Source organism: Rhamphochromis longiceps, linkage group LG16 (genome assembly GCF_057381845.1).
Source record: "Rhamphochromis longiceps isolate RC_006_pf linkage group LG16, R_longiceps_female_GT1.1, whole genome shotgun sequence".
Taxonomy (NCBI): Eukaryota; Metazoa; Chordata; class Actinopteri; order Cichliformes; family Cichlidae; genus Rhamphochromis; species Rhamphochromis longiceps.
Genome location: NC_140572.1, coordinates 5,909,174 through 6,053,352, shown reverse-complemented (window position 1 = coordinate 6,053,352; position 144,179 = coordinate 5,909,174). Strand labels below are relative to the sequence as shown.

The 144,179-nt window shown below is 40.9% G+C and overlaps 2 protein-coding genes, 1 long non-coding RNA gene and 1 pseudogene across 5 annotated transcripts; 2 read left to right on the top strand and 2 right to left on the bottom strand.

The window, feature by feature from the left end:
• Positions 1 to 47,065: 47,065 nt before the first annotated feature.
• Positions 47,066 to 48,215, bottom strand: LOC146650465 (uncharacterized; annotated as a pseudogene).
• Positions 48,216 to 51,008: 2,793 nt separating this feature from the next.
• LOC146650464 (G2/M phase-specific E3 ubiquitin-protein ligase-like) lies at positions 51,009 to 55,402 on the top strand. Of its 3 annotated transcripts, XM_085385400.1 has the most exons (11): positions 51,009 to 51,267; positions 51,334 to 51,425; positions 51,674 to 51,726; positions 52,936 to 52,975; positions 53,082 to 53,149; positions 53,283 to 53,369; positions 53,450 to 53,763; positions 53,995 to 54,173; positions 54,328 to 54,500; positions 54,655 to 54,869; positions 54,968 to 55,402. In XM_085385400.1, exons 1-11 carry the CDS (start codon positions 51,084 to 51,086, stop codon positions 55,201 to 55,203), a joined length of 1,641 nt encoding a protein of 546 aa, XP_085241526.1. In that variant the 5' UTR covers positions 51,009 to 51,083; the 3' UTR covers positions 55,204 to 55,402. The 3 variants fall into 3 exon arrangements, with proteins under 3 accessions (XP_085241526.1, XP_085241525.1, XP_085241527.1); XM_085385399.1 differs by having other exon boundaries at positions 51,009 to 51,425; XM_085385401.1 differs by lacking the exons at positions 51,009 to 51,267; positions 51,334 to 51,425; positions 51,674 to 51,726; ... (2 more) ...; positions 53,283 to 53,369; positions 53,995 to 54,173 and having other exon boundaries at positions 53,572 to 53,763.
• Positions 55,403 to 55,744: 342 nt separating this feature from the next.
• On the bottom strand, positions 55,745 to 57,524 carry LOC146650463 (uncharacterized). The gene is made up of 3 exons (XR_014908037.1): positions 57,507 to 57,524; positions 56,145 to 56,363; positions 55,745 to 56,068 (listed from the first exon to the last, which is right to left on the bottom strand). It is a non-coding gene; the product is annotated as an uncharacterized LOC146650463 (long non-coding RNA).
• Positions 57,525 to 76,886: 19,362 nt separating this feature from the next.
• Positions 76,887 to 143,720, top strand: klf7b (Kruppel like factor 7b). The gene is made up of 4 exons (XM_085384075.1): positions 76,887 to 77,423; positions 117,432 to 118,083; positions 135,639 to 135,762; positions 142,427 to 143,720. The coding sequence occupies exons 1-4, from the start codon at positions 77,322 to 77,324 to the stop codon at positions 142,476 to 142,478; spliced, it is 930 nt and encodes a 309-aa protein (XP_085240201.1). The 5' UTR covers positions 76,887 to 77,321; the 3' UTR covers positions 142,479 to 143,720.
• Positions 143,721 to 144,179: the final 459 nt, after the last annotated feature.

Sequence of the window (144,179 nt, the reverse complement as noted above, 5' to 3'; positions counted from 1 at the left end):
CCCCCATTCTTTATTAATGGCCCAGATGTGGCGGTGGCACACGGGGAGCTCATTACTCCAAAGACAACACAAAGCTGTTGTTTCCATATTCAAACATTTTGGGAGGAGGCGCTTTCATGTAATATGTAACCAAACGAGCGTACAACTTTGAAAGCTAACAATGTTGCTTGTTCGACAGTTTCCGTTTTGTGTTTGATTAGGTGTGAAGGAGGAAGACGAGGAGGAAGAGCAGCTTAGTTCATGCATTATGTAACTTTGTGTTGGCTTGTACAAGAGTTTCAGCTTTGCATTTTGAAAAACGATACGGGGCGAAATAGAAGTACGGATAAGGAAAGGACGTAAGGTGGAGGAGGTGATGAGAATGGAGATTAAACCGAGGAGGTGGATGAAGATGTTTGAGGGGGCAGGAACTTAAATTAATATAAGGATCAGTATAGGAGAAGGATATGGGGAAACAGAAAGGAATAATAAGAAGTGTGCTATTGCTCAGGCACATTTAATGAGACTAAATGTTGTATTGAGGTAAAAGTTTCATAAAGTCTGGACTTCTCTGGTGGTTAAAGCTGTTGTTGCTGTTCATTGCAGTGATGCACATCTCCATATTGGCCAAAGCCAACTTTATTGTCACTTCTGTTATATATACAGTACATATACAGGATTGACATGTCAATAATAAATAAATATAATAAATAAAATAAAAATAATCAGAGCTATAAGACAACATTAAACATATTATATTTTTATATTATATATTATGTTCTTAGCTAAGATCCAGATCCTGCTTAAGATTTCCCACAGAGCCTGTGTACAATCATTACTTTGTATAAAGATGTGAGGGTTATATTGTCTACAAAGCATTATGGATAAATATACATATTGCAAGTCTTTGTAGATTTGAGTGCAAGTGAGAAATGACACAGAGGAATCAGTATCAGACTGAAAAAAATGAGCATAGCAGCATAACACGTGTTTTTGTGTAGAGGACAGAGTGGTGTGGTTGTTTGGCTGGTTTTACAAATGAAGAACTGCACTTACTGGGGTTTAAATGTAGGTGCACTGTCTCAGTCTCAGCTCTTGCTTTCTGTGCTAAGTAACTAAACATAGAGCAACACTGCAGACTGGTAAGTATTATTGTAAACCTCTGTGTGCGTGTGTGTGTGTGTGTGTGTGCGTGCGTGCGTGCGTGTGTGTGCGTGCGCGCGTGCGTGCGTGTGTGTGTGCGTGCGTGTGTGTGTGATCTCACCCGTCACTTTGTTAGGTACACCTGTTCAGCTGTTCCTACATTTCATTCCAGTAGAGCACCTTTGGGATGCTGTGGACCAAGATTTTGAATCATGGTTGTGCAGCTGTAGCATCTGCAACTGTGTGATGCTATCGTCTTGCTATGGATCAAAAATATCTGAGGAATGTTTGCAGCACCTTGTTGAATCTGTGTCACAAAGAATGAGTGCAGTTCTGAAGGCAAAGGGGTTTCCTGTATTGTTTATATGAGACCACATCCACAGTAAAAAGAAGCCCATATCCTGTTAATATACAGATGATGAGCTGTGGTATTGGTAAAGTTGTCTAAATATTGATTAAATAATTCATAAACAACCAGTTATTATCATATTATACAGTTTTTAAGAGTAAAATGCAGAAAAATGATTTACTATCTGTAGAACGCTATTTGTTGTTGCTTATTTGGGGCTTTTACTTAGTTGGAACGAAAAAACTGTGCAGAAGTTTGACATTTCATACAGGAACAGGTCCCAACTCTAGTCGTAACTCAAGAGCAAGATGGCAGGAAAAGAGACACGTCTCAAAAGTTGGAATGCAGCATCTATCTGAATATATCTGTGGTTGTTTACTCATGTCAAAATACATCTGTTTATGTGTTTATTTATTTATTTTTGGTGCTGCATCAGTCAGCACATATGTCTACAAATGACACATTGGTGTATACTTGTGTCACTCAAAGGTTACCCCTGTGCTGGAGGATAGACTATTAACATTAGGTATGTGCTAACAAACAATGAAGGTGAAGAGAAAATGTGAGACAAAGTTAAGAGTAAGAGAAGATGGAGGACATGAGGAATAGGAGTAGGAAGAAAAGAGGGAGGGGAGTAGTGGAAAGAAACAACTAGGTCGGGGAGGGGAAGGGGTTTAGGAGAGTGAAGAGCAGAGGAGCCAGGGGTGAAAAAAAAAGTAGGATAAAAAAATAAGACAAGGTGAGGAAGATCAGGACGTGAGGAGGAAGCTGAAGGTTAAGAAAGAAAGAGGCTGATGACTAGTTTTTTGAAGAGGGAAGATGCCAAGAAAATGATGAACTGAAAAAAGCAGCGATAAGGAGACAGTGGAGCAAAAGCAGGAGGTTGGGAGTTAAAAAAATAGAGGGAGGTGAAGAGGAAAAAGGGAATGAGACGAATAAAGTGTAGGATTCAGTGAAGAAGAGGAGGAAGTGAGGAAAAGGAGGAGGTGGGTGTCGGGAGTCAGAGTCACTTTCATCACAAAAATTTGTCGTGTTGATCGGAGGTGCGAACCCAGCAAAACTGACAAATCTCTCTCACAAACCTGTCGGAAAAGCGACGTGTGTGTGCATATAAGTTACACCCAAGGGGACAGTCAACCTTTCCAGCAAACAGTTTTTATCAGCTTCTTGTTTGGACTCATATTCCCACAACATGATCTGCTGTTATTCAGCTCCTCAGTAACATGGTGCTGGGACAACACTAACGTCAGATTTACTGCAGTATCCATCAGTGTTTTGGATCAGATGTAGGATCAGGCAGCTGCATTTTCCCGTCTGTCGATTGTGCTACTTAAAACCAAATTTACCAATAAAAAACACTGAATAATAATAATGGTTACATGGTAACCAATATGGTATTTTGGTAATATCTATATCACGTAATGTGGATTAGTGTTTTGCAATTTCGCATATTATGGTATTGATCCGATACCGATACCAAGTAATATCGATACCAATACCGATACAATCCAATACCAACGCTGGCACTGGTATCGGATCGATACTTTGTTTCTTTGTTTTCCAAAAAAACCCTCACTTTCAAAATACATGGATAGCTGAAAAAGTTTTTTTTAAATTTTCTTAACTAATTATTGTGGAAAGTAAAAATTTGATTGAAAAGTTACAGCATCTCACGTCTCTGTGAGACCTGGACTGTAAACGTGCTTTGGGTCAGGTTTTATTGTGCTATAGGCTATAAATAAAATAAACATGACACTCAACACAAAAATGCTCAGACACTTTTCATACAACCCTTTTTGTGTTTGAGGGATATTTTTCATTTCCAAAAACATAAAATAAGAAAATGTATTATTTAACACAGTGCAGTGGTCTACAAACTGAACTTAGAGGGTCTTGCTAGTATCGAGCTGATATCAATACTGTCGTTACTGTATCGATACTATCGATATTTGAATCGATCCGTGTACCTTTTATGCACACCATCTGTTGTTAAAGTTAAAAGTTCAGCTCAGAGCAGCCTTTAAAACTTTCACTAGGAAGTACGAACTAGGCTTAGCAGTAAGAAAACACAGCTCTGACACAGGAGCAGGACAGTGGACATTAAATAGCAGTAGTGACATCAATGAAGTAAAATTATACTTACGGGTTCTGTGGACTTTAAAGCACACATGAGCCCATATTTGAAGTGAAAGCTTGGTCCACACTCCTGTGAAGGGTACATGGACTCACCCTAGTGATGTAGAGGGTGATTAGCTCAGAGAGGAGCCGCTTCCTCTCTTCACCTTGAAAGGAGCGCGCAAAGGCCCCAGTTACACAGAACTAAAGACCAGTTAGCAGCTGCCTGGCAACCACCAGTCGTTAGTGAAAAATGAATATTCCCCTGACCGCTGACACGTTTCAAAAGTTGTCCTTTTGAAAGTTGTTGGAACAACTCTTACTTTAAAGGTAATGTTCTCCGTTTCCGGTTTACATCACAGTTTTTCAAGTGTCACTCAGGGTCTATCATCTAGCATTTTCCAAGTAAACTGTGGGCGACACAGTAAACTTGTATTTATAATAGAATACAGAAAACATATCAATTATTTCACCTGAGAAAATGTTAACATTTCATGAAAAATATTACCTCATTATTTTTTTGAATAATTGGATTGCAGCAATGCGTCAAAAAAAAGTTGGCACAGGTGCAACAAAAGGTTGGAAAAGTAAGTGGTACTGCAAAGAAACAGCTGGAGGAACATTTTGAAACCAATGAGTTAAATTAGCACCAGGTCAGAATATCTTAGAGAGGCTTAAATTCCCACAAGTAACGAGTGGGAATGGGTTTGACTAGTCTGCAAAACACTACATGAATTTATGGAAGAATATCAGAATCAGCTCTTCAGTGTAAAAGTGTGAAGACTTCTGGAGAAATCTCTAAAATTTAATTATGGATGTCCGTCATTTATGGGTGATGGTAATCACTGCATGAGCTCAGAAACACTTTTCAAAATCACTGTCTGTGAACACAAATCACCGTGCCAACCACAAACGCAGCTTAAAGCTCCATCATGCAAAGAACATAATCCAGAAACACTGTCGGCTCATCTAAAGAGCAGAGAGACCATTCACCTTGTTTACAGCTCTGTGATGATGTGAGGCTCCATTTGAGCCCATGGAACTGGTAGTCTGCACATCTAGAAATGCACCATCAGTACTGCATGGTATATACAGGTTTTTATCCTAACATAGGTTTTCATCCTATGCTCCCATCCTGATGACAACTTGTTCAGGGAAGGCTTTACATATTTCAGCAAGACATATGTTAAACAGCATGGGTTTGTAGTGGATGGGTGCTGAACTGGCCAACCTGCATTTGGAGCATCATGAAATGGCAAATGACAAAGAAGATCCAGGACTGAATCCTATATCAGACTAGTACGGGACAACATTTCTCTCCCACAAGCCCAACAGCTGGTCTCCTCCTTAGTTCCCAGATGTTTACAGGCTGTTGTTAAAATTCAAAACTGAGCTCTCATCTTCCTTAAAATGGCACATTTTCTAAGTTTAAAAACAAGTTGTCTTTGTTGTATTCCGAATAAAATATGAAATGTGTAAATCATACCTTTCTGTTTTTCTTCACCTTTAACACAACATTTTCAGAACTGGGTTTGCTACATGCTGCCATGTTTTGCTGTTTTTCACATTCAACCTCTTGAAACTGCCACTCTGTGTAGATGTGTGAACGTGTGTCCAAACACGCGTGTGCCTCCTGAGGTAATATGAGCAGCTCAGCGGATCCTGCTGTATTATCAGCAGATATGAGCTGAGCAGACCTGCTTGTTTGTTCAGTCTGTGGCTCCACCGCTCCAAATCAAATCTAGTGTAATTAGCTCTGTCATGTGTTGAAGTTCAGGGTGTTCTCAGTGGGGTCTGCAGCGAGTGCAGCACCGTATTCGTGTGGTGCTCGGCTCAGCCCAGCTAAAAGTGCAGAATGCGTGTGTGGTAGAGAGAAATACTGCTGATGCTGATTGGGAGTGGCTCAGTGCAGAGATGTTCCAATTATAGTTGCAATTATATTTTATCTGCGTCACAAACAAAGGAAGGCAGCGATGGGATAGTTTTCTGTGTTTAGTTCTTGTGAACTTTGATGGCATTAGACAACCTGAGGTTTTTGCACATCGATCAAACACCGACAAGTGACGCAAAACACTGATCATCTTGTAACAGTGCAATGTTCATCTGGAAAAGGGTCCTTATGAATGTAATTCTGACATCTAGTACATCTAACAAATTTCCCACGTGTGGGACTAATAAAGGTTATCTTATCTTATCTTATCTTAGTATCTTTCTAAACTAGGCAAAGGCAACAGTGTCCCACCCGTAGACAATAGAATAAAAAAAAGAGCTCCCAAGATCCCCGTCCTTTGAGTATCCATGAGCTGTGCTGCAAGCTCATCCAAACAGCCAACATCCTGTTACCAGGGATATCCATGACCTGATGGGTCGGGCCTCGGTTGGTGGAGTCGGGGAGACCTACACGACATTAGATAGAGAAACTAAACGTTGTGAATGACTGTTAAGGCTCCGACCAAATGGTGGATTCAAACCCAGGACCTTCTTCTTAGGTAACAGTGCAAACCACTGTTGCACCATGATGCCCAGAGATATAATTATGACTCAGAATACTGCAGTAGTGCAGCGCAGCTTTAGGTGCTACAGACCACAAATTCTGAGATGGCGTTGATGGAAAGCAAGGGGGAAAATACACAAGGTTTAACTCTAAAGACTTTCTGGTTTGAGTTCTTGTGTCTATCTCAGCTGGCGTCTTTATTTATTTAACTTTTCCCCCCCTCCTTAGATTATCTGAAGACCAGTTTGTTCAGGACATCCCCCATGTTTTTCAGGTAGAGATTAACATTTAAGTGTCTTTCCTTTGAAATCTTTTACAATTTTTCTGCCCAAAATCAGTGTTGAGCTCACTCTGAATACATTTTTCATGTTGCTATATTATGTTGCTGTTACACGGACGTTTGTAGCCATGCCCGTGAATGGTGTGAGCCAAACATGAGAGTTTGTTCATATCGCAGCGTGAGACCTGTTTTCTTTTGTTCGACGCTTCCACTGCGAGTAGCGCTTTTAGCTCCTGTTAGTGTGGATGAAAGCCCAACATGAAGAAAAATATGTAATTTTAAATTTATCCAGCGTGGACATCGGAGACAGAATGACAGCGGGGGAGAAAATCAGACAGTGAGGTGCTGAAATCTCCCTGGAGACTGATAGAGAGGAAAGGAGACAGTTTCTACTTATTCCTTCTTGTCTGACCTTTCCTTCACCCTCTTGTCCCCACACCCCCCGCCACCCTCTTTGTCTTTCTCGGCAGAGCGCACACACTTTCTGTCCACACACAACTCCAGCGTGCAGTGACACATAGCCTACAGCACACTGGGTAAATACATGACAACCACACAATAGACTGAGCGAAAGGATGCAAACATGCCGTTTTGTCAGGAATTGTTTGTGTATGTTTGGATGCAGTTATTGTGTTGCCAGCTGGTTTTCGTAGCTGCCAGGTTTCTCACAGCTGGCTGAGCTCGTTTTCAGCTGCGACCCACACCAGTGATTCCACTGTGCAATCACCACCTCTAAAGGGCTTCATGAAGCCCCATTAGATGGACTGGGAGTGCATGTCTTTATCGGGGTTTCATAAAACAAAACAACGGTTTCCCATCGCGATCCATTTTTTTATTACATCTTTATGCTCTGTTGAGGCCTAAAACTAAAATCATAGACATCCAGAGATACAGACAAGGAACTGTGTCACGGAGGACTGAATGGTTGGCACTGTCTCTGTTGATTGTCATATCTATTTTTTCCAATAGTCCGTAGCACATTTAAATATCAGCAGTTGACCCAAACTGATTTAGACAATTAGATGATTTTTGTTTTGTTGTGTGTTAACTAAGTACTGTGGAAAGTAAACTTTGCAGGGATTAGTGGTGCAAATCGATGACTCATCTCATAAACAATGACACACTGCTCTCACCTACATACGCTGCCTTTATAGGTTAAAATATTAGTATCGTTAATGACTCTAGCAATACTGCAACACCAGTATATGTATATGTTAGAAGGATTTTGGCCCATTCTTTACAGAAACTCGCTTTTTTTGCTGCTTGGCAACTAAAAAGCTGCAGCTTCCTTCACAGATTTTCGATGGGACTGAGGTCTGGAAACTGGTTACCCAACACCATGACCTTAATGTGATTCTTCTTTAGCCACTCCTTTGTTGCCTTTGTTGTTGCCTACTTTGTTTGGCAGTATGTTTTAGGTCATTGTCATGCTGGAAAACCCCTTCACAACTCATCTTCAGTGTTATGAATGAGGGAAGGAAGCTCTTGTGCAACACTTTACAGAACATGATCCTGTCTATCGGCCCCTCAATGTGGTGAAGTCGTCCTGTACCCTTAGCAGAAAAACAGCTGAAATGCTTAATGTTTCCACCACAATGCTTGACTGTGAGGATGGTGTTTTTTGGGTCACACTCAGCATCTCTCTTACTCATAACATGGTGGGTCAAGTTGATGCCAAAGAGCTTTATTTTGGTTTCATTGGACCACAGCACTTTCTCCCAAATCTTCTCTGAATCATTTAGATCGGCAAACTTAAGACAGGCTGGTAAATGTGCAAATGATTATTATCAGATACTTCAGTTTGCCTACCAGCCTGGCATTGGAGCGGATGATGCCGTCATTCACCTCCTACATCGTTCCCTCGCTCACCTGGAGACCGCTGGAAGCACTGTGAGAATCATGTTCTTTGATTTCTCCAGTGCCTTCAACACCATTCTTCCCTCGGTTCTAAAGGACAAGCTGGTGAACTCTGGAGTGGACCATCACCTCACTACCTGGATCCTGGACTACCTCACCGACCGACCACAGTATGTGAGGACTCAGGGCTGTGTGTCGGACAGGGTCGTCTGCAGTACGGGGGCCCCACAGGGAACGGTTCTGGCTCCGTTCCTCTTCACCATCTACACTGCAGACTTCTCCCACAATTCCACCCAGTGCTTCCTGCAGAAGTTCTCTGATGACTCTGCAATAGTCGGCCTCATCACTGATGGGGACGACAAGGAGTACAGAGGTCTGACCCAAGACTTTGTGGACTGGTGCCAGCTGAACTACCTCCAGATCAACGCCAGTAAAACCAAGGAACTGGTGGTAGACTTCCGCAGGCACAAGCATTCTCCACTGCAACCACTGAACATCCAAGGTATGGACATTGAGGCTGTGGACAGCTACAGGTACCTTGGTGTTCATCTGAACAATAGACTGGACTGGACTCATAACTCAGACGCCCTCTACAGGAAAGGGCAGAGCAGGCTGTACCTGCTGCGGAGACTCAGGTCGTTTGGAGTGGAGGGCCCACTCCTGAAGACCTTCTATGACTCTGTTGTGGCTTCTGCTATCTTTTATGGTGTGGTCTGCTGGGGCGGCAGCATCTCTGCTGGGGACAGGAAGAGACTGAACAGGGTGATCCGAAGGGCCAGCTCTGTTCTAGGATGCCCTCTGGACCCAGTGGAGGTGGTGAGTGACAGGAGAACGGCGGCTAAGCTGTCATCCCTGTTGGACAACATCTCCCACCCCATGCAGCAGACTGTGACAGCACTGAGCAGCTCCTTCAGTGGGAGACTGCGGCACCCACGGTGTGGGACGGAGAGATTTCGCAGGTCTTTCCTCCCCACTGCTGTCAGACTCCATAATAAAGACTTTAACTGATCAAGCACACACATCCATACATATGCAATAATGCTAAGTGCAATAATCCTTTCTGTCATCGTTGTATTTTTACTCAGTTGTATATAGTATTTGTATTCTATTTTTATCTTATTGTATATTTATTTTTATTTTATTCTACTGTATATAGTATTTTATTTTATTCTATTCTGTACAGTTGTGTACTGTATTTATTCTTATTGTATTCTAATTTTTGCCTCATAACTTTTGCACTGTCCACTTCCTGCTGTGACAAAACAAATTTCCCACGTGTGGGACTAATAAAGGTTATCTTATCTTATCTTATTTCCCGCAGAGTACAAGCTAAAAGTGAGCAAACATTTGTCCACCTTTCAAAGCAAATTGAATGTGCTCAGTCCATCCAAAACAATGTAATCAGTGGTAGAAATTCATACCCTGAGGAAGTTAGTGAAGGCAGAAATGTTTGTAGAAATAAAAATGACAAACTTGATGAAAATTGTGTAAGACGTTTTCATTTCGACGGACTTGCAGCGATGCCCACATAGATCTGCACCACACCGTGTGCACTGCTCGACTTTGCAGGCTGTCATTATTTATTTATTTTTGTTTTATTCCTTATTCATGGCCCTGAGAGGATGATTCCAGATGATTTCAGTTAAGTCACGTCTATCGCATCATCAGGCTATGGATAATCTAACAACCTGAAGATATCACTTTGTGAATTTAATGTCTTAACAAGCTAATCTGCAATCAAAATATTCAGCTGCCGACTATTTATTGGCTATTTATGGTTGGTTAACTTAGAATATCTGTACGGTTTTCCTCGAGTCTCTTTTGTTTTACTTTTGTCTGACTTTTTCCTGCACTGCATCTGAATGCATTTTTAATTACTGTGTTTGCATCTTAGCATGACTCCTACAGCACTTGTGATTTTATATGGGCTATCATTATCAAACAAAATGAACAGAAAAGCCTGACTTAACTTTAGTTTGTAAAAAGCAAAGTGGTCCCAGTGCTATCCTCAAGCATGACCAGTGCACGCAGTGTCTTTTGAAAAGCTTCATTTCATCAGGTCTGCATAAGCTGCGTTTCACTCATGCTGACTTTCTGCTCCCACATTTCCCCCACTGTTCAGCTCCTGAGATATACTCTGGAACAGTTGATTCTCTTTCCTTCCTTCTCCCCCTCTCCTCCGTGATCTCGCTTCATTCATTCCCACCTCCCCCCTCTTCCTGTTCGCTCTCCTTGGCCTTGATATCAAATAAAGATGAAGGTGTTGGTCTAATCGACATTGTTGCCAATGAATCATTTAGCAGTGTTAGTCTAACATTTCTGATTCCAGGTCAGTGCTTTTCAATACACATCCCTCTGCCAGCAGGGTTTAGCCTGGTTCAGCCTGTAGGCTGCAGACTGGCAGTGCTGCGTCTGTGCTGCCGCTGCCAACCGGCAAACCCCGACTGTCCCTCAGGCACTGACCCCCCGATGTATGCAGGCATCTCCCCGCTGGAGCACAGAAACGCTGACGGGGGTGGGATGTTTTGGAAAGAATCATGCATTTACCCCTCTGGTTTGTTTGGGTCAGATTAATGCTTTTGTGCAAATCACATCTCCACTTATTTAGTTCCACCCACAAGCAAAGTTAGAATCTGTAGCTGTCATTGCAGCTTGTTTTTCAGGGATGTTAGATGTGTTATATGCTTTATGTGTGCTGTGTTATACTACAGTGCCTTTCATTCTTAGGTTATGCACACTTGCTATAAAGATGTTTCCCTTTTATTCCATCGGACTGTACAGGAAGCTGTGAGCTTGTCTGTGTGTATCCATGCTTTTTGGCAAATTGGAAGGGTTTTGCACAGAGTAGGCGTAATGAGCTTTAGCTTTTCAGCCAACACGGTTTTCACATTTTGGATCTTTCAGTTGAGTTGCAGTGTTTTCTGCATTTTCTTTCTTTTTTTAACTCCTGTCTTCTGTGGATTTTTTCTTTTGGGACAAAACATTTTCAAATTAAAATTGGCATACCAAATTTTGAAGAATAGCAGTTGTGATTTATTTATTATTTTACACACACAGTGAAAATAAAGTGGCTAAATTCCTCAGTAGCTTTTGTTAGTTTTACATATTCGTGTAATTTTCAAAGTGGCAAATGAAACAAGTGGATCATGAAATTGTGCTTTCATTAGTGCTCCATACCAGTCTGTTACTGCCTCACTGTTTACATTTAATCTAGTTATTATACAGCTTTATGCATACAAACAGAATTAGCGATTCAGTTATGTTGTGTATTTGAGTTTGTGGTCTTGTGTGAGAGTGTGTTTTTTGCAAGTGCGCTGCAGTGTAGCAGCCAGAGAAAGTAGGTCAGGAGAGAAGGGCTCCTTAGAAGATGACGTGAACTTGTCACCTTGAATTGCATTAGTGGCCGCTGAGGGAAGAGAGGGAGAAAGACAGTCACATGTGTATGTGTCCTCAATGGCTTCATTTAGTTTAAACATGCCATCATATACTGCCACTGAAAAATACACCTTAGCGTCATTTCTACCTACAAGTTGGTCCTTAATATTTGTTAAATGTCTTTAGCAAGAGTGTCAATTAAGAAAGTGTTACTGCCGGTCAGAACACAGTCTAGCTCGGGCCTCAACTCTGTCACAAAGTAAAAACCTGAACATAGTCAGTGTTGGAGAATCTGCCTCATTCATGTTTTTCTTGGACTGTCCTGTATTTTCTTCCTATTGGTTTTGGTAAAAGAGATAAAGTCAATAATCCGTCCACGGATAAAGTTTAACTGATTAACTGAGTTTGTTTTTGTAACACTTGTTACAAATACTGCAAGTCAGCAATAGCTAAGAAGTGGTTAAATAATAATAAAAAAAAAAACATCTACAGCAATCTTTGAACAGATAAAAACAGTTCAGAGAAACTGAAAGGGAGCAGCTGACCTTCTCTCTGTGACTTAAGAGTATATGGTTTTAAAAGTTCTAGGAAAAATCGATATCAAGAGTTTATGAAACATAATTTATTTTTAAAAATTACTTTCACCTGTCTGTTTTTTATGTCTGCTAACACTAACTGTGACCTGGAACAACTCCTAAATTTGATAACTGGAAGAAAATTGATTGTTACTGTTGGATGTTTAATTGTGCACAACTGATCAAAAATCGTTAACTTCACACCAAAACAGACTTTTTGTTTTTATCACTGACACTTAAGAAATGTTAAATGGACTTTCCTCCCAATGAAATGCTTGTTGACCCATGATTTCCTTCTTTTTAAAGTTCTTTTAGTCCTGTATTGTTGTGCAGCTAGCAGACATCTTTCCTGGTGCAAAGCTACGTTACTGGTGAGCTGCGACCAACTGAACTCATTGGATTAACAGCCTAACAGATGTTCAACTTTTAGCCTCTTACAGGTCATTATGGCTCCCAACTATTTTCTATAGATAATGTTTTTTTTATTCACTTCAGTCATGTCAATTTGAGTTATAGTTAAAAATACATTTCAACAAATCACTTTCTGTGTGACAAAATTATTTTTACAACTCAGAGTTCTACTTTATCTACAGCAACCTTACATTTTATCAGCTAGTGTATGATCTACATGTACAGTGGGTTTGAGAGGTCCAATGCACTGCAACTTACAATTGCTTCAAAATCACACACACACACACACACACACACACACACACACACACACACACACCAAGAAAACGGAAGTTGGATTATACACAATAGGAATGAAATAAATGCCACAAAAACCAACAACAAACTGTTTTGGGGAGACAAGACTGTGACAGAATCGCTGAAGAAGAGACAAGCTAACAGTAAATGGCTAATAGCAAGCATGTATGCGATTAGAACGCAGGATGCCTGCATCTTTTTTCTCCCTGCTAATACAAAAAGAGCTTCTGTGCTTCTTTTAAACACATCTTAAGGAATCCTTTGTATGTTTCGCTAGGGCTGCTCAATTAATCGAATTTTAATCACGATTACGATCTGGACTTTCAACGATCATTAAAAATGACTGAGCCGATTATTAGCCCCTCCCTCATTTATCCGCAACACCTTAAAGGCCGGTCCGTGAAAATATTGTCGGGCATAAACTGGTCCGTGGCGCAAAAAAGGTTGGAGACCGCTGATTAAGAGGACCCGAGGGAAGCTCGGAAAGCTAAGCAGAAGTTATTTGGAGAGTGACTGCCGTTGGTTGAAAAGAGAGGTAAAAAAAACTTCAGTGGTGTTGCACACTATTTTATATTATTTTTTTTAAAGTCATTGTTAACCCTTTAAAGCCGGTCAGAGCAGCACGCTCCGTTTTGTGTAACTATTTTTAAATCCCTGTAGAACCTGAACCGTGTAAGCTAGCGCAATAATTTGTTTTGCATATGAAACCAGAGGAGTTGTACTTACATCTTATGCCATCAGCTTGTCCTCGGTCACATAAAGCTTTGCAAAAATTGCATAAAAAGCGCTTGCAGCAACAAAAACATAATATTCCAGAAACACGCTTTGCCGATCCGATCAGCTGTTTGTAACACTTCCCACAGTGAAACAGACGTCACCGCGAACTGTCCGCCATTTCCTGGCCGAAACCGGAAGTGACGTCATTTTCGCGGAAATGTAGTTTTTTTTTTACTTGTAGGCCTTAAAAGCCTATACTGGTCATGTTTGACTTTTCTGAATAGTTTCTGTGATGCTTAGAACTCGAATTGCACTGCTGGAAATAGTTTATTTTGATGCACATGCTGTTTTCTTTGCAAATTTGCATCATAGGATTGTTTTTTGTTTTTCCTGCAGTATATAAAAATTGGTGTATCTCCAAAATAAAACTATGAAGACACTCAAAATAAATTTCCTGTTGTTGTAAACTATTTTTTGCAACTTTTTTGTATTTAAAGTTTTGAGGGATAAACCTCTTAAATTTCTCCAAGTAGAAATATATGTAAAATAAATAAATAAATATTTTCAATTTTTTTGTAGTTTATTGCACTTTTTTGCAATTAATGTAGTTACTATGGACTTAATGCACACATATTATTAAAATATGGGCTATAACAGTTGCATAGCAAATTGAAATGCTCCCACAAATGGCACTACAGCATGTAAAAAAATAATATAAGCTCTGGCGGACTTGGTTCTATAGTAGGTCTTAAAGGGTTAAATAAATATCGTCAAATAATCGAGATCTCAAATTCAGTGAAAATAATCGTGATTATCATTTTTGCCATAATCGAGCAGCCCTACTGTTTCGCTTTCTTTCACTTAAGCAGCTGTTCCTTCGTTCATCGTTGTCTACCCAAGAACACTTTTGTTGGGTTTTGCGAGATTCTGCTGTTTTCTGGCTTCCATGGAGATTTATTCAACTTCCATTGTGTGTTTTTTCTATTTGCTGGTGTTGCAGTGCATTTGAACTCTCGGCCACCGTACTGATTACCTTTTAGATGAATGTTTCAGGGATTTAGCCTTCAGATATCCAGACCACAATATCCTGTTCTGCATTTTAAGCCTTGCATTAATAGTGCACTTAGAGAATAATTTACTCTGAATGCAGATACATTATAAACTCTGAGTCATCTTCAGATAAGCTGATAGTTCTGAGGCTGCATTTCAATCAGGGTGTTCCTCATTTGTTCATCACTGGGACTATTTACCTGCATGCAGCCAAACATGGATCATTAGTCGTCAGCTCAGACAACTAATGGACAACAAACAAACACTCAACATCAAAATCTAACTCCATTAACAGGTTTAGTCTTGTAGTTTTAGCAAAGTTTAAACAAAATACAAAATGATGTGATTGTTGAACCATTTTAATGGGAACACAAAGAAAAATACTCACCATATTATAGTATAATAACATATTAACACCGATTGCATCAGATAGTATGTGATTGCTGTGTGTCTGATGCATTTATATATTTGGGCGGAAAATTATTACAAGAAATAAAGAGGAGGTAATATTGATGGTGGTGCTGCAAATACTGGAAAATTAGGAAGTAACGTGAGATCTTTGAAAGTACAGATGTGCAGAAAGTGGATACAGATCAAGAAAAGAAAATAGAATCGGCAAGATGACGAGGGGGACATGCTCATCGCATGCCCCACATAAGCACACTGAGGAAATGTTTGAACTTTTCAGTGAATGAATGTTGCATGTTCATACTGTGTAACGAGAGTCCCTGTGCATAGCTGACTTGGTTTTGTCATCAGGCTATGAACATGGCAAATCCATTAAAGTAAAGGTCACTAGGCAATGGACATCCTGCAAGTGAGCTCAGAGCAGCTGAACAGGTTTGGAGAAAAGCACCAGAATCTTTATGAGCTCTCAATGCTTCCATTTCAAAATATAAGTGTGTGGCACTAATCTTGATAGATAACTTTAGATGCAAGCTGAAGCTGATGTGCTGATGATGTGACCTTCTTACTTCTATTGTTTGTGATTTTTTTTTTTTTAACCTAGTAAGAGATATAAGGAGCTTGGAAAGAAAAGCGACAGGACTTCCTTCAGTTTCTTGAAGATGTTTCACCTCTCATCCGAGAAGCTTCTTCAGTTCTTCCTGTTGACCTGGGGCCTCATTCACGTTGTCCTGCATTGTCATATATCCAACATGGAGGACAAGTTAATGTCACATGGTTAGCTTTTTCTTTCTGTTAACAGAAAGACTACAAAAAAATCTTCCTGTGCTATTTGCAAACTGTCCTGACTGTGTAAAAGAACTGCAAAGAATTTTGGCTTATTCATATGTTACTAACGACCACAGTTTAATTGCATTATTTCTTTGCAGTAAATTATACACTAATAAATAATAAATCTCAAAAGGTGTAATGTTTTCCCTTAAAACTTTAAAAGTAGGGCTGGCAGTTTAGCTCAATGCATTGAGCGGGCGAGTGTGGCTGGCCCAGGTTCGAGTCCGACCTGCGGCCCTTTGCTGCATGTTTCCCCCCCCTCTCTATCTCTCTGCCCCTGCTTTCCTGTCCTCTCGTCACTGTGTCTATCAAATAAAAAGCTGAAAAAGGCCAAAAAAACTCAACTATAAACGCGCACACAGATAAACAGTTGCTTGAATAACCTGTAGTTACACTTTGCTAACAAAACTGTTTTGTCCATATATGAGCTTTTGGTGTCCTTGTTTACATAATTTATTAATTTGCCTTTTTTCACTACATGAATACATGAACGTGCAGAAGCTTGAGAAACTGAAAATGCACAAGCCTCTGAATGAACTTTGTTGTAATTATGCAAACTCTGCAGCTGAATCCTGATCTACAACAGTTAACTTTAGACTATCAGCAACAAAGTTAAACTAATCTTTATTAAAATAAAAAAGAAAGAAAAAGGAGATGGGTTTCAATTCAATTCAATGTTATAGTGCCAAACCACAACAACATTGACCTCAAGGCACTTTATACTGTAGTGTAAAGAATAACAGTGGGAAGGAAAAACTTCCTTTTAACAGGAAGAAGAAACCTTTGACAGAACCAGGCTCAGAGAGGGACAGCCATCGGCTACAGCCGGTTGTAGGTGAGTGGAAGGAGACGGGACAAAGAGACACCGAGGACAAGAGCCAGAGTTTAACTAATGATTCAATGCAAAATGGTGTATAAACACTGAGAGTTTTTAACCAAACTAGTAGAATAAGCAATAAATATTTAGATTAAAGGGTCTTCTGTATATTGTTCATTAATCACAGGTTTCAGTAAACTTTCTGTTCACAGAAGTATTCTTGAGCACAAAAACCAATCACAGTTATGGCTTTCTTTTACCATAGTGATTAGATTTAGACTATGATGTACTCATTTACATAGAAGCCATCAGGCATGTAAGGCATTGCTGGGTAAAAGTACTTTGCACATGAAGACCAGAGGAGAAAGCCTCTCTCTGCTGGGTTTAAAAATTTGCAGTGTATGTTGAAGCTCTGGACTAAATCCTGGATTATTGAGGCTAATAAGGAGAGAGAGCTAAACCCATCCGACTTGCTCGTGCACAAAAAACGATCAAGTCAAATTTGGTAAAAGAGCAAAAGAGAGTGGAGAAAAATGATAAAAGAGGAAATAGATGGGAAGGAAGAAATAGAGAATTATGTTTTCAGATAAAACTCCATAGAGAGTCCGATGCAGCTCAGCTAATCAGCGTCATGACTACAAAACAATAAGAGGTTCATGCCTGACATGCATCTCTCCGAGTTGGGGTGAAAAGACAATGAGTTTAAGGAGCATCTGGAGTGATGTGGATGCTGTACTGGTGTGTTGATGGCAAAGAGGGAGGTGAAGATGAAGGAGAGGCTCTCAGTTTCCTGGTTGACCTACACTCCTACACTCCTGGTATGAAGATTTTGAATCTGTTTTATGGTTATGCATTTTACAAAATTCACAATGCTGCCAAAAACAGTTAAAATTTGCAACTGTGTGACATTAACAATGTGTTGATTAATCCATTGTATAATTTATCCTAACACAAAATTATTAAACCAAAATGAAACTCAGTTAAACAAAACAAAAAAAATCCACCCAATAATGGTAAACAGACACATTAATTATAGAAGCTGGTTACATAAAAGGTCAGTTCAGGCAAAGGATGTCACTTCTCATTGATTTTCAGCTCTGAGCAGTGATGACATCCTATAATGAAACTGTCTGATCCTTGTCTCTTCATCAACATCTTTCACTTGCTTATAAAAGCAGAACTATAACACACATCATAAGATTTGTGTAGCATGTTTTGCAGGAATGTCAAGATAAAGACAGGGCATGATAAAACAGATAAACCAGTGGAATATAATAAATGAAATATAAGACAACAATTCATAAAATGTCAGATGCCAGGCTTTTAGTACATTTAATCAGAGATGGCAAACGAGATGAAAGCAGAACATAAAATAAACAATAGAAAATAATACTTTATCTGGGGAAGCACAGTGTTGTAATCATTGTGTCGTGGCAAGAAAAATGTGAAACTTTTTATGAAACAAACTGCAAAACAATATAAAACTATCAAATTCCCAAAAAGTTTGGACTTGGATGGAAATAAAAATAAAAACATGGTTTGTGAATATCGTAAACATATTTCACAGTAAAAAGTAGAAGAAATATCAAATGTTTAAACTGAGAAAATGTACCATTATAAGAAAATCATTTTGAACTGATGACAGCATCACTCCCCAGAGAAGTTGGGACAGGGCGATGTTTACTATGGCCCAACATCCCCTCTGCTTTTAACATCAGTCTGTAAACGTCGGGGAACTGGGGAGGAGCTGCTGGACCTTTGGAAGAGAAGTGTTCCCATTCTTGTCTGATAGTCTTTGTCATAATAAAATGCTTTTAATTGGTGAAAAGTCTGGACTGCAGGTCAGTCAGGTCAGCACCAACACATGAAGCCAGTATGCGGTTTAGCATAGTCTTGGTGAAATACTCAAGGTCTTCTCTGAAAAGGCCTTGCATATGGATAGAAGCATATGTTGCTATAAAACTTTAAACCTTTAATCATTGATGGTGCCTTTCCAGATGTGCAAGCTGGCAATTCCACAGGCACTAAGGCATCTCTATATCATCAGACAGTCGTTTGAGCCAAGCTCCTTAATTTAAAGATTTGGCATCCACGTTTTTCAAAAAAATTCAGATTTCAATTTGTCTGAACACAGAGCAGTTTGCCACTTTGCTTCAGTCAATGTAAACGAGCTTTAGGCCAGAAAGGACAGTAGCATGTCTGGGTATATTCATTCATATATGGCTTCTTTTTTGCATGATAGAGCTTTAACCTGCGTTTGTGGATGGTGCGGTCGTCTGTTTTCACAACAGTGATTTGTGAAAGTGTTCCTGAGCCCATACAGTGATTTCCAGGACAGAATCATTTTTAATGCAGTGCCTCCTGAGGGCCCAAACATCACAGGTGTCCAATCTTGATTTCTGGCCTTGTCTCTTGCAGACAGAGATTTCTCCAGATTCTCAAATTCTTTCGATGATATTATGTAGTGTAAATTATAAGATCGTTGTGAGAATTATAAGAATTATGAGATCGTTAAAGTCTTTGCAATTTTATGTAGAGAAACAGTATTCTGAAATTTTACACAGCATCACAGCTTTTTGGGGGGTTAGAAAGAAAGAAGGAAAGTAATTAGAGAAATTAAACAACTCAATTCTAATACTTGGTTGAAAAATCTTTGCTGGCAATGACAGCCTGAAGTCTTGAACTCATGAAAATCACCAGTGCTTGATTTCCTCTTTTTAACGCTATGCCAGGCCTTTACTGCAGCGGCATTCAGCTGCTGTTTGTTTGTGGGCCTTGCTGTCCGAAAATGTGGCTTCAACAAGTGTAATGCTCAGGTGGGTTAAAATCCAGTGACTGACTTGGCCATTCAAGAATATTCCACTTCTTTAGTTTAATAAACTCCTGGGTTGTTTTGGCTGTATGTTTTGGATCATTGTACATCTGTATTATGAAACGCTGCCCAATTTGACAGCATTTATCTTGATTTGAGCAGACAGTATGTCTCTGAACACTGTGCTGTGTCACATCAGCAATAAACACTTGTGTCCCAGTGCTACTGGCCATGCACGCCCAACCATCCCACTGCCCTCGCCATGTTTTACAGATGATGTGGTATGCTTTGGATCATGAGCAGTTCCACACCTTCACCATACTATTTCCCTGCCAGTCTGGTAGAGGTGGATCTTGGTTTCATCTGTCCAAAGAATGTTTTTCCAGAACTGTCCTGACTTCTTTACATGTTTTGTTTTTTTTAGCAAAGTTTGACTGACTTGAGCACAGCACCTTAATCCAACTCCAGGCCTTTAATCTGCTTAATTGATAATGACATAAAGGAATTGCCCAAACCTGCGCATTAAATAGCCTTTGATTCAAATGTCCAATTACCTTTGGTCCCTTTAGGGTTGCACATGTTGTGGTCTCAAACTCTCAAACCCTTCATTCAAGTTAAATGTGGACACCCTCAAATGAAAACTGTGAGTCTACGCATTATGTCCATGTGCATTATATAACTATAGCTGTAATATATGTTTTAGGAAACAAGTAAAAAAAAAAAAAAAAAAAAAAAAACTTTAGATGCAGGTATCGCTGTCCAAATATACATGGACCTAACTGTATGACATTAGCTGTTCTCACACATTTAGTTCATGTTTTTTTATTCCTTGTTTATCTCAGACATGACACATCTTAAGCCTCTTAAAATGGGAGACTAAATTCTTTTTTTTTTTTTTTTAATGGCTGTAACTCCTAAACATTTGGTGCACATCTTGTGCTTTCCCAGATCAGGTTTACACCAGGCAGCATGATGGTGGAGTCGTCAACAATCTCACCTTTCAGCAAAAAAAGCTTCTGTGTGGAGTTTGCATGTAGCCCATGTGTCTGTGTGGGTTTCCTCCCACTTCCTTCCAGAGCTGAAAAACTTGCTTACTTAAAGTGTATAGAATAAAGTGCTGTATGAATGGACTGCTCAAATGTGACTTGTAGTCTAAAGCAGCGGTCCTCCGGACTGGTTTATGTCCAACAATATTTTTACAGACTGGCCTTTAAGGTGTCGCGGATAAATACAACCAAATAAAACCAGTAGCGGTACCAAAAAAAGAAAGAAGATTTATTAATAACACACAGGAAAAGACCCAGGGAAACAAAGTTACCAATAAAAAAATAACACTAAAAACCGATAAAACCATGAATTCCACACCGAGCCTGAACTCTCACGGCCTGGCACCAAACAATGTGGGTTGGGGACCACTGGTCTAAAGTCCGTAAGGCTGGAAAGGAGCTCTGTAAACGTGAGTATATTTACATAGTTTAAAAAAGAAAAATAGATTTAAGTTGATGGTTCTCATAGTAAATTTGAAAAACAGTGGCACTGACATTGATTTACTTTACATCAACATCAGTTACTGTATGGACCACTTTGTGAATTCAACTGTTTGTTTGTTTTTTTTCTTCAGTACTTCATCTCATTGTGTCTTAAATTGTTGTCTCTTATTCTTTCTCAGCAGCAACCCTCTGTTTAAACATCAATAACATTAAAATGAATTCCTAATGTTGACATTCAGCTTGATCAAAGCCTAAATGAATGCTGTTCATGGCAGTCTGGATCAGTTAGTGAAATTCAACACTGTTTACTCCTTCCAATTACTTCCTGGGCCCTCGGAGAGCAGTATCTCAGGAGAAATGGTAATTTGGATCACGGGAATGAACATTAGAGCTGTTCTCCTGCTGTTAAAATCTAGGTAAAACTGCTCAGTGCCTAAAACAGTCACTTGGAAAAGTTTTTATGGTGTGAGAAGGCCTTAAAAGAATATACAGGCACAACCTTATGCTGTTTACTTGCAGAAAACATCCATACGTCCTGATTCAACATTTCCTCAGTGGATACAGTTTAGGCATTCAGCACTAATGTTTTTCCCTCTGGTCCAGGAAGCACTGAGAGTCATCTGAATCAATAGGACAGAACCTGTTACTCCCCATTAGCAATGCTGTGTATGTATGAGCACTAATTAGCCTCCATTACCTTGGATAAGAGCTGCACAGAGAGGAGAGCATCAAATTTTAATGAGCCTCTTGTAACTTCACTGAATATTTGCTGTGTTTTAAGTGCAGCATCTACTGTAACTCTCTCTCTCTGTCTCTCTTTCTCGCTCTCTCACTCACACACTGCTGCTGCTTTCAGATAAATAAGCAAGTCAGTCGATACAAGTGATATTAGGTCAAGGGAAAACATGATGTCCACTTAAGTAGGCCTGTTTGTTTCTGGCTCTAAGCCACTTGTCAGATACACTTATAAAAGCACTGGTTGAGTTTGAAACAAGCATGCTTGCTCTCTGGGTGCTTTTCAGTATAATCCACTAAATGAGGAACTGGATTGGAGTAAAAAAACAAAAAAAAACAAACAGAAATTATTCTCACCGAGCCAATCCATTTTTGGATGTCTTTGGCTCACCCATGTAACAAGTGTAGAAAAGCATAAATCCAACTGTTAAAGCTGAAGAAAGTTTTGGAAACATATAAGAGCACCTAGAAGTTTAATCTATTATCTACTGGCGAGGAGAAGTGGACATCACTAAGTGTTGTATCAGGCTGATGAGCCCGAAAAGTTCACTGGAACAGTCACGCTTTTTTAATTTTCTTGATTTTGGTTCTTACCGCTCTTCCTCTATGATACAGATTAAGTGCAGAATTCTTGCTTTTTTTCTTTACTCAGTGTAATCTTTCATGCTGTCAGGTGGGGGACATTTGTGACAACGGAAGTCAAAAACAATAAATTCTTGTCCTTCTAACTTTTCCTTAGCGTGATGGATTGACATTGCCTTTCTTTCTATTTCATGCCTTGTTGAAACACAGAATAATATAAGCATCAGTTAACAAAGCTCTGTTTCGGTCTATTAATATCAGGGTGATTTCTGGTGCTAGTGCACATGCACCAATAACTTCTCTCTCCTGCTTAAAAAAAAACAATACCATAGTTCAACTGTGCAAGGAGTTTGCCACAACATGTAGCTCCCTATGGAAGAGTCATGGGACCTTTAGGTCAGAGTGGAGAGGAGTTCAGGGTGGATAGATGGGTTGACAAAAACCAGTAGAGTTCTTTTTTTCCCCAGCATTGAAGAATGAGTCAATATTCACTTCTAACCATGACTGTCCACTAGTCTGTGTGTTGATGAGTCATTGGGAGACCTAAAAACTACTGATGTAATATCTTTGTCTTCTTTCACCTCAGGCTCTCATTTTAACCCAAAGAAAACTCACCAGTCTTGCTTTGCTGACTGTTTGATCTGCTAACCTGCAATAAAGCTGTTAAACTTATACCTTTGGCGTCCTGTGTTTGAGTAAAGACGCTGTCTGAGCCATAACAATGTGTTTCCTGTTTCAAGCCACAGTCAGCTTTTATTTTAACCTATGTTGTTTTATTTGACTGTAACACTTACAACAAAGGACTTCAGTTTTAACCCACTGCTAATTTTATCCAAGTTGTTTCTATGTTTAAGTCTATCTAAACTGAGACATAAATAAAATGCAGCTCAGAAAATACCTCTTGCTCCTCCTACCCGGCTTCTTGTTGCATTAAGCAAACAGAGTGCCATAGATTGTTTTCTTGTAATTGTCATGAGCAAAATATATTTAATAAAATTCACCAATGAGAGAAATTGTACTGTGCGATATAAGGCAGGCAGAGAATCAAGAGGCTTTAGTGGTTAAATCTAGCATGGAAAAAAAAGGTTCTGCTGTTTGACAGAGTGCAAGAATCCAGGAGCTGAATCCTTTTTTTAAAAAAAAGAAAAAAAAGAGCCCGAGGCGACAGCTACAAATGTCATGTTTTGTCAGACTATCTAAAACAGACCAAAACACAAAGGCCATACGTGCACAATGATACAAAATAGAGAAGTCCTTGGATTTCCAAGTCAGAGATTCAGAGATCCCTTGGAGGGTTTACAGTCCCTGATAAATGATTCAGATTCTGGTGATCATTTCAGTACCAGGACATTAGTATTTTCCTTTATTCTGCCTTTTAACCTAAAGTGAAAAGTAAATACCTCATCATTTATGAAAAATGACTAGCATTGCAGATTTGCTGAAAATAACAAATACTAAGCATGTTTTACTTTCAGCTTTTTCCCCTCAAATATCTGATTGCCCAGCCATTGAATTGTGGCATCTTAACCCAATTTCTCTGATTATCAGAGTGTACGTGATGCAGTTAAGACTGATCAACTCAAACTCAGTTTACTTTAACTAATCTCTATAATTCCCATCTCTAACTCTATAAGACTTGTGATATTTGAGGCCTCTGCTATGGAGACTTCTGGAGTGTTTGATGAGGATCTGATGAACCCTCACACAGAGCCACGCACACTTCAGACAGACAGAGCGTCTGCCTCTTGGGTCGCTAATGGACACAGAGAGCAGCAGAGATCAATACAGCCAGACGCGCTACTGTCGGAGAGAGAGGAAGAGGAAGTGGTCTAACAGGAGCAGATTAATGAGTTCTGGTGGTGGCTTTAGTTAGTATTGTATGTTGTCTCCAAGCAGCAACTTCTGCAGCTAAAAAAATTATGCTAATAAGAAAATACCAAGATATTGATTTGAAAATTCTACATCGCCTCATTCTTGAGTTATAGCATTCACAAACTGTGGTGTCCACGCTGCCCAATCTCTTACAAAACTAAAATAATTAAGAGCCATCATTTTTGTCTTCATAAAGATTAAAACTATTATCACTATTATCATTTTTGAAAACACCATTTTGATTTTATCTAATGTAGTGTGATTCTATTCTTAGAAACTGCAACAGGTCATCCAACGAATGAGCTTGTTTTTAAGGCAAGACTCTAATCTGTACCCATCTGAATGAAGGTTTGTGAATGTGAAAATGATCAACTACGTTTGCAAACAGCATATCAGGGGCTGGGCCCCGCTAAAGGTGTGATCCTAGAAACTCCCCTTCTTTTTAACAACCAAATCTGTGTGAGATACATTGCTATAGCTGTATCTCACGTACGATTAAATAACCTGTTTGGTACTTGAATGAATGTAGGATCTTAAACTGAATAATTTGTGTCCTTGCATCTCTTGACATTCACACATTTTAATGCACCTACATATCCTGTCCCATTCCTCATCCATGTAAGTCTGAATTACTTACTGTTATGTATTATTAAGAAGGGAAGAAGCTTCACTGCCCAGTGAACCATCATAAAACATGACCTTTTTCAAGTCAACAGATGCATCTTACTAACCAAGCTTGCTAGCCAAGTGTGCTAGCCAAGTGTGCTAGCTAGCTTAAGATGCCGTTAAAGACAAACAAATACAATGGCCACAGGCAAAAATCCAAACTCAGTGTAGTTTACAAAAGTTAACAAACAAACACCACATCCATCCATTAGAGTGAATTGAACATAACTAAAACTTTCTAATTCTTAACCTGTATCATTAATAATCAAGGTATAAAAATTTCAGTTGTTAGCCAAGACTACTTTTTGACTCCTGTAGATTTCTTTTTTTTTTTTAAATTATTCATATGCCTTAATTTAATACTTAACCTGTGCATCAGTGCTTCCTCTTGTCATTTAGCTTTTTGCAAGTAAAGTTCAGTACTGTTTGTCTCTTAGAGGCCTGAAACTTGTTTTCAACATCCAATTCATCAGTGGGGGAGAGGGAGAGAAACTCCCAGATTAGCTTTTTAATAGCCTGCAAACCCCTTAATTTAATTTGTTTGTTGAGGAGACAGAGGCCCGTAGGAGGACTGAGGCTTTGAGCAGCAGTGACACGTACAGTTCAGCAGGAGATTTTGACCACCAAACAGTTTTCCGGGAGCACATTAATTATCTTCATATGCCAGTGCACCCTGCTTGTCTTATGCATGGCTATCAGAGGAAAAAGATGAAAGTCATTACTCTGAATGATGAGTTTGTGTTCGCCTGGTTTACACAGGAGTTCAATTACAGCGCATAGAGCTACTTTCAGCTAATGTTTTCTGAAGACAAACAAACCTCCAACTTAATGAGCAGCTCGCTAGAACAAATTTGAACTAAATTGAATTAGGCCTTGTGCTGATGCGGCCCGAGCTGAGCGTTGCACAGGCTCGGTCGTTCGTCAGTGCCACAGAAGTGATGACGTTAACGTGACTTAAAAAACAAAACTCGGCATGTAACAAGCTCAGGACCTAGTTATGAAATGCGCAATATAATTACGAGTCATTTTAAATCTCATGACAATTATTGTTAGCTATTATCAACCACACAAAGCAGCAGCCACTTTACAGATGGACTGGAGGCTACTTCCATTTGTCACTGTCACACACACACACACACAAAGAAAAACATACACACACGCACACACACGCAAACAGACACCAATAGGCATGTACTCACAGCTAAAAGGATGTATAGTGTAATACACAAAACCTAATTTAGCGTTTTGTGTGGCAGGCCCATTTACTCTGAAGGCCAGCAACACAACAATCCTGGTTTTGGAGGTGATGAAATTTTGGGAAAGTTTGGTTAAATTATTTTTAGGCTGGTGAAAACAAAGAATGGTAGAACTGTTGTTCTGGTCAATAATGAACTACACAGTATTTATAGACAACAGAAGTCAACATTTTTATGCACACAGCAGTTTGGCTGACGACCACATACATGTAAATCTGCATTTAAAACATTTCTATTTATTCCTGATATTGTTGTGAGCCAGGCCGGCTAAACAACAACAACCGCTGCTCATAAGCTAACATTATGCTAGCTAATGGTTCCCACTGACAAACAGTTGATTACATTCTCACATCATATCGGAGTTCATTGGCCTGAGTCTGACAAAAGTAGATCCATTTCGAAGAATGAGTGAGTGATTATATAAGAAGTACACATCAAGTACACATTCTTTGCTTTAACCAGCTCATGCCACTTACCTAACAACTACTCCTGGCCTTTTCCATCATTTCTGAATTTTTCATTAACTCCACCCCTTTAAATTTGAAAGGATTTTACTTTGTTATAATGTCTGTTTGCGATAGAGAGCATTGTATCAAAAAAGAATAACACTGTCTCCATCTGCTTTATTCACCATGCAGCCAATCACATTCTACGACAGACTTGGATCATACCATTATGTGAAAGGAGGAAGGGGGGCAGACGATACAAGGTAGCAAGTGTAGTGATAAAGGCTAGGCACACAGCTAAACAGGGAGTCAGAGCGAAAACGTAAAATGAACAGCGTCTGATAATGGAGTCTGCAAAAGCTGAGTGCAGATTTTATAAAATTTGAAGCTGGTTAAAAGGATACCCGTTTTTATTTTTAGTGATTCTTCTAATCATGACTGTAACAAAAGGTTTCAAACGAGGCCTTAAACCTGGTGTGTGTGCTCCTCAGTACTAGCCAATGCATGAAAATGAGGCTTTCATGAAAACACTGAATAAAAATGTATTTGAAAAAGAATGAATTTACAGTTGAGTATTGAATATTACATAAACTACATACATACATAAAAAGTTTAGTTGACTCTTTTTAAGGTATGCCCCAATAAATTTACTATAGTAAGTTCATTATTTTGAAGTCATATATTGGCTTTTAAATATTTAAAACGTTTATGTAATGTTTCAAAAATAAATAAAAGCATCAGAAAGCAAACAAATAAAAAACACAATTTGTTAAATTTTGTGCACAATGTAAGTGCAAGAAGAACCTGTCAGCAACTGAAAAAAGACAAAGATTACTTTTTTTCATCGTCTTTTCTTAGATTCTAAATCAGGCATTATGTCAGACTAAAGATGAATATCCTTTAAGTTGACTGCCATGTAATCGAAATAAATAAGTAAAATTAAATTATATTTTCTTAGAAGGACTTAATGTGCTATTTAAGTTAGTTGGACTGTTTTTAAATGATTAAGTTTACATTAATTCATTTATTTAATTAATTGAGTGTTTGGGTTTACAAAGAGGAAACATCTGGATAAGTGTCCCATTTGTATAGGCTTTATTTCTCCAGGGGTAGCAGGGGTGATTTTAATGTTACCTGCCCTGGTCAGTCATTTTAATCAAGACTGGAGCACATATGGGTGTAAATGTCCACTTGGGAGTGATAATTAAAAGCAAAGTCATAGTATTTGATCAATTTAGTCCTTTTAATTAAGCCTGTGTTCCTTTCTTTTTCTTAACGTAATATAGTTCCCTCATGGTTGCTTTTAAGCCCACTCCAAATGAATTTGCAATTAGAGCATCTGTCTTGATTCTTTTTTTAAATGTGCAAAATGAATACAGAGAACTTGACTTTGCTAGTCCTCCTTTTATTTAAATACCATTAAGAAACAGTCTTGTTTTGGGGGAGTTTTTTGTAAGGCAAGAACATCCTGCTCTATTTTAGCAACCAGTGTAAAATTTGGCTTTTATGTGAACAGGAAATAGAAAAGAGTGAGAGTTGTTCTTACCAGACCATATATGCTTATTGAAGGAACCAAAGAATACAAACCCCCCCAACAAACTCATCAAACAAGCTTTTTTAATGTCCCTTGCAGGTAAGGACCATCCTCCCCTGGCTTTAACTGTTTTTCTGAAGTGCACAGGTCCCTATAACAAAGAAGAGATAAGATTTGTGGTAGAAATATTTCAACCCCCAGCTGCTACTAAACCAATTTTCAGGTTGTTGTTCAGAAAAATCTTCACCCAAACTGAAAAACTGGAACAAAAGCAGATAAATCTCTTCCTTTGAATCGTATTTGATCCGTCCGGTTAAGAAGCGGGACTCGCAGTCAAGTTCCTCTGTTGATGTCAGCTCCTTCTCCACTTCACATTCCAGCTGCCTGTCACTGTGTTTTAAAGCAGCTCGTTATTCAGTGGTTCTCATTTACACATTTTTATGTCTGCATTATCAGACAACTTGATGAGCGAAAAAACTGTGATTAAACACAACTCATAAATTGTATGTGTTAACCAGTCAAACAGTAAACCCCGTTCTGCTGCACTGATGAATCAGTCAAATTGCTGCTATCATCAGAAATCATGTGACAATTTGAACCTGCAGTAAAAGAGACTTTACGCTGGTGGTCTCTTTTGGCTCCAATAATGTCAAACCATTGCATTTTCTTCTGGTCTTCTGTGTTCTCTCAGCCCTGATCTCTGTCTTCATATCTGCGTGGTACATTTTGTACAGGACACAGGTAAACAGAATTTGTTTCGTGCAGATCTTAACACAAGCTTGTCCAATTTATTTTGAAACCACAAAGCAAACACAAGCACACACACAAAAAAAAAAACCCTCACAGACATTTATAACTGCATCCATGGATACTGTCGACTGGGTAACAGGGAAAAAGCTTGATCACTGGTTTGTTACTTACAGAGGAGAGGCACAGAAACGCTTTAAAAATAGCACTGAGGGTTGTTTAGTCCTATTAATGTAAATTCTGGTAGTTTATTTAATGTTCTTTTTTTCAGCCCCTCCCCCCCCAAAAAACAAAACAACCAAGACCCCAAAATACATTTTTAAATAAATGAAGAGCAATCACTTTTGAAGTGATCTCTCCATCACTGGGGGCTTCCTGCAGACATCCTGTGTGTGTAGGTGTGTGTTTTGTTGGTGGATACACTCACCTTCACCCATTTCCTTGACCCAGTTTCAGCGCTGTGTCTCTGCTGAACCTTTTTTAAAGCTGAAATCCCATTTAAATCCCCTCCAACCCCAGCCCCCCAACATCACTGACCTTCCCTATTGCCCCTTCCCACACACACACACACACACACACACACACACACACACAGAGAGAGAGAGAGGGGGGGGACAGGCACTGCATGTTGTCCTCGTTCTGCCTGGCTTCACCAAAGAATTTGGACAGAACACTTGAATTATTCAGTATCACCCCTCCTTCACACACACACACACATACACACACACACACACAACGCCGCTCCATCTTCAGGTCTTCCATAGTTCTGAAGTAAATTAAACTCAGGGTAGAAAATATGAATAACTCCACGGATTAAAGTGTTTTTGTCTGTTCACTTACATTTTTAAAAATCTTTTTACTCTTCCTCTTTCTCTCTCCGTTAAATGACAGAGTACACGCACTAGAGATTTTTGAACTAAATTTTCGAGAATGTTATTTCGCTGCATTATATATGCTAAATTAGAAATATATGTATGTATAGCATTAAAATGCCTTCCATGACCTGCTTCACAGCTTGTAGAGACACAAAAACGAATGAATACATAATTCGACACAATAAAGATGCTCATTACATGCGTAATGGTGACACTTATTTTGTAAGCCTAAAATAATAATAATCTTTAATTAAATGTTTAGCTTCCATTGAACAGTGGCTTGGTGACAACTACTTACAGTTGAACTCTGAGAAGTCAGAAACATTAATTATTGCCCGCGACAACCAGATATCTCTAATCAAACAGCATCTTGGTTCTCTTGGCTCATTTGTTCACGGAGCCTCAGGTACCTTGGTGTGATGTTTGATTCTGCCATGTCCATAGAACAACACTCTCACCAGTTGATTAGGAAATGCCTTTTTCAGCTAAGAAACATCTCCAAACTGTGAACTTTGCTGTCTAAATCTGAGTTAGAAATGGTTATTCTGCCTTTTCTTTTTCCTTATTAATAAGGAAAAAGAAAAGGCAGAAAATTCAGTTCAGGTTTAGTATTGTGTGGGTATGGAGAAATAGGCTAATAATTTAGTGTAACTTCATCTTGCTTAGATTATTGTAACAGCCTTTTTCTTTGTTTGAGCAAAAGGAATCTTGACCGTCTCCAGTTAGTCCAGAATGCTGCTGCAAGGCTTAAGACACGAAAAAGAGAGCACATTACACCATTTTAAAATCTTGGTACTGACTTTTAAAGCTTTGAATTGTGATGCCCCTGCCTACATTTCTGATCTTTTAGAACCCCACGCTCCCTTCGCAGCCTGAGATCATCTAATCAAAGGCTGTTGGTAGTCCCACAAACTCGTTTTAAGACCAGAGGTGATAGATCTTTTAGAGCGGTGGCCCCCAGGTTGAGGAATGCTCTCCCTCCAGCATTACGTTGCCTTGATTGTATTTATTCTTTTAAAAAGCAGCTTAAGACTCATTTATTTAGGTTGGCTTTTAATTAGATTTGTGCTGTATGTTTGATTATTAATGTATTTTATGTATTTCTGTTTTATATTACTGTGAAGCACTTTGTGGTTTTTATCCTGTGAAAAGTGCTATATAAATAAATTGATTTGATTTTGATTTGATAATGTCGAGCTGGCAGACCTTGGCAGAGAAGATATAAAACCACATGCTATGAATAACTATGAATTAACATATTTAGTCAACTGAAACTTTTTTTGTTTTAGTACTCAAAGTTCCTTCTTTAAAAAGTGCTTCTCAGTTAATCAAGTGTTCTTCCACAGAGCTTTTTAAATACAGCAGCCACTCTTAAAGTGGCTCGCAGGCGCACGAGAAGATGACCTTGAAGGAGAGACGGACCAGATTTAAATGAAAAAAGCTCTTTGATTTCTTTTGACCGTTTCCCTTTAGATCTTTGATATCTTTCTCTAAAGGAGATCACTGTTGTTCCTCCTTGATGCCTGTCCTGTTGTTTTGAACTGACATTGCTACAACAAAGAAAAAAATCCTTAAACAATCAACCTGCATGATGGTGCGCTGGGTAAGTTACAACAACTTGGTTTTCCCTGGTGTTGGTTGGGTTTGGGAGGGGATGCTGTGAGCAGCGTGTGGGGAAGGGGTGTAGCATTGAGCCTGTTTGCAAATTTGCAAATCATTGGTTGAGGCAGGTGTTGGTGTGATTTATCTCTATATGAATAGAATAGAATTGAATTAAATTCACTTTTCCATTTGTTACATCAGTGGATTCATCAGAGACAAATATAATGGAGCTAGCTGGTTAGTGCGCTAACTTCACAATACACTGAGGTCTTCAACATAAATGCAGAGCTGTTATTTCTTTAATCATTTCGGTTAAATTCTGAATGCTTACTGAAGAATCATAAAATTTGTTCTTAAACACATCATCAGTTTTATGATTATAGATCTAGTTTATCAGCGTGTATCACACTGTGGTCTGTTGGTCGTTTGGTAGACCCCCAGAAAGATACCCTCGGAAACAAACAGCAACAATATCAACAGTCACATAAGAAGATTCCTGTCATCCAGAGTCTGTTATTTAGCTGTTTGTGTGGTTAACAGACGTCCAATAAAGATCACACTACTTTAAATCCCCATACTTTGAAACAACAGCGGACCCAAACAAACCAGAGAACAGGCTGTTAGCGTGGTTATTCATGGTAATCCATATTAGTGGATCATTTTTATTTAAAGGCAAAGTGAAATTTTGTCTTAATTTGGAAAAAAAGGAACATTCTCCAAGCACTTTGGGAATTAGCTATACTCTGTGCTGTTGTGCTGTCTTGTCATCTTTGTCCCTTGACATGTTTTTTTCTCTCTCTCTGTCTCTGGGTTGTTATTTTGGTTTAGTTTCTTCCCCTAGGCCAGGCTTATCAGACAGACCCTGAAGTATTGACGCCAAAATCCCAGTCTAGTTTCTATGCACTGCTCAGCAGGTGGCTGCACACACACACACACACACACACACACACACACACACACACACACACACACACACACACACACACAGAAACAGATTTCAATGGTGATGTCCTAAGGGACAACAGCAAAAGAAAAAAATATAAAAAAAATAATACCACTGCGGCCTCGCTCATATGGAATTAAAGAGCTTTCCGTCTTCTGTTTCAGATTCTTCTTTAACCTCCAGCTATCCTTCTAACAAGACAGATTTTATAGCCTGTGGTCCATCTTAACACACACACACACACACACACACACACACACACACACACACACACACACACACACACACACACACACACACAGATACCTATTAGATTAATGTTTTGCTACGAAAAGCTGCACTTCACCCCTGGGCTGATGAACGTTCTGCCAGCTTATGGCTCAAATATAATTACATTTACTGTAGAATATAGGAGCAAATGTTTTTAATTCTTAACACAGAACAGCTTCAAGCTACAACAATAGTTGTGTTTCACGTCAGGCTCTTATACCGTCAGAGCTCTGACATAAGCAGGGTTGTGGGGGTTTGAAGGAGAGAGCAACGAGCCAAATGGGTAAATAAAAATTTCAAGTTTGAGATTTCTTTTTCTCCAGCTTCAGATTTTCTTTCCTTTATTTGCGTGGCATTACTTCATTTATGTGGAGTTTTCTGCTGTACCTCATTAGTACAGTCATGGTGGCAGCAGTTATGTTTTAGGACAAGATAAAATAATTTTAAAATCAAGTAAATACAACCTTAAATGAGTGAGAACATGATTTAATTAATACTTAAATAATAAATATTGAATATTTATTATTTTTAATACACAAGAAATTATTGATTAATACATGGGAAGTATTGCAATATGTCATATTTTGTTGTTCTTGTGCGATTTTATGTACCTAATTTTAAAACCTGCTATGTAATCGTTTCTACAAGTCAAAGACATATTAGTTGTTTTTCTTTTTTTTTCTTGTTTTAATCATTTTTGCTGATTTATTCAATTCCTAAATATTAGTCATTATACAAGAAAAGCAACTAATGTTGCCAAGCCTGCATTGAGAAAATACAATGTGTTCATATGCATCTGAGAAGCAGATGGTTTTATATCCTGATAGTGTCTTTCTTAGAGCTGTAGCAGATATTCAGGCAAAGATACCAAAATAAAAGCTAACTACCTGTGGCATTTATTCAAATGAATTACAGATGGCACAGAGGAGATAAGAAATCTGTAGAGTCTGTCTGGTGTCCTCATCTAAACACGGCAGTGTTGGCGAACAGTTCAGAGGAGATGAACTGTTGGCTTTGAGTACTGCTACAAAGGATGGTGCAGGTATCGTAACTGTCAGTACAAATCAATAAAGATTCCATATGTTAGATTTTTCTTCTTGCGTTTCTTGAAATTACAATATCAATAATATATTGTTTTCTTGTTTTGCAGAAAATGCAAGAGCCAATATAGTGTTAAGCTGAAAACATAGAAATAAATATATGTAATAAAATCAGCAGTTTAAATGCCTGGTATAAAAACCACCCACAAGGCTCATTACTTTTAAATAGCCCCCCCTTTTTGGTCCATTATGCTGCTTTTTACCACCTCTACAACAATGCGCCAACAAAGTGCTTTAGTGCAAGTGGGTTTTTGTTGTTTTTTACAATTGCTGGATAAATGAGATTTAGTTATCTGACACAGTATGAGGTAATATGCGGCAAATGGTTGGATGCATCTGTTGTTTTGAAGCAGGTACAGAGGAGCCACCAAACTTTATTACATTTAAGAAGACCACTCATTAATGCTCACTGGGTCTACTACGGTCTAAAATTTAAGGGGAGATCATCAATCATCTGTCTTCCTTTACCTCGATACTGATACACCGTGTGCTGCAATCAGTGCTTTCTATATTTTTTTTATTCCCAAGAGAGACGTCCGTGCCAGGACCTCAAACAGCAGAGGAATTAGTAAGAGAGGAGGACGATACATGAGATATGAACCGAAAGACGGATGAGAGGATGGAAGGATAGATGGAGATGGAGTACAGACAGGAGGTGAGGAGGCGGGAAGCAGTTTGGGAGCTTTCAGACTGCACAGCGAAGAGTTTCAGAGGGGCAAATAGGCATGTGTGTTCAAGTCTATCCATGTGGGAAGCTCAACTGTGTGTGTGTGTAGGTGCGTGTGTCTGTACAGTATGTGAGTGGGTGGATACAGTATGTGCGATAAGGTTTGTGGTTCACAGAAGTTTGGAGAAAAGCAGCAGAAACACAAAAGTAGAAAAAATTATTTTAGAGCATTTGAAACAAAATTGTGTGTGTTTGTGCGTGTGTGTGTTTTTTAAATACAACCACACATACTTTGATTTCAGGCTGGTTTCTGCTTGACATGACCTTCAGTGAAGAGGGAAGCAAAGTCTTCCGGTAACATGATGTCATCTCTGAATAAAACATGCCAAAGCAGAGCAAGAGTTCTCCATTGGAAGAATGATGTCATCGTTTTAAAGCAAAAAAAAAAAAATCTTCTGCTTGGCACAAAAAGGTTTTAACACCGCCGTCATCACACCGTATCACATCTTCAAATATACTGTGACTTCATTTAAAATGCATTTAAAATGCAATAGCAACTCGCACACACTTGGACCCATTATGCACACACATTGTGATTGCAGAATGACTCATAACCCATCATCAAAACTTAATGGTGCACTCGCTGACTGTGTCAGACATTTCTAAAGGGTTCAACAGCTGCACCAGATCTTTGAATCCTGCCCATGGGTGAAGTTAAAAAGCTAAAAATGCTGTTTCTAGTCTTTATGCTAAGCCAGACTTTTGTCCTGTATATCAATCAGACACACGAGAAACATCTGCTGGTATTATTGGAGACATGATGTTTAAATCTTGTCCACCTTCCTATCCTATATTTACAGTATTAGTTGTTTTCACTGGCTGAATTTTGTTCGAAGGCAACTTTTTTTTCAGTGTAACCGGCACAGATGGTGGTCGGAGTTGATGGTGGGCTTGCAAAGCCCTGAAGAGACTGGACTGCAGGTGAGTCCCTCCAGTGGGTCAGTTTTAAATAACCCATTCTGTCCCTCATCTATGTATTAAACCACACCAAAATCTTTCCTTCAATACATTTCTGTGAGCAGTTAAATACCATATTTTTCAGACCCTAAGGTGCACCGGATTATAAGGCGCATTAAGTAAAACAAAACAGTCAGATAAGTCAAACTTTACTCAACTCATTCATCTTGCTTCCTCCACTTCCGTACCATTGATTCATTAATGTTGAATTCTCTCGCAGCTGCTCTATTCCCATGTTGTTGCAGTATATTAATGACTCCTGCCATGCGATTGCATTTGTCCCTAACCATCAGGAACCCTCACGTTAACTTTTATCGAGTGGAAAAAAAGTTAACGTTCATCCTCCAGCTTCACTGTGTTTATGTTACGCTAACATAGCTGTGTCGCTAGCAATCACGTAGCACATCATTATATAGCAGCTAGCCCAACTTCAGTAACCCTACAAACATCACTGCTGTTTAGTTTTCTGTCTTCATTTATGTTGGAAGTGATAGCAGAGCTGTATGTTTTCATTTTTTCACAAATCTCTCAGAACATGCTATATCATGCTTAGGTGGAAGCTAGCCAGCTAACTTCCTGCTAACTTCTAACTCTTTTCAATTTAATAAATTCTGTTTTCATGGATGCCTGGATGTTAAACTTATTTGTTACACCTCATAAAGCAGCAACACTGATCATTTAATTACAGATGAAAGAATTTAGATGGTATTTAAGTCTCAGTGATGTTGCAGTGTTCATTAGACTTTGGGACCTGAAGCGGACGGAGTTTTGGACCCAGATTACTATGAGACGTACCAAAGTCGAACTAAAACATTTTTTGACAGATTTCTGAGCACCGTGTACCACATAAAATCGGTTTGAGGTCAGTAAGTACAACCAGAATTCATACATAAGGCGCACCGGATTATAAGGTGCACTGTTGATTTTTGAGAAAATTAAAGGATTTTAAGGACGCCTTATAGTGCAGAAAATACTGTAATTGAAGTCACTACAAGTGGATAATGTGGTGCACATATTATAAAATGTAAAAAATACATGGTCGCTTGATGTATTGCAGTGTGACGGTTAGCACTGTCGCCTCATAGGTTTGAATCCACAGGCTGACTGGTGCCTTTCTGCTGGAGTTTGTATTGTCTCCTTGTGCCTGCATGGGATCTCCAGATTTCTCCCATAGTCCAAAGACAAGTATGTTAGGTTAGCTGATGATTTGAAATTGGCTATAGGTGTGATTAGTTGCCCATGTTAGCCCTGCAATAGAATGGCAGTCTTTTCAGGTCTTACCCTGCCTTTAAAACCTCTGACAGCAGGGATATCCTCCAGCCCACGGTTGCCCAGACCCTAATCATAGGAAAATGAGTGCATGTGGGGGTGGATATATTGTCGATATGCTTAGTGTGAAAGTGTTTGTGACTCACCTTCTGAGTACTGGAAGCGTTTCATTCATTATATTAAAAAAAAACCTCATGTTTGCATTACCTTTCAATGTATTTGTTGTTCATATTTATTTAGAAAGGGTGACATGTGACCTGCAACTAATAAAGAACAATTTGCATGGCTTTGGTTGGGAGAATATTTGAAAGAAGAGGGGAATTGCACACCAGTCCCTCTTTGTAGTACCACACACACACACACACACACAAAACCAGTAATGACCATGGAAGCATAATGTGCAGCCAGCTCGCTCATTCTTTCTGCAACAACGGCATCATAAAATTATCCATGAGTGATTTGAAATCATCCTCAAGCCCAAAACTGCAGGTGCAAACAGACTGAATGTTTACAGCACCACATCAAAACAAATTTTAAAAAAGGGTGAAGAAAATCATTTAAATGTTCTGAAATAAAGTCATTTATGCTTGGAAAGTTGGCATCTACACCTTCTCAGTCATTTTCATTGCTGATCATTTTAATCAAACTAATGAGAGCAAAGAGGAGAAACTGAACATGCAGTAATTACAGGAGAACATCACGACCTCCTGCGTGCACACCCCGAGCACAGGAAGTGACACGTGAGAGCAGGCAGTGGTTAATTACTATTGGTCCTCCATTGCTGTCCCACCGGGCGTCAGCCTCTGTCGCTCCCGATGCTAAAATAATTAATGCTGTCGCCGTCATACCCGGTCCCTGTAGCCATGGCAATGAGAAGATTTTCCCCCAGGAGCCCTCCCGGTTGTCAAGCAGCAGTTAGTCAATGAGGAGAGTCAGTGAGTGTCTGAGTGAATATACCGTTCAGCAGTGATTGTTCTGAGTGATTTGAGGAATGGCTTAAAGCTGCAGGTACCAGCTGGCTTCAGTGAAGTCAGGTTCTTTGTCTTTTAGAAGGTAATTTGAAAATTTGAAACAATCTGCTGCATCTTATTAGCAAAGAATCATCTTGGGAGGTAAAATGGGACTCAAAACATCTTTCGACTCAACTCACTGAGTTTCCAACACTCAGCCGAAATTTGATTGAAAACTGCTTTCAACAGTCTGTAACAGTCCTGAAGTGAAATAGTCCATGTAAGCATTGGATACTTTGAATTTTACGCCTGTGTTTTACTTTTATAATGCTTCCATTGTATTTACAGTGATAAAAGACAGCTTTCAGGCCAAACAGTGTAACCGTGAAAACTAAACTCAAGAGGAGCTTCTATCCCCAAGCATCCGGGCCCTAAACACACACACACCCGCCCTCTCACATCATCTCTAATTGACTGAGACAGGACTCTTCCAGACACTCTAAACCCAGGCACAATGTACATTTCAAATTCCTTTAATTTTAAATATGTTTATATTGTCTATTCTGTAAGATAGTCAGATGTCTATTCTTATTAATGTACAGAATTCACCTGCCTGCTGCTACTACTGCACATTCACCCAATGTATATACTATATACATATAATGTTCTTCCTCTACCCCCCCCCCCCCCCATTTTTGCACATGTCGAGGAGCGTGTCAGGCTACATTTCACTGTGTCTTATACTTGTATAACTATGCATGTGACAAATGTTGCTGAAACAACAAAGTAATAAAAAGATAAATCTATCTGATCGAGAAATCACTCATCTTTGGAAAAGAGAGTTTATTACAGAGAAATGGCTCTTTCCAAAATAAAAGCTATACTATACGCTTCTTCTGGGCTATATTCTCAGCAGCATATTAAACATATCAGGCCCCCATAAGGAGAATCATGTGCTAACGGCTGTCTAAATGACTCGGGTAAAGTTTGTAGCATGCGTGCTTGTTGTTTTTGTCTGCTTCCACTTGTCTTTGCACTCGGATGATGTCGGCGTAAATGTGCAGTCATATTCGTTGTGTTCCCACTAGTGCTGTCAGCGTTAATCTCGTTGAAATGACGTTAACACCACAACACGGCAAATCTCCGTTAACGAGCTACCGCCGATCGCCCCGTGCGTGGGGCTGGATGGCCAACACGTTAACGAGCTAACTGCGCTAACACACTAGTTCCCACCAATGTAATTGAGCATTGCATGGCACATCCAACATACTGTTTTACTTTAGTCCATGACTCGCTTACCTTCAGGGTCATACGTCACATGAAAACCAAAATAATTCCAAACGCCAGATCTGAATGAGGGTGGGGGAGGTTCAATTTGCCATGTTGCAAGGAGAGCTTAACTTCTGTCTCGCTAGCTTGCCCTGCGGTCAGTGAATCTGTGTTCGACTACTCCGCCTAAGCTGCACTGTCGAGCGCAGATCCACTGAGCGCTGAACACAGACAGCATAGTCAGAAGGAAAGTTGATAAAATTAATTAAACATTTTGTATTGTTCAATACATATGCGTACCGAACCGAAAGCACTGTATCGCTGTATCGAACGGTTCAATATCGATACGAATGTTGTTGCACCCCTAATATATATATATATATATATATATATATATTCGTATCGATATTGAACCGTTCGATACAGTGCTTTCGGTTCGGTACGCATATGTATCGAACAATACAAATGGGAACACAACGAATATGACTGCACATTTACGCCGGCATCATCCTAGTGCAAAGACAAGTGGAAGCAGAAAAAAAACAAGCAAGCATGCTACTAACTTTAGCCGAGTCATTTAGACAGCTGTTTAATATGCTGCTGAGAATATAGCCCAGAAGAAGCGGATAGTATAGCTTTTATTTTGGAAAGAGACATTTCTCTGTAATAAACTCTCTTTTCCAAAGATGAGTGATTCCTCAATCAGATACAGGGCTCGCAATATCGCTAGCCCAACGTCCCGGGGCTAGCGATTCTTTCAGTCGGGCTACCAAAATCTATCTCTGCCCTGCCCGTCGGGCTATTGTAGGAAGGAAAAATATATGTCAATGCTTTTGCATTCTTTCAGAAATGTAGCTGGGTAATTATGTCATTGGCATCGGTGAGCCACTGTCAATATGTGACATATTGAAGTCGCGTTTGAATTTGCGCTTGTTTTTTTGCTTTCACTTTGCAATCGTGCGAACTGTGTATAGAGAGCGACAGCACTGATCTGTGAGTGATGATAATTTGTGCACCAATTCCTCTGACATCGTCTTATTAATTGTTAGCTTACTATGCAAACATGACAAGTGAAATCTCCCGCAGCTTAAACATGTGAGAGGTTGATCGCGCAGAGAATCGCTGAGCTTATGTGAGTGCGTGTGTAAAAGCAGCAGGATTTATATTTGACTACGATGACCTGGATGACTGAGAATCTTCACAGACAGATATATATTTTAGTTCTGCTGAGCCAAATAAGACAGGTCAGGGTGAAGAAGTGACAGCCAAAGAAAAGCTTACCACAAAACGGAGAAGTTATGACAAATCAGACTATAAGGCAAAAAGAAAGTGCAGCTTTATGGTTTCATGGACAAAAGAATTTCTGTGGCTGCAATATGACAAGCGAAATAACCAGGGCTGCACATAAGTGGTCCGCAGGTGCGCATTCGCTGTCAAAATAAAAAACACGCACAAGGGTTAGGGTTAAATTTAAAAACTGTACTTTTGAGTTAAAATATATATTTATAATTTTAATAAATGACAAATTAAAAAGGCATGAACATTTTTTTTGTATCGAAAAAATATCGAACCGTGACACCAAAGTATCGAACCGAACCGAACCGTGAATTTTGTGTATCGTTGCACCCCTAATATATGTTACTGCCTCCAAAAGATTGTTATATGTCGTTGCTTCTATGATCATTTTAGAGAAACTGAGCTTCTCCAAGCCTCTTAAAACCACTGCCAAGACAAAGCCTTCCCACACCAAAGGTGGACAATGGTGCCCACACTGACCGAAGACACTTCAACATGTTCTCAAGAGAGCGTCTCCATTCTGAGTCACATTAGCAGCTCTTGTTCCGTCTGTGATAATCTTGCACCATTTCAAGTCACATTGACTGTCATTCTTCTTCCCCACAGTAATCTCCTACAATCTTCCCATGATGTCCTCCATGTTGTCCTCTTCCTCCTCTGCTTTCATATCCGTCAACTGCATGAGCCTTTATGGATTACACTGAAATGACTATACAGCCAAACAATTTGTGACAATGCACTTGAAAAAGATTATAGGACACATGACAAGCGCATGTGTGTGTGCGCATGTGCACGTGTGTGGATCAGAAGTTGTCCTGTGGTCCTCTGTTTTCTGCTGGACCCTCTAATCCTTTTAAATCAGCTTTGTTAATCCCACTTTCTTCTCACTGCGCCCGTGACTTCATGCAGGCACATACAAGAGTTCTCACTACTGTGTATGCGAGCTGTGTTTTCTTCACGTTTCAAAACGACCTTTTTAGATTTAACAAAATACATTTGTTAGTTTAAAAACAGAGAGTTCCCACTTTTTATATAATATACATGAAAAGTACTTGATGAAAACTTGCACATATGTTCAAGCACCAAAGGTTTTCCAGCAGAACATTGTATTATTTACAAAAAAAGGTTTTATGTTATTCTAAAGCACTGATCAGTCAGTTATAACACTGAACAAAGGTTTTAGGTAGTTTACCTGAGGAGGATTCTAACATATCACACAATACCAACACAAAGAGAAGGATTTTAAAAAAATCTTTTTTCATTTCATTTTGAAGCATGACAATCCCAGAAGTGCTGTTAAAGTCTATCTTCAGCTACATAAAATAAGAGTTCTGTCAGCAGATATTATCTAACTGTCGTGGACAAGAGGAGAGAGGAGATGAGACAACCTAAATCCTAAGTGTTCCTAAACGCTTAAACTCCCTACCTGCCAAAGTCTTGAAAGACTGAGCAAAGACGCACCAAAGCTGATCTGTGCTGTTTTTAAAGGGTGGTATCGAATAATGGTAAACAATCATAATTTTGTAAAAACCATTCATACCTTTATGATTAACTTTTACAAACATTGCTAATTAATGTAGGTTCAGAAACAATATACTGATTGTTAATGACCGCTAGTTAATATTAACACTCAATTATGAGTCAGTCACACTGGAGTAAAAAATTAAGATGGCAGCCTCCCTGTGCCCACCGACTGAACTGATCCTTTTGGGTTCGGCAACCAATTGTAAGTATCTTTTAATTCCAAGGTGACTCCACAGATCGGATTACCAATCACGAGTGATTACGATCACTTTTGGACAGACTGGCAAAAGGTTTCCAAATAACTGCCTAATCTAATATACAAATGCAGAGAGACTGCCAATAAAAAATAGATAGATAGATAGATAGATAGATAGATAGATAGATAGATAGATAGATAGATAGATAGATAGATAGATAGATAGATAGATAGATAGATAGATAGATAGATAGATAGATAGATAGATAGATAGATAGATAGATAGATAGAATCAAGGTTGTTTGTGGGAGCATTTCTGGATTTCTGTTCCAAACTTTACAAATCTGTTGATGTTTACATAAAAATGAATTAATTTTCACATATTTATCACAGTGAATTGCCCTAGTATTGTAAACAGTGCACGTTATTGACAACTTAACCCAATCAGTTGCAGACTAATTGCAGACTAATTCTGGCTTATTGCCCTTTCATCAACATCTTGATGCTCCAAAGTTACTTTTTAAAAACTGGGTGGTTGCAGACCTAGTCTACGAAGCAATCATATCAAAGGCAAATCGCAAGTTCATTGTATACGGTCACAGTAATTTTGGTCCTGCTCTGCACTTCCTAGTGCATTTTGAAATAAATTTTAATTTGTTATCTAAAATTGTTCTTAGTAAGCTTATTTGCCACTGCAGCGATATCCTATACTTGATGTACTGTATCTATAAGATGTGATCACATGTCAGACTCCAACTTTTTAGAGCTCTTGCCATAAAGACAAGGTGTAAGAAAGAGAAGAGCAGCCGTGTTTTAACAGACAGAGAAACACTGTTTCTATGTTTGTGGCGTGTTTTTAATTTAGAGTCTGTTAAAAGTGTTAAGACTTTGGAGGAAAGAAACTTTTTTTGGCATTGCAAGTGTTATATGGACTAAATGGACGCCATCACCAGCACTCACCAGAACATGCACTCACACGCCACACTTTTCCAGTGCCATGTTCAAAAGCGTGCTTGAAAGTCAACCATGCAATTAGCCAGATATGTAGCCATTATGACATGTCATCAGGAGCAGGAAGAACAGCTTGTAATTATGAGCTTCTTAATATATATATATTTGCTTATTTCCCTACTGTGAGACAGTTCTTGTGCTACCACGGGGATTTTTGACTATTTTATTTTTTAAGTTCTGCAACTTTGCCCTGTTTCACCTTCACCAAATCACTTTCAGATATTCCCTGCAACTCACCCACCGCCCCCTTCCCAAAGATCTGTTTATGAAGGCAGAGTCTTTGAACCCCAGCAGTCTTTATAGTTCAGAGGCTGTGAGGTGGCAGCTGATAATGTCAGTGCTAATGATACTTCAACCTGGTAAACAGTCAAAACACTTCGGCACTGCCAGCTCACTGAGGCCAAGGTGGCGGCGCTACTGAATTCTAATTTCGGAGAAGTTAGGTGGGGTGAATGTTTGAAGATTGCAATGAAAGAAGGGGGTAGTGCTTTCAGAATCATAAATGTATTCATGGGAAAACAAAGATGAATCAGACAAACAGCCCAAAGTTGCGATGCTTTTGAGTTGTTGCAGAAGTGACGAGAGAGTGTAACCCCAGGGACAGAAACCACGGGAAGCTCCCTTTTTCCAACTCAAATCCTGAGGATTGAAATAAAGAGAGAAAGGAGATTATAATGAGAGCTGTGTTTTGGGGGGATTTTTTTGCATGCAGCTGTGTCCCGTCTCCGGCTCCTGCCCCTGTGAGGGTAGCAGCTCGCCCTTAAGGGCTGAAGGTCAGGGGGTGTGAACCTGCACGTCCCAATTTTTACAGTCTATAGAGGATTCACTGTTATTGTCAGTTCATGCCTTGGGCCCTCTGCACACAATCGCTAAAATGAGCAGTGCTCACCACAGGGTGGAGTCATTTTAGGTCACCAGTGTGCGGCACTGATGCAGCGTAGTCATCCTTCAAAGATCATGTTATGAAACAAAGAAAAACCTGTTTTGTTCGTCCCCGATGACATGAACCCAGAGTCTCATTGACTGTGCATTGAAGCTCTCTCAGACTCAGGTCAGGGGTGACGAACACTGAGCGCAGTGGTGAGGTGACCTTATTTGCATTGGAAAAAACAAAACAGCAGATGAACCATGAAGTAAACTTGACTATGTTCAGAGAGCATCTCAGTGAGATGTTACATTTTTATTGCTGCTTCTTTGATTTTTTTTTGTAGCTAAAGTGATGCTCAAACTTGTGACATATCCTGTATTCAGCCCTACTCCTCTTACTGCTTAGTTCAGGTTCTTTGTCTTTCGAAGGAATTCACCCTTTTCAGCTGCTTCCTTCAGTCTTCAGAGACGTCTTCCTACAGGCTGCTGCTGCAAAGCTGCTATCTAGTTATTTCAGGTTTGTGGATTCACTGTGTGTATTTCTGCCTTATATTTATCTACAGTCAATTTATGCCACGATTTAACCTAGTTTTCTACTCCCATGTTAGTTCTACTGTTCTTCACAATTAGTGTTCAACACTAACTGGCTGTTAGTTAGGAATTAGCGTCCTCTCCCACAGTAAAACGCTCTGGTAATAACTGTTGGTCTCTTCCCTCTCTCCCGTCTGAAAAAATACATAAATACATCAAAGCAATTCAATTAGATGCCCACGAAACACAAAAGAGAGATTATAAATTTAAGCAAATAAGGCTTCAGTAAATAGGCAGGTTCATCACAGGCTGGGTAATTAGGAATATTTTTGAATGGATTTTGAATCCAGCCCTCAAAGTGTTGCTGACTTGCTGCTGTCCTGCCATGTTGTTCTAAAAAATAATAAATTAAATGAAATAATACAGTTTAAATATTAAAATCCAATGTGTGATTTAAGTCATCCCTTATTTATTTTCAGGAGCATATTCAATAATGTAAAATAAGCTGTTGTCAAAGGCTCAAAGTTTTATTGTGATTGAGTCTTTTCCACAGTGTGAAGCAGGTTGCATGAACTCTCCAACCACGACCCTAAAGTGATTGTGCAGCTGTAAGGTCTACACCAGGTGTCCACATGAAGCTCTTTCCAAATGATTTTGAGTTTCAGTTTTGTGAAATGTTATGTCTGTCCATGGGAAATTTCACATGCTTTCGTACTCAGATGGGAATCAAAGAAAAATTCCTCCATTTACAAAACTTAAACAGGCCACACGCAATGCCGCCTTCAGACGGTGCTGCTTTTATGAAAGCTGCACTCATTACCCACAGACCCGATTAATAATGATTTATCTCCCGCTCCTGCTCGCAGGTTGAAGGATTCACTGTGTAGAAATGTGAGAAAAGACAAATAAATAAGGGCAAATAAATAACCTGCCAGAAACACATGAAACTGATAAGAGACACAGATTTAGTGTAAAAGTTAAAGTTATGGGTAATAACGGTGCTTTCAGACTTTCACAGAAGAAAATATCAACATTTTCGCAGCCTCGGGGGCAGAAAACCCAGATCAAGAGCTACTGTCTTTTTATCTTCCAGTGCAAAATGCAAACACTGAAGCGGTTGGCAGTTATAGAGCAATTAGAGCGAGAATAAATCAATACCTCGCAGAATACGACACAGTGAAAAGGTTTCCTTTCACACAAGCCATGAAGTATTACGCTAGGTTAAGAAAAATATTTAGTGATGAGAGATGTGAACTGTAGGTTGGTAATTACACTGCAGGGAGCTCACAATCAATAATCCCTGTCAGAACTGTTTATATAGCAGGAATACAAATATGTGCCAGTAACACGTTTAATGCAGAGTTCTGATCCTGTGTCAGGCCACGTGCTTATAATCAAACGCATTTGATTAACTGATCATCAGCGTGATCAGTTAATAAGTGTGAGCAGCTCTGGTTTTAGCAGTTTGCTGATCTGGCGCATTCAGGTGTGTGTGAACACAAGGCCACCATCTTCCCACGAGCAGACATCCCAGCAAATACACTCCAAGGTCAGACCGTGCAACAATCAGAAAAACTGCAAAACCAAAGAGAAAAATCTCAACAGCTCAGACTCTACAGGCCACAGGTAGCATGTTAAGTGTTAAAGTTCATGGCAGTACAGTTAGAAGAAATTTAAAGTGTGGTTTGTTTCTTCTCTCTACTGAGAGGATGGCAGCACAGCTTGGGTTTGCAAAGTTGCATCAGGATATAACAACAAGACAACAAATTAAACCAAAGTGGAGATTTTTTTTTACAATTATTGCACAGTGCAAAAAACATACAGTCATATAGAAAACCATTACTTCCAGTTATTGCTGCTAAGGCTGGTTACACAGTCTTGTGACCACTGGGACTGCATAGATGCAGTGGTGCTCATGATGTCTTGTGTGGCAAGTGGTTACACCCACCAACCTAAAAAATTTTTATATTTTGTAAACCCTTTAGATTACACCTTAATTGTTTAATTAAATCAAGCAAAACTACATAAATTGTGTCTTTGTTCGATAAATTATGGTCCCTAACTGTACATCAGCAGAAAACACAGTGGTATGATGTAAAAATAAAATAGTAGATGGAAAAACAAGACTTCCCATTTTCAAACAAAAAGTAAGTCTGCAGACAGAGTTTTCCTCTGATGCATGAATTATGAAAGCCTTGGTCAAGATTTTTTTCTTAAGTGCTTTTATTCTTCTCAGGACATGAAAAAAAATGTTTAACTCTTTTTTTTCCAAAAATATGTTTTTTTATAAAGTTATAAACTTGTCCACTCCAGTGGACTACATGCGCCTGAGCACTTAGCATGAAATACTGTGAATTTACTGTAAAAATTAATTACCTTGTGTTCTATTGTAAATATACAAACACTTGTTTGCTTGTATCCTTTGAAAAACATCTCAGCAATTTTTTTGGAACTTTCAACTCATAAGGCCCCAATGTTTAGACGTAAATAACAAAACCAATCAACAGTCCTAGCTGTGAATCCTACACCTGAATATGGCAAACTATCTCCAACAAGAGAAACATTTTTGAGTCTACACAGTTCTATAACGATGCAGGACAGTATTACCAAGCCCTTAGTAGCATGCTGGAAGAAAACACAAACTGACATCTTAGTCTCTGCATCTCCAAACAGTTCTATGTTCATCACACCTAGGCTGTGCGAAAGTTTGCAACGCATCCAGGGCACAATGGCACACAGCATTGCATGCAGATGTATTTGGTCTTCCGTGTGCACACAACATCATGGCACCTGTTTGCATTTTTCACCTCGGTCAGTTGGGGCCAGTGATATCCTTTGGCAAACCTGACCTCACAGGCTACTTTGGTGACTGCTCTCCACTTCACGGGTTGTGGGGTCCCACTGGGTCTTCCTCTTTTGCATTGCTGGAGGGTGAATCTCTTCTCTTGTTACTGACAGTTCTTTCCCATACAAGTTGGTGTTGTATGTTATATTATCAATTAGATCTGCTGGAAACAGATGTCTGAAGAAATCTATGGGATCCTTCCCCTCCACATTCAATTTCCACTCTCCTAGAAAAGGAGGCAAGTCTCCAACCAAGTCATTGTCTTGGACTTTCCAAATATTTTTGCGGGCTTGAGTATGGTCAGGTGCCATGTACCCATCTCCCACAGCTCCCTGATCATACTGACCTTCCTCTTCATCCTGCCCCTCATCGTTCTCACTTTCTGCATCCTGACTGTCTGTGTCTTCATCATCCGTAGTTCCTATGTCTCTGTTCTGCTCTGGCAGCCACTCTCATCATCACTGGACTTATCACTGAACTCCTCATCACTGCACTCATCAATGAAATCATCATCACTGGAGCTGGATGGAATTTCCTGGACTATTCTGTACGCTGCCTTATTCTTTGCTGCATTTGAAGTCTACAAAATATGATAAAATAATTATTATAGTAACTCAAACTACAGCTGATCTGCACAGAAATATATATTTTAAATGAGTAGCTTATAAATGTAACAATTATATGCTTAATAATAACCAAAACAGTCCCAAAAAACAGTGAGACAATTTATGACTTATGTTAAAAAAATATAGTGGGTAATGCATGATGTCCACTACAGTGGACACATGGTTAATTGTAGTTTTCTACATATTAGACATAACAATTTCTTATTCCAAACAGATAATATCCTTCCCTAGATGTTACTGCATATCATCATATTTTTTTTACCTGTTGGGCTCTTTTAGCATAGAAGGATTGACAGGATATGCCAGCAGTGGTCGGCAGGGGTGACAGTTTGTCTGCCATCTTTGATTCAGAGGAAATTTACTTGCAGTTGCACTAACTGAACACTGAATTGACCTCAATGGAGCATGGCAGCAGAGAGCACTCTAGAGGCTAATATGCAGTTCCACCATAGAAACCAATGCATTAAAGAGATATGTACGTTTTAGTAGCTGTCCACTCCAGTGACCACTATGCATCAGAGGGTTAAGAAAAATATTTAGTGATGAGAGATGTGAACTGTAGGTTGGTAATTACACTGCAGGGAGCTCACAATCAATAATCCCTGTCAGAACTGTTTATATAGCAGGAATACAAATATGTGCCAGTAACACGTTTAATGCAGAGTTCTGATCCTGTGTCAGGCCACGTGCTTATAATCAAACGCATTTGATTAACTGATCATCAGCGTGATCAGTTAATAAGTGTGAGCAGCTCTGGTTTTAGCAGTTTGCTGATCTGGCGCATTCAGGTGTGTGTGAACACAAGGCCACCATCTTCCCACGAGCAGACATCCCAGCAAATACACTCCAAGGTCAGACCGTGCAACAATCAGAAAAACTGCAAAACCAAATGAAAAATCTCAACAGCTCAGACTCTACAGGCCACAGGTAGCATGTTAAGTGTTAAAGTTCATGGCAGTACAGTTAGAAGAAATTTAAAGTGTGGTTTGTTTCTTCTCTCTACTGAGAGGATGGCAGCACAGCTTGGGTTTGCAAAGTTGCATCAGGATATAACAACAAGACAACAAATTAAACCAAAGTGGAGATTTTTTTTTACAATTATTGCACAGTGCAGTGCAAAAAACATACAGTCATATAGAAAACCATTACTTCCAGTTATTGCTGCTAAGGCTGGTTACACAGTCTTGTGACCACTGGGACTGCATAGATGCAGTGGTGCTCATGATGTCTTGTGTGGCAAGTGGTTACACCCACCAACCTAAAAAATTTTTATATTTTGTAAACCCTTTAGATTACACCTTAATTGTTTAATTAAATCAAGCAAAACTACATAAATTGTGTCTTTGTTCGATAAATTATGGTCCCTAACTGTACATCAGCAGAAAACACAGTGGTATGATGTAAAAATAAAATAGTAGATGGAAAAACAAGACTTCCCATTTTCAAACAAAAAGTAAGTCTGCAGACAGAGTTTTCCTTTTTCCCACTTATTTCTTGGACTCAGTATAAGAAGAAAATGAGAATGTGACCCTGCAGCCTTCACAGTGCAGCATGTCGGTGATGGGAAATGGGGGGAGTTCTGTGGCATTTTGTTAAGTTGGTGATTGGCCACAGCGGGAGCTGATTGATTCAATTAAACCAACACCTGCTGTGACATATGAACTCCATTCTAGCTATTCCCAGCCAAATGTTGCGCATGACACACACATGCACACACACACACACATCCTTATACATCAATATTATTTTGAGAACTTACAATATACAATGTCTCTTTCATTGTTTGCACTGAAATGAATCAAGCTCATACACTCGGGTAATCCTTATAGTTGGTTGTTTTTAACCGACTGCACTGTTTCTTTCAGTTTAATTAGTCTGACAGCACAGACAGAGAAATGTTACCGCTGACAAAATTGAGATTTTTTTTCTTTTTATTGGTGCAATGCAAATGTTAACCTTTTCCAAGCACTTGATTTATTTAATGAAGAAACGTTTCCCCGCTGTACCTACCACAGTCAAATTTCAGCACGTGTCGGCAGCAGGCTGATATTTCTCCCTACTTGCTTATAAAACAGGCAGTAATCATAAAGGATAAAGCCGGTATAATTTTTCTGCATTTTCTTGCTTTTAACAGGAGCTCCTTTCATTCAAATATAATGCTAATATTACATTATTACATGGATGCTAAAAACCCTATAGATTTTAATATTGCAATAACAGTTTATTAAAAAACAACCTATATCTACGGTGGCTGGGAAGTGCAAAGCGCAACAAATTAAAAAACAGCAACAAATTAAAAAACCGCAACAAATTAAAAATCCACAACAAATTAAAAAACCGCAACAAATTAAAAATCCACAACAAATTAAAAAACCGCAACAAATTAAAAATCCACAACAAATTAAAAAACCGCAACAAATTAAAAATCCACAACAAATTAAAAAACCGCAACAAATCAAAAATCCACAACAAATTAAAAAACCGCAACAAATCAAAAATCCACAACAAATTAAAAAACCGCAACAAATTAAAAATCCACAACAAATTAAAAATCCTTGACGGAAAGGGATTGTCTGAAATACCGGAAGTGGCACAACGATTAGGCTTACTCCATATTTGTAGCTCAGAAAAGTGATTCGGGATGTCAACAAACGTTGAGAAACTCACGCCTCACAGCGCTTCCTTATCACCCTGACGGTGCTTGCTGCACTACATAGAGAACCGGAAAATGTTTTGCCCGTTTTGTGGCGTTAGCTTCAGCCTCTTCACCCCTTTTTGTGCTTCCTGTGGACGGTCTCTGGAGCTTTTGCGGGACACAGACCAGGCTGAAGGATCAAACTCCCCGGGGACATCAAAACAAACAGAAAATTCTGAACAAAGTAATTTTGATATATTACTCACTTTTTGTTCTCTTCAGACAGTCTATGCTATTTCAGTTAAATAGCACGTTTATTTACCATTTTGGCTCCGGTTTCTGTTTCTGTTTCCTTATACTGTATTCTCGTCTACGTTTAGTAATGGAGAGTGCTAACCCCGTTTTGATGTCAAACGTTTTTCATTCAACCAGAACAAACATGTCCGTCATACAAGCAGTTCATGGAGTACAAAAAATCAAAATCCAAAGAGCGTCAGGCCTTCAGCTGTGGAGCAAAATTAAAACTCAAGCAACAGAGTAAACCTGTCAAAGTAAGCCATCACAGGTAACTTTATAAACGAGGATTTGGCAATTATTCTTAAAGTGATCTGGCTTTTATTATTTGTTTGTAGATCAATATCGGATTTATGGTGTCACAACAAACCAACTTAAAACCGCTAAGAGGGAAAACACTGCCCTTATTTATTACCCCCGAAATTACAGCCCCTGACCTCCTGAAGCAGGCTGTAGAAAAAATGAGAACATTCAACAAGGACTTGGTGGAGGGACCATATGTCCTTTTGTATCCTGACTGCACAGAGGTGATAAATGTGCCTGGGACAGAAAGGCCATTCCGATTGGCAGACTACAAAGAGGAAATAGGAAAGAACTACAACAGGATTTCTCTATTCATTTGCCCAGAGAGCCACTTCAAACGAGGTTTGTTAATTTTATATTTTGATGTGTTTACATATACAACAACTAATAATGTGTCTACTTTCTCAGCTCTGATTGCAGAGGATGGTACCTCAGACTCGGACCCTGAGATTGTGATTACATCAAGAAGCACAGCTGAGTTCAACCAGGCAGACACATTGGTGTGTACTTTTTTTCCCTCTCCACCATGCCAGAGGCCTGTGAGTGGCCCTGGCAGAGGTGCATGTCCTCTGAGTGCTCTATTTTTTTTCTCTATAATGATCATAATTCTGTAACATCCATGGGTCTATTATTTTCATTGTGTGATTATATGTTCTTTAAAAAAGTATTTTTTTTAAGTATTGATGAACTATCTAAATGCGATACGAAGTTGGTGAAAGCTTTGAAAAGTGCATGTTTTTCATCTTAGGTTTTCAAACCACAAGACCAGAGTACCCCTAATGGTAAACATGCAGAGAAGGAGTAAGTTATTTAAGAGCTTGTTCTGCTATATATTAGAGTTGGGCAATACAATATATGTCTTTGTTTTATTTCAGGGAATATTGATCACGATATAAACCGCTAGATTTGTACATATTAAATGTGCCGTTGCTCATGGTAAATGGTAAATGGCCTGTATTTGTAAAGCGCTTTATTAGTCCCTAAGGACAAAGCGCTTTACACATCCAGTCATCCACCCATTCACACACACATTCACACACTGGTGATGGCAGCTACATTGTAGCCACAGCCACCGTGGGGCGCACTGACAGAGGCGAGGCTGCCGAACACTGGCGCCACCAGTAGGCAATGGGTGAAGTGTCTAGCCCAAGGGCACAACGACCAAGACTGTCCGATCCGGGGCTCGAACCGGCAACCTTCCGATTACAAGGTGAACTTAAAATTTCACATAAGTAAGATGTGAAATCCTCAGAAGCTTGTTTTGATTTAAATATTTATTTCCTGTCATAAGTTCAGACAGACGGATGTATTAACATATTACATCCGTTTCAGATAACTAAAAAAAGGTACATGTTAAAAACTAAATCAAAAGTCAGGGATAAAGATTTCCAGTTTCAAAAGACAACAAACACCAGATCACTCAATTGCTTGGTCAATTACATTTAAAAACAAAAAAGAATGATTCTAAACATAAATCTTAGTTTACAGTAAGTTTTACAGGAGAACAGACATAAAATTGACAAAGTCTTTGTCAATATCAAATGAATAAGCTAAGAAATAAAAGCAAATTCTCCTAATCTCTCCTTGTATATTTATTTTAATGGTTGGTTTAGATGTAAATGGTGCCCAAACATCTCCACGGGTGGCGCTGCTACTTCACTGTGCTGCAGGTAACAAGTCACCCTAACTGGACATGATGCTGTTCCCAGAGCGATTGGTTGCTGCGCTACTTGATAAGGATTGACTATTCTTATGTCAATGAAAAAAAAGAGTGATTAGAGGAATAAGCAGCATATAAAATGGATGGATGGATAGCTCTATTGCAATAGTGTCATATTTCCTTTGAGAGAAAAGTATACTGCAATACATATTGTTATTTTATTGCCCCGCCCTAATATAAATATTTATTGGTTTCATAGCCTTTTTATAATGTTGGTATCATAAATAATATTGAACTGTATGAGCTTCTTATCTGGACATTTTAATTCCAATACTCTTATTCTGTTTCAGACATGCTCCAGGACCTTCATCTATCATACAGCCATGTCAGGTATTTGGGCAATTTATGTCAGCATGACGTTTTTTGCTATTGCTGAAATAGTACAAAGCTATGTATGTTTATATACAGTATGCAATTTTTGTTCTTTTTTTTCCAGATTGTAATATCTGATACAGAGGATCTTGATCACCAAAACGAAACGAATCCAGTCATGAGTCCCTATAGGTAAATAAAATTGTGTCTTATATGTAATTTTAAATCTGTAACTACAGTACACGTTTGGGTTTGTGAAATGGGTAAAGATAATTAAAGGGTGAATAGAAGTTATTCTAATGTTGGAATTATAATTTCTCAACAGTAAATATGCAGACCTGTGTGCCCCCTGCATTGAGGACGAGGATGAAGAGCTGGTTGAAGTTGCTTCACCGATTGATGACAGAGCACTGTAAAATATCAAATACTACTTCAAATAACAACACTAAATTGTATAGTCTTGCATTCGGTCTTTCATTTTTGTGATTACAGGGAAGACGTTAACATTAATCTACCTGACATCATTGCAAACTTACCCAGTGCTATTCATCATGGAAGTGTCAGCAGATTCAACATCTCAAGAGCAAATGTCTGGGATGGAGCAGTCAGGGGTTTCAGGCGGTTGTCATACTCTGAAACCAATGACATGCTGGTTAAATTTACTGATGATTCTGGCATTCTAGAAGAAGGACTTGATGCAGGTGGCCCAAAACGAGAGTTTTTGAGTCTGCTAATGAAACACATGAAAGATCGTCCCATTTTTGATGGACCCGAAGGACGTCGATTCCTCGTCTACAATGCAAAGGGTATGCAATGATCAGATGTTTGATAAACTTAATTTAAAGACTTTTTTGGACTTTTAAATCAATTTGTTTTTAATTATTATCAGAAGCAACTCATAATAATTTCTTGGATTATTTCAAAACAGCATTAGTCTGTCTATCTGATCGATCTATCTGACATCGATCGGATCTGATCGATCGGTAGAGAGAGGTGTGTGTGTGAGAGAGTTTATCATTTACTGTATTCATTCACAGCTGTAAGGGAGGATGAATACTACCTAGCAGGAAAGATGATAGCCGTGTCAGTTGTGCATGGTGGTCCAGGGCCCCATTTCCTGTCAGAAGAGCTGGTACATTATCTTGCAGGCCAGACTTCAGTAAAAGCAACAGTTGCCTCAGTCACAGATGACGACATAGGGAAAGCTTTACAAGAGGTGAGGACAGCGCAGGATTTGAATGCAGGATAGAACTACAGCTTCTTCATCTGTATGACATTAAAAAATTCTTTCTTTGTGTAGGGAAAAAACAGGAATGAAAATCAGACACGTAAGCTTACATTGTGTATGTCCATTTTTATGGGTTTTTCAGATCGACAGTGCTGGTTCAGTGGATGTCCTGCGTGACTGTGTCATAAAACACAGTACTATGCTACAGGTGGCTGGTTGTCTAAGGCATGTTTCCACAGTTGAGGAAAAGAAAGACATTGTGTCTGACTATCTCCGGTGGTATATAATTGCTCGAAATTCATCTGTAATTGACAGGTGAGACAGGTGAATTATTGTTATGACAGTGTTGTTCATAATTTCCGACTGAAATATTTTACATTCTCCAAGGTTTCCAAAGTTCACAGTTTGTCCATAGTTTGTGCATGTACTATGAACTGGTAAATGACACAAAGTTCTCCTCATTCTTTAGATTTAAAGAGGGTCTTTCAGCACTTAATTTCCTGAGTGCACTCCAGCAACACCCTACTTTGCTTTCCCCGGTCCTGTGTCACATGGAAAAGAAACTCACAGCCCTTGAACTTGAGAGACTTTTCAAACCTGACTTCAGCCCATCTGGAAGTAACAGGAGACGTCTGGAAAGTCAAACTGTGGGCTACTGGTCAGACTATCTGCTGGACTGTGAAGGTTTATACCAGTATTTCTTTTAGTACTCATTACAAGACAATGTGTTGAATTCACATATACATATATAATTTTTTAATTTTTTTTAAAATTTTTTGCAGAATCACAAACTGCTGTGTCGTTGGGCGATGTTCTGATGTTTGCAACTGGGCTAACATCACTGCCACCTTCTGGATTAGATCCACTACCAAGCCTACAGTTCCTGGATGACTCTTTATTCCCGATGGCAAATACATGCTTAAACTTATTGAAACTACCAATGATAACTTCATATTCCTTGTTTAAATCCAACATGGATTTTGGAATTCAAAACTCCCCAGGATTTGGATGTTTCTAGAATGTCTGGCCTTGTAGTTCAAACCTGCTGTTGATTTATTCCTCAAGTTTTTAAGTCAAATTTTTTTTTAAATATGTTATGAATAGGAGAAGGTGGGACATACTGGCGGTACAGCACAAATCCATTATAGTTTACCAGGTTTATTGTAGTTTTATTAGATAACCCAGTTACTTACAGCTGCTTCTTCTTGGCATTACATTGTAAATTCTGTAGGTATTTTGCTACGGGACTTATCCAGAAATCTGTTATGTATTTGAGCATGTTTTTTTTATTCTAAAATGTAGGTACATCTGTTCAAAGGAGATTTAAAATGCAATCGCTAGACTTGATTTGTTCAAAGTTTTGACAGTGCTACTAAAAGTAAAGGCATTTAAAGGTGTACTGTGTTCTACTCTTAAAAGTTGTAATAAACACACAATACAGTGCAAGATGTGATTTTGATTTGATTTATTATTTATATAAATGTTCAGGACTGTATCTCAACTTCCATCAGCTAAACAAGGACCAGAATTATCAAGACATTCAGTAAGAATATGCTTTTACAAACACAAACTTAAACTTTTGGCGTCTTCAGCCAACTCATGTAGCCTAGTTCAAAAAAGCAGCATATGCTATAGGTTTTGGTGAAAACAACAAAAAGCCAGGTTTTTGTTTTTTTTAGAAATTTGCAATTTCTATTAACTTCATGTAAAGTTCAGTGGCAGACTCCCAGCAGACGGGCTTTTGAAAATGATTTTGCTCCATTACAAAATTCAGATACTCCTGTATGTTTGAGTCCCCACATACAACTACTGACAGCCTAGACTCAGGAAAAGCGTCCAGTTCAGATTGTTGAATCAGGAATCCACAGTCTCTGGAGCCGTATCTGTGATCAATGGAAGACAATTGCATTAATATAGGTTTACACATAAAGTAATTATTTGATCATTATTATCCGTTACCTGTGGGGTAGGTAGTACAGTTCATTTGGCACACCTCCTGGACATGAAGCTGTTCTTGAGGGACGAATCCGATGAGTGTTCCACAGCTTCACACATTCATCAAGATCCTTCTGAACAATGACAGTGAAGCAAAATCTCAAAAGGCACTGATGCTCGTGACTTCCATTGAAGTGTCCAGCATCTCGAAGATCCGCAAACAGCTCCAACCAAAACTGAGCCCTAAAAAAATTGTTTAGAGATAGTTTAGTTTGTTTACATGGCATCGTTTCACAACACGTCATCGCATGGCACTTTACAGTTCATTTTAACTGAATCATATATAGACTCCAGTCAGTTTAAATGTTTTCTATCGAAAGGGATTGCATACAGGCAAAACTCTAAAACATTTCAGTAATGTGCAAAAGTTAATTTATTTTAGGAATTCTAATTAAATGTGAAATTAGCGATACTGAGTCATTACATACAAAGTGAGGTATTTCAAGTATTTCTTACAATGTTAATGATTAAGACGTAGAACTTATGAAAAACCCAAATTCAATGTCTCTAACAATTTGTATGTTCTATTTGTTTGGGTCCTTTTTGCATAAATTACTGCCTCCATGCAGCGTGGTATGGATGCTATCAGTCTGTGGATCTGTTGAGGTGTTATGGAAGACCAGGATGCTTCAGTAGCAGCCTTGAGGTCTTAGCCACTACACTATGTTACACCCCTTTCATCCACACTTACATTAGACAAAACTTTCTATTAATGTGCTTTGATAGTCTCTGTGAACATTCAAATTCTTTTAAGGTGTTCTTTATGGAGGGTGTCAATTATGTTTTTTTTCCCCACAGCTGTCAGGACAGCAGTCATGTCCATCCTGTGAGTCCTCCTGAATTAGAAAGACCATTTAGAGGCTCAGGAACCCTTTGCAGATGATTTGAATTAATTAGCTCATAGTAGAGTGGCACTTTAAGTCTAAAATATTTAACCTTTTCACAATATTATGGTTTTGAAGTTGGGTTTTTCTTAAGTTCCAAAGCATAATCATCATAATTACTAAATGGGCTAAAAATGTATAGTTTGGCATACAATGAGTATTTAATATCGGTTTTACTTTTTAAGTTGAATTACTGAAATAATAATAATAATAATAACAACAGTAATAATAATAATGGATTGCATTTATATAGCGCTTTTCGAGGCCCTCAAAGCGCTTTACAATTCCACTGTTCATTCACTCTCACATTCACACACTGGTGGAGGCAGCTACAGTTGTAGCCACAGCTGCCCTGGGGCAGACTGACAATAAATCAACTTTTGCACGACATTCAAATTTGTTACGCCTTTAAATATCAGGCAAAATTAAATGTTATATTTACCTTCCTTTTCGATATATGGTTATTCGTTGATGAACCAAACATGTGACTGGACTCTCCGCTGAAGTGGTCATCATGATGGTGACGTAGTGCACACTGAACTGCAGCCATAATGCCGTTTTCTGTCCCACAGTCAGTTCTCAGTCTCATCGGTACAACACCAAGGCTCCCAACACATGACAAGTAATAGTAAGCTATAACCACTGGATTATTATTGGTTGGTCCACATTCTAGCCACAAAACCTTGCGTGAAAATCCATCAATGCACCCTGAAATGGCCAAACCGAATGGTTTGAGCTTGTCATAACCATCAGCATGCCACATGTAGTTGGGTCCCAGCGAATGATAGGTTCTCCTAATGAATCTTCTGCGTGTTCTCATCTGGCATCCATGAGGATTAAGCTCCCGGAGTATTTTCATCACATCATCCCTCTTCACTTTAAGATGATGCTTTTGTTTAAGTACCTGCCACATTGTTCGATACCCAAACAATCGCCCAGGTCCTTGAAGCTCCGCTCTGATTGCGTTAATGATCGTTGTTCTGGAGTGAAAATATTTTCTTCGGTAAAGTCCAGCATTATTAAGTTTACTTTTAAGACTCCTTAAACTTATCTTTACACCATGCAAACTTAACATCATGTCCATGATAACACTATATGAGTGACCTTCGTTGAAATATTTAATGCAGTACTGTAGGGTGTCTGATCCTTCAGCCTGGTATGTGTCCCGCAAAAGCTCCAGAGACCGTCCACAGGAAGCACAAAAAGGGGTGAAGAGGCTGAAGCTAACGCCACAAAACGGGCAAAACATTTTCCGGTTCTCTATGTAGTGCAGCAAGCACCGTCAGGGTGATAAGGAAGCGCTGTGAGGCGTGAGTTTCTCAACGTTTGTTGACATCCCGAATCACTTTTTTGAGCTACAAATATGGAGTAAGCCTAATCGTTGTGCCACTTCCGGTATTTCAGACAATCCCTTTCCGTCAAGGATTTTTAATTTGTTGTGGATTTTTAATTTGTTGCGGTTTTTTAATTTGTTGTGGATTTTTGATTTGTTGTGGTTTTTTAATTTGTTGCTGTTTTTTAATTTGTTGTGGATTTTTAATTTGTTGCGTTTTTTTAATTTGTTGCGGTTTTTTAATTTGTTGTGGATTTTTGATTTGTTGCGGTTTTTTAATTTGTTGTGGATTTTTGATTTGTTGCGGTTTTTTAATTTGTTGTGGATTTTTGATTTGTTGCGGTTTTTTAATTTGTTGTGGATTTTTAATTTGTTGCTGTTTTTTAATTTGTTGCGGATTTTTAATTTGTTGCGGTTTTTTAATTTGTTGCTGTTTTTTAATTTGTTGCGGATTTTTAATTTGTTGCGGATTTTTAATTTGTTGCTGTTTTTTAATTTGTTGTGGATTTTTAATTTGTTGCTGTTTTTTAATTTGTTGTGGATTTTTAATTTGTTGCTGTTTTTTAATTTGTTGTGGATTTTTAATTTGTTGCGGTTTTTTAATTTGTTGCGGTTTTTTAATTTGTTGTGGATTTTTAATTTGTTGCGGTTTTTTAATTTGTTGTGGATTTTTAATTTGTTGCGGTTTTTTAATTTGTTGCGGTTTTTTAATTTGTTGCGGTTTTTTAATTTGTTGTGGATTTTTAATTTGTTGCGGTTTTTTAATTTGTTGTGGATTTTTAATTTGTTGCGGATTTTTAATTTGTTGCGGTTTTTTAATTTGTTGCGGTTTTTTAATTTGTTGTGGATTTTTAATTTGTTGCTGTTTTTTAATTTGTTGTGGATTTTTAATTTGTTGCTGTTTTTTAATTTGTTGTGGATTTTTAATTTGTTGCGGTTTTTTAATTTGTTGCGGTTTTTTAATTTGTTGTGGATTTTTAATTTGTTGCGGTTTTTTAATTTGTTGTGGAGTTTTAATTTGTTGTGGATTTTTAATTTGTTGCGGATTTTAAATTTGTTGCCGTTTTTTAATTTGTTGCGCTTTGCACTTCCCAGCCACCGTATATATCAGACATTAGGGCTTTGTCAAAAGTGGTGAAAGTGTTCTTATCCACTGACGTGGGACTTATTCATTAGCTTGTAATATGTTTGGGCAGCAGTTGAGCTCTGTGGCAGAGTTGGGAATAAGCTATATGAGATAAGAGAAGATTACTTTATGGTCTTTGGTAGGAGAAAATCATCCTGCATTGGGCAACAAAATACACAGCAACAAATATCAAGACAAAAACTCTAATAGGTACCCTTTCTTTAAAAAACAGACCTAGAATAAATAATTAATATACAATAATTACCTTGAAGCCTCTTTACTTCTCTGTTGTTCAGTCACAGGCTGAACTCTGTGTCAGACTTTGGCTATGCAGGAAACACTCGATAACAAGATCATTGTTTAACTCTTATAAAGAGATTTGTCGATTAAAAGTGGTAGATTTCAAAATGAGTTAAAATAATACCCTGATAGCACTTGAATGCTAAAAGTATTCCTTGCAATGCACATCTGGACGTCGCTATTTTAAGCCTTAAGTGAAGTGAAGGTGGTACTTCTACCTCTGCAAATAAATTTCGCACACAGGTGAGGACTGCACCAAAGGTCTGAAAATAATGATCACCCTCTCAATATAGACCACATTAGCATCACATTAACCTTTGGGAAGTGTGTGTGTGTGTGTGTGTGTGTGTGTGTGTGTGTGTGTGTGTGTGTGTGTGTGTGTGTGTGTGTGTGTGTGTGTGTGTGTGTGTGTGTTCAGAAAGAGAGTTTGAGGAGAAAGGGGTCAAATATTTTTCTCCTCCTCCTCTCTTTACGTCTTCTTCTACACACATACCTTTGTTCCTTTCTCTCCCCTAATATTCCTCTTTTATATATAGGTTGACTGAGTTAAGCCCACAGTAATGGCTGACTTAGGCTTCTCTGATCAGTCATTGTGGAGCTTTGTAGAGAGGAAGCTACGTAAAGTGGATGATGAAGTTTTCAGCAGTCATGCTTTTTGGTGGTGATAATAAACTTTTGGTTCCTGCTGTTCTACATGTGATGCCACCCATGATCCAAATAAACTTTTTTCCTCCTCCTGACCCAGAAGGAAAAAAGGTTGTTTAGTTTTTTTGTTTGTTTGGTTTTTCAAACATTTGTCCCTCAAGTTTTTGCACTCTCTCACAGCCATTTATTACAACTATGATGATTATTGCTTATACTGAAATAATGGTTATTTCTCTCAATGACCCAGTCATGCACTGTAACATTAAACTAGCTCTAATTTTCATGGTAGTTTCATGTTAATGGAGAGAAACCGAATATCAACTAAAAATCCAAAACAAGCACATGACATAAAAGTTCTAAATTGATTTATATGATTTATATGAGTGAAATAAGGATTTGATCCACAAGCAAAGCCTGACTTGGTGGAGAGGAAAGTTTAAGCCTCATCTTAAAATCTCCTGGACCCAAATTGGGAGCCGATTCCAGTGGATCCTCCCACTCTACTGTTGAAAACTCTAGGAACTACAAGTATCCCTATATCCAAATCCCATTGGGATAATATGATCCTTTATAAGTGAGAAGAAGCATTTTTAATTCAATTGTGAATCTAACAGGAAGCCAGTGGGGGAAGAAAAAGCTATCATGGGGGAAATATGATCTCTTGTTCTAGGCTCTGTTAGTGCTCTCACCTCAGTGTTTTGGATCAACTGGAGGCATTTCAGGGAGCTTTTAGAACAGCCTGATGAATAAAAAAGGAATGCTACTGAACAACCTGAGAACAACACCTAGAAACTGTAATAGCTGTGTGTAAAATTGAATATTAATTAAAAGTAGAATATTGTACACTTCTTTAGGAAGGCTGGCATTCAGATGGCTAGATGTTGTTGGTAGGCACCACAGAAGCAACATGTTTTGATGTCTAAATACTGCGTATAATGTAAGAAGCTGTTTCTCTATAGAAAGCAATAGTCAAAAATGTATTGCAATATCAAACCCCTGTGTGTGAAAATTTGAAAAGCACCTTCAAACCCAAATCTGTTTTTTTTTTCTCTTTGTTTTGTACAAAAAACTGAAAAGCTTGATTCTAAATATATCTTTGCTGCCATTTCTTCCTTGGTCTCACTTTTCTCTCCATGAAACATCTAGGGAGTGATTACACCTCCATCTCTCTCTGTCAAACTGAGACTCAAAGTCACACCCTAGTTTCACACACGCACACCTGCACACGCACACACACACACACACAGAGGGGGATGCCAGTATGTTTCTGGTGCAGTGAACTGTCCTTGTGTGTCTGACTGACAGCTACCTCACTGTCAGTAAATATGGGATTTATGGAGTACAGTAACTGGCCTCGGGTGCCACATTAGACTATATTAATCCATCACACATTTATATGGCTGCAACTGACAAAAAAAGGCAACGTGTAAAATTCTTTTTGCCCTCTGGCTTTAACTCAATCAATAAAATGTTCCTATTTTTGTGGAAATCGGTTTAAGGTTGATAGTTTGATTTACGGGAAAAAAAAGATTGAACATGAACTTCACACTGCAACAGCTGAACATGGTGTAACTTTGGAAAATCTCATCAGTCAGTAGCAGTAATCACAGTCGCATCAGTTTATCCAACATGGCATGCGATGTGGAGTCTTATCATTTTTTTGTACATTTTTTTTCTTGTGGATTTCACTGTGTAAGTATTTGAAAAATTGCTCATATAATTTTGACTTACTCTTAAAACTGCAATACACTTAGAGATGTACAGTATTTACAGTATTCGTTGAAGCATCTTTACCCTTCCCTATGACCACATTTGTCTCCGCCCATCAGGGACCCTCATGCTGACTTTAACATCGTCACTCTGCTAATGTGTTTGTATTATTCTAATCATAGCTCTGTAGCTAGCCACCAGACAGCCCAAATTCAATACCCCTACAAATGTTGTTTTTCTATCTTCGTTTATGTCTAAAGTGGTGCTGTCAGCGATAATCTCGTTAAAATGACGTTAATGCCATAACCGCATTAAAGTGGCAAATCTCTGTTAGTGAGTTTTTGCGGCGGTGTGCGTGGGGCTGTACGCCGCTAGCATTAACGAGCTAACCGCGCTAACGCATTGATGCGGTGCAGCCCCATGCACGGGGCGATCCACACATACTCACTAACGGAGATTTACCACATTAATGCGGTTATGGCATTAACGTTATTTTAACGAAATTAATGCTGACAGTCTAAAGTGATAGCAGACCTGAATGTCACCTTTAGAGGGAAACTAGCAGGATAACTTCTTGCTAACTACAAGCACCATTAAACTTCACAAATCCTCTTTTTTTATGGTTGCCTGGGTGTAAAACTTTATTGCAACAGGAGTGCAGCCACACTGAACATTTGATTAGAGATGAAGGAATCTGGGCTATTTTGAACTGTGATACCACTGTGTTTGCTTGAGCGTGGGAACCGAAAAGAGTTTGGACCTTGAAATGGCTAAAAATGTCAGACTTCAGAGGTGGATTGGCCCCACCCACCACCCATACTGGATATGTGAAAGAAAATGGATGGATAATTTTTATACCTTCTTTCATCTTTTAAACAAAGCAATATGCACATGACAATCATAGCAGAATAATAAAGGCTTATTTTATGGATGAAAGTATCAAAGTTCGAGATCCTAATGTTTCAGTTCATGTGTTTTCTGTCCTGTTCTCATAGGTGTATAAAATCAAGTAGCCAGCCATAAAGTAAGCCTTTATGAGAGAATTGGATTTTTACATTTATGAAAGAATGAATTGTTCTAAAGAGCCCATTTAAAAATTCTACTGTAATAGGATGCCAGTGTTGGGACAAGCTAGAAATGTGTTCCCTTCGAGAGATTCCCCGATCGACTGTAAGTGGTAGTATTGCAAAGTGGTAACATATAGCAACTATAACTCAGCCACAAAGTTACAGAGTGTTGAGGTGCGTAAAAGTCGCTAACGCTCTGTTGACTCAGACCTCTGGCATTAACATCAGCACAAACACTGCCCCCCAGGAGCTTCACGGCATGGCTTTCCATGGCCGAGCAGCTCCTGGAGGTGCAATGTGTAGGTGGCCCAGTACTTTGTCCATGTAGTGCATCTTGAATGCTCATGCTGCTATTACATTTAAAAACTGCCTTTCGTTCAAGTGTGTGCGTGCACGTTTGTGTGTGTGTGTCCATCTTCCCTCCTCTCTTCTCCCTCACAGTTTTAAGCCAGTGCTGAGCCACTAATGGAGGACAAGCCTGTTAGAGCAACACGCTACGCTATACTGACAATACTCAAGGCATACACACACACACGCACGCACAGAAAAAAGATATCGCACAAAAATTCCCCAAATACGGAGGACATATAAATGCAGACAGCAACTATTTACTTCTACAAGAGCTGCACACAAATCCGACTACACAGCCTCACATGCATCCCAGCAGAGTACACCACCATGGCAACAGCCTCCAAAGAGTTAATCTATTCAGCGATGCAGCAGTGCGCCCAATTCTGCCTTCATTTGTTTGTCAGTCCTCCTGAAGGTGACGAGAAACCAGCAGAACAGACGTTTCATAGTTTATGTTGTTCAAAAAGCAGCATCATACAGCACAGTTTTATTCTGAGGAACAAAGTTCTTCACACCACAGGAAGATGGGCGCTGTTATAAATGCTGCTGAAGAAATTCATGATGTGTATTGGTAGCAGCAGTGTGCCATGAAAATATACATGTAAGCTTTGAGACACTGTTGCAATCCTTTAACGCACATCACACGTAGACATATATCCTCATTTAATGCAAGTATTAAAAATTGATTTCACACCTTTTTTTTCATTTTTATGTTTTTCCATGTCATGTGTATGTTTCCATGGATACCAGGACAAACATTTACCTTCAGATCATCAATTATTTAGTAAAGGTCATTTTCTAATTTTAACTTGAAATGCCAAATTCAGTATCTGACTTCCACAGTAATGAAAAACTCAGTCATCATTAGACTGACTCATCAATTCATTCTCGCTTTTGTCCTATAAAGTGTCTGTTTACCTCTGTGACAGTCAAACCTAATCAAATATAACTGGTCAATATATGATAGTGGACTATAAACGGAAACCAGGATGTTTACGGCTCTGTTGTCAAACGGTTCTGCATTTTAATATGCGGACATCACCGTATAGCAATTATCATCATCTGGAAAACTGGAACTTTGCTTCAGTTACTTCCATGTACACAGACTAATTCTATGATGGAGACGGAAAGTTTGGATGATGTCTTCCCTCTTTAATGCTTACAGCTCCAGGGAGGAAATGTGGGCTTTCTTTGAGGTGAGAAACAATAAGTTGCTCTTTCTATTCTTTTCACAAGCCTGGCCAAAATTTATTTCTGCCCATCTGACACTAGTTAGGACCTCAGGGTTTCAGTACACTTTTATCTCTGAGATGTGGGATGCTAGACAGTTAAAAAAAGGGGGGGTAGTGACAGAAGAGGGGGGAGGAGGGGGGAGGCGAGTAGGAGAGAAAGAAGAGAGGATGTGAAAAAGGAAGGAGGGTTTCAGACACAGCAGTGTGTTAACGGGAGCCAAGCATGGCAAATTGGACTGAATTTTCCGCCTGTGTGATTTCAATACACAAACCCAGGCGTACATAACCATGTTTAATAAGCGCTGCACTAATGCATTGTATAATCTTCTCTAAATTAATATGTTAGACACAATTGCCTGGTAATTAATTTCTGTCACAGCATATCCAAATGAGAAGATTTATTCAGATCTGTCAATCATAATCTCCGGGGCCTGAGGCAGATTACTGCCCAGTGCAATGTGCTGTTGCAAGGATGATGATATGGTTATATGTGGTGGTATAGTCCAGTATGTATAAACATCCATTACCGGGGGTTTTAAAGAGCCCGTGAAGTGGGCTGGTCATCAAATGAAGGTCATTGTGGTGACGGGATGAAGGGAAAGGCAGCAGCCTTTTGTTTTATGGCTTCATAAAGAACATAATGTCTCTATGGGCTCCTTAGCCATCCAACATCCACCCACCATTCAGTTTCATGGCTTTTCCTTTCCCACACTTGTGTTTCTTCCTTATTGTTTCCTAAGATTCCCTTCAGATAAAAACGGCAGCTACAATCCACAAAGTGATAAGCTTCAACACTCACATATTTTCATTTCTGCAAATGAAGTCTTAAGTCTTTGTGCCCTAAAGCAGTAACTAGTGAATAATAACAGAGGGTGAAGGAAACTTACATATTCACTTTATTGTTAAGTTTTGTGAGATTTGGGAGGCTTTCTGCTCCACCTAAATGCTGTTTTGGATTATATTGTGTGGTATTTCTCAAAAGACAATTTTTAACTTGGCCTCTTTCCTCAATATTTTATATATGTTGAGTGATAGGAACTTATACTTAATTGAGCTTTCTATAGGTGTTAAACAAGAGGCACCCCAAGAGTCCAAACCACCGCTAAGGCAGCTTTCTGAGCAGTATTTTCTTTCTACTATACTGTGTGTAATACTCAGTGTTGGTCAGTTACTTGCAAATTGTAATTAGTTACTAATTACTGATTACTTCTCCAAGAAAATAATCCTGTTACTTTACTGATTATTTGAAAAAAGTAATCGGATTACAGTAACACGTCACTTTTAACGCGTTACTGCCCATCTCTGGTAACACTGTATTTTGTATATTTTCATTCTGTTTTCTTTGTTATTTTAAAGACACTTTGAGAAGTTTGTAGTGCAGTAAAAATCAGATAAGTGTAGCATGACTGATGTTTACCTTGTTTACACAAACATTATGTCGGAGAATGTGATGGATGATAGTTATTGATTTATAGTTATAGAATATTCACAACATACTTCATACCGTGTACATTATAACATAATAGACCCATTTCTGTAATATACTTACATATCTATATTATTGCTAATATATATTGTAATATATCTATATCACTAAGCACTTCTGGATGGATGCAAACTGCATTTCGTTGCCCTGTACCTGTGCATGTGCAATGACAATAAAGTTGAATTCTATTCTATTCTATTCTATAAAACTGGACATGAGTAACTTGAGCGTATTACATAATATTTTACTACAGTATATTTCTAACTAAATATAGCAGCTCATTGTCTTTGTTTTGACCTTACTTTCGTATTGATGCAACACATTTCAGGGTCAACTTGTCAACGCAAAAGGCACACGTGAAATAGAAAGCTGAAGTCAGAGGTCAAATGTGACATGATACCCGGATGTAAACTAAAAGTAAATATGTAGAATCCCCATATACCAGGATCATTTCCCAAATGTTGACAGTACAAACAAAGGTAGCAAGAATTTTAAGCATAATTTTGAAGATAAAATACATTTTATGAAAGTTTGATCGTATTTGACCCCAAAGAAAAGGTCAAAGGTCAAATGTGACATGATATATTCAATCTTTATCCAGTAGAATCATAGTTTCTAAGTTGTTTCTAAGTTATAAGACTTTCTTATAAGTCAAATTTTAATGAACTTTAACTATGACCTCACTCTACACCCCTACAAAGTTTGATCAGAATTCATTTAAAACGTTTTGAGCTATCGCGTTTACAGACAGAATACTGCGCATGCATGCAAACACTATTAAAAACCCCGTTCGCCTCAGTGGAACTATTAAATATATTACAACCAGACTACAGAACTGACCTTGAACTTTTACTCCCTGCATGCTCCAAATGTTCGATTATAACCAATTCAGGCTGAAGGCTAATCCAGAATGTTAAACTCTCTGTTCGCCTTTCTGTCTTTCCCTGTTTTCCCACATGCTCAGCTACATTACCGGCAGTTGTCTCGCTGCTTTACCTATGAGTTGTTTTTTTCTCTCTTTTTTTCAGCAAGCATTAAGTCACTAATAATCGCAGTGTTAAGGCCAATATCTCTTACCAAGGCAGCCAATCAGGTCTGGGAGTAAATATTCTGCAGAGACAAGGACTAAACTCGCTCATTTAACTTTAATCACTGTGCCATTATTTGTTATGCTGGAATGATTATAATTTTAATTGTCTAATATAATTGATCAATTAATCACTTGGGTTAATCACCGAGTGAATCTAATTGTGCTGCTTCTGTAGATGTGAGAATTTTCTTTCCTTTTTTTATACGTTTTTTGTTCATCACTGCAATATATGTTTAATCCACTGGGGATTGAAAGAAGACCAAAAAGTGTTTGAGGTGGGATTTATTGACTAAATCACTGCCTGACTGGTTTTAAACCCTCTAACTGGTAATGAATGCATGGTCAGGGTCTCCTTGTGCACCCGGGGCCATCTTGCTTTTCTTTTTTTCTCCCCCTCCCTCCTGGTGTTGCTACTCACCACTTCCTGCTGGATTCCTGGTTGGCACAACTGCTCATCATCATCTATCATCTACCTGCACTATGTCAGGACTATTCTTCCACCCACTCTCTGCCTAATCGTTGTGGAAATCGTCACCGGCAGCAACTTTTAGAGTCGCCTCATGTTTCCGAGTTACTTTCGAATGTGAATAAAACATTTTTACGTCTAGCAGTTCTGGCTCAAAACCTTAACAGCCCTATTTAATAGTAACTAAGCTGAAAATAGGCAACAGACAACTGTTCCCCAATTGCTAGAAAATGATAGTCATTGCTCCTGCTGTGCATAATACTCTCACACACACATAGCCAAACAATATATCACTTTTTAACTGTTTCCACATCCCTGGCGCTTGAATACACACATGTACACACGCACGCGCGTGCACACACAAACATGCACATGCACACAAGCCTGCAGGCATGTGGTTTTTCTTTATTAAAAACCAGAAAGCACAATTAGCTGCAGAATATGCTTAACCCTGTATCGCTCCCTCAGCTCGAGGATATATTGCTTCTTCTTCTCCATTATTAAAAAAATAACAGATGAGCAGAGGAGGGGAGCAGACAGGAAATATCACAGTTTCATGTTTAGCAAGTGGAGGCTGGGAAATGTGTTGTGGTGGAAAGACTGAACGTGTCCATATAGTATAAGACGCAGGCATTACATGTGAAATATGACAATGACGACAGTTATTGCTCGACCGTTGAGGTCCGTGAGCTACGACGGTGTCAGCGCCTCACTGACTGACATGGAAATGTGTATGTATGACAGTCTCACGGCAGTTTTTCAACCTGATGTCGTATCCCTGAAACTGCAGCCATTAAAATTGTGTCATTTCTGCTTCCACTGGCCTGCTTCCCCCACTGATACTGTATTGTGCATGTTCACCTTTGCATAATCAGAGAAACTGCATTTTGTTTTATTAATTATTATAAATTAGAGATAAAAAAAAAATTGGTTTATTCGTTAACAAAATACAGCAAAGTGCATAAAAACACTTCTTCCACAGTGAGTTTCTGTCCTGTCTCCCTCCCTCCCTCCCCCTCCCCTCACCCACAACCAGTCGCATCAGGTGGCTGCCTCTCCCTGACAAATTTCTACCTGTTAAAGGGGAGTTTTTCCTTCCCACTGTTGCCATGTGCTTACCCATAGGGGGTCGTCTGCTTGTTGGGTTTATCCTGCAGTATAAAATGCCTTGAAGCAGCTGTTGTTGTCTAGGTTCTGCTACATGGCAGATAGGATATGGACACAGGACTCGGAAAACAGTAGGTAAACTCAAAAAGCAGCTTTAATGACGAGTACTTTCAAACAATACAAATCAAAAGCACAGCTGGAGTAAGGGATCCAAAACTAGGAAACGTAGGGGAAGCACAGAACAAAGGACCACACAGCCCAGACGGATGGTGTGACAATGAACAGATATAAACACACCAGATAACGAGGGAAATGGGGAACAGGTGAAAACATGGCTCAAGACAATTAACCTAATGAGCCTGATGGGAAGTAAACATAGACACGAGACTTAGAAAACAACCACTGTCAAAATGAACCAGGAAGTAACAAATATGGAGTAAGAACACACAACACAATGCCAGTGTACACAAAAGGAAACACTGGTGAGAACTGGGAGCTCCAGCTAAAAACATGGCAATAAGTAACAAAACAGCTCAAAATCCTCACAAATTCTAATAAAAAAACAAAACCACAGAACTACAGAGACCCTGGGACCATGTCAGCTGTTGTGATCTGGCGCTATGTGAATAAGACTGAGTTAAACTGAATTCAAATAGAGACAAAACTTTACTTCCCTAGATTAATACATGAAAAATACACAAATTCCACGTTTCTGTCACATTTACTACATAACTTTGTCAAGAACTCTCTTAATTCTGCAGTCACATTCTGCATACTTCTTTTGCCTTTCATTTAGTGGCACCCAAAAGGAAATTTAGCACCACAATCTGTTTATCTTAGTGTGCCCAATTTATAATATTGACAGCAGTGGAAAGAAAAAAAATAAAGGATGCATTTTTAATAGATGATAGATCTGCTGGAAACGCTGGAGAAAATTCTCTCGGCATTTGATGAAAAAGATAATTATACACACACACATCCACTGCCCTAAGTTTGGTAAGTAGTTAAGAAAGATGAGTGAGTGGATAGATAACAAGAATACAAACATATGGAGTCATGTTTTTGAAGTAAAGAGTCATTTTTGGTTTCTTTTGCTGTTCACTAGCCTTCAGACCACCTTGCTGCTCACGGTTCACAGCTTGTGGTTTCACCCCAGGCTCTCTCTGACGCACAGAAATGTTCTGCTTCTCGTGATGTTGGGTTCAGTGATCCAGCTGTGACTCTCACAGCAGAACATGGTGTCTGTGTCGCCTCCTTCTGCCAGAGTCAGACAGACAGGCGTGTTTGTGCTCTATTTGGTGTGTAGTCCACCTTGAATCGGGGAGTTTTTTGAGATGCACTCCCCTCTGCAGGGAGGAGGACTGTGTTTGTATCCCAGGAGAGAGAAGAGCACTGAGACCTCAGGCCCACCCCAGGGTTATACAAAAATCTGTTGCTCTAGTTTTTCATCCTTAACTTTTTCAGGCAGGCTCTGATTTTTCACAGCAGTCGATAGATTTCTATTAGCCGTTTCCCAACTTTGCCAAGATAAAATTATACGATAAGATTTGTTGAAAGAAGATAATTGTTGATCTTCTCATTTATTCGTTGGCAGTTTCTTGACTGGCATTACTTACAGAAAATTTACATACCTCCCATAGGGACCACCATTTAAGCTACTTTAGCCTGTAGTTGATGGAAGTCTGAAAGATACTTTGCAACCCACCTAGATCCTTTTTTCATGCTGAGCCTGACTTCATCAGTGTGATATCTGCTGTCATTCATGCCTGCTCTTTGACATATTTAGGTCTTGGTATTGGATTCCCTGTCTCTGTCTCTGTCTCTGGAATGGGGAGGACCAACAACAGATCTATACTGCTAAATATAAATAGCTGCTGGTGGAAATAACAATCCTCTTTTTACTATAGTGTGACTGAAATGACATCACAAATCCAGACAGATGGTATTGTATCATTTAAAAGGTAAGATACTGTACCGTAGTGTGGCTGATGTGGTCAACTACAGCAGCGGTCCCCAACCTTTTTTGCGCCACGGACCGGTTAATATTTTCACGGACCGGCCTTTAAGGTGTCGCGGATAAATACAACAAAATAAAAGTAGTACCGGTTCCAAAAAAAAGAAGATTTATTCATAACACACGTGAAAAGACCCAGGAAAACTGAGTTAATGATACAAACGATAACAAAATAACGCTGAAAACCGATAAAAACCCTGAAAACCAGACATTTCACACCTGAGCCTCAACTCTCGCGGCCCGGTACCAAACGACTCACGGACCGGTACCGGTCCGAGGCCCGAGGGTTGGGGACCGCTGAACTACAGTATATGTTAGCTCTAAATTTTTCTTCTGTACCTTCCTAAATGGGCTTAGAATAGAGAAATGCTTTTCACTAATCCTGAGCATAAATGTCAGTGTAATTTTGGACATTAAGTGTTTTCTTTGAAATGTTGTTTCCAGGATGGAACGATTGTACACGATACATCTTTAATGACTTTATAAAACAAAACAAACAAGTTTGAATTTATTTTAGATTTTCTATCATTTACACAGGATCAACATTATTGTCAGGGTCCTGGGACTGGGCGACCCAGGATCCCTGGGCAGTCATGGACCTGTGTGTTATTATTATGTATTTTTGGTGTCGTTTCCCCTTCTCTGTGCGTGTACATATGTGTGTTTCTCTGTGCTGTGTTAGTCTGTGTCCCACTCATATGTTTAGGCGAGGTATGGGTGTGTATGTCTGCGGGTGTTCCTGGAGGATGGAGCTCGGCCACCTGCAGGCCTGAGGGGTGTGGCCCTGCGGAGGGACTGGCCACACCCGAAGCCACACACCTGCCGCTGATCAGGGCTCGTCGGGGGAGCTACTTAGGAGAGTCTTGGAGCTCCCACCGACGCGGGATCATTGAGTTATCTTACCAAGTCAGTGTGTGTTAGCGTAGGTCTGTGCTGTGCGTATATGCCCGCCGAGGGTTAGTGTTGACGGCTGCGTCTCTGGTTTCCCTACAGGAGGAGGAGTGGTCCGGAGAGGCAGCACGCACGGGGGTGCGGAAACACAACAGCGGGGAGCACGAGCACAGATATCGGAGGGAAGCACGCACACGGGGTTCGAGGGAGCAACGGGGAGTTATTGTATTTACAGCCTTTTCACTGTAAATAAAGAGCACTGTTTGCATCGCAGAGTCTGCGTTTTGGGTCCTCCTTTCCCCACATCCCCACGGTCTGCCAGCCAGACCGTGACAATTATACATGCAGGCTCTAATGTAACACCTCCACTAATATTTGGTTCGATGCTAGTTTGAGGTGATGTTGAAGTATTTGGAGGGAGCCTTCTTTATTATCCTATTTGCTTTGAGCAGTGGTCCAGTTCTGCTGGTAGCAGAACAGCCCCAGAACGTGATGCTGCCACCACCATGCTTGGCAGCTGTTCTCGACAGTGACAAGGATTTGACAGGGTCCTTACGTTTGACACCCTTACCTTTATCCTTCCAAAGATACTTCTTCTCAATGTGGCCAATCTTTGTCTGACAATAAAACTTGTCTGGAAAGTATTGATTTTGAAGCAGAGTCTTCTTTCTTGGGCTGTGCTCTCTTCATTCATGGTGACATAAATGGTAAATGGACTGATTCTTGCATTTTTCTACTCTACCTGAGCACCCAAAGCACTTTGAACAACATGCCCCTTCACCCATTCACACCTATTCATACAGGCACTGTTTTTAAATGTGTAACTGCTTTCTATCAAACATTCTCACACATTTATACTCCTATGAATGCATTGCAGAGCAACCTGGGCTACAGCCACCCTATACAAATATAAAACTTACTTTTACAGTGGTGGATGACGGTGGTGTTCCAGCAGTTTCCAATTGATGGCAGGCTTGAGGCTTGGTGGTTTCTGGATTGTGCCTGAGCATCCTAACCAATTTCCTGTCACTTGAGTGTGACAGTTTGGGTTCTTCCAGACTCAAACTGTCAAGTATGTTGAACTAATGATCATAGAGTTGTTTAGAAACAGCTTCCAGAGGCCTTCCTAACTTGTGTAAATCTACAGTTCTTTTTCTTAGATCTTTCTTAGACTTTCCTTTTTTTTTTTTTTTTTGCAGCTTATAGATTTCACTATGCAAAGTAAACTACACTTTGGCCCTCTCACCACAGTGTTAGACATGTAAATATACCTTCTGAAAGCATGGGGCTTTATGCCAGCCAGCAGTAGACTCTTGGATGACTGATGAAATGTCAATAAAGAAAATTAAAAGGTTCTTGTTGCCTCAGTGCAGATCGTGCAGCAGGCACCAATCAAAACCCTGGATCAAATTTTTACCTTCTTCCCCGACATCTTGATTATTTCTGCTTCTTCTTTTTTACAGATGCACTCTGAGTTTTCAGAGCTTACCTGACAGCGGTGGTGTGTGTGAGCACAAAAGTTGATTTGCACCATTGTGACATTAGTGCAGGTACCAGTCTACTGAATTTACAACTACAAAGTGTTCAGCGCGTGTCCTGCCTCCTGCACGCTCTACCCAGATGGCACTGTAGCCTAAACCAAAAAGAATCCTCCCAGTAGTGAGAAGTTGAATGACAGGAAAAGTCCTTTCCTGTGCGATACATTTTAGAACAAGAAACTTTGGACAATGACGGTTCTCCTGACATTTACCAGTGAAAACACAAGTAACTGCCAGCATGGAGGCTTTTCTGAGTTTCTAAAGGTATAAAATGAATATGAGTGAACATAAATGTCTAATGCAAAACCTTAAAATGTTTCATTTTTTTTACACTTACTTAGCAATAGAAGGTTCATTTCCTCTGATAGTTTTGTAGTTCTGTATTTTTTAATCATTTAAGTCTGGTAAGGATTATAAATGTCATCCTTGAAAGCATGAAATTCCAGTTCAGTGAAACAATCCTTTTTTTCTCCTTCCCCTCTCATTGCAACATTTTTTTCCAAAACAACACAACACAATAATAAGATTACAACACTGAGTGTGTGAGGATCTAGGAAGCAATGCCCAGATCCTGTGTAGCCGTGTGTAGGCAAAAATGCAGCCCACACACACACACGCGCACACACACACACACTTTCTCTCTGTTTTTCCCTTTGTTTTCTCCTCTTATGGAGCTTGGTAATTTTAGCAAGAAACTGAAAACATGTAACCACTTAGATTCATCTCACCACTAAATGAAAAAAAATCTCTTTTTTCTTTTCTTTTCATTTTTTATTCTTATCATTTTCCATTTCTTTTATTTTCCTGTTTTCTGTTGTTCTCCATCTTTTTTACAACAACAGAAGAAGAAAGCAAAGTACAGCTGTAACTTTAATGGTAACAGTACAGGCAGCAGATGGGGTGAAAGGAGCATTGAGTGGAAGTTATTCAAAGTAAACATGATAATGATTCTTTTATTCTGTTGTTTAATTGTATGCAAATCTTCTGAGGGCATCTTATAGAGGGTCAGTAGAATATTGATCCATACTCCTCCACCCCCAGACCCCTGCTCTCTGACTCCTGCTCCTTCCTCTTTCCTCTCTTCCTTCAGTGGCAGACAGAGCTGTGAAAATCAATGGGGAAAGTGTCCTGAAACAGCTGATCTAGAAGCCATCTGGTCCTCATATTCCTCCGAGACGAGCCGCAGGTCTCCAGAGATGAGACACGCGGAGAAGAAGCGGGGACAGAGCAAGAAGACGCACAAGCGCACAAGGCAAGTGTTAACTGGACGCCACGTAAATCCTCACTATGTGGCTGTTACATAAGAGAACAGGTGGAAGCAATCTAAGCTTATTTCAGGAACATTTGATCTGGCCCTTCACTCATTTAGCTGTGGGATGAGCATGAAATCGATTTAGTGGAAAATAACCTGCTCTACTGGGATTTTGATTTTGCACTATTCTGTCCTACCACGACTTAGATGAACACGTTCAAGTAATTTTGCATGATGTTCTTGTTTCAGCACACTGCCTGTCAGTTTCAGATCATTCATGACTCCTTCTTTATCATAGCCAATCTTTCCATCCATGTGTCAAATTTCTGAACTTTAGTGACCTCAGCGTTATTTATTAAGGCTGATTATCAATCTGTCACATTTACATGCAGTCAGGGGGGCAAGGGGGGGCAAAAGGGGAGCGGGGGGGGGGCAACTGCCCCTCCAGTAAAGCCCCCTCTTTACAAGTTAAAATACTTGTGAAAACGAATTGTTTATTTGTTATAAAAGTGTTTTTGTGGATATTTTATTTTGCCTCCATTTACATATGGAGAGATTTTTACATACTTCTCTGAAGTGGTATATGCCACCCTCCCTAGACATCTTGGCCCTCCTTTGCACCAAATTTTCTAGATCCGCCACTGCCAGCAGTTACTCTCATTTGTCACAGTAGCTAGAGAAGAAGGAAAGTGGGAGAGAAGCAGAGGAACTGACGGGAGGTAAGTGATGGAAAAACAAAGAAAGAAATTAAGCAGAGAAGAGAGGAAGGATGTGACAAAAGATCCAATCATCCTGTGAGAAAAACTGCCCACAGAGGTTTTATAAAACGGTGCTCCCCATCAAACACTTTCAGAGCGTGGAAATTATTTCTGCCATCTGATCCTTTAAAAGCCTATAACAAGTCAAGCGGATCCCGTCTGTCGGATCCTGAAGCCTGAAGACAGACAGTTACTTCAGTTTTCAATAGTAATAATAAAAAAAAAGTTAGTCGTATCAAATAGATCACAATGAACATTAGACACAGAAACAGTAAAAAGCTATTTATATTTGATTATGTTTTTTTTTCTCTCTAAGCCCTAATATTAACAAAATGATGCTTTCAGAGCCTTCACGACTCATTTTTATGAATATTACGTTTATTTTAAATAAGTCTCTATTTTATTTATCAAATTTGGTTTGATTTCTCTAAATCTATCTCCACAGGGTACTGCTTGCTCCAGCATATTGTTTCAGAAGTTATTTACATATAATTTGCACTATTCAGACCCAACTAGAACAATTTGGTGGAGGAGTGGCCTCAGGTTCACCTGAAGCCAATCAGAATACTGCATACTGAATAATATTTAAAGCAAGCAATGGCTGCAGCTGGGTAAAGAGGTTTGCATAATGGTTTTATGGAGTCTCATCCAGTCTTATGTTCAGGACCTGATGTTGCACAGGTGAGACTTATAGAGGAGGTATGGATGCACCACGTGCTTCAAAAGCTGCATATTCTCCTGTAATCACTCAATCAAGAAAATATCTTAGGAAGGGAAACTGAACTGTAGAGTGCAGGCAAATTTATTTTTGAAGAAGTGGGTGTTAAACTGGGAAGGTTATATTTATTGTGTGAAAAAAAGTGTAAAATGTAGCTTTATTTTAACTAAAAAAAACAACAACATGTAAACTGATCAGGTGGGTGGATGGCGCTGAGCTCTCCCCTCTGCATCAGTGCTCTCTGTGTAGACGTCGCCACGTGAAAACCACATGGAAGCTTCTCTGCGGTGAAGCTGTAACACCACCAAAGAAAAGAACAAACACACACATTTTTATTTTCACACCTCATCCCATTGCTCATGCTACTTCCACTTCTTTCTGCAGTTTCATAGGGCGGCTTACATTATTTTGTCACTGTTTCCTCGCAGCGGCGGTGGCTTCTCTCGTTTCTCTCCTCGCTGCTTGTGCAGTCTGTAATAACTGAGAGTGGAATGCTGGCGCTTTTATATAGGCCTCTAAAAATAACTCACCCCTCACTTCCATCTACAGCCGGAATGACAGCCCGCTCCAGCCAATAGCGACTCTGAATCCCCTGAACGCTCCGCCCCTCTCACTCTTTCTCCTCGCCTCCTTAATTGGACGCCAGTGACATCATCAACCCTATTTACCTTATAAGGTCACGCATGAAATTGACTGACAGGTGGCTCCTCCTCTGCTCCCCTCCCCTCTCGCACCGGTCGCTTGGAATTGCAGCGGGGTCCAGTCTGCTGCTGGAGGAGCAAACCTGGCAACCTGGCAGCTTGTACTGAGACCGATTGGCAATCTGGCAATGCGGAAATAGATCTGGCACCCCCCAAGCCAGGACTGAGGAGAGAGGCGTGACAGAGCGAGCGGAGAGGAGACGGGATAGCACTGACAGAGATCAAATTATCAACTCTTCTTTCCCTCTCAGCTTTTTGTTTTTCTTTTTTTCATCAAAGTGTTCAGGTGCGCTCATCCGCACCAGATTTGGGCTTTTTTTTACATTTTTGTTTTGTTTTTGGGGGTTTTTGTTTTCTAAAATTTGTTTCTTTAATCTGTCAAGTGTGAGGAGAAGAACGAAGAAGTGCGTTTCTATCGTTTGGATTCTGGACTTCTTTACTGACTTCTTCTTTTTTTTCTTTTTTTTCGAGCATGGATGTGTTGGCGAATTACAGTATTTTCCAGGAACTCCAACTCGTCCACGACACTGGTTATTTCTCTGCGATGCCTTCCCTGGAGGAGAACTGGCAGCAGGTCAGAGACGATGCGTTTTTCTCGTCTTTTCCGGGAAACTGACGGGCTTAGAAACTGGGATGCGTGCGCTGGGTTGCTGTTTTCCGCGTGTGCCTGTAGTGTTTTGCACCAGCGGAGCGCTCATGAGCGCCAGCGAAAGCCCCGTGTAGTTGCGTCTTTTTTTTCTCTGCCCACATGGAACACGGCGAGGTTCGCTGACAGGAGAAAACACGCACACGCATGGAAAACAGGCGCGGGTGGGGGGAATAAGCACGGAGCTTTACGCACTAATAGCTAAACAGTATCCCCCCAAAAATGCGTAAAAACCCTCTAGTCATACCAATGATCCCTTTCATTCCCTTTAACCACACTTTCGGCTTCATTAAAGCATCTTATTAACCATTTAAAAGCAGAAGCATGACGCTATCGCTCCGTGAAATCCACCGCTATGATTTTGAACTTAAATGGCTTAAATGTGAGAAACATGTGGCCACATCCAGGGTATGCATAGTGCCAACGTTTGAATGCTGTGGATGAAACTCTGAAAGTGAAAAATGCCGCTTCCGTCTAATTTTGCTTGTAGTTTTGGTGATGATAGTTTTTTTCCACGAGGCAGAGAGAAAGGGATCGGCGTTCAGTTTGTCAGATGAAAAGCAGATGAGGATGCTTTTAAAGTTACTCCAGTGTTGTTTTTAACGCTAGACTGAAAAGTCTGAGCGCTCTTATGTAGTTTTAAAATTAACCTTTTTTTGGTAACTTTACTGGGAAACCTTGATTGATCTGCGCTGTTGTAGAATGTGTAGAATGTAACTGACAGGGTCAGACGCGAAGTGAAGGTGAAAGTGAAATTTGTGTCTTTGCAGTCTGAGCCCATGATGGAACATTTAAGTGTCTGAATCCGAGAGCGTGATGCCGATGCTGATGTGATCGATAGATCAGATATGTTTGGACTAACACGCACACACACACACACTGGAGGAGAGAGAGGGGAGCTGTGGAAAATGGACACATGCTTAATAGCAAGTGACTTGATCTTAAATAATATATCCACATCTGCCACTGTTTGTTTGCAGATAATCCTGTTGAATTATACATTAAGCACGTCACCCTCTATAGAACATACAGTGGACCCTTCATGCGAGCCCGCAGACTATTTTATAACATTTTTATTCAAATGTAAAATCTTCATTTTAATGGCATGAATCAGATAAAGCGCGATTTTCTCTGTACGTACAGCCACGCGAGTTTTGTGGTCTGTGGGTCCAGATGTACCACATCTTTCATTTTTTCTGTTTCACACACAGAGGCGATGTTTAAAAGGCTAAGCAACACAGTATATCGTATGGGTCATGTTTTATGATTTGCTAACCAATCACAGGGTGATATTTTCACTTAAGTTTTCCCTGCTTGAACTTGAGAAATGGAAATATCTGTTAATTGGAATCCGCCTTACAGCCTCTTGTAAGTGTGTGGGTGCCTTTATATGAAATCTAATGTTCAGTAAATCAGTCCATCAAAAATCCCCCAGTGGATCCCTGCATGGCACAGTCCACTCCGACAATGCTGGATTGCTCTGTTTCATGTATTTGAGTAGTAGAACCATGATAATTCCCACGGTGCTGAATAAAGCCCAAACTGCGGTTCTCCTCTATGACTGTCTTACTGACACAAATTCACAATGTCTCATCCTATTTTTAGTGCAAACAGCACACACTTCCAGCCACAGTAACCTATTTTTTCTGTCTGTTATATGTTAATTGATTAAGAGTGTTGAGGAGGAAAACTAATTAGGACTAGTCTGGTGAGTTGGAGCAGTCTTTATTCCTGTTTGCTGTCCAGGACACCATGTCTTGGACACCTGAGTTATTGATTTTCTTGCAAATTTTTACTTGGAGATCTGGGGAAAAAAATAAAAAATAAAGGTTAATACATACATAAAACACACACACACACACACACACACACACACACACACACACACACACACACACACACACACACACACACACACACACAGCTACTCCACAGCAACAAAAGCAATACCATCTAGGTAAATAAAATAGTTGCCACACAAAAAGAGCTGACGCTGCCCTCTGCTGAGCAGTTTTACCCCCCCCCCCTCACTGTACTTCACACTGGGGTAAAATTTGTACTGGTTGTTGTTCTTTGCCATTGAAGTGTATGTGGTGTCTTCATACCAAAAATCATAGTTACATGTTCGTTCTTGTGTTACAAACTGAGCATTCGAAAGTCCTTAACTGTACGTGCAAAGTAATGCACACAGTAATCAGGTTAATTAGGGTAATCAAGAGATTTTTTTAAAGCTTTTCCAAGACAGAAGCGCTAACTTGATGCTAAATGCAACAGAAATGTAGTCATTCATTACTTAGCTTACAAGACGTGTAGAAGACTCAAAGCCTTTCGTAGGTCAGCCACTTCATATCTACAGTATTACTGAGCCAGTCTAAAGCAGGCTCTTCTAATTAACTCGCTCCTGTTATGGCTAGTTAGCTTTGAGCAACTTCCTGCCAATCAGCAGGACTGGTTAGTAATAACATGTAAATTAATCAGTAGGTTTTCTTTCTTTTTTTGCAGTGATTGTTCCAAACATGCTTAGCCTAGCCTATCACCAATACTTAAGGCAAAGTTGCCTTCCAAGTTATCAAAGTTATAACATGTACTTTTAAATACTGAAGTCTCTTGTAGTTAATGAGCAAATAGCAAGCTACATAGCATAGGGCTACTTTTTGACGTACAAAGCAGTTGCTGTAGTTTTCTTAGTAGGGACATTTTAAATGAAAAGAAGGCTAACTTCAAGCTTTTCTTTGGGTGGAAGCTAGCAGTTTTCACCTGCTCACAGTGTTGGTGCTAAGCTATGCTAGCAACCTCCCTGACCTCTCTCTACACAGAACACACAGAAACAATTGCAAATACTATTTTATGCCTCCAGGTAAGACATTCAAACAGCATCCAAAATATTAAGAATTTATTTACTTACCCTGCGACTGTTTAGCCGTACAAACTCCCCAAGACAAGAACTAACAGACTTAAAAACTCCTTTGTCCCACACGCCATCAAACTGTTTAACTCCTCTCTGGAGGGGAGAGGGAGGGGAAACAGGAGGACAAAGGAGGGGGGAACAACTAAGCTGTAGTGCCTCTGCACCTCACTGTACAACACCTTGTGCAATACTTTTTGTAAATAGTCAACAGTGCAATAGACTCAATACTTGAAATGTGCAATTCACTTGTATTTTTATTTTTTATTCCTATTTATTCTATTTATCCCCTTTGTATATTTTATTTATATTTGTCTCTGTATTTATATATGTGTGTGTGTGTGTATATATATATATATATATAACAATTCTGTAACTGTAACTTCGGTCGTTGCTGTGCTTTTTGGAAGTCGAATTTCCCAGAGGAACCCACCCGAGGGATTAATAAAGTTCTATCTTATCTCTTATCTTATCTTAAACAGCTGAATGTGAGAGTTCATTTACATCAGAGGGAGCGTTTTTGATTGAAAACTCAGTTTTCATTGTGGAAAGTGCTGGGTGATTATGGATGGAAGGCCAAAGCTTTGAAAGAGGGAGGAAAAAAAATGTAAATGTGTTTTTGTCGAATTTATCTGCACAAGTGGCGACGCAGAGGGGAGAAAGACAAACATACACACACATAAACCAGGCACACCCACGTTTTTTTTTTCCTACTCTTGTTCCTTCTGTCTTCTTCTATCCCCTTATTCACTCCATCACACACACACACACACACACACACACACTCACACACACACACGCTTGGCTGGCATGCACTAATGGAAAGCTGTGGTCTGGCAGGACTCATCCCGCCACTTTCGACAGTAATTGGCCGTTTGCTGTCAGATGGACGGAACAACACACACGCACAGACACACACTCAGGCAAACAACACACACAAGGAAGCAGATTTGTGGATGTCATTTATCTTTCCTGACTGTCCCTGTTCCTGGTCTTTGTTTCCTCATACAGGCCTCTTTTATCAGGCTCTTTGCATCATGGCTAAACATGTGGAAAACACACTCTCGCTCTCTCTCTCCTGCCTATCCGCCTTAGTGCCTCTGACAGTATTGAGCCCATGGTCTGTGTGTAATTGCTGCATCTTTGCAGGTTTGGGATGATGTGATGGGCTTTGGGGATTTGTGAGTGTGTGCTGAGTGGCTCAAGGATCAAATAGCAAATGCAGGCTCCCCAATTAGATGTAATCCATTTATTTCAAAGCAAGGCTACTCCAAAATCTGATGAATGAGGGGGAAAATGGACACAGTGAGAAAAGAGGGACGACGAAACTGAACCCTGGAGCAGACGTTTAGGTTTCATGTGGTTGCTGTAAATCTGCGTTTACAGTCTAATACGCTATGTCGACAATCTTTGCAGGTGTTGAGCCTATTCCAACGCCCAACGGTGCTTTTAACTGGCCGACTCGCACGGTCTCTTTCTCATCTCATCCCTTAGTTTACATGCTCTGTGTGGCCATAATTCCTTTCAGGCTGATTGATTTATTTGCTGTGGTACCATTACAGCACTATGCTGGCCCAGCAAGCTCAGTGTCACTGAGATACAGTGTCTCCATTAGGCCAGCCTACAACCCTGTATCCTTTTCAGGAATGCTGTCTGCCAGTGTTGTGCCTATGTGTGTGTAGATTTAACCATGAAACAGCTCTGGCCAATCAGTCGGTGCCTTTTCAGAATGAATCCTCAGAAATCTAATCTTTCATATTGCTTGCCTTAATATGAAATAATAAAATTCAGAAGCAGAGATTCAAATCATAAAATGTATTAGCACTACTCGTGAACATCAAAACTCACGCCAGTAATAATTGACCGACTCGGCTCAAAAACTTGTCTTTCTCCTCATCTTCTTGGTAACCTGTTAATCTACTGCATGGACCATTACATGAACCCCTTTTTCTGTCTATGTCTCTTTCTCACTCCCATTTTTGTCTCTCTGTGTCTGCCCGTGGCTTGGGGCAGGCCCGGGGAAGTTTGACAAGATAATGAATTGCCATGCATGCTGCAGTTTTTCACATTTCACAGCCCAGTAACTCTGTATGTGGCGGTGGAGGAAAGAATGGAGGGGACGGAGGGGCAGCGAGACACGGAGTGAGAGGAAAGGATGAGAGAGACACCAGAAGACAGATAAAGTGAATAAAGGCAGATGAAAGTTAGTCAGAGAGAAGAGAAGATGTTTGTCCATCGCCTTTCTGCTCTCATCTTCTTTTTGCCCGTGTCATTTCCCGGCATGTGTTAATGCAGACACACTCACACACACACACACACACACACACACACACACACACACACACACACACACACACACACACACACACACACACACACACACACAGTTATGTAATTGTATGTGGAACACAGCTGCTTCCTCATGGTCGCAAAAAGAAGATGGGTGAGGAAAAAAAACAAAGGAATGAAGAGAAAAAGAAAGAGACAGCAGAACAGAGAAATGTAGCCGTGGCTTGTGTAATGCCTGATTCAAATGTCGGAAAATCAACTTTTTAAACAAAGCCACTTAAAACTGAATTGATAAGTTCTATTCAATTCAGTTTTATTTATAAAGCGACAAATGACAAGAACAGTCACCGCAAGATGCTTTATATTGTAAGATAAAGACTTTAGAATAATACAGATACATTGATGAGCCCCTATGAGTAAGCACTTGGTGACAGTGGGAAGGAAGAACTCCCGTTTAACAGGAAGAAGCCTCTAGCACAGGTTCAGGAAGAGACAGTCATCTCTAATAACCGGCTGGGGGAGTTAGAGGAGGGAGACACACTGGAAGAGTGCCAGAGATGAAGAATAAAAATTGTGATGTCTTGGTTTCAGCTTTTAATGCATAATATTAGTTAATGTTCTTTTATCCTTACAGTTCATCCCTTTCAGTTCTTTTTCTCTTTTTAGGCTATGCTTACTTATTAACACATCTTAACCGGACAGTGTTTTGCTGTTCATACAGCATCCATCCTTTAGTCTAGAGGGAAACAGATCAGACATTATGATCACGTGCCTAACATTGTGTTAGTCCCCCTTTTTGCTGCCAAAACACCTCAGACTCTGTAAGGCATGGACTCCACTAGACCAGTGAAGGTGTGCTGTGGTACACCAAAATGTTAGCAACAGATTCTTTAAGTCCTGTAATTTGTAATCTCATATCCCAATATAAGAATTCTATCGTCCCGATAACGATATAAATCACAAAAATGTAACATTTTCTGTAAATTCTGTGAATCTCGGGCAGCTCGGAAGTGTTTCCAGCTGGGCGTCGTGTAGCTGGAGTCGAGTGTTTTAACCGATGCATGAAACAATACATTTTTAGACATAAGTTGTAACGGCCGCCGTTTTCTTTGTGAGTATTTATTACACGGCGTGCTGCGGGGAAAAGCCTGTTCTAACGTTTGAGTCTAAGGTCTATTTTTTAGCACCTGGCGGCTCTTTTTTACTTCTCATCCGTAAAAAATCTGGTCTTTCACGTGATTCAGTTTATTTTGAAAAGTCTCAACATGATCTTGAGCTTTATTGTGAAAGGTTTATGTGGAACATAAACAAGCGGACACGCAATGGTTTTACCGTCGTTGTTGCTAACCACAACGCATAAAAACAGGCGCTTGTCTGTTAGTAGTGTGGTTATATAAAATATAAGAGAAAGAGAGAACTTTAAGAAATAAATATAGCCACTACAGTGACCATCAAAACCATGAAAAAATATTGCCGTAAACAGTTTATTTTGCGACACCACGAAACAAATGATAGCATAAAATGAAATGATAGACGTTTTTATATCGTCATCCGATATATATTGTTATATCGAACAGCCCTAGGTACATGGTCTGCAGAAATGCTTAGGTAGGTGGTACATATCAAAGTAACACCCACATGGATGGCAGGACCCAAGGGTTCCCAGCAGAATATTGCCCAAAGTATCACACTGCCTCTGCCTGCTTGCCTTCTTTCTATACTGTGTCCTGGTCCCAGGAAAGAAACACACTTGCTCTCGGCTTTCCATATGATGCAAAAGAAAACATGATTCATCAGATCACGCCGCCTTCTTTCATTGCTCCGTGGTCCAGTGTTGATGCTCAAGTGCCCAATGTTGGTGTTTTCAGTGGCCAGCTTGGGCATCATGACTGGTCTGTGACTATTCAACCCCATAAGCAACAAACTGTGATCCACTGTGTATTCTGATGCCTTTCTGTCAGAACCAGCATCACCTTTTTCGACAGCTTGAGCTACAGTAGCTCATCTATTGAATCGGTCGGTACAGCCTTCACTCCTCACGTGCACCAGTGAGCCTTGTGTCACCAGTAGGTCCAGGTGTACACTCTTCCAGTTCCAGTAGACCCGACCAGAATTCTTCTGTGATGGAAGATTGTGTTACTGGAAATTAAACCAAAAGCAGCTGTGTCTTCCACGATATATAAAACGCGATCGCTCCAGCTGAATTGTGTTAGTGCTTCTGTCAATTTTCATACATCTCTTACACTTCTTTTTTTGACACCTTTGCTGATATTGTAGCTGTCAGAAATATTTCACATCTGCAGCTACAACTTTTAGAAGCACCAGACTTCATCGTGTTAATGCGAGTGTTTCCATTCCTAACTGAAACTTGCCATGCTTAGACTGATTGGCAGAAGCCCTGTTTGTCTTCGTTTTTCATCCTGGCGATAGTCTAGGCTGACCTACTATTAGCCCTCTGCATGCTGGGTTGGACTACCCGGGAACTTTATGGTACAGCGGCTGTGTCTGTTTGCGTAGGTATTTGCCTATGCAGAAGAGTTGCTTGCAGTCCTCCAAAAAACCTACAGTGCGTAGCTCGGCATAGATGATGCTGTGCGTTTGGGTGAAGTGCTGATTGGGTGAAAAAGTGACACTTTTCAATGATTAAAATGAACCCCACTATGAAATTCTGACATATTCACAATTAGGAAGTAGTTGCAGATATTACAATCCAGTGACCGGCACAAATCAGAGAAGCATTTAAGGCTGTAACAGTAAACAGAGGCATTGAGACACAAGCACGCTGCTCCACTTCTTACAGTGTGGAAGCTGGTGCCAATTCTGCCTTCAATATGAGCCGCTCTAATCACTGCATTCATTCACTTTCTTTTTTATCGTGCTCCAAACACACACAGTTATTGTCTTTTCCTCATAATTTGAAATCACTCGAGTCAAATGCACACACACACACACACACACACACACATAGGCACTTGCCCGGGAACCCATAATTCAGTAAGTGAATAAGGCATTCAGTCTACGGTGGCAGAGATTAGATAAGAAAGTGAGCAGTCAGACTGCCGCGGCAGGAAAGCAGAACAAATGAACTGCACTCGTGATGGAGAGAGCTTATACTGTGAAAGCCATAGCCCTGATCTTTCAAGATGAGTGGTTTTCTATGGAGGGCAACTCTCCAGCAGTATTCACCATGGAGCGCGATTACTACAGTTTACAAGGAGATTTACCCATTCATATCTTCATGCTTCAAGCACACAGTGGGAATGTGCTATTGTGTAGTGAATCATCCTATTATATGTCATGTGTTGCATATATATCGATTTCCCACTTGCTTTTTTGTGGTATTTTAGGATCGGTTCTTGTCTGCCGCACTACCTGCCTTCAGATCTGAAGAGCTATCGGTTTCGTGTGGCTCTGGTGGAGAGAGCACTGGAAGCAGTGGGAGAATGGGTGCTAAGATGCTACAAAACGCTCTGCAGCACTGAAGGTGCTAAGCCTGGGAACAGCCTGCGATTTATAACCATTTAAATTCTATATAATTGTGTTCTGTAGGACATCAGAACTAAAAAGAAACAAAAAAAAAAAACCAGAAGCTGTTTATTTAAATAGACCCCATCGAAATAACTGATGATGTTGTGTCTGGTTCCCATTGCCTTCTTTTAATTATAGCTTGATTTGACACCTGAAAAGTTTATGACTCCATCCTCAGTAACTGACAGCGCTGTTATCTTTCAATAAGCAGATTTTTACATTAGAAAAATATGTCAGTTTAATTGCAAAGCAGCTCTTTCTGTCAGATGTTTAAATGGATTACAGGATACAGTGTATCGCAATAATTACAGTAAGCAGGTCTGTTTTTTTTTAGCTTCTCTCCTTTTAGAATGGAGTTTGTAGATAAATGCACTTGTATTCGGGACGTTATTGGAAAATAAAAAAACCCAGGCGTGTCTGATTTTATCCGCTTTTCTTAAGAGAAGTCCTCGTGGTGATCACAGGCTGAGCTCGGGTGAGACGCACTGTCATACGCACACACACACAGACACACACACACACACACAGGTGTGTTGTATTGTGTATGTGTTTGTGTCTCCACATCCTGCTGAGCTAGTGTTTGCAGACCAATTGGCTCAGGGATAAAGACTTGTGACCTGGCATCCATCCAGGCCTCTTATTCTCTACTCAGCCATCTCTCTTTCTCTCTCTCTGCCCACCTCCCTCCTTTACTGCTCCCCCCGTTGTCTTCCAGACGCCTCTTTGTTTATGCACATTTTGAATTTGCACATTTAAAATGGAAGTGCGATGCTAGGAATTCGAGGAAATGCCTCACTTGCCTCGCTGGACCGAGGTGGAAAAGTTGATCAAGTTGTCATATAAAGGCAGACAGAAACCTATTTTTCCAAATAAACAATGACACTGTAGGGCCGGCTTCCTCTTCCCCCTTTGTTCTTCTGGGTTTTTTTTCTCATTTATTACTACAAAAGTGGAACATTGGTAGAAATCCCAAAAAGGGCAGCTAACAAAAACATGCCGTGTTTGGCCAGAAACATCTTTCGTGCACTGAAAGCAGCAGCACTGAAATGTCATGATGTTCCAGAAGTGCTGCTGCAGCTCTTTTATAATGTGATTTTCTGGGAGTCTCCCTTTTATTTTAGCCAATAAATGCACAAAATGTAAAATTTTACTTTTACCTGGATGGCACTATTTTCCAGATTTGTTAAGCTTTGCAAGCTTTTCATTTCTTTTTAGTTTCTAGCCTTTAGTTTGTACTTAACCATCAGCCACCTGGGTGCTCACATGCAGTGAGTGTGCGTTTGTGTTTGGGCAATGACATCATTCGTAGTGTGCAGAGGATGTTGACAGTGGCTGAGGAAATGAGTGTATGTGTGTGCTAGCTTGCCAAGGCCAACAGCTGGCAGTACACCATCCAGGAAGGACTTACACATGCATGCATCGCCATTGATTTCACAAAGATTTCATATAATAGAGTGAAGACCAAACTATGGCTTTTAAATGTGCCAGTAGATTTTTTATTAAATTGTAACTCAGTCTGTTAGTTAAAAAAAACCTAACAATTCATGAAGTTATGCAAGAAAAGAATTCTCACTTTGGGCCCAAAATGTTCCAAATGTTGGGCAACGATAAGAAAATGAAATATCGCGATAGAATATGGGTAAAACGCGCAGTGCCTTTGTTTTTATACGCACATGGCGGAAAAAGCATGACGACGATGGAGAATGAGAAGGGCAAAAGCGGATCGTTGAATGAAACGGATGAACCAGAACTGGTTTGTAAAAATGCTGCAACTTCAGTGGTGTGGAACTGGTTTAGCTTTCGTCTGTCAAATACACAACAAAGCACATTTTTGGTAGAGCGTGCTAGCGGGCCGTCGTTATTACCGTGTTGTTTGGAAAATACGGCACATTTAAAATCAATCCTTTGATTTTTCTGAAAGTCGACAGAGCCCCTTATAATCCCGTGTGCCTTATGTATGAATTCTGGTTGTGTTTACTGACCTCGAAACGAGTTTATGTACACGGCGCTCAGCAATCTGTCAAATGTTTTAGTACGACTTTGCTAAGCTATGAAACCGCACCGCTTGATGGATTGTCGGAGCATTACGGCTATCGTAGGCAGGAGCCTCGCGGAGTGATACGTACTGTGCTTCAACATAATATTACCGTATTGTGTGTGTATAACCTCTTTTTAAGTTTTGTGGATATTATACATGGTTATGCTGAGGATATGTCGGCCAGTTTCCACTGGAAATGCCTTTTGGTTAAACTGTCAGCAAGGAATTTGCATTTGCACTGTTAATTTTTATATAACTTTAATGCACATAAAAAACAGCTGCTTGTTTAAGTGAAAATACATTGATGGGTTTTTTTTTATTTCACTAATAAAGTTGTGGAGTTGTAAAGTATTTTGTCTAGTGTCAACTATATCGTCAGTTATATCGTTATCGCAAATTTTCAAATGTATATCGTGATAAATATTTTTGGTCACATCGCCCTGCTCTAGATGAGACCAGCAACACTTGTCTGAACCATTGATACACGACAGGATGGATCCATTATTTCAAGGCTCGTCAGGTTTTGTCCAGTTTTTGTTTTTAAGTTTTTAAGAATCGTAACCTCAGTTTCTTGTTCTTAGCTAACAGGAGTGGCACCTGGTGTGGTCTTTTGCTGCTATAGTCCATCTTCTTCAAAGTTTGACATGTTAAGTGTTGCTTGTAACAAGTTGCTATTTGAGTCGCTGTTGCCTTCCAAGCAGCTCGAAGAACTCTGGCATTGACAAGACGTTTTTACGCACTCTCAGTTACTCAAAAGATCATCAAAGATGGCCATTTGGCTCCAGCTTTGAGTATGTGTACTCCAGCAAGTTGAATTGTTTTATCTGACACTGAGGCATGAAACAGCTGGAACAATGGAGGAGCAATAACAGCAGAAGAAGAAGAAAGAAGAGTGTGCAGTCTTTTTATTTTACACAGAGACCACGAATTGCTGTTATTCCTATTGATTTTACTTCACTTCTCTGCACACCCCAAATCCCACCTACACCGGTGCATTGGTCTGACTACACATCAGTGTCTACTTATGGACCATATCAACACTTGTTTGCTTCTTTTCACAAGTGGACGGCTGCGATCCATGGCCATTTACACATTTGTCAGTCACGTGTCTTTAAGGTACCCAGCTGACCACTTATGTTCAAGGTCAAAGGGCACCATCCTCAGTTACTGTATGTGTCATATGTGTCATCAGTCAAGCTCTGAGACAGACTAGCAAAAAACTAAAAGTTTGAGAATAATGTACATGTGCAGGTTCATCCAGCTGTTGACATTTGAAGGAAAGTCCTTTGCAACAACCACCTTCGTTAAAGACAGATTATTCCCGACATCTTCTTGTTTGGGTTTCACCAGAACACATTAGAGTTCATCACATATCTCTTGAGTGATTGTGATAAACAACCATCCAACATTTGTTTGCTCCATATGAGGGTGGCTGGCAAAAATCACTAAAATAGTATATATGAATAGTAGAGCTGGGCGATATGAGATTTTTTCATATCACGATATGTTTTTTTCATTTCAGGCAATAACGATATCTATCACGATATAAGCCAAATAACTATATTTGTAAGATTTAAATGTGCCGTTGCTCACAAGTAAAATGTGAAATAATCAGCAGCTTGTTTTTATTTAAATATTTATTTCCCATAATAAGTTCAACAGGGTAGATGTACTTAAGGAACATGAGACTTTTTCAGATAAATAAAGGCAAATATTGCAAACTACACAAAAGGCAGCCACTAAAGCGTTTAAGTTTCAAAATAGAACAAACGAAACAGACTAAATTGTCAATTCCACTTAGAAACAAAATATTAATTCTAAAAATAAATCTTAGTTTGTTTTACAGAAGAACAGACAAAACTGACTAACTTTTGTCAATATCAAATAAACTGAGAACTAAAAGGAAATTCTCAATCTCTCCTTGTTGTATAGCTGAGCTTTTCAAACAGTTGTAACAGTTACTTTAGTCTGACAAAAGCCGAATGACGAATTAGCGCTTCCAGTCAGAGACTGAGGCTACGTCCACACGTACACGGGTATTTTTGAAAATGGAGATTTTCCGTTTTCGTTTTAAAAAATAATCCCGTCCACACATAAAGGCAGAAATGAAGGAAAACGCTGCTATGAACATGCCAAAGCAGCAGGTGGCGCTAGATTCCTAACCGTGCAGAAATGTTGGCCAATCAGAAGTCTAGAAGCCTCGGTGGGAAAAAGTAAACAAAGCTGCGGCATAGAAGCAGAACCGAGTCGTATGTGTGGAGGGACAGTAACTGTGTGTATACGTAAGCATTTAAACACTGCAGAGAGTAGAATTAACAGTAACAGTATTGTAGAAATTCATTTCACCGAAACAATAACGTGGCGCACAGTGTGACGCATGCACCAGTTTATTGTATTTCCAGACTTGCTTTCGGCACAATTTACAGTGCACGCTACTCTGTTTTTTGTCAGACTTGAAATAGCCGAAATACCTTCACACTACGGAACTTCTATGGCTCTTCCGCTCGACAATCTCTCCGGCATTGGAACCATCATCTGTTTTCTCTTCGGTCACGCTCGGTTGATTTTTCTAGTCGGCACACTCATTTCCTCCATTACGCGCTGGCTGCTTCCCAAACAAACACACGTGCGGCTTGGCACTTGTGCTGTACGTAACAAGTCACGCGACGTGACGCTGCGGCTGTGATTGGTTCGGCTCTGCACTACTTAGTTTGGATCGGCTGACCTTTTTTTTTTTTTTAATTTTTAATTTTATTTTAAGAGGACAAGAGCGGCGAGGTCTATCGCGATAGCTTAATTTCTCTATTGAGTAAAAGTTATATCGCGATACATATCGTTATCGTTCTATCGCCCAGCTCTAATGAATAGCACATTTATAGCAGGGCAACCTTTAGTCCAGATTAACAACATATATTTGAACATAATCTGAATAGAACTGTGATTTTTTTTAAACTAAATATTGAATAATTAGCGAACCCCACTTAAACCCACTGTTACAATGTGTATGTATGAGGTTTTTATTAAGGATTTCAGGCCATAATAAAGCATACCAGCACAACTCTGTCTGTGTGTGTGTGTGTGTGTGTGTGTGTGTGTGTGTGTGTGTGTGTGTGTGTGTGTGTGTGTGTGTGTGTGTGTGTAGGTATGACTGAGATGTCTGTGTTGAGGCTGAGACAGAGTTGAAGTGGGGACGGATCGTGCTGGGGTCTCAGTGCGCCTTTATGCATGCATGATTGGTGTGTGAGTGAGTGCGCAGAGCGGGACAGTAAATGGGTCAGATGCAGTGAGGGGGATGACCTTGGGAATTTGTCTTGTTTTTCTTCACGACTGTACTCTTTGTCTTGGGTTAGGGTTGGGGGTGTGGTGGGAGGTGAGACAACTCAGAAACAATAGATGCACCAGAGCCACGCAAAGCTGACTGAACTGTTTCCACAAAGCTGGAAACATGTCGACTGCGTAGAGCTGTGTGTTGTAGCATTGAGATTTCCTTTAACTTTGAGTACAGTGAAGAAGAGACACGGACCATCGTTTCACAAACTGAAGATGGGGTTTCTCATGTTGCCAGCAGTCTTGTTGTGCTGCAGTAAATCTAAACCCGGTCTCGTTCTCCCTCTACCTGCTTTGACTTTAAATTACAGCTAAATAAAACAAAATAAAGAAAACTGTGAGTACATGATTTCGATTTAATTTTAAAACAGCCGTTTTGGCTTTTTTTATTTCACATTTGCATCTTCTCAAAAACTACTGAACATGAACAAAAATCCAGACTAATCCATGTAAAATGTGTGAGTCATTAAGTTGATCTACGTTTTATTGTTACCATGTAATCATGTTTTGAATGATAATGTTTCAGTTTGGGACTAAAATATAACTGACTGGTTCATTTAGCAAAGCTTAATCATAGACTATCATAGATTGCATATAAATGATGGGCAAAGACTCGGTGATGTCAGCCCATTTGTTTGTGAACTTTGTGTATTATCAACAAATGCAAGCATGCTTGAGTAACAAGGCACATCCATAGACTGAATGGATGCATTGTCTGATCTGCTAATTTGTGCTAACGTATAAATAATGCTAGAAGAGCAAAAAATTTAATATTTGCACATATAACTCAAATTAGCAGCTTGCTAGCAACCAAAGCAATCAAAAGGAGGGTTGCTTTTTCATGCACCACTCTAAACCTCCAACCAGTTTCATGCTAGTAACTGCTAGCACACTCCACACTGAAGTTACCAAGGTGTTACAGACCAGTCTCCACGTCTGTGTCTTTAAGGCCTAAATCTCCACATACCAACCAATGTCAATTCAGCAAATATCAAAAGTAAATCTATTCATAATAGTGTTCAAACAACACCATTTTCAGTGTTTGTTAAAAATAGCAGGCGTTGAATCGGACCAGCTGTGCTGCTTTAAGTGGACAAATACTTTGTTGTCTGTTGTCTGGTGAAACACTGCAATGCTTGCTATAAGGGGATATGTGGGTCGCCTGCTATTTTAATCCACAATGTTGCCAGGAATACCTGGGGAAATAGACAAGTGCTGCAGTGTGTGTGTGTGAGTACATGTGTACCCAATCCATATACGGTATACATGTGCATGTAGGGGGCCAAGGACAGAGGAGAGACAGGCAGTTTATGTCTGAGAAAAGGTGTGGAATTAGAGGAAAGTCTCTTCATTTCTTCATTTTTAAAATGTGTCAAATAAGTTTACAGATGTTTTGATGATGTGCGTACATACTGGGAGAGTACCAGTGGTAAGGTTTTGGAAAATGAGCTTATTTTCACTGTTTTATGTTAATATAAGCTTTTCAGTTTGGGGCTGTTGGTCTGATTAATCATCAAACACTGAAAGTTAAAAAATAAAAGCATACTTTTTCTTTGCTTTTTTGTATAGATCAGTTAATCAGTGAATATATTCATTAATCAATCAATCTTATTTTAAAAAACTGAGTCTCACCAGTGCAGACCAGTGTGGCAGTACTACAAGGAGTTAGAGAGAAAACAGCTTGGAGCCAAAATTATGACCCAAGATGGATTTCCGATTCATACATGACCTCTGTTTCCATCCAGATCAAAGGAAAATTAACTTTGATGCCAACTGAAGACATGATGTGTGTGAGTGGAAGTGGGGGAAAGAGGGAAGACATCTGAATTATTCAGGGATGAACTGCAGGACACAGGAAAGTGGAGAAACGGAGTGTTTCTCTTTTACCCCCAAGACTTTGTAATATAGAGAGGATTTTATCGGCCTGGTCTGTAAACCACACACACACACATACACACACAGGCATGTATGAGTCATGCGTACACCCGTCTGGCTTTTCCAGCAAGGCCAATGAGATCAGTGACTACCTCAAAATACAAAAACCTCTGGAGGTAAAAAACAGAGACCCCAGTGAAGAAAAGAAAAAGTGTGATGACAGTAGCAGCTTCCCTGGAGTCATAAATGCACACACACACTCCCAATCTCATACATGTATCCTCCCTGATGGCTTTCTAGTGAAAAACTTTCCTCTACTATTAAACCTGTAGCAATAACGTTTATTGTTAAAGTAGCTGCCATGTAAAAGGGAAAAACATGAAATCAGTGCAGTATGGATAAACTACGTTCAGGTGTTTTTATTACCATTAAAGGCTCAGCAAAACAGTATTAATGCATATTTTTAATGCCTTAATCTCATCTGTGTTAAAAGGCAAACACCCATATGTAAATGCAAAATTAAAAAAAATCTTAACAGGTGCTGAATGAACAAAAAAAAAACAACAATCTATCAGAGCTCCAGCACTCCCAGTTACATATAAAATGTATTTAATATACTTTGGCAATAAGAAAGGATGTATTTACATGGACACATCTGTAGCAGGGATGCAAGTACTGCAGCATTAAGAAGGCTCTTCATTCTCCCAGGATGAGGTTTAAAATATCTTTTCAGTATCAGTGCAGAAAAGAAGGCTTCTCGTTCACAGTACCTGAACACAGAGGAGTAACGGGGGAAACTAAAAGCTGAGCGAAGAACCCTAACAAACCCCTGTGGGCACCAGGGCTCCCTGAATCGTTTGGGAAAATAATGTGAGTCACGATCTCAAAGGAACTCACCACCTGTGCCCTCCACACCCATCATTAAAACGCTTAATATGGAGTTGGTGTTTATGACACTTAACATCTGTGCTTTGTTTTATTCGAAAACCATCCCAAAGCAGAAATATTCAAGTTACAGCCAACGAGCAGAAGGCTGATACTGAAAACAACCCGAAAAGAGCTGAAAACAGTCATTCGCTACAACTGGTGCATTTAAAAAACGAAAGTAAAAACAGGAAAATGAAAAGTTTCCTCCGCCTGTCAGTGCAGTAAAAGCAGAATGGAAACACGCTGGATGTCTCGGCGTGGTAGGTGGTGGTTGCTCCGCTGTTGCAGCACTTTGGTGATTTTGGTTAATTTATGCGCTCTGGGATGAGATTCTGATAAAAATCTGTTTGGAGCTTCTTGAAGTCGTAACAGTTTTATAAATGATTCAGTGTGATAAGATGTATTGTTTTTGAAGCTCGTGGTGCCTTTAATCTATCCAGTCTGTTACCCCCCCGCTCACAGTTTGTGCTGTAATAAAGCAAAAACAACATCACGCTTTATGAAATTGTTTGACATCATGTTGGTGATTACATATTCAGGTTCAGACCAACTCAGCTACTAATCCTGATATCCTAAAGCACTCTCTTTGATATATTTACATTTAGCGCAGACAATGAAATGAAACAAGCGGAAAATAAAGGAAGGGATCAGCTGCTGTTGCGTCTTAATGGATTGACCCTTTCTGTGTATGAGGGTGTGTGTGTGTGTGTATGAGGGTGTGTGTGTGGTTTGATGGGATGGAGGAGGGATGATGTGGGGGATGAGGTCATAGTGTAGTGTGAGCATGCGTGACTCTTTGTGTGTGTGAAATAAAGGCGTCTGAAAGTGTGTGTGTGTGTATAAATGATGACTTCATTCGTTATGCATTTATTTATGATCAGTGTTAGGTGTGTGTGTGTGTGTGTGTGTGTGTGTGTGTGTGTGTGTGTGTGTGCGTGCGTGAGGGTGTGTGTGTGTTTACCACTTTGAAGGCTAAGAAAAAAAAGAACAAAGAGAATTTTCTAGTCTTATCGCAGCGATTTTGGACGCTGAGGTCACAACTTTATCACATTTTTATTTTACTCTGCTCAAATCAGATACGGTTGCTTAGGACACTTCTCACAAAACTTCAAAACACAAGGAAGATACTGCATGATTCCTCGTCCAATAATATGATGCATCACCTATTTCTGTTGTTTGCTGTTAAACAAAGGAAGTCACGATCACACGTCGCTTATGATGCTTATTGTGAATATAACATCTACGTGCCTGAAAGAAAAACTTGAGCTTTTTTCAGTTTTGCTTGAGCTTCTGTGCGTGAATAAAGACGTGAGAAAGCCCAAAACTGCAGTGTTGTGTGTCCAGTGTTGTGTGTGTTTATTGATTTTGATCAGCTGTTCACCGTTTACATTTCTATAAACTCATTTCAAGCTGAGATGAATCTGATAATTTGGGGATTTTGATATTTTCATGTTGTGAGTGATGCAAATCTAATTGGAACAATCTAGATGGTGGAACTAGTTTCTCAATTATTTTACATCCTGAAGGATGTGTTCACTTTGAATGGACCATACATGTTTATATAATCCTTTCATTTTGTTTTTTCACGTTGCAGCGAGCCTTGTCTGTATCGTCATATTTGATTGACTTTATGCTCTTTTTTAAGTTGTTGGCAGCAGTGCCACTATTAAAGTTTGCTTTTTCCATCAACAGTTCAGCATGTGAAAGCTAAGTGGGAACTCTGTTTTCCTCTGTTATCGAGCGTGAAGCGGCAGCATGTGTTTGCCAGGTGATGTCTGAGTCAGAGCACAGATGTGAACCCAGATGTGCTTTGCTTTATGAAAAGGACAGAAAGACAGTTTTGGATGAAAGACTTAACATTTTTGCAAACTAGAGGAGCGTTTGGAAGCGTGCTTAGGCTTCCATAACTTCGATTCTCAGAGTTTGGCTCTGGTTTTTCGATCAGAGTGTGCTGAAATCAGGGTAGCGACTTATGTCGAGATGGAGCGCTGCGTTACAAATACGCGCGCTCGGATTTTCCAGTCGGTTCGAGTGTTGACTTAAAGCTTCTCGCTCTCCTCCTCTTTCATCTGTAAACAGTTCAAACAGCATCATCGGCAGGTCAGTGGTGTTGTTGACTCGCTGGCGCTGATAGACATCAGCAATTCCTCTGCGCACTCCCCCTGTTAGCCTTGCTTTTATAAGTGCAAGGAAATGTGTGTCTAAGTAAACAGGGGAGCGGGTCTGTCTTCTCTACTTGTAGCAGTACTTCTAAACAGAACCCTCCTCCCTTTTCCCAGAAGATTAATTATAAAGGTTATAAAAGGGCAAACAATAGTCAGTCAGTCCTTTGAGATGATTGGCTCTTGGTGTCCAACTCGGCCAGTCGATTTGTGGCCACACAGAACAATTTTCTCTTATCCAGCTTTCCTGCAAATAGATGCTTCCCGGCAGCTGACTTTCAGCTGTGATTCCTGTAGATTTGTTTACAATGCAAACTACTGTTGGACTGCAGCTCCCACTGAGGTGAGAGCACAGCACTAACGCACACGTCAGCAACTGCGGAACAAGCACAAGTTTTACCCAGCCTTGCTTTTATAAGTGCAAGGAAATGTGTGTCTAAGTAAACAGGGGAGCGGGTCTGTCTTCTCTACTTGTAGCAGTACTTCTAAACAGAACCCTCCTCCCTTTTCCCAGAAGATTAATTATAAAGGTTATAAAAGGGCAAACAATAGTCAGTCAGTCCTTTGAGATGATTGGCTCTTGGTGTCCAGCTACATGAAATTGATATGAATACTGCTGATCTGTTTGTAAGATGGTTTATTTGTGTGTGTGTGTGTGTGTGTGTGTGTGTGTGTGTGTGTGTGTGTGTGTGTGTGTGTGTGTGTGTGTCTGAGGAATAAGCAGTCCTGTTAGGATCAAAGACTTTCTGTGAGGAGTGAGTTTAAAACTGTTCTTTTATAAGATGCAGACATGTTCAGTAGTGCAGGCATAAAGTAACAAAGTTATATGTTCTAATTCAGACATTGCAGAGCTGTTGATGTGACCTGGCTGAGTGCATCCAACTAATTTTCTGTGTGTGTGTTTTCTTTTGTTCTGCTCCCTCTCCTCCCATCTCTCGTCACGTCTTTGTTTCACTGATGTTCACCCTGCCGGCTGCTATTCTTTGGCCTTCACATCGCTCTGAGCAATGAAGATTAGCTTGACACATGGGACACACACACACACACACACACACACACACACACACACACACACACACACACACACACACACGATCGAGGGTCTTATAACAAGTTGTTAACCCCCATTTATAAGTGTGGCCTGCAAATCAGCTCAGTGAAAGGGAGTGTAATCCCTGCCGGACGATTTAATGGTAATCTCCATATCCTGAATAGATTACGTACACACACACACACATGCACGTTTGCAACGAGATACCTCCTTTTCATCCCGCACTTCTGTACTTTATTTACTCTTCCCCTTGCTCGTCTCTGTCTGTGTTTCGGGTTATTAAGAGTTTGGGATGTTTCTTTCTTCTTCCAGGCTGCTTGTCGTTGTGACGGTGTTCATAGAGTTTCAAACGGCACTGATGTCTTTTTATAGCACTTTTATAACCAACAGTACAGAAATGACAAGAAGCGTGTAAAGTCTTTGCTGTCAGCAGTCATGCGGAGGGCATCGATGACTTTTATGCATTTGATTGATTCAGCTTTATTTTTAGAATTATTACCATCTGCAAACTGTGACACAGTTTGCACGATCTCTCCAAACTCGGGATGACGCCAAAATTATAGTTTCCACTTTTACACAAGGGGCCATGAGTGCCCAAATCAATGCTCCAGATACACAACTGTGGTACCTTGTGTCATCAACTGTGTGAACTCGTGAGTGTATGCAAACTCTTGTATAAACAGAACAGTGTTTATGCATTAGAAGACTTCCAACATCTCTGTGTATTTAGGCTGAAATCAGGTCAACAAAAGACCCCCCAAGAAAGATGATCAAATGCAGCCTCTCATTGCGTTGGCACACTGGCTGGACTAACAAGGTTTGCTAGAATTACATGTCTGTTGGCAAGCACAGGGTCCTGGAAATAGATAACTTTGTGATGTTTAGAAGTGCTTTTATGAATAATTCCTAATTTATGTCATGTGATGTAATATAAAGGCTGACAAACAGACACACAGTCTCACTTCCATTACTTGAAAATATAATTGTTTAAAGGGCTCCAGAAGCAAAATGTTAATTACAGAGTTCTTGCTGTTAGTTCATTCAGTTCAGTTTCCTCCATCTTTTTCAGTCGGATTTCTGTGCTCTGACCTTCACGCATGCTGTTCTGTCAGCAGTTAGGAGGCTGTTGTTGGCCCTGCTGATACACACATACACATACAGTATACACCCAGCAATCATTAAAGGAATGTATTCCTCAGACTGCAGGCTGTCAGCAATATACCAGGAATACATCAGGGGTAAAAGTCAGCATGTGTGCCTTAGTATATATGTGTATGTAAGGACACGCAAATACACGTGCGCGCCCACACACACCCACAGCACCACAATGCTGACATCATATATAAACACCATCATCATGAAGAACATCATTTAACAGCTTGTGGTGTCTGAGAGTGATGTGTGGGTGATAAAATCAGGCTTGTTGTTCAGAGTAGCAGCCATTTGAACTAAATGAGCATCAGCAACAATAACCTCATTTAACTGAGTGAGAAATGGGTGATGAGCGACAGCTCACCAAATAACTGCAGGGTGAGCTAATGAGCTCTCTGCCAGTGTGGCGTTTTTAAAAAGAAAGTTGGAGCTGCAGCTGGAAAAGAATGGATTTATAATTTTCTGTTTTATTTATGCATTAGTTTATAGCTCGCTCACTCCAGGGTGGGGATACAGTCGCGTCGCTGGTTTGTGCGAGCGCAGGGCCACGTCTGCAAGTTCATGTTAATAAACTGAAGAATTAGCAGGAGAAAAATAATAATCAGGAACTGAAACTTACTGTCTTGGAGTGGATGAATCTTTCTGTGAGTGCTTTTGATTGCTTATCCAAATATAGGTGAGGGGTCTTTTTTATAATATTAGCTGCCTGTCTTTGCAATCACTTTCACTTAATTTTGTGTCTTTTTAAAGTGTCAGAAGGTTCAATAAACACACCAGTTTTAATTTTTCTGGCAGTTATTTCATGGTTCATCAGTGTCTTCATTAAAGATACACAGATTAAAGTCGTCACTCTATGGTAACAGCACTTGAAGATACTCAGTTGTGGCTCATTTCCTTCTTTTTGAAGCTGTTCCTGCTGCTTGTGTAAAGTCACTTGTCCTTGGGAAAACAAGTGCTACAACCTCTCACCTCTCCAAATCCCCCAGCTTAGGGAACACTGTGGTATGGTCACGGATAGGTTTGCAGTCTTAGGCTTTGTTACATGTAACACTGGCCCTGCCCTTTGACAGCATCTGCAGGACTCAGGTGGCTCAGCCCGACGCTTTCGCTCCTTTTTCGTGACACCAACACGGCATAAAAAATGTCCGTGAACTCGGTCACGCAATGCAGATCGCCCTCCAGGACCCTCCTCAGTGGGACGGGAAAGTAAAGGGCACGCTCAGCACAGCTTGACTGACCTTAAACAGGCGTGTATTTCACACACACACACACACATACTCAGTTATAGATGGGTTGTCATATTGTCACACACCGTAGAAAATGCGGCAGTAATATCAGCATTTTCCAAAGCAGGGCTCAAAGCAGTGCTACCTGCTGACAGCAGCTGATAATGGACTCAAACTCACCGCAATCTACAAAGCACAAGTATAAAAGTTTCACATATAATTTGCATACTTATCATGATTGGGCCAGCTGCCATTCACATATTGCAGTGTGGTTTTCACACGCCTTAATAAACCTGATGTAGATGGGTGGAGAAGATATAATGTGCGAGTGTGTGTGGGTTGGTTTTTTTTTCCTTTTTTAGAGTCACATGCATGCAGTCTCGTCCCGAGCTAGTTGGCAGGAATTCAGGCTCATCCGTCAGCATTACTGCTCCACTCCGGAGGGTTCATTGGGTTCGTTGCAGCGTAGTTCAGAAAAGCTGGTGGATACACAAACGATCTTTGTGGGCCGCAGCCTCATTTTTTCATTGATTGTGATTCAGATTTTCTTTTATTTGATGGATCTATAGTATATGCTGTAATAATGAGGAGTTCTTTTGAAAAGATATATAATCATATGCATATATATGCAAAGGAGAGATTGTCTCTGATAAAGAGCGTTCATATATCATTCTGTACTGAAGCTTTTATGGAATTTTGAACCTCTTAGACGCCATTTATTAAGCCACATTTTATACACTTTGATGCAGGCATTGTGTACGTGTACGTGATTTATATTTACAGTGCACCAACTGTATGCACTGCATTACATGCAGTGTGACCTTTGAATAAAAGTTCAGTCAGTGGCGCTACAGTCAAAGGAAGATTGTGCAGTAATTCATATATGTCTTTTCTCAGGTTTTAACACGTCCATGGAAACCATGAGGCGTGGAAATTACACATTCCCGTTCTTCTATGTGCATTTATGGAAAGTCAGTGGTGGTTAAGTGGCATCGAGACTCTGGTACAGAGCAGAGGAGGCCACAATCACAATAATTATGACACTGATTGAGTTGGAGCTGGGGTGGAGGCAGGATGCAAAGCAGGGTGCATGTTTGCAGATGCGCAGTGACTGCGGGCAGGCTAAAGTGACTTAAACAGTGGCGCTTATATAAGATTTGCCAATTAGCTGCATTGAAGGCTCTCAGATGAGTCATCGGTTGATATGGGCCACCTGTTGCCATGCTCAAATTTTAAGGCTGTACTGCACACATCACACATTAAAGCATAATTGTACATAATTCAGTACAGTTGCCCACATAATTGTTCATAATTTCTTCTAAAGCGCTGTGAATTTAAGAAAAAAAGAACTAGAACACATCAAGTCTGACTGCAGGTCATTTTTCCTTTTGGTTGATAAAAACAAAAGGAAAAATGTTCTTCCTGAATAGGCTTATTCAGTCATCATCACCGACATTATGCACGCACAAAATGCACTCGTGTGAAAATTAGTCCAGTATGTTGTTTTACACAGTTTCATAGATGTAATATTCATTTGAAACCAGATGACATCAGTGATTAAAAATGGCATAAATCCTTTTCTTTCTTTAATTATCATCAATTCAGCTTAAAAAAAACAGGCAATGTCACACAAAAAATGTCTCTTTTAATATTTCTCTCACCAGTATTCATCTGTGTAACATCTCCCAACTCGATACCGTTAAATCCTTTCACAAACAGCGGCATAGCACCAATTGATTTGGACCAGGGAAGAGCCAGGGGGCAGATTTCCGACCCGGTCCCAGAGTGTCTCGGCCTTGACAGACAGGGGAGGGGACAAATGAGACAGTGTCAATATTGAAACAGGCTAATGGGCTAATGAATGTGGAGAGTTCTGCCTAATGTTCCCAACAGAGCTTCTAGCAAAACCATTAAAGCACTTTTATATGAGTAGACAGGCACAATGCAGTAACTCGATTTATGGGGTACTTTCATGGTCAATTAGGATTGGAGAGAGAGGAGAAAGGCCTGATAGGGGAGGTTAGTGTGTGAGCGTGTGTGCATGTGTTCTTGTGTGCGATATGAGCTTATTAGCTTTAGACAGGGTTACGCCTGTTTTTGTCAATATTTTCCTGAGCTGCACTACTTGTGCCAGTGCGGTCATGCTGTTCACAAATGTGATCAGCAGATAGACTGAACACCCGCACAATAAATTTTCTGACAATCAAAGGTCATAATCCCTGTCATATAAAAGGTAGTCATGTGACGGGGCAGTTTTAAGGATTAATATCAGTAAAAATAGTCACCGGGGAATACTGCAGACCCCGGTATGTCGGACTGGATAATAAAGCCTGACATTATTTTTATGAAATCTGATCTCCCCGTGGAACCATCTTATCACCTTCTTTATTACTTCTTGCACAGCTGGCTGCAGGTGTGACCAAATGTCCTTTAATCTTCAAATATGTCCGGATGATTCGGCCCTCGGGGGTCGTATATAAAATTTTAAAGATCTGACCTGGAGAGATGAGTTGGCCGATTAAATCTCAACGCCAGTAAAAACAAAAATGTGATTATGGATCTAAAAGAAAATGTGTTCTTTGCTCAAAAGTAATCCAGTGCAAGGAGAATAAGTAACAGATCCTATAAAATGCACTTAACAGAAACCATGACAACTGGTTTATAAATTTTCTTAGGGCCGTTGCTTGCAAAAGAAAACAGCAGTGAGGTCTTTCAGAGGAAGCTGCCTCAGCATAATGAAAAAAAAAAAGAAAACTAAAATTTGGGACACTTCATTTGTGGTGAAAACCTGACCTAAATCTGACTCAACTAAACCTAAACAGCTGCTGTTGGCAGGTGCTAACGTTATGCGGAGCAGCAAAATTAGTTGCCACCAGCTAGCCAGAGAAGTTTGGTAATCATGGACTAGAAATGGTAAATGGCCTGTATTTGTATAGCGCTTTACTAGTCCCTAAGGACCCCAAAGCACTTTACACAACAAATCATCCACACACAGGTGATGGCAGCTACATTGTAGCCACAGCCACCCTGGGGCGCACTGACAGAGGCGAGGCTGCCGGACACTGGCGCCACCGGGCACTCACACCACCACCAATAGGCAACGGGTGACGAGTGAAGTGTCTTGCCCAAGGACACAACAACCGAGACTGTCCAAGCCGGGACTCGAACCGGCAACCTTCCGATTACAACGCGAACTCCCAACTCTTGAGCCACGATTGCCTAGAAGCAACAAAGTATAAATTTAGACAAATATGTTGTACTGTAGGACCTTATTCCTCTTAGATTGCCCAAGGCACGGTGAACTGAGATAACGTTCTCAAGTGACTTCAGTCATTTACTACTATTCTCCTAAATTTTTGTATAAAAAGAAACAGAGAGTAGAGGAAGCTTGAAAAAAGAAAGTACTCAAATAGACGGTGGTGGTAGCTCAGTGACATGCTGACTGTGTGTGCCCTCAGGTGCTTACGGGACATTAGGTTAATGTGGTTGACTCACTGGAAGTACGCTTTTTGGAGCAGGGCATTGCGGGGGTTACCTAAAACTGGTGATAGTGAGACAGCTCAACAGTTTGCGGCTGGTCACAAAAGCGAACTTGTCACAGCTCGTGTCAAAACAAATCTGCCTGTAGCACAGGAGCTCTACAGTTGAACAGATTTTGAAAGAACACATTACAGCATAGGGCAGTTCTAGACTAAGAATGGGTGTGGTTTAATACTGCGATTGCTTCCATTAGACTAGGAAGCAATAGTAGCTCATGTTAATGCTCTACAGAATTCTGCAGGCAACACCAAGGTGGCTGTGGCGTTTGAGGTGAAGCTGGTACTAATTGGAAGGTTGGTGGTTCAATCATGGCTGCTCCAGTCTACATGCCAAGATGATATTGGGCAAGTTGCTGAAGCCAAAGGTTGGTCCTGACACATTTGTCAGAGTGTGACTCTTAGTTAGAAAGCACTGTCGTTTGGTGTTGTTTATTAGATCAAATGATTCAAGCCTGAATGGACCGTACATACCTGATTGTCAATACCTGGGGTACCAAAGCTCAAAACAAGCGTCAACAAAAGAGTAAGATCTTTGTCAAGTTTTCGTGAGCGCAACCCACATACTCAACTCTGCTGCTCAACTCACAAATGCATTTTCCTTACAGATGTGGCACCATTTAAGGGCTTTGCAACAGAATAAGATTTATTGACAAGTAAATGACCAAACATATATTTCCTTACTTCTTGTGTTAAGTTTAGTTTCTGTGTACACAGTTGGAATCACAGATTTAGCATATGCAAAACCAAAATTACAAGATCTTAAAATTGATGATTGTATATATTTTTTGTTAGTAGTAGTGACAGCTTCCGTCCCTAAATGTAAATGTATCATCAACATCAGCCCTGACAAATTATGGGAATGGCCAATTCATTAAACCTGAGTACATGGGCACACACCTTTCGGTATTCTGAGTCGTGCACATGCTGCTCTCTGTTTCACGCGCACACAAAGAAACTCTCAAACTATGCATCGTCTCTCTGTTGTGTTACTGCAGTTTTACCTCAGAGAGTTGTTGCAGCAGGCAGTCAGCGGAGGATATTTTTAGTTTGCTGAAAAAGAATCGAGTTGTACAGTTTCCCCCCGCCACCCTCTCTCGCCTTCTCACAATACATTCACAGAAAAAACGTTTGAATGAAACGGTTCATTGGTTTTAACAGCAGCTTAATGGGAAGCCCTAATGACTCAATGAACCCTGCAGGGTGAATCACAACATAGACCTCGGCAGGGGGTTATCGCTGTTCATGTGCCCATTTCAATTTAAAAGTTCATCAAATACAAGAGAAAAAACTGTCCGTATTATTAACGTAAATAATATTATATTGCAAGTTGCAGTCACATGCAACTCTGGATGTTAACAAGATGTCCTGTCTTGTAGCAAACACCAATTAATTGTAGAATATGGACAGAAAAACATGGCGCTGTTGTTAGCTTTTCAGAAAGACTGATGAAATACTTTTTCAGGCTAACAGCAAACATGCTAATGATGAAGCTTTACTGCACAGCCAGCATTGAACACATTACCATTGATTTAGGGTCATGTTTATATCCATATGATTAATTATTGTCCAATATTCATTGCCCTTAAGGTCTGTATATCTTCATTTTCTTAATTACCAGTTGCCGGACCTTCCTTCGATTAGCTATCCAGGATCATCCGTCATTTCATGCTAGGCAGTTAGCATACAGTTAGCATGTACAGTAAGCTGCTGCGTGATTACCTTTCAGTTAACTTCAGAGATTTCCTTGTGTGGGCTCATAGGTTTGGGCCCATGATGTTGCCGCAATCTCAGCAGCTGCAAGCTAATTTTTCAAGAATAACTTGTTGAGTTCAGAAAACATTTTAATGCCATGATGAGAAAAGTAGCTAACTCTTTCACTGACAAAGCTAATTTTCTCAATTGCTGTTAATTTGCAATGTAAATTTACACCAATTTACATTGATGTAAATTGGTGTAAGAAGTGGGGTAAAAGTCAGCAGCTTAAATGTAAATGAATACATTTGTGATGTCCAAACCATATAGTATTTAATCTAACCTTAAACATTATGTTCTTTATATTCACATCATTTTTTGTTCTCCACTGGGAGCTGCGTGAAGCTTCTATCAAAGCACTTTGCATAAGTGACTCTTTAGCTATCACATTTACTCTTTTTAAAGTTCTGGAGTCAATGGCTTTCCTAAAGTCAAGTGTTGCACAATCACTTTCAGGGTGTGGCTCTCAAACTGTAGTGTTAATCAAAGAGAACGACGGCCCTCGGAGAGAAAAACCACTCAGTGCTTCAAGTATCTCAGTTACTGTTTGGCTAATAAAAAGGGTATTTACATGAGAAAAAACATGGGTAAGCTTTATTCAGTGCTTTATTCTCAAATTAAATAGGAGCGGGCTTTAATGATCCCTGTGGGGGAAATCGAGTCACTGTAGCAGAATACTGGAATGAGATGCAGCAAAGACAATAGAATATAAATAAGAATGTCGTTAATGGGGGATTCAGGCATAAATATCTTTCAGTACACGTGCATAACAGAAAAGAGAAAATACTTGTTTAGGGGTTGTTTGAGTTTTTTGTTTTTAAACTTCAGATGCAAAAACACTGAAAGAAACGCGTGGGTTCTTTCAGCTGAACCCACGCCACTTAAAGGCTACACGGCTGTCTCAGTGTGCGTTTGTCTGTGTGTCTATGCATGCATGTGTGCGAATGTAACGTGTGGACAGCTACCCCATAATTTTTCCAGCCTGGACAAATGCCTCATGGTGGAGGACAGGCCGCCCGACATGAGTAATGACCTGCAGACACAGAGAGAGAGAGAGAGAGAGAGAGAGAGAGCAGCTTCATTAACAGAAAGCACAACAGACAGAGGAACAGATGATTCTGCCACAGATTTCAATCCCTCCATCTTAGCCAATTACTGAAATAGCTAGAACACACACACGCACGCACACACACACTGTCATATACAGACTGAGGGAGACAAAGGGAGACAAAGGCCATAAGCCTGGTTAAGCATTATTAAATTATTTCTCAAATTAAAAGGCTGTACCTGCCCTGTCCTTTTAGAGCTCCCTCTCTCCCTTTTTCCTCTCTCTTTCTGTGTGTGTGTGTGTGTGAGATTAAGCTGTTAATTAATTTTATGTCCTTGTATTTAATTACCACGGGCAGTGAAAATGGCGCGTGTGTGAGTGTGTGTGTATTTATTTGAAAGACAACGAGCTGATGAGTGTGTTCTGGTGAGCGTCTGTTATGACAGTTTGGAGTGCAAAAATCCCACACATGCATACATACACATACACACACACACACACACACTATATTCTGAGGGCTTTTTTTTAACTGTTTAACTTGTGTGTCCACGGCATCATTTTAAGTTACGTCACAACTCAGGTGATGCTGGTTACTGTTGTGAGCTAAACTGAAGGATAATGTGTTTTTTTTTCCTCTCTTGTAAATAAGTGGAGCAATTGTGTAGCAGTGATATCGATGTTGGGGTATATTTGTTACTCTTAGTGTCTTAATGTCGAGCAGTGTGCAGATCTAGACTTAATAACTCAGAGATAACAGCGAGCAGACCACAGCCTAAAGTTACAGTCTTTAAATTGGAGTTGATTGGATATACGATCTGTTTTGGGGTTGTTGTTTTTTTTTGACACCTTCACTGCAGTAAAGCCCATAAATCTCTATAATTTTTATTTAAGTTCTATACAAAAATCCATAAGAGGCTTTTGGCTGTTTTGTTTTTTATTTATTTGTGACTCTGCAGCCAGAGTGCATATGGAAAAACTAAAAAAAAAAGCAATCATACTTAATAATTATCAGTTAAAGTTGAAGGCAGGATTTGCTTTAATGCTTGTAAGTTAAAAAAAAAAGAAGTAGAAGAAGAATAATGAGATTCTTCAAATGTTAAGAAATAGGCAGAGGGAGACATAAAGCGGGGGCGAGAACGAGAAACCGGAGAGGCTGAGACGACTAAAGAGAAGTGGAAGACAAGTGGAGCAGGTGACCTTTGCTTTGTGAATGAGAAAGGAAGGAGTGAAATGTGCACGATGAAGAGAGAGCGAGGGAGAGAGAAAGATGGAGTTTATAGAGGTGAGAAGGAGGAGAGGGAGGAGAGGGGGGAGGGACGGGCTGCTCAAAGGCATGAAAAGATGGAGAGAATAGAGGGAAGATGGAATTAGAGGGAGAGAGAGCAGTTACACAGCAGGAGAGTCTGAGTGCTCTCCTCCATCAGAGACCGTTGATTAAAATTTCATTGGCTGAGGCTGGAGGTCAGAGGTGATGCGGTGTGTGTGTGCGTGTGTGCATCTGTGTGTGAGCGCTAAAAGCTTCGAGCCTCCCGCCTTCATGCACTCGCTCACTCCAGCGCTCTCTCTCGCTCTCATTGGCTAATTACATTTCTTTGTCTCGTTCTTTGGAGCTCACTGCTTTTTAATTTCCTCTCAGCTGTTCGAGTCATCTCTTTCGATCTGTCTTATGTTAGATTAAACATGGCCGTTTGCATTACTTGTTTTTGCCACTAGTGACAATATATCTGCACAAACAACAACAGTTTAAAAGCTATAATTTAAACTCTGGCAATATAGAAATGATTTTTTTAAAGCATATTTGAAATTCTGCTCTAGTGGGGCTGTTTACAACTAAAAGATTAAAACCAAAAAAGACAATATACATTCATAGCAATCCCTGACTGACTGAGCCGTGTTTTTCTACCTTAACCTTCGCCCAGACTTTGATCCGAGCGATTTTCACTCATGTCGCCTTGTTCTTCCGTCGGGTCTCGTCTCTATTAACCTCTTTTGTTGAAGCCTCCTCCTGCTTTTCAAATCAGACCCCACAGGACTCTCTGTTTATCGTGCTGCGTTTTCAATCAAGGCGGAGTGAGAGGATAGCTGAATTCACTAACACCACACACAGGTGTTCGCACAAACACAGTCGGCTCTGTCACTGTAGCAGTATTCAGTGGTGTCTTTTTTTTTCTTTGCTCATTAGTGTGTGTGTGTGTGTGTGTGTGTGTGTGCGTGCGTGCGTGCGTGCGTGCGTGTGTGTGTGTGTGTGCGTGTGCTTGGTAGGATGAACCTGAACCCTCTTTTGGACTTACTGCCAGTAATCAGTGGTGTTTGTGGATTTAATGGTGTCTTAAGATGTGAGAGCTGTGTGGGAGGAGCCTCGATCCTTTTTATTCACAGTTCCTAGGCAACTATGCTGCATTAGTATTACAAATTGTGAGATTGGTTATTAATTGATTTATGTGTTATGATTCTAATAAATATATGCAATAAATAAATAAGTTATATACAAAAAGATTCAAGTTGTGCTACCAGAATGAAAGTCTATCCTTCAGCTTTCCCTTTACCAGTAAAGGTAAAGGCTTTCTGCTGCTTTAGTTAAGTAAAAGTGTATGAAATCCCACCCACTGGTATTAAAATAAAGAAATGACTTCAGGTTTTTGTAAGACTTCTTAAAAGTCAGATGGCTTTTGTGTTCTAATATTTTACCTCTGCGGCGCACATGAGATATGTCAGAACGGCGACCTGGTCAATGAGGCTTCACTGCTATTGGAAACAGTTGCAGTGTTGTTATTGGAAGCAGAGGCGTGTGGGAATGGTCACCATCCAGCAGTTTTGGCTCATTACTGCAGCTGGCCAGTGCAGTGCAGGCATGAGGAAACTGGTGTCTCCAAAATGGCAGCTGTCTGTGTGCGTGCTGAGGTGCAGACTGCATTATTTATGCTGCTGTGTTACACTTCGTAGCGCAGTGGTTTGCAATGGTTTTGACCACCTCTGCTCATATAGATTTAGTCTGGGTTTTTTTTGTTTTAGGAAATTATAAAATTATAAAATCAAACAGTACAAAGTGGCATGCCAGCAGATGTTGTGCTATCCTGACCTCAGCTACATCTGTGACACTGACTGTGAGCCAGGCCTTATCTCCCAGCATCAGTGTTGGACCTCGCTAATGCTCTTGTAACTGAATGGGATCAAATTTGCAGAGCCAGGCTCAGAAATCATGTGGCAGGAGTGAACCTAGAAGAGTTTTGGCTGTTACAGTAGCACGTGAATATGCATGGCATTGTAATTACATCTATGGCCACTTATGTGGGATGTTCAGGTGTCCACGTATTTGATTTATTTATTTATTTGGAGACTTGTATTAGCTGCATGATTAGCATAAAAATAACCAAAACCAGTCACGGCAGATGGCTGACCTCTGGGCCTGATTCTGCCTGAGGTTTCATCCTGTTAAAGGGGAGTTTTTCATTCCCATTGTCACCAAGAGCTTGCTTGCCATGCTTGTTGGGAGTTTCGCCGTAGGCTCTTTACAACCTAAAGGACCTTGAGCTGACTGTTGTTGTGATTTGGCGCTACATAAATAAAATAAAATAGCTGTTTTAGGTGTTCAGATGCACATCGTAACTGTAGCGTGAGGAAAATAGCTTGAAAAGTCAAGCTGTTCCATCCCTCGCCGTTCTCCCCCTCACCTGGGTAGTAATGCTCCTCGTTCAACAATCTTAGACTCCTTGTCGAAGTTTCACATTTTTAAGATTAAAGATTTACTAAATTGCCACACTAAATTAAAAGAAATGATTCTGGAAGGTTGTTGGATGATCTTTTTTGGCCACATCACCACCATCGCCTAGTTATAAACCGTAACTCCGTGCAGACACAGCTGAACGAGCGTCACATCGCTCAAGCTCGGCTTCAGTCTTCAACGAAACATCAAGCACGCATCTACTCTGCCGACACTGAAGCTTTGATATTGCGCACAAGCACTCTCAAGCACGAGGCGTCTCATATTCACACACATCAGTTAAAAGTCATTATGCTCCTCTCACTCTCACAAACATGCACATCCTCTGTGTACACAGTCACATCAGCAAATTAACTGAATAAAGAGCCTCTTTTTGCCTTTTCTTTTGAGTGGCTAATTAGCCATCAGAGCCCGCTGCGTGGAGAGACCGAGATCCATCAAGAGGTAGCGCTTCAAAGAGCAGTTTATGGGAGCCAAAGCACTTTAATTAGGACCTCTTTGTATGAGAAAGTAAAGAGAAAAACATAAATTGAAGCCAAAAGCTGTATAATGTGGAGGGGAATAAACATATTGGAATACACGCGCAGATAAAGAGAGACAGGAACCAACTGAAAGGATCAGACCGGAGAAAGTGTTTTACAGCAACATGAGAGGAAACTGATTCCACAATCCGGAGCGGCAGTAACAGTCTGTGGGGAGGTTTGCACAAGGGTAGCTGTCGCACCACTATATTTATGGTGACTAATGTGAGGAAGCACAGAAAACACTGGGCTATACTGAGACTGAGGCGAGAACAATCATGCAAACCCTGGGTTCTTTTGAACCAGAAGCATTAAAAAAAGAAAACACAGCAAACTTTAAAATGATCACATCACCCAGGTGGTTGCTTTGCATTCACGTACCTGAAGCAGACATTTGGAGTGGATATATTGGCTATACTCAACATGTTTTATATCATTGTGTTTAACTGGGAATTTGTGTGTAAGGCTGTAAGAGCTACAAGCAAATACAAGATCCACGTTTCACTGGTGAATCCATCAGGTATGGACACGGTGCAGGAGCTGGAATGTGGACAACTAATATGGCTACTCAGCTTATCACAAGCAGTAATGCCTCTCTTTGACAAAAAGGCTGTTTTTTGTTGTTGTTTTTTAAATTTTTTTACCTAACCTCCACATTCGCGTCATGTGATTCGCAGCATGTTGATCCCCTGCTGACTGAGCTGCTGCTCTGCATTCTGTCTGTCATTAGACAGATGTCTTTACCCTCACAATGGGACCAAAAACGAAATAAAAAAATACAAGGGTTTTTTAAGAGTTCGGTTGTTATTGCTGTAAGTCTGAGCTTTAAGGAGACTGCTGTCAAACCCTTTGTGTTTTTAGTGCCCCTGCTTTGCCTTAAGAGCTTTTAACTGAGATTCCTTGTATAGCGTGTGCGTGTGTGTGTGTGTGTGTCGCCTGCTGACATCCGTGATAATAATGGTCACATCATGCCCTCTTTGCTCTCTACTGCTCCATCAAAAAATTTGTTTGGAAAATAAACCGGGCAGATTTGAGAATTTGCAAAACGATGCTTCATTTGACTCGACTAATAGATGATAGAGTGTGTAAAAGATTGTGTGGTCGTGTCACCCACCAACTAGTTAATGACTGGTTGGTACATGTTGTGTATCTTAATCAGTTTCAGTGCTTTATGAAATCTAAAGCCTCGCAGGGCAAAGAGCCTTTCGTATTTGTCGTGGCGTTCAGTCAGCCATTGACCACATGCGAGGCAGATCGTTGTTGGAAGTATCACTTTACAGAATAACATAAATGGCTGCATCTCGCCATTGTCCTAATGGAAATGTTGGTAATAGTCAGATAACCGTGCGCATGTAAACACAGACGGAGCATCTCCTGCTGAATCCACTTTAGTCTGTTTGTTGAGCTGCGTCCTCGATGATCCTTTGTCTGTCAAAAGCTCTTAGCGCTTCCATCCAAAGCCCTCTGCTTTCTGCATTCATTATTAATGGACCTCAGCAGGCTGAGGACACACACAGAGGCAGGACCTGCATATTAGTGCTAGCTTTTTTAGAAGAGATGTTCAATCAGGCACTCAGATACAAAGGGAAAATAGAGGATTCAAGGGGGACAAAGATTGAATTTTTATTTTTTTCCTGATTGTTTTTGTTTCATTCGATCACATGGAGCACATCCACTTGCTGATCTCACTCCAATGCACTGCAGTTGATTTTACAGATAAATAAATTGTAGAATCTCGGAATGGCTTTCAAATAAATTGGTCCGTGCTCACGGCAGCGGCGCCCCCCATATTTGCCCCTAACCTCGTTTGACTTGACTACTTTGAATCTTTCTTCATTTACTTCAATGAAGGAACACTAAAAAAAGCAAAATGAACAGCAGAGCTGCTGCTTCTGGAAGTATTTCTTCCAAATTCACAGAAATACCTGACGATCCTGAATCATTCAACAATGTTTGTAAATTATTGAGGCTCCTTTGCTAATGATAAGAAGCCAATCTGTAGCTCTGCTGTCACATTAGCACATTTACAGTGACGTTTATTACCTGTCGTACTTGTTTGCAAAGCCCTTGCTGCTTGCAGCTGTACTTAAGTAAAGCAATTTGACGTGTATTGTGCATCTTAATGGAATAACTGCTCGCAAGTCAAAATACCTTTGTTTCTCATTCATCTGCTCATTTTTTCTGGATGTTAGCTGCTGATCCGAAACTCCATCCTACAGTGAGTTTTTTTGGTTTTGTCCTGCAAAGGTTTGCTTGTTTTTAACCTTTTTTCTCAGTAAACGAGATTTTCTTCTGCTCCGTGTTGCATTGTTTGCACTGATGATTCAACAAGGAGAGTTTCGTTGTAAAATCCACGCTGTGCTTGTGTGTGTCTGTGTGTGTCTATGTGTGTGTGTGTGTTTGTATGTGTTATTCGATGTGACCTTTCTCCATATGGTGTGGGACTAAGCAGGGAAACAGGAGGTGAGCCCTGCACATGCTATCAGTCTGAGCTGTTAGCCAGCATCCACAGTCATACACACACACACACACACACACACACACACACACACACACACACACACACACACACACACACACACACACACACACACACACACTAATATGCTGCAGGCCCAACATGTCATTGTTACCTGATATTCATGGTGTGTAGGAGAGACAGATGAAGGAGAAGGTCATGTGTGTGATGTCAGAGGTGGCGCGTTCAATGCTGGCCGTGGGTTTGATTGCCGCTCGCTCTTCTTGCACAGCCTCGGGCTCCCTCTACCCTCTGTCCTCCCCACCCACCTCCCACTATCGTCAGCATCGGTCCAGCCCCCACCAGGAGACAAGCAGACCTTTCTATTTTTGATTTCTAGTCCAAGATAAAACAATAGTACAGCATGCTCTCAGAAATCACTGACAGAGGCTGTATTTACAGTATCAAAGCAAGCTAATATTAATGGCTCGGCGGCTGTGTTCCAGGATGATGAATTATGTATGTGTTACACATACAGTACAGCAGCCAAACTTTATTCTGCTGAGACCCGGAGAGGATAACAGTGTTTTAGTGAAAATCTTGCAAAACTTTTCTTTTTATCTCTAGTAATACTTTGCATGTACTCTGCAAGCTTTAAGAGCCTAATCCCTCAGGATGAAGGCATAATCTCCAATAATATTAACAAACACACAAACAAAGAAGCCCATAAATTCAGAGCTCCTCATTTAGATGACCTTTACAACTCGATATCGTCTTAAGCCCGTTGAGTTATAAAATGTTATTAAAATCAACTCAGACAGACTTGTTTTTAATAAAGAAGCAAAAGCACAGAAAAAAAAGGTTAAAAAGTAGGACCTGTCATGAAAATATGAAAATATTCTCTCTCCATTCAGTTTTTATCACATGCTGCGTTGTCACATTTGTCAAATCCATGTGGAGATGGAGGGAAAAGGTTTTTTTAAGCATTTCTAAACTCATTTCATACTGTTGAAAGTAAGTCATTGTTTCTTCCAGTTGCTCATGCCAGGATTAGGATTAAACCAGGATTGCACCAAGTTCTCCAGCACCTGCCAGATTCTGTTGTAAAACTTAAAATCTCAGCAACTAAATTCAATCAGAATCCAATCAGAACAACAAAAAACAAGAATGGTAAATTAAGTTTAAATTACCACATTTATTGGTTTGGTCTTTATCTAGAAATTGAAAAATTAAATCCTTTCTCAAAGATCCAAAGCCATCTCAAATAACCTCTTCCATTAAGTTTCAAATCATTGAAGGTGACTAATGTGTCATTTCATTATTTTTTTCTTGTAGAGCTTCCTATCGTTGTAATCATTATTCCAATATCCAAGCATGAGGCTCTTTTATCTCACCATAAAACAGTTGGCAGCCTGAGTTTCGATTTGCTTCCTGATCCATTAGCGGTACCTAATCTTTAAACGGAGATATAACAGACCCTTTAGCATGCCCTGCTCTGTTGTGTTGCACACAGCAATGAATGAGTTGAACACAAACGCTAACAAAACAAAGCAACTGTCTGGACAAAAGGCTAACAAGAAGGTTTTTTCCTTGCAGCACTGGTAGCTTTACAAAAGTCATTGTTGCAAGATGTCGGTACAAACATGCTTATCATTTTCAAGTTTCTTTATGGAAGCCCCACCCCCTAAGAAATATCTTTGATTTTTATTCAGATGCAAATGTGCATCCTTAAGGGGGGAAAGGGCATTCTTTTAAACAGAAGGAAAAAAAGGGAAAGGAAAGACGGAGAGGAAGTTCAGCTTATCACCACTCAACAGATGTTGTGACTAAATGTGTTGGTTTGTCTCATCACTCAGGCTGAGCGAAGTAAATCTCCAGAGCCGGCCCGTCTGAATGGACGGAGTCAACCAGCTGCAGCTAAAACACACACACACACACACACATTTATCTAGTAGCTGTAATTTGCTTCAATGACAGAGGTGGAAGGAACCAGAGGATCAGGATGAGAACTTTGAGGCTGCCAAAGGCCGTTGGCCAAACGCAGGAAATTCATTTTCCAAGAGGAGACATTAAATGCATCATGCAGCAGGACAGACAGTGCCACAGCCAGGTAGCTTTCAGAAAGTGCTGAGTGGACAGAGTGGGGGACTTTTGACATAAAGAAAAAAGATCAAAACATTTTGTTTAGTTCCTGTGAGACCGAACAGCAACACAGACATTGAAAACATATTTCTGTCTACTACATGGTTTGAAGCCAGGTTTTCCAACTGTATTTTCTATGAAACACATTGTGATGAGATACAAAAGTAGCTGCATTTATCATATCACAGTCTGGTCTTCTACATATACCAGCGTCCGGGCATCCAGTGTTTACTGTTTCCGAGATAAGCGTCCCATTTTGTGGATGGTGTTCGTAAACTTTTCACCGTTATGAGGAAAATCATTCCAATAGAAGTTAAAGAATAGAGACAAAGATGGAAAGACTAAAAGAAAAGCAAACTCATGACATGCAAATGCAAACCCCTCATGTCAAAGGTCTTTATAGAGAATAAAAGTCCTCAGTGCCTCCAAAATTATGCACATTAATTTAATTTAGTTAATTTACTGCTTGTTACCGCAGTATGATTGAGTCTGAGCTGAAGGGAAGCTACAATTTAGTCCAAATTAGCTTCTGTTGTTTAAAGTTGCGTATTGAAAGATGTGTCACCAATATGAAAAAGTAAAATACAGAGAGCAAAAACATTTGCTCATGAAAACAGGATCAGATTTGACTTTGAGCAGTCACGAAATCCATCCTTAAGTATTTTCAGGATTACATTTCCAAACCAAAAGTGCCTTATTATTGTAAACATGAAAGAATATGATAAGACATCATAAAAATGTAGCTGCTGCTTTGAACTCCTGTGGTCTAACATCTGGTTTGTATCCGTTTCTGTATTCAGTAACATGTACTTCTCAGTGTTTCTCCTTTTACCCTCTTTTTACTCTTTAATGAAGGCTGTTTTTTTTAGCTAACCCCCATATTAGCAGGTGTGTGAGCTTTACTTGTATCTCTTTAGATCATGCACCTCTATAGGTGGTACACTTGTCTTTTTTTTCATGCCTGAACATGCAGGCGGGATTTCGGCAGTAAGCTGTGTTGTGGGTCGGAACGTTCAAAGCAACAACAAGATCAATCGAACAGCTTCTCTGAGACCTGAAAAGTGCAGTAGGTAGATTTTTAGCAGAGACAAAACAAGAATCACAGAAAGCATAAAAGTTTTCAAAGGAGAAGTGCAGCCTCGCAGTAGTAAAAGTAGGTTAGTGACTGGAAGGTTTTTGGCTCAGATCCCTTGAGATAATGTGGCAGGTGCCCTTGACCGAGGCACTGAAGGCTGGCAGACCAACAACTGTGGTGATGCTGCCAACAGCAAGTGAACAGTGGTTTTAAAAAAAGTGCAGATGTCTCTGTTGTTGCTTGATAAATAAAGAATTTTAGGATCACTCGCTTATTTTTCCTTATTTTTTCCCCTCCTTGTCTCCATTACTTCCTCTGTGTCATTCTTGGACTTGTCCTCTTGTCATCTGACTTCCCTTCTTTTCCCTGTCTTGCGATATAACGTCCATGGTTGGTTGATTTGGGTGAGCGGGGGTGGGAACAGGAAAGGCTTCCACAGTTCAGGGCTCCAGAGAGCTTGGCCGGGCAGCAGCAATCAATCACAGGCTAAATCCCTCCTCTCTCAGGACGGCCGTGTGCCAGGTAACATGGTCAACAGCTGCAGAGAAATATTAAGCCTACAGCAGGTACCTGAACTTAAACAGACTGGTAAACAAGGTCTCTGAAATGTCTGCAGTTTGGAGAAACGTACTGAGTATAGCAATGTACAAAAAAACAAACAAAAAAAAATCACACCAGGCAGTGCGTTGGCTGTTTGTTCAAATATTTGATGCCAAACTTTTTCATGCATGAAAACAATAACTGTCCTTACTTTATGTCAGCAGTAAAAGTACCAGGATAGGCAAAAATCTCAAGGTGGTCAGTTGTGGACACGAGAAAATTTACTTTTTTAAACTCTTAATCACACAAGTGTCATAGAGGTCAGCAGGACTTATTTATGATTTTTCATCTTTAGGAAAGCATTTGAATTTCTTGCCCAGAGTGATTGAGGAGTCACAGTCATGTGAAGCGCACCTCGGAGGGGCTGATTTTTCTGTCTGCTTGTCCCTGTGTTGCTTTGGTACACCGTGAACCTCCGTAAAGCTCCTCTCTTCTTTCCAAAACCCTTTGAGTTTTAGCACTAACGGTAACAGTTACAGTCGTTTAAAGAGCGTTTGTAAAATAGGAAGCTTGTGTTATAATCCTGGATAAACTGTGATAGCCAACTGTTCTTTTTAAAGGTACACAAATATTGACCCTCGGTTTGTGCTTCTCTTGCAGACGTGTCTAGAGTTGGAGCGGTATCTACAGACCGAGCCCAAGCGACTCTCAGAGCTCTTTGACGATGAGCTGGACTGCCTCTTAACGCCAGCGTTTATGCAGGGGGGTGACAGTGATGAAGACCTGATGGACCCCCTCCTTCCCAGCCTCCCTGACCAGCCCAGTCCACCTTCGCTACTTGTGACCCTCCCCAAGGTGCAGGCCAAAATTCTACACGTTCCCAATCCCAACAAGAACCAGACATCAGCTGGGCCTGAAACCCTCACAGGCAAGGAGCAAGTCCTCGGAGGAGTCAGTGCAGCTCAGCTTAGTGCCGCTGTCACTTCCCTAACACCGCCATCATCACCGGAGCTTGGCCGACACCTTATTAAGCCCACACAGACGCTCACTGCAACAGCAGACGGCACATTAACGCTCAAACTGGTGGCAAAGAAGGTGGGATTAGGGGCGGCTAAGCTGGTAGCAGCGCGAGCGTTACCATCCCCACCAGGCCGAGGAGGAGCCCTCAGTGACAGCGAGCAGGGAGGGGTGGGAAGTCTGGCAGGAGACGTACCAGAGAACAAGAAGAGAGTCCACCGGTGCCAGTTTAATGGTTGCAGGAAGGTTTACACCAAGAGCTCCCACCTGAAGGCACATCAGAGGACCCACACAGGTAAAACCTTAATTGCATTCCCAGGAATTCAATTCACGATGCCACTAGTGTTTCTGATGAACTTAAAGTTTTCCACGTGGCGTTTTTTCCTGCAGTTTGAAAGCATGCAAGAACTTGTAAAACACAACACTGAAAACATTTTGATCAGTGCACAGAGTGGGCTCAAAGTTGTCACTGTGAAATGCTCCCCATGATTTTAGTAAAGTGCAGCACACAGACGTGGCAACTAAGAAGTTTCGGACAAACGTGCCTGACTGTTTAACTGCCCTCAGTTAGTGAAGCGGAAGAAAAGTACAACTCTGACTGGCAAGGAGGGAAGAGGTGTTGTCTGATGATGTCTGCGGGTTAGAAGCTTCTGATTTTGAATTAAAGACTCTAGCCTGGAGCTGGAAGCTTTGAGTACAGCTTAGCGTGCTGTTTTATGATGTTTCACACTATGATTTGGTTGAGTTTCCGCAGAAATCTGCAAAGAAAACATCTGATGGATTTTTAAAAGAGATTAAAAGCTCTTTTCTTCTTCTTGTGCTTCTCAGATGATCCTCCAGAATTATTCATTTGCTTCTTGATATCACCTCAGTGCCAGAAAGGCCCTGCCTCAGTAATTGCCTGATGATTGATAGACTGGTAGTAAATTACTTTGCCAATTCAGCCGTGTCCAACTGGGTCTGACGTGCAGCTTTAGCTGCTTACTGCAGCTGCCCCATCTGTGACCCTCAAACAGAACACATGCCGGCTAATGCGACCAGGAAGGGGCAGGGAGCTGCGAGTTTTCTGTAGTGAAAGCATGAGGAGACAGGCTTTGGCTTGTTGAAGTAGACTCATAATCAAAGATGGATTTGACTGATGTAGCCTAAGATGAATAAACTTTATATTCCTTGTATTTTACTCTGTAATAATCCATCTGTATAGGTCACAAAGTAAATTATGACAGAGAAGCAGATCCATGTTTCTGAAGGTTATTCAGATTTAAAAGATTTTACCAAGACATTTATCATTAGTCATAACAAATGACAGATAAATAACCGAAATATGGTATTTATGGCTTATAAATACCTGACTCATAACTGGATCATTAAGCTCCAGGGTAGAAACCCATTCAACAAAACTCTCCGCACCTCAGCATCCACTAACCCCACTCTGTGATTTTACATGGCCGAACACTTCATGGCGGAGTTGCTGGCGCTCCTGAGAGCCCCCCATTCTTTCAGAAATGTTTGGAAAAGCGGTCTGCATGCCCAGTTGCTTGATTTTATACACCTCCAGTCAGGGAAGTAATTGGAACACATGAATTCAATGATTTGGATGGGTGAGTGAATACTTTTGGCAGCATAGTGTATCTCTAGTTTTAGTGACAGGAACCAGTGCACAGTTGATTTTCACATTCTGACAAATCCACTCATCAGTTTCGAGGTAACAAAAAAAAGCCTCCTGGATTTAAAAACTTCTGCCTGAGTGACTCGGGCTGAACCCATCATTTATCTGCAGCATAGGGGATGTGCAGATTTGTACCACCTGAAGGTAGCATTATTCAACTTTAGCTTTAACCACACCATCATTTACTGTAGCGGTTTATGTCCTCCAGTTGTCATCATACAGTGTTAGCAGTTTCACCAGGATCACAGTACGTAGCCTGAAGACCTCGTCTGTATTAATACCGGCAACTTTGGCATCATAAATCCAGCATGTTACAGGCTTATATGATCCCCAGCAACCATTGCATTACATTCCAGGGCAGCACCTGGCATAGCTGGGGGAACCCACCACTGTAGCTTTATTGTAGCTAATCCAGAGTGGAGCTGCTAGTTTTCTGGTGCCCTGACGCGAGCTCGGGTATCTTTAATCTTCTGATTATTCCACAGACGAGTCATGCTAACCAACGATGAGCTTTTAAAGGCAGAATCCTTCACTGTGGGGAAAAAAGACGAAGAGGACACCCTGAAGACACAGTAGCTTCCACACTCTGTATGTGTGTGTGCGCGCGCGTGTGTGGCATAAATGTGGGGGTGGTGTATTCCCTCCCGATGTGTTCATTACAAGCGCAGTGCTGTGGTTTAATTAGCTTAATCCTCTTTTTGGGTTATTATAACCATAAATCATTGAACATACATGTAGGGAGGGATTAGCATAGCAGAAACTACAGGGAGGAGCAGCAGTAGAAAGCCTGCACAGTGTCAATACACTTACTGTCACATAGTGCACACCAGAGGCCATTAGAAACATCATTATATTGAGGTCTGTCAGCGGCTATGCTGCACGTGTGCTTCATTTCCTTTTTTTGTAGAAAACGTATTAAAGCGTTCATACTGAAAACAATTTCTCCTTTTTTTCCTTTCTTATACGGAAATGTTCAATTAGGGGTGAACAGAAACATTAATAGATGCAACGGATAGACGCAAATGAATTCACTTAATCTCTAAAGTGCCCAGCCGGCGCTGTTCTGAGTCGCAGCCAGGGTTTGTCTAGTTCTCCACTGTTTTACTTTTCAGTTTCTTGGATGTGGTTGGATCTTTAAAAGAAGTACACAGCTAATTGTATCACTTTGCGCTTCAACACAATATACTTAACTACATATTTGGCAGCCAAGTTAGCGGGATAGTTGGCCAGTTTTGGAAAGAGGCTTTGCCTTTCAAAAGTCTTTGCTGCACATTTTTGAATGAGCACGAGCTCAGTGTGGAGGAGTTTTGTTCTACAGCCAAAAAAGTAAATGAATAAATACATAAGAGCAATAAAATATGAGGATTTGCATGCATCACTTTGCAGCTCGCTGGAATGCTGATTGTCATTATCATCTTATGCCTAGCTTCTGCAGGCAATCAGTCAAAATCCTTCCTAACTTAATTTAGTTACAATTATTAATGCATTGTTTGATTAAACAAAGTAATAAAAGATACATTGGCTGAACCAGTGTAAGCATATATCACTGGTGTCTTTTTTTGTTGTTGTATAAAATAGAGATGCAAACAGCAGTGATGTAGTCAAACTGCAGAAACGCCCGTTTGTCAGCCACAGGCCACATAAGTTCAGCAAGAGAGGAAGAGAAAAGAAAATGGTAGTTAAAGTGAAAATGAATTTCTCAGCAGTCTGCAGCACCTCACTCAGTGTGAGTGATTTAGTGCAAGTTAGCAGGTATGTTGCGCTAACTGAACCTTTCACGGTATCCGAGCGATGCAGCTGCAGCAACAGAAATAGTTAATGAAGCAAATGAATAGCAGCCTTACAAAAAAACGTAAAGTCGGTATGTAACCTTAAAAGGGGGGGAGTATATAACCAATTATTATAGAATGGTAAATAAATTAGGAATTATATAAATTGCATTTTACCTTTTCTATTATACCTGTGTAACCAGAGCACAGAATGTCACTGCCAACCAACCACCAGCCACAATATGCAACAAATACCTTTATAAGTGAGCTGTGTCAATAGTGGTGATCCTGAACTGTTTACAGTATTAGAATTTTATGCATTTTTACCAAGATAACATTTTTTATTTTGAAATAGTACAATAGTATAGTTCATGTCGTAAGATTCGGTAAGCATGTAGTTACCTGTGATTATTTGTTGTTTGTAGAATTAGTTATTTCTTGGAAACATTAAGCAATAGAATAAAAGTTTAAATAAAATAAAAATTCACCTCCATCAGTTTTTTATTTTTACAAAACAAAATTAACCAGGGTGACACTTCGGCTGGCCACGTTTCACCCAGACTGGGTCCTGAACTTGTCAACATTTTCAAGTTCATCACAGGCGGGTGTAGGTGACAGTGTGTAAATGCAGAGTCAGACACTCCTCAACAGTCCTATGTCACATGCAGCAGTTCCTCAACAACAAATCAGTAGGTTACAGTTTCATGTAGTGAAGGAGAGGCGTTATTTTCCACTCGGGTCTGTGTGGTTCGGAAACTTCTTTAGCATACTGTTGTAGCTTGCTTGAGTCACTGCATTCGAGAGCAGTGGGACCGCATTAACATTTGTGAAGCTTTCCATGGACATGAGGTGCATGTTCAATGAAATCTGCATAACCTCATAATGATGATGCTTGTATTGTGTGACTCAATATTACGTGATGTGAGGTGTATTCTGTCTGTGTTCTGTCATGCAGGTTAAAACACTGGTCACTCCGGTTTAAGTCGAGACCTCCACTTCCCCCCCCCCCCCCCACCTCCACCCCCATGAGGTGACACCACAACCTCATGTGGAGTCAGGAGAAGCCCTGCTGTAACCCCTCGACATCCCCATAGAATCAAAACTCCAACCTGTCTCTCTCTCTCACTCTCTCCCTTTTGCTTATTCAGTTTGGGTTGCCAAGCAACTGCATCACACTCTTCCATAATTGGTTGGTGGCTGGTGGATTGTCCATGCCTGTTAATCTCTCTCCGAGTCGCTCTCTCACTCTCTCTTTTTCTCTCTCTCTTTCTTTCACACACACACACACAGACACGCACACACACAGACACACCACTACCCCCCTCCTCTCTTCTCTCTTTCTCTCAGTTGCTAGGTGACTTTATCATGCATCCTTGCCTTGCCGTGCTATAATTGGCTGGCGTCATGGTTGCTGTGGCGTCAGGCCCAAGCTGGCCTTGCTTCATTCCTCTAACACTGTGTGCGTGATATGGTGTGTGTGCGCGTGATATGGTGTGTGTGTGTGTGTGTGTGTGTGTGTGTGTGTGTGTGTGTGTGTGTGTGTGTATTTGAGGGGGGTCCTATTGAAGGAAGACGAGGGGCTTGGGCCAATTACAGAAAACGAGTGTGAAACGACAGCCTGTCTGGCACCTGCGGCCCGCACTCATACCCCGTATCACACACACACACACTCAAGCACATACATGTAGGTTGAGATTGTAACATTTCTTCAACAGGCCTACAGGATAAGCTGCCAAGTGCTTTTCTATTCTATGTAGAAAATATTGGTCCCATAGTCAGACCACAGAGGACTCTGAGGAGTGAAGTAGAAGGATTCACACATTCAGATACTGCTGCTGAACATGGGTGGTATTTTGGTTCTTTGCAGAGCTTGAAGTGATCTGCTGTAGAATCACATGTACTCACATATTTTACAGCTGTACCAGAGCTGTAACAAAGACTTATGAACCCCTGAGGGAAATAGAAATATTTACTGGTAAAAGGTATATATATATATATATATATATATATATATATATATATATATATATATATATATATACACATATACATACACACACACACACACACACACACACCCAGCACGCCCCTGCGGGCGGTTTATCCTTCAAGCTCGGGTCCTCTACCAGAGGCCTGTGAGCTTGAGGGTCCTGCGCAGTATCTTAGCTGTTCCCAGGACTGCGCTCTTCTGTACAGAGATCTCCGATGTTGTTCCCGGGATCTGCTGGAGCCACTCGCCTAGCTTGGGAGTAGGGCTGCTCAATTAATCGAATTTTAATCACGATTACGATCTGGGCTTTCAACGATCATTAAAAATGACTGAGCCGATTATTAGCCCCTCCCTCATTTATCCGCGACACCTTAAAGGCCGGTCCGTGAAAATATTGTCGGGCATAAACCGGTCCGTGGCGCAAAAAAGGTTGGAGACCGCTGATTAAGAGGACCCGAGGGAAGCTCGGAAAGGTAAGCAGAAGTTATTTGGAGAGGAGAGTGACTGCCGTTGGTTGAAAAGAGAGGTTAAAAAAAACTTCAGTGGTGTTGCACACTATTTTATATTATTTTTTAAAGTCATTATTCAATACATTGTTATTGTTAACCCTTTAAAGCCGGTCAGAGCAGCACGCTCCGTTTTGTGTAACTATTTTTAAATCCCTGAAGAACCCTGAGCCGTGTAAGCTAGCGCAATAGTTTTTTTTTGCATATGAAACCAGAGGAGTTGTACTTACAACTTATGCCATCAGCTTGTCCTCGGTCACGGTTTCCTTCCACATAAAGCTTTGCAAAAATTGCATAAAAAGCGCTTGCAGCAACAAAAACATAATATTCCAGAAACACGCTTTGCCGATCCGATCAGCTGTTCATAACACTTCCCACAGTGAAACAGACTCAGCGTGAATTATCGCATGTCCGCCATTTCCTGCCCGAAACCGGAAATGACGTCATTTTCGCGGAAATGTAGTTTTTTTTACTTGTAGGCCTTAAAAGCCTATACTGGTCATGTTTGACTTTTCTGAATAGTTTCTGGGATGCTTAGAACTCAAATTGCACTGCTGGAAATAGTTTATTTTGATGCACATGCTGTTTTCTTTGCAAATTTGCATCATAGGATTGTTTTTTCGTTTTTCCTGCAGTATATAAAAATTGGTGTATCTCCAAAATAAAACTATGAAGACACTCAAAATAAATTTCCTGTTGTTGTAAATTATTTTTTGCAACTTTTTTGTATTTAAAGTTTTGAGGGATAAACCTCTTAAATTTCTCCAAGTAGAAATATATGTAAAAAAAACAAAAATGATTTTCAATTTTTTTGTAGTTTATTGCACTTTTTTGCAATTAATGTAGTTACTATGGACTTAATGCATACATATTATTAAAATATGGGCTATAATAGTTGTATAGCAACTTGAAATGCTCCCACAAATGGCACTACAGCATGTAAAAAAAATAATATAAGCTCTGGCGGACTTGGTTCTATAGTAGGTCGTAAGGGTTAAATAAATATCGTCAAATAATCGAGATCTCAATTTCAGTGAAAATAATCGTGATTATCATTTTTGCCATAATCGAGCAGCCCTACTTGGGACTCACCGCACCTAGTGCTCCGATTACCACGGGGACCACTGTCACCTTCACCCTCCACATCCTCTCGAGCTCTTCTCTGAGGAACCGCTACATCGATCACTACGGCCGTCTTATTCTGTTTGTCTACCACCACTATGTCCGGTTGGTTAGCGACCACCATTTTGTCCGTCTGTATCTGGAAGTCCCACAGGATCTTAGCTCGGTCATTCTCCACCACCCTTGGGGGTGTCTCCCATTTTGACCTCGGGACTTCCAGGTTATACTCGGCACAGATGTTCCTGTACACTATGCCTGTCATGATCCTGGGTTCTTTTGACCCAGCGTTTTGTGTTTTCTCTTCGAGATTTTGGTTCTGTTCACCTCTAATTGGTGTTTACCCTGTTCCCCCCCGTGTGTTCCTGTTTTATTGTGAAGGTCTGCGTCTTATGTGAGTGTTTTCAGTTTGCCTCCCTGGTCTCGTCATGTTAATCACTCCCAGCTGTGTCTCCCACCTGTGTGTAATCTCCCTGTGTTCTGAGTGTATTTAAGTTGTATTTTCTGTCTTAGTAATCGCTGGTTCGTCTGTGTTGTTTCCCCTCGGTCTCCCTGCGTCTCCCCGTATGTATTTCTCCGGACCGCCCTGCATCCTCATTCTGGTTTGTCTTATTAGTTTACCCAGTTTAGGTTTCCGGTTTCATGTTTTGTCGCCACCGCTGTTTGTACTTACACCCCTGTCAATAAACACTCACCTGCACCAGAGCTGCCGCCTTTTGGGTCCTTTTCTACATTCCACACGGCTTGCCCCGGCAATCCGTGACAGTACGAACCAGCCACCATGGACCCAGCGGCAGTAAATCCGTCCGAGGAGCTCCAGGACGACATTACGTACAATGTGGAGATTCTCCTCGGGCTATGGCTAGAGAACCCTCCAGAGGAGCTCCGTCGTGCCGTGGAAGGTCGGCTACAACGGCTCTTTTCTGGCCTGCCATGGCTTCTGCAGTCGCTCCCTCCGACCATGCAGGCTTTTCTCCGGCTCACACCGCACCTTCTCTCAGCCACTACTGCCTCGCTGCCCGACTCGCCGGATGTGATCTTGCCCGGCCCGTCGGAGCCGTCTGCGGGGAGGAGACGCCGATCGCGCCGCAAGCGCGCCACCCCACAGCCGGACGTTCGGGCTTCTAAATCGCCGGCTGTGGTGAGTGAGGACTCTTTTTCATTTTCGGACTGTATGACTGTTCATTCAGGGGCGATGTTCTGTGCAGCATATGATATTGTGAACAGCATATCACCTGCTCAGTTAGCTCCCCCGCAGCCACTCCCAGCTCAGTTAGCTCCCCCGCAGCCACTCCCAGCTCAGTTAGCTCCCCCGCAGCCACTCTCAGCTCAGTTAGCTCCCCCGCAGCCACTCTCAGCTCAGTTAGCTCCCCCGCAGCCACTCTCAGCTCAGTTAGCTCCCCCGCAGCCACTCCCAGCTCAGTTAGCTCCCCGGCAGCCATTCTCAGCTCAGTTAGCTCCCCCGCAGCCAGTGCTCCTCTCAGCTCAGTCTCCTGTGCCTCCTTCAGTTCAGTCTCCTGTGCCTCCTTCAGTTCAGTCTCCTGTGCCTCCTTCAGTTCAGTCTCCTGTGCCCCCTTCAGTTCAGTCTCCAGTGCCCCCTTCAGTTCAGTCTCCAGTGCCCCCTTCAGTTCAGTCTCCAGTGCCCCCTTCAGTTCAGTCTCCAGTGCCGCCTGTAGCGCAGGCCCCAGTAGCTCCAGTGCCGCCTGTAGCGCAGGCCCCAGTGGCTCCAGTGCCGCCTGTAGCGCAGGCCCCAGTGGCTCCAGTGCCGCCTGTAGCGCAGGCCCCAGTGGCTCCAGTGCCGCCTGTAGCGCAGGCCCCAGTAGCTCCAGTGCCCCCGCTACCCATAGCTCTGGCTCCAGTATCACCGGTTTCACTCATTCACTCCATGCAGGGAGAAAGTCTAATTTCACCTCGAGGTGCTTTTCATGGTTCAGCCGCCATTGGCACAGTTTGCCGCTCCAGGGCTTCCCCAGAGGCTAGGTCTCAGTCCCCGGCTGATTCTGGACCCCTGAAGTTTATGCAGCCACCTGAGAACTGCACCATGTCAGCGTTGCCTGGGCAGAGCCAGTGCTCAGTGCATCGCCAGTTGCCTTCGTGTTTGCCAGAGGACTCCATGACTGCTGGCTTAGTGGTGACTTCTGCTGGAGGGTCCGTAGGACCGCTCCGGCCTTCGTCTCTAGTCTCCGCTGGAGGGTCCGAGGGACCGCTCCGGCCTTCGTCTCCTGTCTCCGCTGGAGGGTCCGAGGGACCGCTCCGGCCTTCATCTCCTGTCTCCGCTGGAGGGTCCGAGGGGCCCGTTCAGCCTCCTGCCTCCGCTGGAGGGTCCGAGGGGCCCGTTCAGCCTCCGCTGGAGGGTCCGAGGGGCCCGTCCAGCCGCCTGCTGTAGCTCCATCATCATCCTCGCCTGCTGCAGCTCCAGGGCCTTCAGCCTCGCCTGGCCCAGCCTCCGTGTCTTCAGCCTCGCCTGGCCCGGCCTCAGAGCCTTCAGCCTCGCCTGGTCCGGCCTCTGCCTGTGCTTCGCCTGGTCCGGCCTCTGCCTGTGCTTCGCCTGGTCCGGCTTCAGCCTGTGCTTCGCCTAGCCCAGCCTCTGCAGCCTCGCCTGGTCCGGATCGCCATCGCCTGAGTCGCCGCTGTTGCCTTCCGCGCGGTCGGCCCCCTGAACTGCTCCGTCGTCTCCCTCGACGCCGCTGTTGCCTTCCGCACGGCCGGCCCCCGGACCGCCATCGCCTGAGTGGCCGCCGTTGCCTTCCGCACGGCCGGCCCCCGGACCGCCATCGCCTGAGTGGCCACCATTGCCTTCCGCACGGCCAGCCCCCGGACCACCATCGCCTGAGTGGCCGCCGTTGCATTCCGCACGGCCGGCCCCCCGAACTGTGTCCACGTCGCCGCCGTTGCCGTCCGCACGGTCGGCCCCCTGAACTGTTTTGGACTCCTGTGCTGTCGGCCCCCTGAACTCTTCTGTTTTGGACTCTGTTTTTTCCTGTGTTCTGGTGTGCTTCGTTTCTTTTGGTTTTGGACTCGTTTTTTGTTTTTGTCTTTTGGCCTTCTGGTGCTCCGGTTTTGTTTTGCTTCGAGCCCTCCTTCCTGGGCCCCCGCCGCCCGCCCGGGTGGTTTTCTGTTTTTTCTGGCTGTTTTGTTTCTTGTTGGGCTGTCTGGAGCCAGCCTTTGAGGGGGGGGGGGGGGGTACTGTCATGATCCTGGGTCCTTTTGACCCAGCGTTTTGTGTTTTCTCTTCGAGATTTTGGTTCTGTTCACCTCTAATTGGTGTTTACCCTGTTCCCCCCCGTGTGTTCCTGTTTTATTGTGAAGGTCTGCGTCTTATGTGAGTGTTTTCAGTTTGCCTCCCTGGTCTCGTCATGTTAATCACTCCCAGCTGTGTCTCCCACCTGTGTGTAATCTCCCTGTGTTCTGAGTGTATTTAAGTTGTATTTTCTGTCTTAGTAATCGCTGGTTTGTCTGTGTTGTTTCCCCTCGGTCTCCCTGCGTCTCCCCGTATGTATTTCTCCGGACCTCCCTGCATCCTCATTCTGGTTTGTCTTATTAGTTTACCCAGTTTAGGTTTCCGGTTTCATGTTTTGTCACCACTGCTGTTTGTACTTACACCCCTGTCAATAAACACTCACCTGCACCAGAGCTGCCGCCTTTTGGGTCCTTTTCTACATTCCACACGGCTTGCCCCGGCAATCCGTGACAATGCCGACCACTTGGTTATGGCGTTCCATGTATGCCTTGCTTGCTAGCATATTGCACCCTGCTGTTATGTGCTGGATAGTCTCTGGGGCATCTTTACACAGCCTGCACCTGGGGTCTTGCCTGGTGTGATAGACCCCAGCCTCTATGGATCTTGTACTCAGAGCTTGTTCTTGTGCTGCCATGATTAGTGCCTCTGTGCTGTCTTTCAGTCCAGCTTTGTCCAGCCACTGGTAGGATTTCTGGGTATCAGCCACCTCCTCTATCTGCCGGTGGTACATACCGTGCAGGGGCCTGTCCTTCCATGATGGTTCCTCGTCTCCCTCCTCTTTCTTGGGTTTCTGCTGCCTGAGGTATTCACTGAGCACTCAGTCAGTTGGGGCCATCTTCCCAATGTATTCTTGGATGTTTGTTGTCTCATCCTGGACTGTGGTGCTGACACTCACCAGTCCCCGGCCCCCTTCCTTCCACTTAGCGTACAGCCTCAGGGTGCTGGACTTGGGGTGAAACCCTCCATGCATGGTAAGGAGCTTTCTTGTCTTTATGTCAGTGGCTTCTATCTCCTCCTTTGGCCAGCCTATTACCCCAGCAGGGTACCTGATAACGGGCAGGGCGTATGTGTTGATGGCCCGGATCTTGTTCTTACCATTCAGCTGACTCCTCAGGACTTGCCTGACCCTCTGCAGGTACTTGGTGGTTGCAGCCTTTCTAGCGGCCTCTTCATAGTTCCCATTTGCCTGCGGAATCCCCAGGTACTTGTAACTGTCCTCTATGTCTGCAATGTTGCCTTCTGGTAGTTCAATCCCCTCACTTCTGACTACCTTCCCTCTCTTTGTTACCATTCGACTACACTTCTCCAGTCCGAACGACATTCCAATGTCATTGCTGTATAGCCTGGTAGTGTGGATCAGTGAATCGATGTCTCGTTCACTCTTGGCATACAGCTTGATGTCATCCATGTACAGGAGGTGGCTGACAACTGCTCCGTTCCGTAGTCGGTATCCGTAGCCAGTCTTGTTAATGATCTCACTGAGGGGGTTCAGGCCTATGCAGAACAGCAGTGGGGACAGAGCATCTCCTTGGTAGCTTGATGGTGACTTGTGCTATGGGCTTGGAGTTGGCCTCTAGTGTTGTACGCCACATCCCCATTGAGTTCCTGATGAAGGCTCTTAGGTTCCTGTTGATCTTGTAGAATTCTAGGCATTCCAGTATCCAGCTGTGGGGCATTGAGTCATAGGCCTTCTTGTAATCAATCCAGGCAGTGCACAGGTTGGTCAGTCTGGTCTTGCAGTCTCAGCTGACTGTTCTGTCTACCAGTAGCTGGTGTTTTACGCCTCTGGTATTCTTGCCAATCCCTTTCTGTGCCCCACTCATGTATTGACCCATGTGCCTGTTCATCTTAGCCGATATGATGCCTGACAGGAGCTTCCATGTAGTACTGAGGCAGGTTATTGGTCGGTAGTTGGATGGGACCAGTCCCTTCTTGAGGTCCTTGGGGATCAGGACCGTTCGACCTTTGGTTAGCCATTCCGGGTGTCTCTTGTTAACTAGCAGCTGGTTCATTTGTGCTGCCAGACGCTCGTGGAGTGCAGTCAGCTTCTTCAGCCAGTAGGCGTGAACCATGTCGGGCCCTGGTGCTGTCCAACTCTTCATACTAGAGACCCTTGCTTGGATGTCTGGTTACTGGACCCTGTTCTAGGTTGCTATGGTCTGCCCTCAGATCCACTAGCCACTGAGCATTGCCGTTATGGGTTGCGTCCTTCTCCCATATGCTCTTCCAGTATTGCTCCGTCTCCAGCCTTGGTGGTGCTGTTCTCTTATTGTTCCCTTGCCACTGAGAGTACACCTTTGCTGGTTCTGTGGAGAACAGCTGGTTTATTCTCCTGCCTTCTATCTCTCTGGTGTACCTCCGCAAGCGGCTGGCCAAGGCTGTGAGTCTTTGCTTGGCAGTTTCCAAGGCCTCAGGTATGGACAGCTTTTTTTTATATATATATATATATATATATATATATATATATATATATATATATATATATATATATATATATATATATATATATATATATATATATATATATATGACACAGTGCTATGCAAAGACATTGAGAAACCCATTATTTCTTTATTATTTGCTAGGAAACACTATTGAAATGTATTTAAACCTGTTACACATATATTATAGAAATAAAGCATATAACACAAAAACAGAGTTTGTAGACTTCAAACATTAAATATGATTGTTTAAGACCACCGTTACTCTTCAACAAAGCATTAGGCAGCTTTCTTGTAATTTCTGTAAGTAGTCTTCAGGAATATGTTGGGTTTTTTTGTTCTGTTCTCAGTCAAGATTATCCCATACTCCTTGTTGAGATCAATCGACTTCTGGTAGAGTGAAGAATGGAGTAGGCGCGTATATTGTGCTTTTCCGCCCTGACCTGAAACCTATCGTGGGGTTTTTTCGTCCCAAACTTGATCGGCTTCTTATTTAAATGAATAGTATTTCTTTGAAAAGCTACATGGCCTCTGGAACCAGACTGACGAAATAAAAAGACAACAAAAGAAATGACTCGCCTTCCTCAGCTAGCCAGATGAGCATGCCCGCCTTGGCCAGCTTACTGGAGGAGCACCAACAGTCCATATCAAGGACCGTGTCCTCCGACATTAAAGCAGTGCTTGCCTCTCTTAAAGCTAAACTGGACACGGACAAGCTACACTGACTGACCTGAAGACCAAAGCCAGCTCGACAGAAGAACGCATCCAGGCCTCGAAGCATCATTCAAGCTTGTGCTAAACTCAAGAACAAGAATATTGACTTAGATGGACGTACTCACTGGAACAACATCAGGATTATTGGCCTGTCAGAGTTCATCGAGGGACCCTGACCCTCAACTTTTTTCTCTAAAGTCCCAATGAAGATATTTGGGGAACAAGTGGAACTCCGCCAGAGCTGAATCGCGCCCAGTGCACCCTCGTTCCCAAACCACGACAGGGGGACAAGACCGGGGCCAATGATCATGTTTTCATCGACACCAAACTAAAGAGTTGGCCTGTAAATGGAGGAATGACTTGAAGCACAGAGTCAGTGTTGGGTTGAGGAGCAGAATGAGAGAGTTGGTTTATCCATTCATTTATTTCCAGAGATCCAGAGAGATGCGGCGGGCAGAAGGGCAGGGAGGTGAGGTGAACGCGGCTGAAGCATGTAGCCTGAATGGATGAGTTGTGACGGACAGCCAGCGAAGGTTATGCAGCCTGAGCAGGTGAGTAGTGGCAGATGACCACCGAAGCGAACTGCAGGGGAGTTGAGTATTGTTCCAGGAACAGCAAAAGCAAAGTAGAGACACAAGGAAACTGCAGTTAAAATACGAAGATGCAAATAACAAGAGAAGAGCTGAGTTACCACGATAGGAGTAGCTGACGGACTGGCGATGAGTAGAAGGCTGCAGTGGCCTGCTGATTGCCTCTGATGGAATCACAGATGGGTGATGCAGGTCTGGAAACAAGCCAGCACGAAAAAACATCTAAAAACAGCAGACACTCACTCAGAACATGACACATCTGCCATAGATTTCTTTCTTCTTTCTTTTTTTTTAGTTCCTCCACTGCTTCTTTTGTCCTACACTTGTCCAGCTCCCTCAAATCTTTTAAGGACACACTGCACACCATGGAAAGATATGCCATGTTTTCAGCTAATAGCCCTTTGATTTTTACCTTGTTGGTACAAAGTCTTTTATGTGTTACTCACATATTTTAAAGTACCTGTCCAGTTTAGGTGGCATTTTGAATCAGATAGTCAAACGCGCTAAATCTATTCAAAGCTATGATCCAGTCCTGGTTTTACTTTTGGCATCTGACATAACTGGTCTGGAAATGTTCAGCGTGTTTTTGTTTCATCACAGCTCATGGGCTGCTTTCCTGTGATATATGTGCTTGTGCATTTATTCAAGTGCCCTGGGGAGAGTTTAATTTACAAGGAGTGAAATGCAGTAGCTTGTATTTTAAATGAGCTGCTCTTACGTTTTTTAGTCAAACCTCCTTCTACCATTTATGCTACCTTCAGTCATCGCCACTTCTCAGACTAAATGATCAAATGAATTTTACACCAAAGCCATCAGCATAGTTTCTAAATCAGAAACTTCACTGATTCATTCATAAAAAACTTTAAATCTTCATATAGACCAGTTATAGCAGTACCATTGGTAGATGTGCTATGTGAAGCCTACTAGGTCCAGCCAACAAGCTGTACTGTCTCAAGACATGTGGTGTCACTTATGGAAACAAACCTCAGCATTATAGTTGACTCTTAATGATAAAACACAATGAAATACAGATGGCAGCTGCAGAAGTTTGGAGAGATGAGATTACCCTGCTCTGAGCCCCCCGAGACACTCTGTCCACAGTGATCCACAACACATCAGAAACTACGGTGGTTAAGAAGAGCTGTCGCTAAAAATTTACAGCAGAGAGACGGGAACGAAACCCAGATCCCTGTTGTGGGAATCTGCATCAGGCTGCATGAGATTTGACTGGAAAATTTGAATATGCAAATCCTGGAGAGCAGAGCTCGTGATCTGGAATTAATTTAGTCCAACTGAAACTGCAGTGATGTTGTGTCTACGGAGAAAACACGCAGCCGATCAAAGAGACGCACTAACTGTGGGGAAATAAAGGGGAAGAAGGGCATCATTCACAGTCGGATGTTCCTGTAGCACATCATCTTTTACTTCTCGTTGCATCACCTTGCTGTCAGAGCGGCTCGCCACCTCACATCATGGTCCGCATGAAGGTGTACTTTCTTGTAGCTGTACTATACTGCTGCAATGATTCAAGGTGATGAATTGAGACAATTAAACTTCATAAAAAAATTATAAGACAGAGACGTTATGGCCTGCAGTAATACTGCGGACATAAAAAGCAAAAAAAGATAAATAACCTGAGAGAAAGGAAGGAAGCTGTATATGTAAAAATGTCTGAAATGTTCATGTTTCTTTCAACTACTCAGACTTAATTTTCAAACCAGATTGCCATTTCAACTCACGCAGTTCTGTGCTAGGCACCTAAAATGGTACCTTAGTGGGCAGCCTGGTGAACCAACCATTTAGTCGTCTTTCATGCTGCACGCATTCTTCATCCCTCGGCCCGTCAGAAGCGAGCAACTTAGCGTCTCACCAACATCATTTCAGTTAAGGCAGAATCTGTTGTTCCTCCAGCAGTTACTTTGTCTCAACCTTGCTCAAGCTTTTCATCATTTTTCTGGCTCTGACACAAGAGGATGATGATGATTAAAGTGAATCCCGCCAACAAAATTCTGATTGGTTTTATTTTTTTATTTTTTTTTGTAACACCAGACTTGTTTGAATCACTGACAAAGCCAAGTTGTGGGTGGGTCTGGCACCAGGTTTTTTTCTTTTTCTTTTAAATATATGCCTGAGACTAGTTTGTCCATCTTGGCTTTGTGTATTTCTAGTCTGATTTTTCCAGGTTGAAAATTCTAAATTTTGATGGCAGTGACGGCTGACTTTCAGGTCCATGTTGTGTACCGCTCGGGCTCCACGTTAGTTCCACTTAGCTCTGAATTGGTGCGTGTTTGTGTTTGTCTCCTTAAGAAGATTGGTGTGTGCTGTGATGAGAGTAGAGGGGCTGCAGGGACATCTGGCTAACTGACTGTAAGCTGCTGTATTACTTCCCATTAAGAGTCATTAAGACCCCAATTATAGTTACCACCCCACAGTTCACACGCACACACACCGGGGGTCTGCAATTACATTCAGACAGTCTTTTTTTCCTCTTCTGCACAGGGTGCAGTAGAGAAAACCCAGGTTTGGTTTATATTTAAAAGCATTGTCCCGCATTTCTTTAAATACTGGACTGAAGCAAGAGGAGCGCTGAAACAAAAGAAAAGTTCAAGGTCATCTGCAAAAATAATGAGCCTCGCTGAGCTTTTATCACAAGCCAAAATCCTCCAACAAAACACAGCATATGGACATTAGATAACTAGTAAGCAGCTATCAAACTACTTTAGTTTTTAAACCAGCACCGCTACAGGTCCAAGGCACTGATGAAATGAAAGAGCAATCCGTGCAAACTGAACTCACGGTTTGGGTAATGCCAGAAGAAAACTTCTGAGTTCAGCCTGCATAAGATACAGAACAGAGACACAAAGATACTAAAACAACATTTACTGCAATCCAGAACCGGTCGTTAGCACTGATGCTATTAGGAGCCTAAGTATGAATTCATGTCCAAAGGAGATAAATAAAGGAGATATTCATGTACACTTCTGAAACTCTGTTGTAACATAGCTAAATACTCATTTTGTTATTAGTTGTGGTATTTATTTATTTATTTTTGTGGAAGTGTGCAGGGGGGTTTTGTTAGAAGGCCCAGATTCGCTGCTTTATCTGCTCATCCCGCACAGACGCACAGAGAGAGAGAAATCTCATACAAGCATGTACACAGTCGGACATCTTCAGGTCCCATCTGAAGACAGTCTGCTCCTGCACACCACACACACACCTCTCAGCGTAATACACACATGCACAGCTGGAAGGCTTTCTATCATGGAGAGATAACTACAGGCTGAGAACAATAGACCATCTCTTCTCCCATCTGGTGAACCGGGGGATGAAACTTCATTTACATTTCAGACCCACCCCAACCCACCTCAGGGTGTGTGTGTGTGTGTGTGTGTGTGTGTGTGTGTGTGTGTGTGTGTGTATGGTGGGATGGAGGTGGTGAGTTTGTGGGGTAATGGAGGGAACAAAACGAGATTCATTTCAGGGTGAATTTGGGATTATGAATTAACATGCCGCTGTGCTGAAAGACTTCATTTACAGCTAATTGAGTGTGTTGGCTCATTGAAATGGCTGTTGTGTTAAAACTTGTCTGCCTGGCTGGTCTCTGGGCTGTCTGTGTGTGTGTGTGTGTGTGTGTGTGTGTGTGTGTGTGTGTGTGTGTGTGTGTGTGTGTGTGTGTGTTTGGAAAAAGCCAGGGGTGGTAACCTGTACATTAGCGAACAGCTGTAGTTTAGACGTGTGAAATTAGATGTAAAAATGATTATAAAATGTGACACCTTCCCCCTCTCTCTTCCTCCCTGTCTCTCCTTTGCAGGTGAAAAGCCCTACAAGTGCTCATGGGAGGGCTGCGAATGGCGCTTTGCCCGCAGTGACGAGTTGACACGACACTACCGCAAACACACCGGAGCGAAGCCATTCAAGTGCAACCACTGCGACAGGTAAACGGATAGGCGGCACAAACACAGCAAACACGCAGTGCAGTTTACATTTGGAGGACTTTGACGTCCTTTATCTGGCCAGGATAAAAAATAGTTTTTAATATACAAGCCAAAGAGTTGTGTATCTGTAAGGTTTTGTTTGCAGCTAATTATTTCCAGTTTGTTTTTGGTCACTGTGACACATTTCTATGTATAATTAGCAGGTATCTCTTCCTGTGCGAACCACCCATACAGTCAATAGATGCACCCTGCAAAACAAATTAGCTTCCTTAGTTGACTGCACACTACTGTCTTATCCAAATATGGTCTCTTCTGCCTCCATAAAGCCAAATCAGAGATGGTGATTCCATCGAGCTGCTTCACTGTTTCAGTGTAATTCCTGCCATTCTTGAAGGCTTCTTCTGCCGGGACAAGTCAAGATGCCTAGTGAAAAAAAAAGACTATTTCCCTCATTAGGTTCCACCAAAAACCTCTAAATCCATTGATTGTTAGTCGTACTTTCACTTACTTAGAACTTCCACCTATGCTGAGCGGTGCATTGGGCAGCTAACAATCTCCATCGTCAGTCAGCGGCGACTGCTTCGGCTTCATCCCAGGCGATGTCGACAGTTTTCAGATCATCCATAAACGTTCGAAGCCATGTGATCTTTGGTCAGCCTCGCTTTCGCTTGCCAGTGTTGGGAACCATGTAATGGCAATCTTGGCCGGGCGATAAGGGGGTAGATGTAGAATATGGCACGCAAAGTGGAAGCGCGTTTCTGCGACAACATCGGCTAAAGGGCGGGTGCCTGCTCTTTGAAAGACCTCTTTGTTCGTTATCCCGGTAGGAAGTTCTCAGTTCGCCATAGGCCTCGTTGCATATTCAAGCAGTCCAAAACTTAGATGAAGAGCTATTCATTTGCAGAGTTGCAAATGAATAGCTCTTCAAGTTGAAGCACAGCTTTATCAGTTTGAGTCAGAGCCATCTAGTACACATCCATCAACATTGGGAAAATGGCACTATAAACCTTCTCGCAGAAGAGGTGAGATCACTGATGTAAGTGTATGAAAACTAAGATAATGTATTAGTCTTTCACTAGTAGGTTAAAGGTTTAGTACTAATACTCTACTAAGCTAGGCTTGGACCTTGACTCTTGAGATCCATTTTTCCCAGCCTCAACAGTTTGCTAGCCAACCATATTTGCTGGTACCTAAGGGCATGTTTAAGGTCTGAGCATTAGCCTGTGATGGAACCATTTATATTAGTTCTTCCTGTCAGCTTTTGTTGTTGTTGTTGTTTGTTTGTTTTTTTAATTGCTATAGTTTCCAAAAAAGATGTTTCCAGTATGTAAAGTCCATTTTGGGCACAGACACAGATAGCTGGAGATATGACAGCTGAGCGATTATTCCTGTTATGCTTCTGTGAAGTTCGCTTAAAATCCTCCACAGAGGGCGGATGAGTACTTGGTGCATTGTATATATAGAAAACAGACCCTCACGTCTGATGATGAAATTTACATCATTTGGACATGAGTGGACCTCGGTGGATTCACGTATTCGAAAAGTATAACTGAGACCATTTGGCACATTGAATGTAGGCTAAATATATCACAGAGATATCTTATCAGAATCACTGAAAATGATCAAAGTTGCATCTGGTAAGACAAGAGCTGCTAATGAGTTTTCTACTTTTCATGCTCGCTGTCAAATGCAGGAAAAGTTGGCTACAGTATCACAGTGCTTTAGTAAAATGACCTCTGAACATTGCTGACTGTTACATCCAAAATAGCAGGAAGTCAGGTCATTTTTTAAAAAGTTAATAAATAAATTACATGTTTTTCCTACATTTACTGTAGATCTAAACTTTAACAAATTTTACCTTCTTTTATTACAAACAAGGGGGTAAATAAGCACAAATATTAAATGCGAGAAGAGATTTTAAAGGAACGTGAGCAGCTGTGTGCAAGAGGAGTTCAGGATAAAGTGTCAGGATGAAGATTCACGACTTTATTTTAGAGTATCGTCAATTTAATGGTGAAATATGCTATAATGCTAAATTAAATCAGTTCCCAGAGGAATACATGTTAATACTAACGTGTAGATCATGTTATGTATTAAATTGTATTTTTTGTGTGTGTGTTGCTCCTGCTTTACCAACTCATGTCTGATGTGGACAGAGGAAAACAAAAGAGAAGCAGATGAAGGGGCGTACGCTTTAAACTAAAGTCTAAGTCTCCTGCTAGAAAACAACCAGGGATGTGTGTGTGAGTCTGTTGAGAGTCATCTTGTCACTGTTTTGTGTTTGCTTCTTAGAGGAGAGAGAGTGTGTGTTTGAAAGTGTGTGTGCTTACTCATGCTTCTGTGCTGGCAGTTAAATGGATTCTGGCTATTGGCAAGCAGGCTACAGCTAATTGAGTGGCACCAGATGCCAGCTCCACTTTAACATTCACTCTCTCTGAATGTGTATGCGCCTGTAATACCTTTCGAATGAAAGAAACACACGCACACACGCAAACTTTTGCCCTAGAGACAGTGTAATTGGCTGTTGTGGGTTCTCTCTAGTTAGGATTTTAGACATAAACCCCCCAGAAACCTGCTGGAAAGCTTCATAATCCAGACTGAGAGCTGGGACTGTATTAGCTCTTTCCTGGCACATGCATAAATGCACAAACACAGTATGCAGACACCTCACACTCGCATGCATATTGAGCGCAAAGATGTTTAGATGCAAAGTCATATCGACTTGCATGAATAATTAAATGTCCGGGCGTATAAACGCAACACTTTTGACACACAATGGCGCAGACGTAAGCCGATTCAGTCGTAAGCACAGCTGAGGCTCTACCTGAAGCAGGGCTTTCAGTGCGTGAGGTAAGGGCGCCGTTCATCCGCACAGACGCAGATGTTTGCTGAGGCTCTCCAAAGTGAGTCATCAATGCAAAGCATGAACGGCGACATCGAAAAAATAGCAGCTGCTTTGATTAAAAGTCCTTGCCTTTAAATATAACTACAGACATGGATTCAGACTCTTTGTGCAGCAGGCGCATTTTTTCCATCTTTAGGTAAAAGTTTGAATTTGTCCAACACTTTCCTCTTTTCTTTTTGTTAATCTTAAACAACGTCACTGCCTTTCAGAACAACTCGTCTTAATCGTGTTTTCACGTCTCCCTTTTTGGCTTTTTAGTGTTCAAATTACAAGGTTAACATAGCGAGGGCGCACGCTGATTTGTACAGTAGTGGACAAATGCACACACAGACACACACATCTGTGGTGGGTGGAGTCAGGCAAATATTACCATGAGAATGGCAAGAAGTGGCAGGCATGGAGAGGTTAACATTAGCTAGAATGTTCAATCTGACACAATTTCTCCTGGGGAAACAGACACACAGACACACGGCGGTCTGTTATTAATCTCGCCTAATCAAGCGGGGACCCCCCGATGGTTCCTTGGAGCTGGACAGAGGAGGTGCGGGGGGAGAGAAAGGGAGAAAGCAGAGTTTTGAGGAGGAAACAAGGGAGTGGGGGGTTACCAGCTGGTCCTGAGACTCTGCCCCCCCAACATTGACAAAGTAACTTACATGGCCATCTGTCCAGCCACACACACACAGACTGGTGCAGGTGTACAGTAGGTACCACACGGCGAGCTTAGAGCTGAGGGGAAACACTAGACCACAAAGCAACAAGGAGCAAAGTTCAGCTGCACCCTCACTCCACGCTAGATTTTAGGTGAATTAACAGCTGGTCCACGTATACAGAAAACCTACAGCAAAGACAAAAAACCAAAGAAAAGAAAAAAATACAAGAAGTCGTCTTCTTCTGGCATGAGTTTAAAAGCTGACTTTTCTTTTCTTTTTTTAGACGTACATGTTTTGTTTCAACAGCATCCCAGCAACCTTGACTAAATGCGCACTGGTGCGTTGGTAAAGTCTGCAAGCAAAATTGAATCCTGTGGACTGAAGGGCCAAAACTAGAGAGAGAGAGAAAATGACTTTTATTAAAATCAGCTTAGAAGGATCTCACACAGGAGCAGAGATGAAAAAGCAAAAGTGGCTGACAGATGGTGTGACTCAAAACAATCGTCAGAGGGATTTAATGACACCCAGTAGGAAGCGGCACGTTTACGATTCTAGCGAATGCGGCTGGCATCTTATCCTAGTCAACCTGTTGTTGGCGTCTCTCTGCATCAAACACTGTTGCTTCATGGAACAGTGTTTCTGTTATTTTCTTATTTTTTTGTTGTTTTTACTGTCAAACCTTGAAGTAGAGATTATTATTTTATTAGCGCTGGGGAGCAGAGGTTTGTATGAGCAAACAGTAATATATGTATCAGAGCCCATCACTCGCCCCTTAGTGAAAGTGTCTGATCACTTATTTTGCTTTGAGCTGATTGGCTTTCACTTCATATTGGGATCTTCTTTTTTTTTTTTGCTATTTTCATCTGGCTTTCTAGCAGCTTGCCCAGCTCAAGGCAGCACACAACTTAGCGTCCTTCAAATGAGGTTTTCTGTAGAATCGAAAGGCTGAAATTCAGAGAATAAATCTCAGCAGAAGCAGGTCGTGCTGCAGTTTAACGATTTGGGTGTTTGGCTGTGTCTGGTTGTCTCTATCTGGAACGAACAACAACCTACCTATACACACAACACACGCGTGCACACGCTCGCACAAAGAATAGGCTTGACTAATTAATAATGAATAAAGCCTCTGGCAAATTGAATTTTTAATTTTCTCATTTAAGTCTCGCCCACATTTTGTTTTGCCTTTCCTTTAGTCATATCGTTTGTGATTTGTTTTATACTGGATGTTCAACTTTAATGTCCTCGCAATTAATAAAGTACTGGCAATAAAATGAAAATACTTGTGACGCTGTCAGTTTAATATTATGTATCGCCAGCACCTGGTTTTGTGTCCCTCTCTTGCATCAGGTGCAGCCAGTACTGAGTTAAATGGTCCGGCATCAGAAAGCACTGCCAGCCTGTCTGCATTAGTGTCCATGTTCACGGTGCATATCTAATTAGTTTCTACAGTACTGTTTTACTCTGAGCTGGAGGACTGACTTGGGGGTCTGGCTGTGATTTATGGCGGTGTTTGAGTCGCATTTAGGAAATCACCGAGGCTGGCTTGGCCTCTATTCATCTTTACATCACGGTTTCACTGGTGTGACCCGGTGAAGCGAGAGCACTTAAATTCACCGTGGTGTTGAAATGAACTACTGTGCTTCTCTACTTGTAGATAATCTAGCTCTCTTTCTTCTTCTCTTAGTCTGTCTCTCTCTGGTTGCATGTTGGAATCTTACTCTTACCTCTAACTCAGATGTGACTCTCTACAAAGAGCTTTTGGAGGTGTCAAAACCATGTTTTAAGAAAGTATTTACTTGAATTTATCCTATAGACTGCAAAATGAATAGTTTGAAATTCAGTGTTTAGAACTGTACATGAAACCAATATTCATTCATTCCTCTTATCCAGTTCAGGGTCATTGGGACTGGGGCCTGTTCCAGAGGTAATTCCTTCTTGGGTACATGTTTCTCCATCACCTTAAACAGACTTGGATAAACTGCAATAACACTGGTCAAGAGTATTGTAAGTGTTAAATGCTAACATTTGCACAACAGTTGGTAAAGAAAAGAAAAGAAGAAATGATTACTTCAATGTCGGAGAAAGCTGATGCTGATTTGTTGTTGAAAAAAAAAGAAAAGGTCGAGAATTTTACAACTTAGAATAAAGGAAAATTCACGTATTTTGAAATAAAAATTATGTGTGATCATCATAGTTGTTCTACTGATAAAATTATTTCCCTCAGTGGTGGAACACTGATAACTAATTCCATTGCTATTGTATATTCATACATCTGAAAAAGTGCCGCAGGCCTGGCTAGTCATAGTAATAAAGGTAACTTGGTACTTTGCATCATTGGTCACGTAGGACTGAAGTTCTAATACTGCACAGTAGAAAAACACAGGATAACACAGTAGAGGCTGGGCAGTTCTGCCAGTTTGGGTTTCAAGTATTCCTTTGTAAATACACAGAAAAGTATTTTAGTGGATTTTGAGGTCTGTAGACTTGATGCTTTTCATTTGATGTCCTCACATCCCCTCTGCCATCATTGAAGAAACTTCCAAACTCTTAAATGCATGTCATGGAGACAAGCAGCACAGAGGCGTCTTAGAGAACAGAAATAAGTGTGTCCTTCCTCCCCCCTCTCTCTCTCCCCTCCTTATCCTTTTTGGGAGAAGCTGTAACCTAAGGAGGAGAAGCTAGCAGAGACATTAGCATAGTGGGGGTTATCATCAGGGTGCGAAAAGTGTGGAGAGTTTCCAGCAAGTACACATTGCCGGTGGGAAGTTCAAGGAGCCTGTGATTATAGGGATTTTCCAAAAATTACACAGAGCCAGTGGGTATTTCAGGGCCCTGGGACTGTGGCTTATTCTCAGATAATAAACAGAGCCGGTGGCATCAATTAGCAACACTTGCCAACCTGATGCATTGTGCTTATTTTAGTGCGAATATACAACGAAAGAGGGCTAATTGAGCCTTTGCAGAGCTGCACATTTGTCATTTATATAACTCTTTTTTTTAAATTCATTTTTAAAAATTCATCTCCTGCTTTGCCCAAGCTCTCATTTCACATGCATATTTCATGCTTTTCTTTGGATATTAAAAGGAACATTTCTATGTTTCTCCACAGGTGTTTCTCCAGGTCGGACCACCTGGCCTTGCACATGAAGAGGCACATCTGAAGGACAAGAAGAAAAGAAAAGGAGCAGGAGGAGCACGAGGAGGAAGAGGAGGAGCAGAAGGAGAAATAGGAGGAGAGATAGGAGGACAGAAGGATGGGCAGCCATGCTATCGACTGCCTGCGTCATATCCCCCCCGCCGCCCCTCCCCCAATCCAAACACCAGTAGGCTCAAACAGCCATCGGGGGGAAAGTTGGGCAGGAGGAAAAAGCGAGGAGTAGCTAGATTGTTGTTTTTCTTTAAAATTACACATCACGTTTGCAATAGTAAACACTTCACACACACCTGTCTTTGAATGCATCACCCCGGTGAACCCCGGACACTCTCATGCAGCTCTGGGGGCTTGGACACTGCCAGATCAACATGTACTCAACTTGCTTGACAAAACATTTTCTCGCCTTCTTTCTTTTTTTCTTTTTTTTGAAACTTTCTCCGTAGTCAGTGTGTTAAACTTATCGAGTCACTTTGGATGAGCAGAAACTTTTAAATATCCATGTAGTCAGCTGTTAGTGCTTTACCGGCTTTTGAAATGAGATATTCGACTGTTTTTTCTTTTTCAGCTTTCTTGCTCTTTTCTTATCGACGTTTCTCATACACGGAACACACAAACCGTCACCTGCCGCAGTCAGCTCCAGTACTCATTGTGAAGAAAACAACAATGCCAAATCTGCAGGAGAGAGACTGTACGGATTGACTCCCAGCACGGGTGACAATCGAACCCACGGCCCGGGACACCGCTGGTGTGCCCACGGGGCCTCGGTCAGCGGGTGCCGCTGCAGCTCTCAGGCTCTCCTCCAGTGGGTGTTTTGCATCTCTCACCTTCACCGAGATGCCTGCCGCCTCCGCAGGCCATCTGACAGAAATGCGCAGCGACACTTTCTTCCCTTTTTTCTACTTAGAGGACGATAATTCTTCTTCTTATTGTTATTTAAAAAAAAAAAAAAAAGAATGACACATTTTTTCTCTCTGTGAGGAAAAGATGTCTTAAAACTCACAGCAATGTGTTTGAGAAGAAAAAAACTACAAAAAAAAAACTAAAAAAAAAATCTAAGAAGACTTTAACAGAATGTGTGGGATGAGAAGGAGAGCGTTGTTGGTCTTTATAATCTCCATGTGCACCGACTGCATCTGCAGACTGCAAGAAATCAGTGGATGAACAAACAACAGAATCACACAGACTCTCAGAAAAGGGGTTTGTGTCTGTGCTTTTTTTTTTTGGACTAAAATAAAAAACAGAAAGTAGAGAGGTCTTCATTTGTGTGCTGCTCTTTCTGCCCTGTGACTCCCTGCAGCTGAAAAACAAAACCTTGTTATGACCTCTGTGGTCTCGTACTCTACAGCAGCCGGGCAGAGGATTGCTTAAAAACTGGGAATATGTTTCTTGGTTATTTGTTTTTCTTTTGTTTTGTTTTTTATTTTCTTTTTCATTCTGATTCTGAAAGTCATCCTCGAGCGCTTTCACAGACTCTGAGATCTCATCTCCCTGGCAGCACTGCGGGGCGAGAATGGAAGCTCAAGAGCTGCTTTTTGGTTATTCACGTGGAACTAAAGATGCCAGCCGACCTTTGTGTGGTGGCTCTGAATAGACACGGTCACATCGACCTGTCAATTTTGCTTGTTTCATATCCACTGACTGCACTGACTTTTCTTTTTAATTCTTTCCAATGTTATCTGTGCTTTTTCCTTTTTCTACGGCGAAAAAA

Bases quoted from the DNA above. Each gene is read 5' to 3' on its own strand.
- LOC146650464 (XM_085385399.1), top strand. From the start codon at position 51,084: ATGAGAACATTCAACAAGGACTTGGTGGAGGGACCATATGTCCTTTTG. The intron at 51,727-52,935 runs GTAAGTTATTTA...ATTCTGTTTCAG, and splicing joins GGTAAACATGCAGAGAAGGA to ACATGCTCCAGGACCTTCAT. The intron at 54,174-54,327 runs GTGAGGACAGCG...TGGGTTTTTCAG, and splicing joins TAGGGAAAGCTTTACAAGAG to ATCGACAGTGCTGGTTCAGT.
- klf7b (XM_085384075.1), top strand. From the start codon at position 77,322: ATGGATGTGTTGGCGAATTACAGTATTTTCCAGGAACTCCAACTCGTC. The intron at 77,424-117,431 runs GTCAGAGACGAT...CTTCTCTTGCAG, and splicing joins TGGAGGAGAACTGGCAGCAG to ACGTGTCTAGAGTTGGAGCG. The intron at 118,084-135,638 runs GTAAAACCTTAA...TCTCCTTTGCAG, and splicing joins ACATCAGAGGACCCACACAG to GTGAAAAGCCCTACAAGTGC.